General features: G+C 41.6%; 2 protein-coding genes across 3 annotated transcripts; one reads left to right on the top strand and one right to left on the bottom strand.

Annotated features, from left to right (window-relative positions):
• The first annotated feature begins 13329 nt into the window (after nt 1–13329).
• On the top strand, nt 13330–43275 carry gusb (glucuronidase, beta). Its single transcript, XM_041197162.1, has 12 exons — nt 13330–13539; nt 15377–15565; nt 19832–20013; nt 24578–24720; nt 25093–25286; nt 26419–26571; nt 27325–27503; nt 30688–30834; nt 30982–31066; nt 32235–32411; nt 33776–33911; nt 40796–43275. The coding sequence occupies exons 1-12, from the start codon at nt 13360–13362 to the stop codon at nt 40933–40935; spliced, it is 1905 nt and encodes a 634-aa protein (XP_041053096.1). The 5' UTR covers nt 13330–13359; the 3' UTR covers nt 40936–43275.
• vkorc1l1 (vitamin K epoxide reductase complex, subunit 1-like 1) lies at nt 39599–98852 on the bottom strand. 2 transcript variants are annotated; one of them, XM_041197164.1, is made up of 4 exons: nt 98618–98852; nt 57293–57402; nt 47570–47628; nt 39599–40055 (listed from the first exon to the last, which is right to left on the bottom strand). In XM_041197164.1, exons 1-4 carry the CDS (start codon nt 98806–98808, stop codon nt 40017–40019), a joined length of 399 nt encoding a protein of 132 aa, XP_041053098.1. In that variant the 5' UTR covers nt 98809–98852; the 3' UTR covers nt 39599–40016. The 2 variants fall into 2 exon arrangements, with proteins under 2 accessions (XP_041053098.1, XP_041053097.1); XM_041197163.1 differs by lacking the exon at nt 39599–40055 and having other exon boundaries at nt 43893–47628.
• Between the last annotated feature and the right edge of the window lie 45327 nt (nt 98853–144179).

Below are 144179 nucleotides of genomic sequence, written 5' to 3' on the forward strand. Positions count from 1 at the left end.
TGAGGGGAGGGAGAAGGTAAGAGGCACATGCTTGCACCATCCACAGCTTCTAAATCAGGAGGGATGAGGGGGAAGGAGGATGTAAGAAGAGGATTAGATACAAGCATACCATCACCTTCAACGTGTCCAACACTGTGCTGGACATTTTTCATTGATGGCCAGTCCAATAATGGCAACCACCATCTCCTCCATCAATGTACAGGCATGCAACCGTGTCTGATCCCCATTGGTTAGCTCTTGTTACATGCTATCATGTACTAACTTGTCCTACGTTAGAGTGAGAAGTGTGTCAGTAAGTGCAATGCAATTTGTTTGGGTGACGTGGCTTTCATGGTTGAATAGCTGACAATGTGTGCAAGCTATGAGATGTGGCTATGAGGCTCAAAGCAGTGCTGAATTCCAGAAGGTGAGATGAAGCAATGAGTGTGAGGTTTGAGTCATGGTTGATAGAGATTGTTGGTAGGCAAGTGATAGGCATGTGGTGCAAGGTAGTGCTGCAGTTGGTGAGATATGGCATTTGAAGATGAATTCACTGACCTTGACCATTCGTGTGAGGTCAATGAGCTTCTTGCAGCACTGCATCCAGGTCCTTGGGGCTTGACTGCTAGTAAAGGTCACCATGGCTATCTACTTCCAGCATCTTGGCAGAATTTGTCTGGAGGTCCGCCTGGCCTTCTGTGGAGAGAGGATCTCTTCCTCTCTACCTCCTTCACCTAGGCCTTCAGTGCAGAGTCGGACAACATTGACGTATGCTTTCTGCTATATTGTGCCATAATTCACTCTTCTTCCTGATTAGACTTTTTTTCACAAGCAGTTCCAGCACCTGTATGAGCCAGAATGCTTCTCTCTTTTCATTGGTGCTAGCCTCACACAGACTTGGGAGCCCTGCTGAGGCACGCAGCATATTTAGCATTGGCCACACATAGCTAACATGCAAAGTAGGAGGTGCATGAAGTTAGCCAGCTACTTGCATTGGAAGCAATAGGCGCAAGTTAATCACACATCAGGATCCTTGCACCCATTTTGACAGATATCAAGTTTTGCCCCCATCAACTCCAGGTGGAGTAGTTCATGGGCACCAATCAATCTACTACACTCTATGGATACTGAGAGTTAACAATTGATTTACCATGAAGGTCATCAGAGTCAAACCCAGTTCTGGCCTCACCCACCTCCCACACATATTTCCAACATCAGTCATTGTTGGGAGTGGCAGCTCTGGATGATTTTCCTATTCATATCCTATGCCAATTTTAGTACTGCATCATGGACTGAGATTTGCTAACTCAGTACAGTCAAGAATCAAAGTTTGAACCCTCAAGTTTGTGTATGTCTGAAGTAACCACATGATGCATTTACCAAATGAACCATTGGAGTGAGCTAAAGTAGAATTCTTTAACCACTGAATGTCAGGCACTGATTACTTCAAGTTCAATTCCAAACTGACTGTCATCAAACCAGGACAAAATGATGCATTAGGTTTTGCTAGAAGTGTGTCCTTTTGTTTATAGCTCTTCATACTTGGACACCGTTCTGAGACTTTTTCATTGTATTTCATCAGTCTTTTTTAAGCTTACAATGAATTTCAAAATGAATTTCACTTGAGATTACCTACATTATATTGTAAGGGTACTCCAAAAATATTGTCCCTCATATTGTGTTGTATTTTACCAGAAATGCAAGTTAACCTGAATGGCAGTAACATGTTTATAATCAAACTAAGCAACTGTATTTCCTTATCTTTTATATAAACACTACACACAGAAACCCTGTGAATATTTAACCAGGATGGTGCAATATTGTATTCATCATGTTGCTAACTGCAACATAACTGCACCATCAATCCAGAGAGAATAACACAGTTAAAGTGTTGTCGATCACAGTTGGAGCTACAAAAAACATTCCTTTTTTGTTTCCATAAATAATGAGATAAAAATCTAAAAACAGTAGTGAAAAGCTCTGCATAAGGCATAGTCTCTGTTGGAATGTTAGGTTTTGCCATTGTCCAGCATGGCTTCTTTGCAGTGGTGTTTTCAAAGTAAGCTAACCTGGAAGTTAAGTCTGTCCCAAAAACTATTCAATATGGCAATACTGCCCTTAAAGGTAGCAATGTTACGAGTTCTCTATATAAATACTGCTAGTAAGGATACTACCATTTTGTTCCATAAGTCCCCATCCGGTAACATGACACTGGTTCCACTTCTCAATATGAAATTTGCCTGGTTTTGGTAAACATGCCGCTCGGATGTAGTCCCCAAAACTGATTGCTTTGTCCACTTTAAGCACTGCCACATCATTTTGGATTTCATGGAATTTTTCATGCAATATTAAGGTATCAATTTTCCGAGAAATTGTCCATTTATCGGGTCTTGACAGGTCTCTCAGTCCTATCACAGCTCTCCACTGATTTTTATTGCTACAACACAAAAGATAACAGACAACATTAATGAAGAACCAAAATCATTTACACAACTGCGTGGGCTTCTATTTGACTATACACAGTGATAGTAAATCCTAAGGAACAATATCAGTGTCTGCAATTACCATCAGAGAAGCATTCATGATCAATGTTTTTGTTATAAAATCTACATAAAATTAGTCTTTCATGATTTGCATTAACTACTGCTGCAACTATCTGATATTTGATATTACTGCATCTAGTAGGAGGTGTAATCATTTGTGGTGGAAAGAACTAGGTAGAAAATAACAATGCAGTCAACGACATGATAGCCAACCAGCCCATTTTAGTGAAAAAGGACTCAGCTTGAAGCAGACTGTGCATTGGCAGAGTTTTCATTAGAAGTAATGGTTGCAACTTGGCCTACACCCACCCTTTGTGGTCTGGAAGAACATGACAGTTGGTACAAAAGAATAGTAAAACCTCTCAAGTACTAAGATGTACAAGATCCCAAAAATAATTCACCCAAATTGTTAGTAAATTGACAAGAAAATCACCCCAAAATTTCATGTTCAGTCACCCAAAGCCAAGGGCCAGATTTAGTGTTTGCAACCTTCCAGAATGATCCTGAAATCTCTAGGAATTAAAGACTAATCTCTAGAGCACTGCTGTGAACAACACAGGAGAAGACTCATCAGGGCAATAAAAATAGTGTTTTTTTCTTTCCTTTGAGTACTCATGTTTAGTGGTTATAAATATAGGACGCAGGACAAAAAGGCTGTTTGACTGCCCAGGAGGAAAAACAGTAAAAACTGGGAAATAAGAATACTGGTCCAAACTGGTCTTGTATACCTTAAAACGGAACACCAGTAAAAACTGGGAAATAAGAGTACTGGTCCAAACTGGTCTTGTATACCTTAAAACGGAACACCAGTAAAAACTGGGAAATAAGAGTACTGGTCCAAACTGGTCTTGTATACCTTAAAACGGAACACCAGTAAAAACTGGGAAATAAGAGTACTGGTCCAAACTGTTTTTTGCCTTCTGGGTGACAGTCAAGAATCACACCCATGGGTAATGATAAATCTCTTCACTTTCCATGAGAAGATGTTTCACCCTCAGGATGGATATGGCGGGTGATCAATGGCAGGGGGCATGGTGGTCGGAGACATCAGATCATGTGATGACATCTTTAAGGACATGCCCAACCAGGGTTGGCAACTCTAGCTAAAGGCTAATGAAAAAGTTGTAATATGAGTAGCTAAGTAATGCCTATTCATATAGTGACATATAGCTAATCTATGAAGAGAGCTATTAAACAGGAATCATATGTTTACAATATATAGCGACAAACAGGAAATAGTAAAGGCAACAACAGGAAGTGACCCTGTATTCCTAGGTATGACATTGTACTTTTATGATTTTCAGAATCAAAAGATTGGATGGATTAAGGCATATACCTAAAAAAATGTTTATGGCCAGATCTGGCAGGAATGTTTCAGGTTAGGAGTATAGAAGGTAAAGTTAAATCTTCAATATTTATTACTTTTAGGTGTAGTTTTATTTTTCCCTCAGTCATACATTGTGCAGCTTGTGGGTAAGATTTTTATTTTGGCTGATGTCGACTTTGATAATGGATGTCCAGGGTCTGTTTGGTGGGCTGAGGTGATGTGGTGGCGAGGGGTGTTGGGAATTTCAATGGTTGACCAACTAAGGGCAGCCCTGTGGAGCTGGACCATGAAGGAGAAGTAGTGGAGGAGGAAGGGCATATTGAATGCCACAGAGAGGTCAAGGTGACACGAAGTCACAAAGGATGCTACATGATCTCTTAGACTAGGGTGGCCTTGGTGTTATGAGCAGGACAGAAAATGAGCACAAGAGATTCAAAAAGGGAGTTGTGGAGAGATGTATGCTCAGCTGGTAAGTGACAATGTTACAATGATCTTGGACAGGAAAAACGGTGTTGATCTATCTTCGCTCCTGAAAGTCTGAAAGTTACAGACTTGAGTGAACAATCTTGTTTCTGTACCTTCCTCTCCAAAGAAAAATTCTGATAGTACTCCAGGATCATTCTGGAGGGTCAGGATAAACCACGAATCCTTTTCTCCACAATTACCAACCTCCTAAAACTGTTTACCCTCTGCCCCCGTTCCACCCTCATCTCTCACATCAAGTGCAGGAAACTCATGGGGAAGAATTTTTCCGTCGGCGAGCGGGGGCGTAAAATGACATGCGGTGATGTAAAGCGGGCTTCCCGACATCACCACATGTCATTTAGATTGTCAGTTCGGCGGGCACGCAGCTGGCTCAGCTGTGCACCCACTGAACTGTCAAAGGCCTATTAAGGCCATTAAGAAAGTAATTAAAGTAGTTAAGAATGCTGTCCATCCAACATTAAGGTTTGTGGGCAGGCAAAGAGCCCAGGTGGCCTTCGCATTTTTCATGAAACCTCTTACACGGCCAGGATGAGGTTTCATGAAGGGTTTACTAATTAAATAAAAAATTTTGAAAAAATTAATGGACGTGTTCCGGCTCATGTGACAGTTTCACATGAAGCAACATGTCCTTAATTTTTTTTTCACCTTTACTAAATTTTACAGAACTTAAATTAATCTCCCTGAGGCACCTCCATGCCTCAGGGAAATTTCTGCGCACTTTCACACCCATGCGAGTGCGAGTGCCCGAAAGAGTGTAGGCCCCAACTCAGGGAATCCCCACCCCGCCCACACAGGGAGCACTCGGGTGTGCATCACACTGGGCGGGCCTTAATTAGCCCACCCCCGTAAAATGGTGGCGCGCACCCGATTGGGGGTGCTGATCGGGTTTGCATTCGCTCCCACCCGCCCCCACACAACCCCCCCGATGCGGGGAAAATTCAGTTTCGGGTCAGCAAGCAGGGGCCGCTCTCCAACACATAAAATGACATGCGGTGACATCAGACGTGTGTCCCGACGTCACTGTGTGTCATTCTGATCCTGTTTGGTGGGCATGCACCGGAGTTGGCTGCACGCCCACTGAACTGTCAAAGGCCTATTAAGGCCATTTAAAAACTAATTAAAATAATTAATTGAGCTGCCTGTCCAACCTTAAGGTTGACAGGCAGGCAAAGAGCCCAGGCGGCCTTTGCATTTATCATGAAACCTCATCCATGGGCAGGATGAGGTTTCATGAAGGGTTTATAAATTAAATACATTTTTTTATTACGGTTCATTGGCATGTCCCAGCTCAGGTGACACTGTCACATGAGGGGACATGTCTGAATATTTTTTTCTCTATTAAAATTTTTAAAAATCAGACTAATCTCCTTGAGGCAGCTTTGTGCCTCAGGGAGGTTTTTGTGCTCATTTTTGCGCATGCATGAAAGAGCGTAGGCCCCGACTCTCCCTGCTCCCCACATCTGCACAGGGAGTGCTCAGCACTTCTGGGTGCATGTCATGCTGGTCGGGCCTTAATTGGCCGGCCTGTGCAAAATGGCTGCGCCTAGCCAATCACAGGCGGCCATCGGCTGTGCGCCCGCCCGCACCTGCTCCTACCCAATCCCGCCCAACCCCGCCCCCCCACCATGGGGAGAAAATTCTCCCCGTATACTTTCGCTCAGAAACCTATTGTGATATTGTGAATTGAACTGTATTCTCAATAATGTACTATAGTTTGTTACATGGTGTAATGGTAACTTTGAATCAAGAAGGAAGAAATAAACAAATTAAGGCTGCCCAAACATCTCCTACAGAATATTAAAGGAATAACCTTATCCGGGAAACATACTTGAATCCATTGTTAGAAGGAAAGCAGTGTGCTGCTGATATGAGCCACCATTGACTGATAACTGTTGCTCCACACACATGCATATGTTTGTTTGTCACTTGAAGGCTAACTTGCCAAGGCCATGCACCTTCTACTGCATTCCGACCTCCTACTATGCGGGATTGACTTGTCCTTACTGTCACAGCTCTTTTCCCACATTCTGAAAAGAGAGACGTTTACATTTACTAAGCTTATTATCTCATCCTTTTACTGGCAGATCTCATAAGATTCCTTCACAGAGGCACCTTTAGTCTGGAGCCATTGCATCTCCCAGTAGGTCAAACCGTTGGAGAAGATTTTCAGTGCTTGCTGGAGCCAATTACACACTGAAAGATCAGCACAAACTGTTTGCTATGTTAAGGTTTTGGCACTTTGGATTAGCTAAAAATCAGCTGTATAAATAAATCTGCTGCATATTTTTTTGTAAAACGTATTGAGCAGTTGGCAGGAGCAGTTACATTTCCTTTTTTAACTGCAGTCTGCCAACAGTGAGCTGGAAAACTAACAAAAGCTGATCCTAAAAAGTGTTAACTTAAAAGCAACTCTGGATTTCAGGCAACCACACATTGTTAGATTGAGAATGTCATTCAAGTGTCATAATTTAAGCCACAGGTATACCTCAAAGTCCACTACTTGTCCAGCAGAAGATTGTGGCAAAAACTCCAGGGATTTTATTATGTTTCTGAAGGAAAAGTTGGGGCTATTGTGAAGAAATATTGGTATCCTCCATCGCTAAGTCCACTTTTAACAGCTGTCATTGTGGGACTGAATTTCCCCCAACCAGCCACCCCAGTCGTTGAAATACTCTTTTTTTTTACCTCTATTCCAGGCATTCTGGCACTTTTCTCCCCATATTCCCCACATTGTGACTGGTACTCATACCCTTGCCATGGTTCTCAATTTATATCTCAGGCTGCTGCTGTGCAACAGGAGCCAACCCTGTTGCAGGCTGCAGGTAGAAATTCTAATCCCACAAAACTATGACAAGATCAGGAATTCCTGCCTCCCCTCCCCTTCCCAGCCTCACAGTATCAGTAGAAATTATTTCATAACCTCATATTATTTAAATTTGATGTTACTACAAGAAGTTTTAATCGTTGTTCATTATTATCCACAAATTATCCACTAGGTCAGTGAATATCAAATCCTAAATGCTAACTGTCCACATAAAAAACTGTTGATCGAAGAGTTAGATTCATCCATGACCATGTAATGTAGTGCTTATGGCACTGAATTACAATATTTCACACATTACAACAGTACCTACACTTCAAATGGACTTCACTGACTGTTAAGCACTTTGAGGCATCTAGTGGCCCGAAAAGGCACTATATAGATGCAAGTCTGTCTTTCTTTCATTATAGATTAGTAACACAGAGGCCATGAGTTCAAGCGATGAAACCGAATTCAATAAATCTGGCAATTTATGGGCTATCACCAAAAAAAAAATCATGAAACCTGCTGAATTGGCATTAAAACCCAACCAATTCAATAATGCCCTTTAGGGAAAGAAAGCTGCTACCTCTACTTAATCTGGCCCAATTGTAATTCCTGTTCACGTTACAGGAGTGAGTGGAGAAATATGCCTCCATAATGCTACTAAGATTGGACTCAGCAACAAAAGGTACATATCCACACAAACCCAAATTCTCAAGGAATGAGGGAAAAACTGCAATTCTTGCCACAATTTTGTAAACACTGTTGAGTTTACCTGTCAGTTAATGGGATATTGTCGCCATCATTAGGTGATGGAACAAGCTTTTCAGTTGTACAAACAGTTACTTACAACTAAGGGTGGGCAATAAATGCCCGCTTGCCAGCATCACCCACATCCTGGGAAGACCTTATTTTTAATTGTCACTTGTATCCAAAAATTAATGGTCTACACCATTTCAATCAAATCACGATAAAACCTTTCAAGTGGCTTAACCAGTGTTGAAGGAAAAGTTAATCAGGAAACATTGGAGCTAAAATGTTACCATTGTGTGTTTTTAGTGTGAAGTGCTGCTGCCAGGTGCCTTGGGCACAAGCCAATGTGGAAGTCAGCTGATCAGTGTTCCCTGCACACAGTGAAGAGATTTGTGCAGCATTCAGATGATCTTGCAGTAGCAGTGGCACTGTTTAAATCCCACAATCATGTTTATCACCAAAGGCTGACAAAACTATGACAAGATCAGGAATTCCTGCCTCCCCTCCCCTTCCCAGCCTCACAGTATCAGTAGAAATTATTTCATAACCTCATATTATTTAAATTTGATGTTACTACAAGAAGTTTTAATCGTTGTTCATTATTGTCCACAAATTATCCACTAGGTCAGTGGATATCAAATCCTAAATGCTAACTGTCCACATAAAACACTGTTGATCGATGAGCTAGATTCATCCATGACCATGTAATGTAGTGCTTATGGCACTGAATTACAATATTTCACCAAAGGTGAACATAATTCAAGAAATGCTGAAATGTCAACGCTTGAATGGATGAATGTTTTGGCAGTTATCATCTGTCAGCATATCATTTACAGTTGATGGTGTCAATCAATTCAAGAGGGGACTGGATTGCTGTTTGACTGAGAAAGTGACCGAAAGATGTGGGAGATAGAGGAGCTTATGGTAGTTTTTTAAATTGAGTATTTAGTTGGTTGGATAGCAATGGACTCTTCCAGTTCCATACACTCCTATTTTCTACTGCAAACTTGTATTGAATCTCCTTGTGTATTTCAGATTAATCAATTATTGTTGATCCTTTCTTGTTTAAAGAAAGTTACTGCAGATATGCCAACTTGCTGTAATTAATATGCAGACTTCAAATTTTTTTGTGAAACCAAATTTCCCATGCAGCTCACAAAATTCTGACTATTAAATTAATGGTGGAAGAGCAATGGCAGAAATCAAGACTTGGGCACAAATATACTTTTCCCTTACCAAATACAAATAGGTTTGCCTAATTTCCAAGAGTTCGATACAACAGGGTGCAGTTTAGTCCTTTTGGTGAATAAACACAATGTTGGCAATTTCTGCGCAGATGATACTACTTCATAAGAGAAGAAGCAGTTGAAACAATTGACCCAGAGTAGCATTGTACACTGAAATGCTCCAATATACTGACAATTCGGCCAGCAGTGTTTTGGGAAACTAATAATCTTGTAGAGATTACATCATAACCTTAACTCTTCAATGTGGGCCATTTACGCATCGACATTTAAGTGAGTCCTGACAGTTACTTCCGGCACAGAACTGCTGCGGCAGTGAGTTATAGGATGATGTAAAATTAAAACCCTTGTCTGTAGCAGGGAGAATCCTCAATGCTATCCTACACCCTTAAGGTTCGGGTGCTGAACTCCTTCATTAGGTAGTTGTCTAACGACTAAAAGGGCACATTTTCCTTTGTCGCGCACATTCCAGGGTGTTGTCATTTCTGCTAATTATGCAGCAGAGCCAGAATTCTACCTTCTTCATACCCTTTTTTATGTCAGCAGACCTAATAGATTGTATTGACATTTGTGATCCTGGGAGAGACATGGCAGTAATCATTATTTGTAAAATGTTACTTCATATATGCCCTTTAATCGTAAAGACTGTGTTTGACGGTTTACATGACTAAATTTCGAACCTGGCCTTAATATAAATTGACTATATATTATTGTGCAGAAACCTCAACAATTACTAATTTTGCGGGGGTTTTTTAAAGGCAATTTTAGTTTTTATGGAAACGAGACATATCAAAGGCAGCAAACTTACCTATTTGTGTTTGTCCAGTTGCTAAAATAATGCAACCCGATAAAATGACAGCACATAACAAGAAACCACTGCTGAAAGCTGGACGGAAATCCGTGCTCATTATCCAGATTTGTTTGACTGTAGTCACTTCAGCAAAACTACAGCGAACGTCACTCAGCCACTTTGTGACGAAAAATATCACGATGTTCACTTCATAATGTCTTTCCTCTGAAATCAGGCGGACAATGAATGAATGGGTGCTTAAATGAAGCTAATATATAGCCGCTAGACATAATCCAGAACTGTACAATTCCACAGGACATCACTTAACTTTTGCTAGAGGTTCTATCAGGAGTACACCCCCGCTGTTATATAAATGGTTATTTTATAACCAGGTTTCCAAGCCGAGGGTCTTTAACCCTCTACTATTCGGTCATCAAATTTCTGCTTCTCTGTCATGAATTTTTTTTATTAATCTACAAGCTGGCTATTTCCATTGTTTCTGCCAAAGTTTTCCCCAATGATGGCACCATTTTCCTTTCCAAAATTGTGATGGGTTCCTCAGGAATGTGTCAGTGTTTTCTCAGGTCGCACAGAGTGTGCCGGTATTTGAAAGAGGTTCCTCACCTATGTGATTTAATGAGTGTGTAAACGCTTTTTGGTAGTCATTCAATTTGCATTTAATACTTTCTTTCAAAAACCATAATGTGTGATCAATCCATTGAGAGGGAGGTGGCATGGTCGAAGGTGTGGGAACAATCTAGAGGATTTTTATGAAGCAGCAGGAAGAGCAATCAAACTCCCCTGATCCCAAAAGATCCTCCAGAAACCATTTCTTTTGGAGACACGCTTACGGGTAGCTGGTTTGCCCCCTTATCGCTGCAGGTCAGTAGGTGGAGCTAACGGGAATATCATTGGGATGTTATGATGGACATGCCACATTGAGCAGATAACATTCAAAGTAAACAGGGTTCTTGGATTTCACAGGAGGAATCTTCGGCGTTACAACAAAAAATATCAGAGTTATAACTTAGCAAACAATTGTTTGTCCAACACAAACACAAAAAATTGCTGGAAAAACTCAGTAGGTCTGACAGCATCTGCAGAGAGGAATACAGTTAATGTTCCGAGTCCGTATGACTCTTCATCAGACTGCATCCGCAGTATTTTGCTTTTATCTTAGTGTTTAATTGACTGCCACTTCTCCTCCAGGAATGCCTACTTGAAGAAGAATTGTTCGTCCACATTGCCAACGGTGATGTCTGGCTTTCAAGAAGGTGTCCATCATGGGCTAAAAGAAGAGAAGTGACAAATTCATCCATTCATGCTCCTAGAGTATGCCCTGTTTCAGACCTGGTCCTATCAGATTGGTATCATAAGGCAACTCAACACATCCTGGGAGGATGCTCAGCAGCAACCAGCTTCCTCTTTAGCCATCAGTCCTTCCCCTTCATGCCTATAGATAGTAGGTGACTGTGTGATTCATTTTCTAAATAAGTAAAACTCTTTTGAATGTGTGTCTGGACTAATACATGCTTCAAGTGCTGATGATGATGGATACACTGGAGACATTCACAAGCCAGGCCTGGATGAGTTCCTGACATCTGATCATATGTCACTCTGCAGTACTGATCCTAAAATTGCCATTGGCTATCATATTTGAGTCAGAAACCAGATTTATTGTGTTGGCATCAAAGACTAAGATCCATATTCCAACAACATTTATATGAATAGTGCCAGTTAAACCAGACATGACCAGCTGAAATGGTAGTTCTGGTAGTGGAAACTATTAAATGGAAATAATGGACCTTGATGATTTCCAGTGAAGGGGGCTGTGACTATTGCCTTTGTCAGCTTCTTCCATTGTGGGATTGACCTTGGGAAGAAAGGTTGTTGATACATTGTCTTGGAGACAAAAGGTCTTTGTAGTTTGTGCGGATGGCTACCTCATGTTTTGTCATTGATGGTGGACACCAGGTACTTGTTTCCGTCAATTCCCAATAGTCAACTCCATATTTTATAGAACACATCAATCTATTTTGCTGTAGTGATTCCCATTCCAAACTTTGATCACGATGTGACACTAGAGTATTTGCCATACGGACTCATGCAGAATAGTGCAGCACGTCTTTGGATCGCTTGAGTCTTATTTATATCTCTCGCCATGTAAGGATTCCACACACAACTTGCATACTCCAAGTTCTGTCGAAGGGTCATGAGGACTCGAAACGTCAACTCAGTGAAATGGTTTCAATCAGATGGCAGAAAGCAGGGTATCCTGTTTGACCAGGAGCTTAATCTTTTCTACAGTGGGGTGCCTAATAGATTTAATTCTTTCACCTTAAAAACAGCTTTTTAAAAAGCCATATGAATGCATGAAGGGATTTTATGTTAACATGGCCAACAATAAATCATATTTATATAACACCTTTAAGGTAATGAAACACTCCAAGGTGCACGCTAAAACAAAATTTGACATCAAACCACATAAGGTAATATTGGGGCAGTTTGGTCAATGGAGTGTCTTATAGGAGGAGAGGTGAAGGAGTATAGGGAGAGAATTCCAGAGCTTCGGTTCTTGGCAGCTGAACTTTAGACCACTAATGGTGGAGTGATTAACATCAGGGAACCTCATAACATCAGAAGTAGATTAATGCAGATATCTTGGAGGGATGAGGCCACAGAGGGATTTGATAACAGTGAAGATAATTTTAAATTCGGGGTGCGTGACTGGAGCCAATGCAAGCACAGGGGAGATGCGTGAATGGAATTTGTTGCGAGTTTAGACTGGGGCAGCAGAGTTTTGGATGACTTCAGTTGGCAGAGAATAGAATATGGGAGGCCGACCAGGGCTGTATTGAATAGACAAGCCTAAAGGTAACATGGGCATTGATGAGACTTTCAGCGGCAGATGAACCGAGGCAGGGACAAAGTCGGCAGTTTATGGAGGTGAGGAGAGGGCGTGGCGCGTTCAACCTGCAAATCACTGACAGCCCTGGATTCCCCAGTTTGACTGCGCATATGAGGACTCCAGAAGCGGCTGTCAGTTTCAGGGATGTACGCTGATAGTTTCGCTCTAATTACTACCGCAAAATCCGGGACAATGTCCCTCTCTCCTGAGCTGCTCGCTGCAATGCCCTGGAGATTAATTTTCAAATCCTGCAGGGTTGGTAACCCCTGGGTTACATTGACACATCAAAACTCTGCAACATGTTTGTTTTTTCCACCAACATTATGTGACCAGTTAACCTTTAGGCTGTGTGTCCAGACTGGAGGCATAAGGAGTATTGCTGGTAAATGGGGATTATTCCAACTATTGCTTGAGCTGGGAATCCCGCGCGGAAATTGACATAGAACGCTGCAAAACTTCAACTGATACTTTTGCTGATCACGTGACGCGGTTTGAGGAAGTCAGCTGACGGCCAGCAGTTTGCAGAATGGTGGCGGTCTGGCTGTTGGGGTTTTCGCTGCTTGTCTCCGCTTTCGCTCTAAGCCCCCGGGAAACCTCTTCCCGGGAGCTGAAAGAACTGAACGGATTATGGAGTTTCCGGGCAGATCAGTCCGCGAACAGGAACCAGGGATTCGAGGAGAGGTGGTACCGGCGACCCCTCAGGGAGGTAACGTCCCATTCATAAGATTAATGCATTGGTGTCTGCAGCAAAACCCGCTGAGAAGGGTAGTGCCCCATCACCCCCTACCCACTCCCCCTTGGATCTCTGGAGAAGAGTAATATCTTAGTCATCACATAAAAGGGCGCCGTTTCAGTTTGATCTTGGGTCAACCCCGAAGTGCTTTATAACCAATGATGTAATTTAGCAGTGCAGTTGCGGTTGTAATCTGGGAAACGTAGCAGTCAAATGGTACACAGCAAGATTTCGCATACAACAATGAAATAGGATGACTAGATAATCTGATTAATGATGTTGATTGAGGGATAAATATTGGCTAGGATGTTGGGGAGAATTCCCCATCTCTGCTTCCAAATAGTACATGGGATCTGCTGAGAGAGCAGATTGGGCCTTGGTTTAATGTCTCAACTGAAAGACTGCACCTTTGACAGTGCTGCACCTCCTCTGGAATGCCACCCTAGATTTTGTGCTCAAGTTTCTGGAATGGGCCGTGAACCTTCTGACTCAGGCAAGGACTGTGTTCACTGTTCAAATGGCTTCCAAGAGACACTGTCCAAGTAAGCTAAGACCCCAGTGGCCCTCAAGATGGCTAATGCCTCAGTAAGTTGACCACCCAGTAAGGCTTGACCGATGTTCCCAGCCACCCCTAAGAGTGGTAATTCATTTGCTTAAGAAAATAAGCTACTTGGAGGAATAAAATGAATGGCTTCCATGCACATTATTGCCCAGCCCCATATGTTTTTCCAAAATATACTTCATTCATAAAATTTGTAAAAGTACATTTCAGAATGCCTTGAATTGAATATTACAGAAACTGCAACAAAATTTAACTTTTCACTATACAGCACATTCCAGTTTGATACAATTGAAATACTCTTGATATTTACAATATACATTCCATGCCAAGCATATAGCTTGAGAGCAAAACATCTCAAATTGAATATTAAAGGGTGCAATAGAATTTAACTTTTCTCCATACAGCATGTTGCAATCTGAGAAGTCTCAATACAATTTCAGTACCCTTGACATTCACAATGTACATTCCATGTTAGGCATACAGTTTGACGGGTTCTACACAGTTTCCAGCCCCTCGCTGAGCTATGGCTGAAAGGCCTTAGTCAGTGGCACTTTCCCATTATGCCTCTCTGGCAGCTGCCTCAGGCTTTAGTGCATCCCTCAGCATGTAGTCCTGGATCTTGGAATGTACCACAGTCTGCAACACACTGTTGAGGACAACTCTTTGCACTGGAAGACCAGCAAGTTCCAGACAGACCAAAGAGCATCTCTCACCGCGTTGCTAGTCCTCCAGCCACAGCTGATGTTTATCTGTGTGCATCCCTGGGAACAGCCCGTAGAGCACAGAGTCCTGCGTCGCAGAGCTGCCCAGGATGAACCTCAACAAAAACCACTGCATCTCTCTACAGACCTTCTTTGCAAAGGCATATTCCAAGAGGTGGACAACAGTCCACAGCCACCTCAAGGACAATGTATGTATTCAGTCCTGATGCAAAACTTCACCTAGTGGGGACATTATCAGTATGAAACATACCAGCATCCCCCTCCTCTCTTTAAGATAACATGTACGTTATTAGATCAAAAAATACTGTCCCGCACCACATCTTGAATGGTATCCATTCAATATGTAATAGCAGTGTCATCAAGAACTGTGAGCCCCTGATTTTAACTCTGTGTAATGTTTTGAACATGTTAAAATTGGGCTTTGCATCTCATCAGAAGAACCTTTTGAATTTCACCAGATATTTGCATTTTAATTGTGTGTTTGCACTATACTGCATCACAAGGTATTCTCTTTGTCTCTTGTTAGACGGGGCCAGTGATTGATATGCCTGTTCCAGCAAGTTACAATGACATCACACAGGACCACAAGCTGAGAGATTTCATTGGCTGGGTATGGTATGAAAAGGAGGTTTGGATGCCAAGGCACTGGATTTCACCTGATGCTGGGATGAGAGTTATACTCCATGTTGGCAGTGCCAATTACTACTCTGTTGTTGTAAGTGTTTCAAATCATTTTACATTGCACTATGTTAACGTTTAGAGAAAAAGAAAATTTCACTAGCAGTTGTATTTTCTATTTGAGTATGTTGAATTCTTTGGAAGGAGCAGGTGAGAATTAGGGTTGTGATTAGATCAGCAAAGTGAGTGATGTGATAAAATAATAGGCCTTTCAGCTGATGATTTGCCAGTGAACTAATCATGTTTAGAAGTGTAACTGCAACTCATAAAATTGAAGTAACAAACAATATTTAGTCTCTGGGACAACTAGAAATAATTGATGTAAGATCTTGCTCAGGGATGGCCTGATTCTACCTTTTGTTTGATAAGTTTGCAGGCTAAGTTTCTGTTAAAAGGCTAATATTGCAACCTCTGATTCAATGACTTGGATTCGGGGAAACAATGCAAATTGACTATATGTGCAGATGATACCAGTGACTCCAGGAAAGGGTGGGGGTGTGATGGAGCTGGGAAGGGGAGGGATTGGGATGGGAATTTTGGTGGAGAGGGAGGGGTTTGGAGAGGTGCTGGTGAGCAGGAGAGTGTTGTGGAATTGAAGATGGTATATCAAAGATTACAGAATGAGCCAGACAAAATGTGTAGATGGACAGAGCAATGGCAAATAAATTTTACACCAATAAATGTACAGTCCATCACTTAGGAGGGAAAATAGGTGACCATGTACTCCACGAAGACTGTTGTTGAAATAATTAACAAAGTTTAAGTAAAGTTTTCTGAGTAGACTTGAGATTCAGGAAGATTACTCGATACAAAGCAGCAATCTACAAAGGTTGCACTATGTAGCCAAAGCATGATCTAAGCCACAGGAAGTCATGATCAAATTGCATATTCCTCTTGTCAGATCTTGCCTCATATACAGATACAGTTCTGGTAACCAAGAAACAAGATGTTTAAGTGATGCTAGCAATGCAGAGAGAAACTGTGAAGCTAATCCTTAGCATTGAAGGTTTGCATTATGAAGAAAACCTGGAGAAACTTGAGCTTTTCAGCTTGGAGAGAGCTATGAAATATGCAAAGGAGTGCAAAAGATACTTCTGCAATACTAATAAGTTAAACTCTGAGCATAGAATGGAGGCATGCAAATTCAAATAAGTCAAAATGTAGCATTTCCACATAGAGCAGTGAATGAGAAAACTGGAATAATCTTAAATAATTAAATGCTGCAGGGCTTTTTTTGGGTAGATGAGCTAAGATGAGCCAAATCAACTTCCTCATCTATAACTAGTTTCATAATTTGTCTCAAGAACACTGCTGATCATTAAGGAGAAGGCAAAAATAGGAAGTTTTGACAATCCATCTGGCCTTTTCTGACTGATATTACTGCAGCACCAGGAAAAGGATAAAGCATTACATGAGTAAATCGAGAGGGCAACACAATGAACAAATGTTTTGTAAAAAAATTTTTTTACATATTCCTCCTGCTACAGGAGGATCAATCATTACAATTGGATTGTATGTTAAAATGGTTTTGTCACATTACTAGATCTCCTGAGGATGAATGTTCTATTCATTTCCACCTGCCAGTTTTGTGCCCCTTTCTCTCATCGCTTCAGGTGTTAATATTTAATGTATTCCCTTTATGGGTACAGGACACTCCAGTATTTCACTCAAATGACCATTGTTCATATTGGTCTTGATATTGAGCCCAATCCTGGCCTCACCTAACATTCCATATGCAATGGAGCTGCATCTGGAGAGTGATCTATAATGGAAATGCTAGTTGACTTGATAAGGCCAATGGTAGTACTCGTATGGCTGAGCATAGTGAAGAAAAGCAGGTTTACTTTCCTGTTGTACATGGCTCAATTACTTATTAAACCCAGTGAACCACTGGCTAGGATGGGTAGTTAAGATTTTGTGCAGACATTTATTGTTTTAGTTACACTTAGAGGGCTTGTTTTGCAATTTTCTTGTGGATGTGGAGAAATTATGATAATTCCACTTACTGTAAAATTGTTCTGGTGGCTGACAAATCAGACATTGTGACAAATATATAATACCAAAAGCACAAATGAATTACCTAATAATTTGAGGGGGGAATTTAAGGAAATGCATATTCTAATTTTTTTTGGAACATTTTTGGGAATATAGTGGTATTCTGTAAAGAAAGCTGCATGTGTGTCCATGGGTAATTAAACTGGGAGAAGGTTCATAGAGGCAGCTTTGAGATGAAAGGTAAAGGTGCAAGATACAAGCATTGATAATGAGAGGTTCTGGTGAAGTGGATTTACAAGTAAGTAGGTTGGGTTTTAAAATTTGCATTAGATGATAGGTAAAGACTTGACTTTTTAGCTGCTAAATTTCAAAGAGAGTTTAAGGGATTTTTACAACTCAACAAAGGTTTCATAAGTAAACAAGGGAAGGTTATTACATTTTAGTGGACCATAAAGTGGAGGCAATAAGAAAACAGGGAAGATTTTTATATTTTGAAAAAGTTGAGTTCAAAGAGGCGCTTAGGAAAACGGAGTCTAAGATGAAAGGGAAAAAAGGACATTTAAGGAAAGTTTAGTTGAGTTGTGGTGGCTGTGTGAGGAAGATGTTCTGAGATCAACTCCATGCTGAGAAGAGTGGTGAATTTGAAGCAGCCATCCAGTTTCAAACCAGAAAAGCCTTTTTTGTCAAAAAGAAGTCTGTTTCTGAATCTCTTGGGTTTCCATAGAGGAGTGAAAGGGAGTGAGAAGTTGTGTGGTATACTTTACTAAAGCAGCAGCAGTTTTTGCCTTGGATAATATTACTGGATTTTTATGGCTAAAAATCTTTAAGGGAGCTGTTACCAAGTAGTTCACTTATGTGTTCTAACCATGTGGTTTTTTGGGGGGGCGGAGGGGGGAATGTTTTGTAAGACTGTTTTAACTGCGTAATTTTAATCCTGCGTGCTTAAGTTTTTTTTTTCTTTCTGTTTATAAATTTTTAAATTTTTTAATCCTAGAAGTGTTTTTGGGATTCTGTGCTTCTGGGATCAGTAGTTTTCTCCTTGTTTTCAAAATGCAGAAAAAAATGTTATGATCAGAAGACAAGTTTCCCTCTGGGATTTGGCTTGCTCAGCAAATAACATCGGCTGCAGTCATAACAATACTGTAGCTCGTTGTGTTTTAAACTGACATTTTTTTTGCAGTACTTTCGGAAACAATGTTAATTAAGACTTTGAACTTGCTTGCATTTCGCACAGTGAAATTCAGCAATAAGGACTACATTCGGAAACCTTTGTACCGAACTATTCTGTGAAGCACATTTTAATGCATCTGTCCACTCCTCTGGGCATGTTTTTTTTTAAACAAGAAAAGTTCACTTATGGAAGTCTCACTGGACAGATTTTCTTAACTGAGCAGAGTGAAGGGATTCATTATGGATAACATTTGTTTAAGTGAAAATTCTGATCAAGGAAGTAGTTTTACTGTATGTGGAATGGTGCAACTTCATATTGTTTTTGTCCGGCTTTGTGTAACATAAAAGTGTCTTTTTTTTCTCTTTGGTTGACATATTGTAGCAGTGCACAATTAGTGGCCGATGCTACTCTCATCTTGCCAACAGGAGCAAACACCCAAATTCCCTTTGGAACTTATTTGCCCACATCAGAATGTAAATGCTGATGTACACCAAACACGACTGCAGAACCACCAACATGATCATAGAGAGTGGACTGCTTCATTCTGACATAGACCCTCTTAGTTCAACTGCTCCTTTTCCTCTTCCAGTTTTAGATATAATATCAACAAGGGCATTCCAGCCCTTCCAGAGTGACAGGAGAAGGAGTCCCAAAAATTGAGAGAGCACTATTATTGACAGCACCATGGTTAAGTGTAGTGCAGGTCTCAATATGAAAATATTTAAAAAATCCAAAGAACATTATTATCAGACTCCAGAAATCACAAATATATCAGGTGACTTTGGGCCCTGCTGCATAACTGTACTTTTGGATGGGAGGCAGGGCTACGTAAACAAATTTCAGCTGATGTGTCTTAGATTTAGGGCAATGATTGAGGAATTTTGTGTGTATTAATGTTTTAGTGTAAAACTGCCACAGTGCCACTCTCACGCCATTATATGCTAAAAATTCCAGGAAGTACTGCGTCTTTTTCTTTGAGTAACAATATAAACTTAAATATCATTTATACAATCCTGTGCATATATTTGGATCACCTAACCAATATTTTGGGAGAAACACCAAAGTGCCAATAACTTTAGTATTTTTCGCTGAGGATTTACTGTCATAACTGATGTGAGTGTTTTGTCTTTTTTGTAGTGGGTAAATGGTGCTGAGGTTGCCTTTCACGAGGGTGGCCACCTTCCTTTTGAAGCGGACATCACTAAAGTTATTCAGAGCAGCTCCGCTCTTCAGTGCAGAATCACCATTGCAGTAAACAACACACTTACTCCATATACTTTACCTCCAGGAAGAATTCAATACATGACTGATACAAGAAGGTGAGATTGAATAAAATAGACTTTTTAAATTTGTTCTTGATGTGGGTGTCACTGGCAAGGCCAGCAATTATTGCCCTTGCACTTGAAATGGTGGCGACGAGCCAGCTTCTTGAACCACTGCAGTCCATTTGACTTTTCTGCAGTCATTTGATCCAATGGAGTGGCTTGTTTGGCCATTTCAGAGGGCAGTTAAGAGTCAACCACATTGTTGTGGGTTTGGAGTCATTTTTAGGTCGGATCAGGTAACAATGGCAGATTTCCTCCCTGAAGGGTATGAGTGAACCAGATGGGTTTCTACAACAATCTGTTGGTTTCAAGATCATCATGACTGATGACTAGATTTTTATTTCAGATTTATTAATTAATTGAGTTGAATTCCTGCAGCTGCCGTGGGATTTGAACTCATGGCTGCGGAACATTAGCCCAGGATTACTAGTTCAATAACATTAGCACTATGCTGCCATCCCCATAAATGTTGTAGTGAACAGTATATTGTTTTATCTGTTTTGTATTTGAAGTGTTTTGTCACTTTTTAACATGTTAGAATACAAATATACACACGTATCTGCTTCTGAACCCCTGCTTCCTGTGTAAAATCAGAAGGTTCCTTTGTTCTTTTTCTACAGCAAAGGGCAATACATCCGGGACATGGCACACCCTACTTGCAGGTTTTTTTTTATATAGCACTTCTTTTTAACTAAAATGTCCTTTTATAGAAAAGCATAAACAGTAAACACAAACATCACATCTCCTCCCCCTTTAGCCACTTGAAGTGTTTTGTCACTTTTTACCAATTTAGAATACAAGTATACACATATGTATCTGCTTCTGAACCCCCGCTTCCTGTGTAAATCCAGAAGGCTCCTTTATTCTTTTTCTACACCAGACAGCAATACATCTGGGACTTGAACACAAACATCACCGTGTTCCTGATACTAAAAACTGGATTTTTGTTTTGTTAGCAATATTGGGATTAATTTTCTTTTTAGTTTGCTAGTAAACTACATCTCAACATTTTTCAAGTTTATCTACTTAAGCTAAAAGGCTTTTGGAGATTATAAGACCTTATTTTTAGTAGGATACTGAGCTGCAACTGTACCTTTAACTCTTGAATTTTACTGAAATGCCTAATCACCAGAAATATTCTCAGTGCTGAAGCTGGGAGTGGAGGGAGTGGGGAAATTCAAGCATTCTTCAGAAGGTGCTGATTAATATTTGACATCGTTTCACACTGGGTGCAGGTCTTGGTAAGAGAATTTTTTTTTAAATCCAAAGGAAAGCACTATCAGCCTCCCAGAACTCTCAGTTGCGCTGGTTTATGAGGTGACTTCAGGCCATGCTGCAGCAACATTATTGATTGTAACGTACACCAGTGTAATACAATGGCCCAGTAGTAATCCTCCATGGCTGGGACAAGGCCATGTGTGTTGGCAGGCTGCCTGACTGTAGCAGAGGTGCCACTGCCAAGCCTGATTCTGTGTATGCCTGACGTTCACACACCAGTGCTTTGAGTGGGTACTAGGGCAAGACAAAATCAGGAGCTATGGCTATGTTTATCCCTTTGTTTCCAGCCTAGGAGCACAGTGGCCAATTACAATACCCCCTGCTATTGCATGACTGAGCTCAGCTAACTTAACACAAAGGTAGCTAACTTGGCACAAAGGTTCATTCAGGGTTGGTTGTAAATAGAGGCTATGTCTGAGATTTGAAACATACACGAGAGAATAAGTCAACTGTTGTCTGTGGCTGCCCCAGAAGGTTTTTGTTTCTTTGTAATCTTTGCAACAGGCACTTAGAACAAAATGGTTCTGATATAAAAGTATTAAATTAAAAAAAAAACAATGCAATCAGAAAAGCTAAAATAAACAAGTACCACATAATAGACTTGTTAGCAAAACTGAAGTCCATGGCACTCGAGGACCGATGACTGTATAGACACAAAATGTCTAAGGGACCACACAGCAGTGGGAAATCGTTATTTTTCGGATTGGAGCGAAGTGTAGAATAGTGTGCCCAGTCGTGTTTTAGGACCATCATTCATTTTGATATACTTCAGAGACCTTGACTTTGGTATAGAGCACATAAATTCAACATTTGCAGGTGACTCGTAACCTGGAAATTTACTAAATGGTGTGGAGGTGGTAACAGACATAAGGAGGACATAAACTGATGAAATGGGCAGGCTGATAGATGAAATTTAACACAGAAATGGTAGGAAGATTGAGGAGAGGCAATATGAACTAAATGGTACAATTTTAATGGGGTGTGTGTACACAAGTCTTTGAAAGTGGCCGGAAAAATTGAGTAAACTTCTGAAAGGGTTTCCAGGATTCATCACTTATAAATAGAGGCCTAGAGTGCAAAAATAAGGAAGTTATGCCAAATCTTTATAAAATACTGCTTAGGCCCTAACCTATCCAATTTTGGGCACCACACTTTAGGAACGATATCAAAGAGTAACGATGGGAGGCAGCCCTAAGGAATTCTATTCTTGTTCTCACCTGACATTTCAATGCATACACTTTCCAGCAGGGGTCAGTGTATTCTGATGAAGCAGGAACCCTGATGTTTTTTGGCAGCCCAATCCAGGATACTGAGACTAAAGATAGTGCCCTAAGTCATTTTAGTTGATTTGAGCCAACTAGAAAGATTCTAGGTCACAAAGCCAGCTTCCCTGATTAGACCTGGATCGCCTCGCCCTCTTAATCTTTTACCCCAGCTCTGCGAGTCTTCTCTTGCAGCTTCTGTGCCACTCTTGCCACCTCCCTCCTTTCCCTCAGCCCCCCAACACAATCCTAGCCAACCTCTCACATTCTACCCTCCATAAACTCGAGGTCATCTAAAACTCTGCTGCCCTTGTCCTAATTTGCAACGAGTCCTGTTCCCTCATCACCCCTGTGCTCACTGACCTGCATTGGCTTCCAGTTAAGCAATGTGTTGATTTTAAATTCTCATCCTTGTTTTCAAATCTCTTTATGGCCTTGCCCCTCCCTATCTCTAATGTCCTCCAGCCCTACAACTGTCTGAGATATCTGCACTCATTCAATTCTGGCCTCTTGAGGATCCCCCATTTTAAACCCTCCTCCATTAGCAGCCATGCCTTCAGCTGCCAGGACCCTAAGTGTGTGCCTTATCCTCTCAGATGCTTCTTAAAATCTACCCTTGACCAAGCCTTTGGCCATCTATCCTAATATCTCATTATGTGTCCTGGTGTCAAATTTTGATAACACTCCTGTGAAGTGTCTTGGGATGTTTTACTATGGCCAGAATTTTCATGTCAGTGTGCGGGGGGCGGGCCTCGCAAGTTGATGTGTAAAATGATGTGTAGTGACATCGGATGTGTGTCCCGACGTCACCGCGCGTCATTCAGAGCTGGTGGGCACGCACCCACGGAAATATCAAAGGCCTGCTAAGGCCATTAAAAAATCAATTAAAGTAATTATCAACACTGCCCATCCAACCTCAAGGTTGGCAGGCGGGCAAAGAGCCCAAGTGGCCTTCGTGTTTTTCAGGAAACCTCATCGATGGGTGGGATGAGGTTTCCTGAAGGTTTTATTAAATAAATAAATACTATTTTCACAATTCATAAACATGTCCCAGCTCATGAGACACAGTCACAAGGAGGCATGTCTAAATAATTTTATATTTCTTTATTTGAAACCTTCAATATGAACTTAATCTCCCTGAGGCAGCTCCGTGCATCAGGGAAATTTCTGTGCTCTTTTGTGCACAGGCCCTGACTCTACCTCCTCTCCCACCAGTACAGGTAGTGCTGAGCACTACCACTGTGCGTCACACTGGGTGGGCCTTAATTGGCCTGCCCACATAAAATGGCGGTACGCAGCCAATTGCGGGTAGTGATCGGTTCCGCGCCCGCCAATTCTTGACCAGCCCGCCCGACAGGCAGAAAATTCTGCCCTGTGTTATATAACTAGAAGTTGTCATTCTTCCCTGATATTTAGGGAAAGTCTGAAATTTTTAAAATTCTGTCACAGGATGTGACTGTCGTTGGTCAGCATTTATTGCCCATCTTTGATAGCCCTTGAGAAGGTGGTGGTGAGCCGCCACCTTGAGCTGCTGCAGTCCATGCGGTGTAGGAACACCCATGGTACTGTTAGGGTGGGAGTTCCAGGATTTTGATCCAGTGAAGGAACGGCGAAAAAGTTCCAAGTCAGGATGTTGTTTGAGTTTTCTGAGTTCATACACTCACTGGGCAAAAATACTTAGAATGTAAACATTTCAGAGAGATGGTAATCAAACAGTTGTATTGATTATTTTGGATTTAACTTGTTCCTTGTAATGAACTTATTTGAAAATGTTGCATTGAACAAAACATGACTTTATGTTGTGCAGTTTTTTCTTTAGAACGCAAGAAAGATTAGTGGAACTACAAAGCTAATTTACAGGGGATTTTTGAATTTAAACTGAAATATTACCAGTATTTTCCACAGTAATGTAAGACACCCTAGTTACTAGTGATGTTCTCATGTTTAGGAGGCATAGAGTCTGAAAACAATGTTAAGCATTTAGTATCCCTGTTAAACTCATTTTTGGAATTCTTCAGATATCCTCCGGGTTATTTTGTGCAGATTACACAATTTGATTTCTTCAACTATGCTGGGATCCATCGGCCAGTTCTACTATACACCACACCCAATGTCTACATAGATGACCTAACCATTGTAACAGACATTCAAGATGACACAGGTAAGTCATTCTAGCGGTGAATGATTTGACTTCACCCTATGAGAAAACCAGCACATGTAATCCGTACAACACAGTAGGTGCCAACATTAGCTTCAAATGCTTGATCACAGAAGACTGAAAGGATATTTCACGGCTTTCTATGCCAAAAACATTGTGCAGTACAATCTCATGGTATTCCTACCTGGATTCATTAATATTTTATATTATGGTATGCTTAGTCTGATGAAGAGTACCAGCTTTGGTAATGGGGTGTTGTAATGTGACATTTATTTGAAATTTAACCCACTTTTATTCTGCATAAAAGGAGGGGAACACAAACCAAATAGCTTTCAGACTTTCTAATCTCAGGTAACTGATTCTGCTTTTCTCTAGGGATTGTATATTATAAAATATCCATCAAGGGGAGTACACACTTTTCACTGTCGCTAAAGTTGTCTGATCAAAGGGGGCAGGTTGTTGCAACAATCGTAGATGGACCTCCAGTTGGACAGTTGAGATTACATAGACCGACTCTCTGGTGGCCGTACCTTATGCATGAGAATCCTGCATATCTTTACAGCCTTGAGGTAAGAATCCCAAAATTTTCCATAAGTTACCATGTTAATATAACAGACTAGATAGAGACTGAAAATAACAGAATAGATAGAGACTGAAAATAACAGAATCAACTGTGGCTCATTTGTTAGCACTCTTGCTTCTGAGTCAGAAGGTTGTGGCTTCGAGTCCAACTCCAGGACCTGAGCACAAAAATCAAGACTGACACTTCATTGCAGTGTTGAGGGAGTGCTGCAATGTTGGAGGTGCCATCTTGCAAATGAGACGCTAAACTGAGGCCCCATCTCCCTGCTTAGGTGGATGTAGAAGATCCCATGGCACTATTTCAAAGACGAGCAGGGGGGTTATTCCTGGTCTCCTGCCCAATGTTTATCCCTCAATCAGCATCACAAAAAAACAGATGATGGTTTCTTTATCGTACTGCTGTTTGTGGGAGTTTGCTGAGTGCAAATTGGCTACCCCACTTTCCACAACAGTGACTACACTTCACTGGCTGCAAGGTGCTTTAGGACGCTCCATGGTTATGTAAGGTGCTGTATAATGCAAGTCTTTGTTTTGTCAGACTAGTCCAATATAAGAATGTCAGGAATTGAAATAATCTTGAGGCCTTGTAACAGTGACATTTACTACAGTAATGTCTACAGTGGTAAAACAATTAGACATGCAATAACACCAGCTTCTCTGGGCCTGTAGTATTGTACAAATCTAAATAGATGTTGATGTATTTTCAAAATGTATATAACAGTTTATGACAAGATTATCATTCCTGCTGTGATTGTTATTGGAAAGCAATGCAAAGTTGATCCTTCCCTTTTGATGATAATGTATTGCAAAATAGACGTGGAACAGATTGCTGATCATTTATATGACTAATGAAGCTGTTAAACCTAATTTCTCACCAACATGTTGATGAATGTAAAAATTAATGGGCAAGGGTGTATTCTGTAAATGTCTTTTTCCTCACCTTTTTATATAGGAGCTCAGTTTTTACTGATGTAGGTCTAAAAAACTTATGTGAACCAATTCAAATTTAAAATAAAATAAATTTGAGTACTACACTCTCCTTGGAATATGTGGATTTGTATGAGAATCTCTCAATGCTATTGTTAGTATAATACATTTTCTAAAACCATTTATACCTAGGTTTACATGAAGAGCAAAAATGGTAGCTTTTGTTATGAAGATGTTTACACATTACCAGTAGGAATTCGCAAGGTGCAAGTTACCAAGACCCAATTCCTTATCAATGGAAAACCATTCTATTTCCATGGAGTAAATAAACATGAAGATTCAGATGTGAGTATATGTTTCTGTACTCAGCCTGTTTCCCTGTTTGCATCTGTTCGATCTTGAATATAACAGAATTTCTTGGGCCATTAAGTAGTATTAGTACTATTTTCAGTTTGTTTGTTCACCATTTTATTTCCATTTGAATAGGCTGACGATGTTGGCAGCAAACATTCAATCACAGTAATAAATTCGGAATATTAGAATTGTATCATAAATTTCATCCATTGAAGTGGGATAAAATTACTCCTACAAGTAACAGCAAGTTCATCACCAAAGGATGCTCAGAAATAATGCTCCACATGAGCCTAATACCATTTGGACTGAATAGCCTGATTCTGTTCTGTGCATTCTTTGTCACTGGAAGCGAGCACTGTTTACTGATAGCTAACTTCTCCCTCAGCAAACATTATACATGCTATCCGACTTCTACTTTCAGATCTGTTTCATGATCTCTGATTAAGTGACCATTTGCTTTCTTGGGCATTGTGGTCCCCTGAATTATCACTATAACCATTAGTTGCTAAAGATTATTTGTATGTCGAATATACAAATCCTAAAAAAAATGGAGAACTTGTCAGGCACAGAGAATAGTAGTATTGCCCATTTAAATGGAGAATTTTTTTCTGTTTCTGCAATTGTGGAAATCTGTCAAACCTTTTGGTTTAGCCTTGGGGTTGGAGGAGAGAGAAAAAAACATTGTTTTGCAAGTGTGCCTTTATATGAAATGTTCATTATTTCCCAACTTTCCCAACCCACCAGATGCGAGGGAAAGGCCTTGACTGGTCAGTGATTATCAAGGACTTCAACCTTCTTCGATGGCTGGGAGCAAATTCTTTTCGTACTAGCCATTATCCATATGCAGAAGAAGTTATGGATTTGTGTGACAAATATGGGATTGTGGTCATTGATGAGTGTCCAGGCGTGGGTATCAAAGATCCGTAAGAAATACTTTTTAAATTTCAAAAGTTTGGTACAATTTGCATGAAATTTGCTCACTGGTTCACTCAATTTTATGTCACGTGAAAAGGGATTTTTTTTTTACAATTGATGTGCATAATATGTTTCTGTATATTTTTTTGGATCTTATAACGTTCTTGCGTCACATTCTTTTTCCTTGTTGGTGAGCAGTTGTTATTTCTGTTAAACTTGGATGGAAAAGGGGCTGAGTTAAATATTTGATTATGGCCCTAAGTACATTCAAATTGGTAGAATCCTATTTGCTTAATTGAGTACAATGTTGGTTTATCCATACTGGTCATATGGTTAATGCCAATGTTCCCTCGAAGGGCAAAGATAGATTATTTTGTTTTTCCCACCAAGGAAATCACACCATTTATTTTCAAAGCCAAGCATGACTTCTTTTGAATTAAGTCTAAAATGTTATTTTTCAAGGTATTTTAGATTAATATTTGATATCGAGCAGCACTCCCAGTTTCCTCGCTCCCAAATTCCAACTCCACTGGGAAAACTTTGAGGGAATTCTGCCTAAGATATATGTTGCTAATTACAGAAAATATCGTTTATGTTGCCTGGTCTTGTACAATGCCAGGTCTAATTGCTGTTGAACACTGGGTGACATTAGACTGCAATGCCAAATTCTGGCTTTTTCTTTTATATGTGATAGACAAAGTTACTCAAAGGTTACAACAATTCAAATGGCTGTGTCATATGGCTGCCTTCATTATTTTCAAGCTCAACACAGAAATTTAAGTGTGACAGACAAGAACTGCATGTTAGATAATTAAATCCCCTGTGGGTCTGCTTGCAGTAAATCACAGGATGTGCTGTTTATAAGATCATGAACAGTATACCATTTGATATGTGTCCCCTGAACATAGGACTTATGAGCAGGAGTAGGCCATTCGGACTTTCAAGTGTGCTTTGCCATTCAATAAGATCATGGCTGATCTGGCTGTGGTCTCAACTCCACTTTCCAGTCTGCTCCCTATGACACTTGACTCCCTTGTCTATCAAAATTTGCCTAACTCTGCCTTGAATTAATTCAATAACCCTGCCTCCACTGCTCTCTGGGGAAGAGAATTCCACAGACTAACAACCCTCTTAGAGAAAAACATTCCCGTCATCTCAGTCTTAAAAGGGATACCTCTTATTCTTAAACTGTGTCCCCTAGTTCTAGTCTCCCCCACGAGTATAAGCATCCTCCTGCTATCTACCCTGTCAAGTCCCCTCAGGATCATATATGTTTCAATAAGGTCACCTCTCATTTTTCTAAACCCCAATGGGTATAGGCCCAACCTGTTCACCCTTTCTTCTTGGGAAAAACCTTTCACCCCAGGAATGAGTGGAGTGAACCTTCTCTGAGCTGTTTTAACACAGTTATATCCTTTTTCGAACAGGAGACCAAAATTGCACAATACTCCAGATGTGGCCTCATCAAGGCCCTGTACAACTGCTGTAAAATTCCCTATTTTTATATTCCATTCTCCTTGCAATAACCATTTATTTCTTTTATTATTTATTATATAAAAATATTTAATTTATTATTTAAAAATAAATCACCTTTTTATTATTTATTTATTTATTTTTAAAAAGGAATACTGCAAAATCTAATTGCTATTAAGTGAATCCTTCAGTCTGGAATTTCCTGTATAGAATTGGAAGTGTGGCAGAGTGGGGATTTCCTCACCCATGGTGTATATAGGAAGGTAGGAATTGCTAGCCAGCAAAAGTCATAGCTCCACCCAATTTTTTTTAAAAATTTGATTCGTGGGATGTGGGCATCGCAGGCTAGGCCAGCATTTATTTCCTATCCCTAATTGCCCTTGAGAAGGTGGTGTTGAGCTGCCTTGAACCGCTACAGTCCATGTGGTGTAGGTACACCCAGCGTGCTGTTAGGGAGGGAGTTCCAGGATCTTGACCTAGCGACAGTGAAGGAACGGTGATATATTTCCAAGTTAGGATGGTGAGTGACTTGGAAGGGAACCTCCATGTGTCTGCTGCCTTGTCCTTCTAGATGGTAGTGGTTGTGGCTTTGGAAGGTGCTGTCAAAGGAGTGTTGCTGAGTTCCTGTAATACATCTTGTAGATGGCATACACTGCTGCCACTATGCGTCAGTGGTGGAGGGAGTGAATGTCTATGGATGGGGTGCCAATCAAGTGGGCTGTTTGGTCCTGGATGGTGTCAAGCTCCTTGAGTGTTGTGGGAGCTGCACTCATCAAGGCGAGTGTTGGGTATTCCTTCACACTCCTGACTTGTAGAGGGGCTTTGGGGAGTCAGGAAATGAGTTACTCACTTCAGGATTCGTAGCCTTTGACTTCAGCTGGTAGCCACAGTACTTATATGGCTAGTCCAGTTCAATTTCTGGTCAATTGATGGTGTTGATAGTGTGGCATTCTGCAATGGTAATGCCGTTGAAAGTCAAGGGGTGATGGTTGGACTCTCTCTTGTTGGAGATGGTCATTGCCCGGCACTTGTGTGGCGCTAGTGTTACTTGCCACTTGTCAGCCCAAGCCTGGATATTGTCCAGGTCTTGTTGCATTTGGACATGGACTGCTTCAGTATCTGAGGAGTCATGAATGGTGTTGAACATTGTGCAAAGATCAGCGAACATCCCCACTCCTAACCTTATGATGGAAGGAAGGTCATTGATGAAGCAGCTGAAGATGGTTGGACCTAGGACACTACCCTGAGGAACTCCTGCAGTGATGTCCTGGAACTGAGATGGTTTGACCTCCAACAACCACAACCATCTTCCTTTGTGCTCGGTATGACTCCAGCGTCATTAATCCTAGCCCAGTTCTCAGAATCATTTAACATAGTTGGGCCTGTTGCTCATGTTCAGGACGGAATTTAAAAACCCATGCAGTAGGAGAGTTCCAATTATGTGCTATATCCTGAGCTTTCATAAAAGGTTAAAGATAAAAATGAACATGTTAATACTCGTCAGGGTCGCAGATTTACTTTCCACGCAAATGTGCACATAATCATTGATTTTATGTCTGACAATATCATGAATGCCCCTAGTAAATACATAATTCAACTTATTTAATCATTATTAATCATTGACCCAGATAACAACTGTTATAAAAAATATCCTTTTCCACAGGTTGCCAGTGCTATTCACTAACTTTAATGCTAACCTTTTACAATTCTTTTTTTAAGTCTGAGCTTTGGAAATAAGTCCCTCACTCATCATTTAACTGTAATGGAGGAGCTGGTGCACAGAGATAAAAACAGGCCATCAGTAGTGATGTGGTCTGTAGCAAATGAACCAGCATCTGGACTACCACAGGCAAATCACTACTTCAAGTAAGAACAGTGCATTATAAGGATTTAATGCTTTAAACTTCAAAATCATGAATATTTCAGGAGCATATTTTAAACTTTCTTATGGAATCTATTTATGATTGAAATATATAACGTGTTTTTTGTTTATATTTCCTTTTTTTAAAACAGGACTTTAATATCCTACACTAAAGCACTGGATCCAACCAGGCCAGTTACCTTTGTTACAGACACCGACTATGAAGATGACAAAGCCGTGAGTAACTAGCAAATGATTGTCAGCACTTAAAATGAAGTCTGATCAAATGCTGAACCTGTTTAACACACTTGTAACACATTAGATTTCTGAAAACCTGACGAACCAGAGAAAGATTGGTCTGTTTTATCCCATTATTAATACTTTGGGGAATTTTGCTTCAGGCCCTGCCAGGCTTTTACAATGTGCAGTGTACAGTGTTGAGCTGGAAGGAAAGGCAGCTTCACAATTCTGTGCAAATTGACTTAGGAAAGTTTAATGCTGACATGGATGTCCAAAAGGAAAAGGCTATTTTTTTTGCTGAGCACTGTTATATCTTTTGTTGAATACAAAAAAGTTACTAAATTTGCGGTGGCTAATTTGGAACGTAAATTTACTGCTCGTGGGATGGGTGTATTTTAGCCATGCTAAGAGAAGGTTCCTTTTGCAGGTCTGTCTGTGAAGCAACACTCCAATGAGAATATATAATGTACCCAATATGCCTTTTCTTTTCTCATTAACAAACATTGTGCATAATTTTAATGCCTACTAAAGCAATGAATCTAACGAGGCCTGTTACCTTAGTAAAAGAAAACACAACTACAAGGATAACAAAGTTGTGAGTAACTGTAAAAAAGTCACTACAGAAAGTGAAGTCTGCTCAGCAAATGATGAATAATTGTACTGTGGGGCTAATGTCAACTTGAGGGAGAAACTATTTTCTTTGCATTTTTTTTCCCCTCCAAATCTGATACAAATTCTGTCAATACTTCGCTGTGGCCTTGAGTTCTGTCAGCGATAAGTTTGTGGGGAAAATATTTATAATATGACAATACGATGATCTTCACCTTTTTTTTCCTTTTTAGGTGATTGCCAGCTGGATCAAAGCATAGGTGTCTGACACACTGAATGTTATCCATGTTTTAAACAGTGTAAAAATTTTACTCTCATGCTTTTTGCCTTTCTTAATTTACCTTGTTGCAGGTCACGCTGATTTAGTTATATCCTGGTTGTTGGTTATGTTATATCGGAATTTTGTTTCTTCTGAAAATCCCCAAGTGAAGTACTGAATGAAAATTTATTACTACGTTTTTGATTTTTGAAACATACAATAATTTGTCAGATTGCAAGTTGCCTATTGGAAAAACACCATTTCTGGAGAAGTGAAAATTTGGTTATGTTTTCACAGATGCCGTACACAGATGTTATTTGTGTGAACAGCTATTTTTCCTGGTACCATGATCCAGGCCAATTGGAGGTCATTCAATTACAACTTGCCAATCAGTTTGAGGGCTGGTACAACAAATACCAAAAACCAATTATTCAGAGTGAATATGGAGCAGATGCAGTTGCGGGACTGCACAATGTAAGTACAGGAAGCATCAACAATTGCATGGCTGTACATAACCCAGTACTAGTTTAACTAGTTGCACAAAAAGAAGTTAGAAATGAAAGGCTAAGGATTTTCTGTAATGGTTGTGCATCTTGGTGGTTTTTATTAGTGGTAGCATTTATGGTTCTATGCAAACGGTTGGAGTTACTTTGTCCATTTCATACAGAAGGGGTCACAATGGGCTTCATAGGTGTATTTATAACCTGACAATAATGCATAGTAAGACAAAGATGTTTAGCATGACCAAAAGCTTGGTTTAAGAGGTGGGTTTTATGGAAGTCCTTAAAGGTGGAGAGGCAAATGGTTTTTTTTGGGTGGGGGAGTGGGGTTATGGTGGAAATTCCAGAGCATGGCTCCTGGACAACTAATGGCCAAATCTCCATTGATGAGGCAGGAAGAAGGCAGAGCTCGGGAGGGGCAGGCTATGAAGGGAATTAATCACCAGGATGAAAAGTTTAACTTTGAAATATTGAGGGACTGGGAGCCAATGCAGGTCAGCAAAGATAGGGATGAGACGAGTGGGAAGGGATAAAGGCAGTGGAGTTTTAAGGTGTTAAGTGCTCGCTCATAACAAAATTAAGTAGCTGAAGTGGGAAGAAGGGAATGGTGGTATACATCTAGTTGTTTGCATTGGCTGTTAAGTCAGTAGACTAAATTATATGAGTATCACCTGTTGTTTTATGCACTTAACAGTAAAAGCTTGTTGTAAATTGTATGCTGAATAGATTACAAACTGTGCATAGATATTCATAAATATTTTACACAATTTGCCCAAAACACAATTTCAGGATGTTTCAAATAACTTTACTAGTAAATCAGGACCTATTGTTCTCACCCGGAAAGCTAGTTAGTAAGGGATGATACTGGAGCTAATCTTTACTTAGTCTCTTACATTTATTTACCTCCTAACTCAACTACCCCACAGTATATCTGCTCACGTTAACGCCCCCAACCTGCATATAATTAAACACCATTAATATACAATTAACATCTATAATTCAATCCCAGTTTTGTAGGAACATCCCCATTAAAACAGTGCAGCGACTACAATGGTTGTAGAAGTGCTAAGGAATGTCAACATGGGGTGGGGTAAGACTATCTGAGTAGAGAGAAAGGGAAAAATAAATGGGCAACTTGGGAGCTCATTTTTTAAACAGACAAGATGGGTGAAGCTGTGAAAAAGCGATATCACCTGCTCTGGAGACACAGCTGAAATGACTCGAAAAAGTTTAAGTTTGACAAGCAGGTGTAATAGAAATAACTTTCAAAGTGCATGTTGTACATAAGATTTAATGTTGATGTGTTCTTTAGATGATTATGTACAATTGTGTTTTTAGGATCCCCCAGTAATGTTTACAGAAGAGTATCAGCAGGCTGTAATGCAGGATTATTTTATGATATTTGATGAAAAAAGAAAACACTACTTGATTGGAGAACTAATCTGGAATTTTGCAGACTTCATGACTGCTCAAAGTAAGTAACATATTTAAAATAAAAACAAAAAATACTGGAAATATGCAGGTCAGGCAACAACTATGGAGGGAGAAAGAGTTAAAGTTTCAGGTTGATGCTGCCTGACCTGCTGAGTATTTCCATCATTTGTAAGATTTTGCTTTTGTATAAGTAATGTATCATAATTTTCTGTTGTTTTGACTGATCACACAAACTTTGCAATATTCATATGTGATGGATGCTTGACTTGTTTGCATTTCTCTCAGGCTAAACACTTAAGATAGCACCTCCATATTTAACTGAGGTGTAACCTCAGAATTGTTCAATGGGAGTTCTCTTGTAGTTTTATTAAAGTAGTGTAGGTGACAGGGAGGGAGTGGTAGAATCTGGACCTACAGGATGGCTTCAAGGAATTGTCTGATTTTACGACTGTTGCATTTGTTTCTGGTTACACGTGCATACTTCATACACGTTATGCTGGAGAGGCTAAGCCAGGGTAATGGCTTGTGTGATAATGTCAGACTTATTTCGATGAATTGGGTTTGTGAAGCATTGGGAGAAAACACCAAAAGTAGGAATGTTCATGGAGCTTGGCCTGTTTGCCTCAGACTACATTTGGGGGAAGGTTGTCGGCATTTATGTTAAAGTTTTATCCCCCCACCCCACTCTCTGAATTTCATTATTTGCATAGTCTAACCTTTATTTCTTTGGATGGAGAATTGACGTGGAATTTTACTTTGCTACACAACACTTGGCAAAGTTTTATTTTGGTATAAAGAAAAGAGTTGGGGAAATATAATTGGAAAGAAATTTGGCAATAAAAATAAGCCACTGGGAAGGAGAATAGACTTAAACGCTTAATGAATAAAAAGGAAAAGAATACTGACTGACATACCTGTCTCAAGGTAGACCAATCCAATGTACAAGGCAACAAGAAATGTTGTGTAAACTTGTCATTAAGCTGTGTGCATGAAGTCACCGTGCTCCACAGCACTGACAACCTTAGTCTGTAACAAGAATTTACTAGCTTCATGTGAAATACTTAATTGAGTTTGGTACTCTAGAGACTTGAATATATTGCATTGTTTAATGATAACATAGATTCTTTATTAATTACCTGCATCAGCTAATCGTGTTTATTTAAAACCGCTGGCATATGTTTTCACTTGAACAAATTTTTCCAAATACTAAGTTACAAATTAGTTGCTGGTAACATTTATAGGCGTAAAGGGGTGTGAAGTACAAATCTGGGCTGTTCCAAATGATGCAGTATTGATTTTCCTATAGCTTTTCATGCAAGGAATAAAGCATAGTTCTACTTTTGCAGACATCTTGCAATCTTGCTTTTCCTTGTTAGTGCATGTCTATTCACATGTGAACAGGGGTTGGAGCTGTGATACCTTCTGTAGTCAAACAGCACATAATAATCAGCATGTAGACTCCACATCACAAACACAGAAGGGTTACAGCGCAGAAGGAGGCCTATCGTGTCTGCACCTGCTCTCCAAATGAACAATTCACTTGATGCCATTCTCCCAACTTCTCCCCATAAACCTGCACATTCTTCCTTTTTTAAATTTCCTTTTGAATGCTTCAATTGAATCTGCCTCCACCAGACTCTCAGGCAGTACATTCCAGACCATAACCACTCGCTGTGTGAAAACATTTTTCATGTTGCTTTTGCCTCTTTTACAAATTACTTTAAATCTGTCTTCAAAATTGAAGTTCCTCATCCCTGGAACTAATTTTGTGAATTTTTTCTGCACACTTTCCAATGCCTTCACATCCTTCTGAAAGTGGAGTGCTCAGAACTGGGTGCAATACTCCAATTGAGGCTGAATTAGTGTCCTATACAATACAACCACCTTGCTGTTGTACTCTGTGCCCCTATTACTAAACCCCTAGGTTACTGTTTGCTTTATTATCTGTGCTCTCAATGACTGGTGCACATTTACGTCCAGGTCCTCCTCCAATTCAGGTTCATGTGACTGGCGGAAGAGAGGGCTCAGGCTGCTGGGGTGACCAGAATCTGGGATTTTCTGGATGGCAGGGGGGCAAGCCTGATATCACCAATAGAACTGATACGTTGGTAGATGTTCAGCTCACAACCAACCATCCAGAGCTCTAAAACCGTGGTGCTTGGCCACAACTTCACCCATGGTGTCAAGGCACCTCACGCACGCGGTGGACTCCCATCAGAATTGGCCCCCGTCCGGAGAGAATTTCACAATGACCCAGCCTTCAAACGTCCCTTGGGAACTTCAGCCCCACAATCGGAACTGTCTCGTGGAAACTCCCTCTGTGCCTTTCCATTCTGCATAGAGGGGTTTCCTGTATGGCTTGCTGCTGCACACCCTCCACTTCCTCGGCCTAGTCAACTGTCCAGACACACCGTGGCATTTGGTCCTGCCGCCCGGAGGTGGCGGGGGTCCCTATCGAGAGGCTCTCTACATGGAAGTCCTCCCCTTACCATCTAGGATTTGATGTGAAGGTGTTGCATGCGGACGTCCCATGCAGTAAAAGGTTAAGATGGTCCAAGGCCGCCTGTGTTTTTGCGGCCTTGAGGAGACAGTGTTCCACACTTATATGGACTGTCTGAGGATGCATCCTCTTTTTGATTGTTTGATGATGCTCCTCAACTTTTGGTTGCACTTCAGCCCCACAATCCTGATCTTTGTTCACCTGGTGCGGACGGGGGCGTGGGCAGGGCAGAGGACTTCCTTGTGGATCTGCTCCTGGACTTAGCCAAGGTGACCATTAATAGATCCAGACAGCAGATGATTGAAGAGGTTGTTGGACTTGACAGTCTGCCGCTTTTCCATGGTTACGTCCATGCCTGAGTATCCCTGGGGAGGGACCACACGGCATCCGTCATTCTGCTTGAGGCCTTCTGCGGCCAGTGGGTGCATCATCAGCTCTGGGAACATTAATTTGATTAACTTTCCTTTAAAGTTTTGTCTTTTTGTTACAGATGGCAGGAGAGCTGTGGCTGCTGGGGTAACCAGAATATGATTACTGGATGGTGGAGGAGCTGGCTGGATGTCGCCAATGGAACTTATATGTCAGTAGATGTCCAGCTTGCAGCCAAAACCATCCAGGGCTCTCAAACCATGGTGCTCGGCCCTGGCTGCATGCATGGTGTCAAGGCACCTCAAGCGTGCGGGGGACTCCTGTCTGAACTGACCCCCATTCAGATGGAATTTCACATTGGCCCCGGGTCCCGAAACCTCCCTCAGGAAATTTCAGCCCCACAATTTGAGCCGTCTCACAGAAATCCACTTGGTGCCATTCCATTCTGCATGGAGGGGTTTCCTGTATGGGCTGCTGCACACCCTCCAATTCCACACCCTCATCAACCATCCGGACATGCAATGGCATTCCGTCCTGCCAGCCGGAGCTGGTGGGGGCCCCCGGTGGGAGGCATTCTATATGGGAGTCCTCCCTTTTTCCATTGGGGATTTGGCATGGAGTGTTGCACCCAGCAGTTCCGTGCAATGTAAGGTTAAGATGGTTCATGAGCTCCCAGGCCACCTGTATTTTCCGTGGCCTTTTGGAGTCCTTTTTCCACATTGTACGTAGGTTGTCAGAGTTGAAACCCCTTTTTGATTATTTAGGGGTTGCTGCTTGACTTTTGGCAGCATGTCAGCCCCACACTCCTGATCGTTGGCCACCCAGTGCAGAGGAGGGAGGGCAGATTATAAGACCCCCATATTAGCCTACGCCTTGCCTGGCAAAGGTGGGGACATAAACAGATCCAGGCAGTGGGTGGTTGAGGGAATCGTTCACCCCGACTATCTGCCCCCTCATCCATGATGATGTTTGCGTCCAGGTGTCCTTGGATAGGGAGCACGCGGTGTCAGCTGGTGTGCTTGAGGCCTTCCACAACCACTAGGTGCTGCAGGGACTGGAGTGCGTCATCAGCTCCAAAAATATTATTTTAGTATAACTTTGCTAAGTTTCCGCTGAAGTTTTTGCTTTTAGTTGGTGTCCCTTTAAGGGGCTGTCAATTTGTTTATTTGTTTTATTGGTTAAAAGAATAAACACCTGCTCATTTCCCACTTTAAAGTTGTGCATTTTAGTTTAAATGTCAGTCCAAGCTCTTCATACCAAAATGAATCACTTCACATTCCTCCAGATTGAACTTCACCTGCCACTTGTCTTCCTATTCCACCAATTTATCTATGTCCTTTTGAAATTCTACACTATCCTCCCACGTTTTGTATCACCCATAATCTTTGAAATAGTGTCCTGTACACCAGGGTCTAGGAAATTAATATGTATCTGGAAAAGCAAGGATTCCAACACTGATCCACTACAAACCATCCTCGACTGTGCCCAAAATACCTCTTCTTTGAAGGTAGCCCATTGTTCAGCTATCATTTTGCATGCCAATGGTTGGCTCCAATTTACTCAGCCCAGATCCATTAATCAAGCCCCAGCACCATTTGCCACATTAGGTTAGGGAAGAAATTATCTGTAGATTAAGCACTTAGCATTAATGGAAAACAGAGTTATGTAAATTGTGCACCAGTAGAGTTCTGGCTTACTATGTCATTTGCATTTGGAATATACCGTTTGGGTTTTTCCCCAACAATTCCAACTAGCATTCCCAATAAAAAAGCAGTTTCCATTAACTGAACCATGCATTCTGGAGCCCAAGTCAGGTAGTGAGCTGCAGGATTAGTCTGATGACCACTGTGGCATGTGTAAATAGGGCAAGCAACAATGTGTCTCCTCATCTAGATGGAAGAATCCTCAGGCATGCAGAGTTTAAATCAGGAAGTATAGGTTGGAAAGTTTAATTCAACGTAAGGTCATGTACAGAAAGTAAAATGAGAGGGAAAGAAAGATGGGATAAAGAGATGAGAAAGAAAAAGTAATAACATTTACTTTTAAAAATCCAACAGTAATTAAACCCTGAAGGAATGAGACTCCACACCTAGTAATTTTTTAGTGTGAGTGGTTCCTTGGGAGTAATTAAGATCTCGTGAGACTAAAAATGGATTTACACTTCATTGGACAAGTTCCAACCTTTTCTGGTATGTTTAGTGGAAGGTGATATCAAAGGAGCCTTGACGAGTTGCTGCAGTTCATCTTGTAGATGGTACATACTACTGCCAGTGGTAGAGGGAATGAATGTTAAGTGGTGGATGGGGCACCAATCAGGAGGGCTGCTTTGGCTTTCGTGTCTGGTTGGAGCTGCACTCGGCCAGGCAAGTGGAGAGTATTCCATCACAGGTTGTGCATTAAACAAAATTGGCCAATGTGAGTTTGGGCTACTAATACTACATTAAATTGTCAGAGGCTGCCAGTGTGGGAAATAGAAAAATATCACTGGTGCAGTAGTTAGGAGTTGAAGCATATTGAGGCATAATGGAACAGTCCACCCAACATCTTTTTAAAGAATACCCAACTTGAGAAGTGCTAGATGTTGACACTGGGTACCTGAATTGGAATGTTACAGACAGAAGAGAGACAGGCAAATGGTATTTATTTCCTCTCACCAATTGACTGTAAGCAAAAGGTGTTTTGAATTATTTCTAAAGTACGCAGTGGCATATTTTCTCAAACCCACTGCTTGCATGATCCAACTTAATAACCCACAGCAAACCCGCGTTATGATTAACTCAGTTTATTTCGCATTCAAAATCCAGGGGAGGAGCGTTAGCAACTTCCCACTCCTCCATGACACACACAGCAAAGGTGGGGTGGGGGGGGTGGGGGGAGAATAGAAAAAGGAGTTTTACAACAATGGATAGTAACAGTACAAGACCTACAAAGGTTATTAGTTCGTGAGATTGAGTGGCCAAAGTTAGAGTCCAATTTCATGTAGGAATTAAAGTTCAGTTGGCTGAGACTGGGAGTTGTAGGATTCACTTTACAGTGAGTGCTGATACCACAAAATTAAGTAGGTACACAGATTGGGTTGGTTCTGCAGGTGAAGGTAGGAAATCTTCCAGCAGAGGCAGGCTTGAGAAGCAGGCGGTTGTTCTGCCTGGAGGGCTGCTACTTGGTGGTTCATCAGTTGGATGTTAAACAGTGGACTCGCTTGTTAAAACTGTCCAAAAAGGCCAGAGGCTTGGGTGATGTGACATGTTGCATTAATGGTTAATTGTAGCTTAACAATCAGTTTCTGTGCTTCTGGTCAGAATTCCATTGTTCCTCCTTAGCAGAGAGAGACAAAGTGGTTATTAGCATTTCACCCAGTGTAATGTGTTTCAATCTCTCTCTTTTGTGATCTGCATTTTCTCTGTTTTCGTTGATTACAAGGGGTCTGTACAATGAGGTGTGAGATTCCACAGGCTGAGTGAAGAATTATTTTGTTCTTGTAACTCCTGGTCATAGTTCCCAGAACAAAGGGCCAACCCTGTGGTTTGTAGCAGCCATCTGTTTTGGTTCAGCAGAAAATCAATTTTTTTTAAAAAAAAGCAATAAATGAAGAGTGTTGGATTTCTTTTCATGTCGTAGGAATCCAACAACTATCATCTAGGTTGATGCTGAAGAATAGAAAAGCACAAAAAAAAACTTCCATTTTATTTTTATTGAATGTAGATAAGAAAATGGAATAAGAAAGTGACTAAGGAAGAAGGGTTTTTTAATTCTACTCTTCCCTACTCCCTTAATAAATTCCTCTGCTATAAAGCCATCCACGATGCCATCTATCCATGAAACGGCTTGAGACAAGCTTATACCATACACATGTCTTCAAGAGCTTGTCAAGTCCACTTGTAACTAGTTCAAACGCAATTGATCTTCTGTAAAGTTAAATATTTCACATGGTTTATTTTAAATATACAAGCTAGTGTTGGAATGAAAGCAGTACTAGGTGATGCAAGCACAATTATTTTCTTTGGAAGGTTATATTTAATGTACTGTCTTAAATCAAGGCCTTCATTTGTTTGCAGGCACTACACGGGTAGATGGGAACAAAAAGGGGATCTTCACTCGTCAGAGACAACCTAAATCTTCTGCTTTCACTCTTCGGAATCGCTACTGGAAACTGGCAAATGAGACCAAATACATTCCTTTGAGGTATCACTGGTAGCTGCTGAGAATACAGAAGAAACTGCATTGATTGGTACTACTGTATCATGGGGAAATTGAATATTTTGTCAGAACATTTCCTAAGTGATAGTAAATTTATTTCCTCAACTTGCTTTGAAGATGAGTACTTTCATCCTAGAATTCTATCAAAGTTGCTCTCTAGTCAGGAGAGGTGGCATAGTGGTATTGTCACTGGACTGGTAATCTAGAGACCCAGGGTTAACAGCTCTGGGGACCTAGGTTCAAATACCACTGTACATGGTGGAACTTGAATTCAATAAAGTCTGATGATGAAACCATTGTTGATTGTCATAAAAACCCATTTGGTTCACTAATGTCCTTTACCTGGTCTGGCCTGGAGACTCATTTGGAATGTGGTTGACTCTCAATTAGGGATGGGCAATAAATGCTGACCTAGCCAGGCCAGTGACACCCACATCCCATGAACAAATAAAAAAAACATCTGGAATAGGTCTAGTGTTCATTTGTCTATTCAAGTTTAAGTATGAAATGCTCATTCCCAATTACACTAATTCTATTATGTCACAACTCTAAAAAAATTGTATTAAATTATCAACAGAATATGAAGTGTGGTAATATTAAAATGAAATCCCAATCCTATATATGTATCCGGTATGTCAGATGCTTCAATGAATACTTCATTCTTTATGTAACTTCTTCAACTCAATTATACTGCTAAATAGTCTCTTCTTACAATGGCTATACAAGCCGCTGCCTATAATTTCTCACCAATCAGCACTCAAATTCAAGCTGAAAGATTCATGTTGGTGACAGCAGGGGCATCTGATCTTTGCTAATCAATCCAGGCACATTAAATCCTTAGCAGTTAAGTGCAAAGATGTACAAAAGTCATTCCCTGATAAGAATCTAACCGAATGTTGTCTGAACCACCTAGTTTGAGGTGACTTTGAAAGGTAACCATTGCATTACCAATCTCAAAAGGAGAACATGACAACTCTGAAGTGTGATATTAATATCCTTGTAGAGCCCAACCATGTCAGCATGTAAAAAAAAAATTCCATGGCACTATTTTTGAAGAGGGGTTGGCGAGTTTTTCCTGATGCCCTGGCCAATATAATTATCACATTTCTGTTTATTGGAGCATGCTGTGTGTAGATTGGCTGCCACATTTTCTACATTACCACAGTGATTACATCTCAAAAATATTTATTGGCTGTAAAAATCGCTTTGAGACATCCAGGTGATCATGAAAAACACTATAAATGCAATTTTTTTTTCTTTAACCTGGCTGAACAGCAAAAATCGAAATTGCAGACAGACCTTTCCAGCTTTGTCATTTAATCCTAAAAATGCATAAAGTCAATGCTTCTGGTGAGTTGGGGGATATTGTTCACATTTACAAGTATTTGTTTATTAAAGTGGTTTTTTTTATAATTGGTGCTTTGGGGATTGAATCCTGCAACTGTCCCATTATATAGTGAAAAATATAAATGAGTCTTACTTTATAAATAACATTTTATCTTATGTTTTGAAACCAAGAATCCACAGCAAGATATACCAGTGAAGTTTTTTTTAAAAAGAACTCAAATGACAGGCCACCCTCCCCCCTCTCTCACTGGTGTCAGTAATTAGAATGTTTACATTTTTGTCAACAAACAGGTGAATAATGAGACTGTTTACTTCAAAATTCAATTTTCAAAATTGAATTCAAATTAGGAAATGGAAAGATACTCTTAATACTTAGTGGTTTATAGTTTTTTAAATGTTTAAACCATTTCCCTATAGCTTTACTTCAACCAGGTTTGAAAAACTTAAGTCAGAGCTACAGAATGTGCATATACTAAAAATGCCTGGTCCAGGTTTTTGAATGTGAGATTATATCAATATGAAAATTTTTTTAATGTTTAAAACCATTTTTGGACATTAGAAATTTCAGTTACAGAGAATGCTTTTCCAGAAAAAGCAAAAATCCAAATAGTATATGAAACCATGTTTTGAAAATGTTTGTAAGGTTTCTTACAAAAATGTTAACATATCTCAGAATCACAGAATTGTTACGGTGTAGAAGGGGTCATTCAGCCCATCGTGTCCTGCACCGGCGACATGATTTAGACAAATGTCTCCATTATAAATGTTCAAGATTTCATTGTAATGTGGATAGGAAGTGCATGAAATATGTAAAACTTTTAATATACTGCCAGAATTGGTGCAATTTATCCATAGTTCCTAATTTTTCTAGAATGAGTTAAGTTTTATTTAGCTGACCAGACAATGAAATTTTTTAAGATGAATTACTTAGAAAAATTCTACTTTTAAGTATAGGCCTAATATTGAAATTAATAAAGTTCATTTTTATATACATCTGGAAGGAGTTTTGCATCACAATCAACAATGGACTAAATCAATTGTAAAGAACAATCATCCAAGGTTTTTGGTTTGTAGGCATCAATGTAATGACCTTGTATAGTATTTTTTTTTGTATTCCATTCACATCTTAGCACAAGTAGAACAGATTTATAGTTGGTTATTATACAGGTAGAGTACCTCAAATTCAGCTGAAAACCAGATAATTTTATAATATTCCCCGCACCAAAAAAAAAACTACTTGGACAATTTGGCTAAGTGCTGCATTGGTGCGATGTGGCTCCAGCCTGGTTACCAGCTTTGCATACCAAACTATCCCATGCACCATGCAACCCTTGACCCCACCTGACTCAGCATGGCCCGAACTGCAGCACAGTCTCAGTCGCAAGGATGCCAGATTTGAGGTACTGCATCTGTATTTATTAATCCACATTTCAACATATTGCCATTTTCTGTAAACAAGCATTAGGACAAGAACATCAAGTACTGATGCCTGTAGTAGGCTTCCTCAGTTCATGGATCCTATTTGAGCTTCACTTGCAGGAAATTATAATGGATTGCTCCTTCCTGCCATTCATTAACAAAATCAGCACTCACAAATCGCAGAAGACCTCATGTAGATTCTACATTTATTTCATACCAAAAATTCTGTGCAATGAATACACATTCATACATATTTACAATTTTTTGCTATTTAGCAAAATCATAGTCCTGAACCTATATATAAAACCGTTCTCATCTGTGGCTGTGAAGGGGATTCAGTGCCCAGAGTCCACCTTAAGTTTTTTTTTTAAACACATGTGCTCATGAGCTTGAAGCAGCATTAATAAATAACTCTGATGGAACATATTATACAGATCAAGAACATAGTACTTCTGCCATGCTAAATACAGTTTACAAAAATAAAGAGCATTTGTCACCCTGTCACTTTCATAGTGAATAGACAATGACTTACTGTAACAAAAACCATTTTAGTTTGCTGCTTCTAAATTAGGGATCTGCTCGTGCCTGTATTGATTGCTAATAAGTAGTGATAGGTCAGTACCAATAGGGATGAATCTAGTTATATTCAGTTACAGTACATCATGAGCAGTAAACATGGGCTTCATGCTAGACAGTGCAATATAAACTAATTATGGTTTGGGGACGGGGGGGGGGTGGTGGAGAAGAGAAGGATAAATATAACTGGACTTCTGACATAAATTTGTCCACCTCTCTGTTGTTAGTAAAGGCCTAACACCAGGAGATGCACAAACTAAAATATTTGAACCAAGCCCAAAGCATTGGCTAAAAACCAATATCAAACTTATTTTGCACCAAACATATGTAGAATTGCAGTTACCTAGTATAGTTTTACTTCAAAAAAAATAGGATCAAGGATGAGCATAAGTGTCGTCCACAGCCAAGATATAAAGTTTCAGTACTACAGTATCAGTAAACTCCTTTGGAATTTTTTTTTTTTTTTTTTTACAGCTTATTGGGTCACAGGAATGTCACAATAATAGTACAATAGCATTCAGTGGTCTTCTGGAGTTCAGAAAGAGATAGACTTCAGGTAACTTACTGTACCAGCAGCTTCAATGAGCACAGATACGATAAAGGCAATTCCTCCATGTCCAGGATTCAATCCTTTTAGACAAGCTTTAACTGTACCCAACATCCTCTGAATTATTTGTATTCTATGAAGAATGTAGTAATGACTTTAACATTTGCCAACTAAATATTTACAGTGCAACAGCTAATAAAAAAGCAATCCAATTTAGTAAGGGCACAAAAAACAGCCAGTTTAGTGTTGAGAAAATACTGATTGCATAAATTACTAAGTTTACATCCTACACATTAAGTTTTAAGTTAAAATCATTCTGCATTAGATATACATAACAAATGCTCATTTGCAAATATAAAGTTGTCTGACAGAACAGGATTTTTCTACCAGTAGATGCCTGATCCACTGATCAAAAGCACTGCCCCATCCATTAAATACAACTTTACATGGACAAGTAGGCACAGTATAGTCTTAAAGAAAATTGATATAACCTATTGGGTGACTATAAATTTCAGTCATGTCAGATGGATCCTGTGCATATGAACACAGTCTGAGGTATACTAACACTGATGCATTTTATTGTAGGTTGGTTCATAGGCATTAGGTTTTTAAAAGTATCAAGAGAAAATGTTATTTAAAATACTGCTATGAACCAATAGTTACCAATTCTAAGTTGGCATTATACTTTCAATTAATTCTTTTTGCAATCCAATTCAAAAGGTGGTTCCACAAAATTAAAATAACCTCCTGCTAGTGAAGTCATAAGCTATTTGGGAAATTCAAAAGGCTGTTAGGATATCAGCTAGCACAATGGCCCAGAATGCTTCTTGATATAAATAATTATATCAGGTTAGAAAAAGCTATTAAATTTGCTACCAAACTATTCAACATGAGTAGCTTTGGGGACACAACCTTTAGCTGAGAACTCTGGTATCCATTGCTGTAAGGATACAAAAGCTCTCATTAAAAGCACAAATGGTGGTCAGTACACCATCACACACTGAATACACATAACTATAACTTCTTCCAGTAATACTCAAGGAGGCATTGAACCACATTAGCGAGCATATTTCAAAGCCAGGCAAAAACATATTCTGACCAATTGTCTATCTGAATAAAATGAGGTATTGGGATTAAACAAGCCCTCCACAAAATAGCTCTAAAACCAATGTTGAGTGAAATCACATTTTTCAATTTATAAACAGCAGGCATTTATATAGAATGAAAGATAGGATTTTTTGTTCAAGCAGTGGTCAAATATATCTAAGTATAGTTTAGGTAGGTCAGATTGAACTTAAATACCTTTAATGCCTGTTATCAACATTTATTTTTATTATATAAAAAAACCTCCACCCAGCCAACACAACTAATTAATAAGCTATAATTTAATTAGAAATGCTTTTGAAAATATCAACCATTCCTTATTAATTAACATGGCACAATGGTGATACATTAGAGAAAAAAAAAGGGCTTCAGCCTATTGAAAATCTCAATATAAACAAAATACTATTTAATAAAAATAAAGTGGTATGCAGCACAATCAGATTGAATAGGGGTCCCTTAAACAAGGTCCATTTTTCAAACATTATGGGCCTGGTTTACCACATATTTATATTGTCTTGGTCAGGATGCTGCTCTATTAGTAGCAGCAGTGTTAAAATACTGAAATAAATAGTAAACTAGCAGTCAAAATCAAAATTTCTTGAAGTGCAACACAAGTAGTTTTAAACTTCTGTTAAAAGGTATTAAATTTTAAAGAGACATGCTTTTTACATGAAATCTTGGCCCAATTATTAGTCAAACCTGTAAAGATTAAAACTTTTGGTAATGAACCACTAGATTCTCTGAAGCATCTTTTTTAAAATCCTAGCAAGGTGTGACGAGAGCTTTCCCGCACTGCAAATTGTGCTAGTTTAAGTACCTTTGTGGTGTGCTGCGACTGCATAGTTGTTGGCCTTTTAAAATCGTCCATGCACTCAGAAAAAGTTTAGGCCGAGAGGACCTGAGCATTTTTATGTGTAAGGATACCATCCAACATGTGACAAATTCCTACTATACTGGAAGAAATTGGACTTGCAACATTCACATCAGGTCATTCAACCAAGATGGACAATTTCCAGACCCATTAATTAGAGCACCAAGACCCAGGACACCTATTAGCCACTTCCTGTGCAATATAAAACACCTGTATATGATTAAAAAAAAAATCCTCTAACAGAAGGCACTTTCATTCACAATTTAACACGCAGTTTACTTTATCAGATGGGGGCGGAGGGAATGCTTAAACAAATGCCACTTAGTGTATGCAAGTTTCTCAGAATTCAGATCTTCTAAGGAATGTGTAATACAGTTAAAGCTTGCTTTTAGTTGGCTTGTCTGTTAATCTTCATGTGAGGGAAGATAAACCAAAGTAAGTCCAGGGTCCCACACAACAAGTATTCAATTAAAAAAAATTGGTTCTCAATGATTTTGATTTCCTTTATATCATATACATCTCTCTCAAAAAAAAAATTACTGCCAAATAGACATAAATGGAAGCAGGCTCTCCAGGTGTTAGGTTTGCAAATCATTTAGATTATTCCTGTTTGGATTGGAGTTGCTGTTTCCAGGCCTCATTCAAGTAAACCAGTCGTTTATAGTTGATGATAAAGAGAATGACGTTCAGGACATATGTGGTGATGCAGATTATGCAAAAGTCCTTCAGTACAAAGTACAGGATATAACTTAGATACAGTGCACCCACCACAGACACTATGGATGTCGTCATTAGTATTAAAGCAGCCATTGCACTCACTGTCATACCTGCAAGAAAGAGAGGAATGTTATTTCATAAACAGAAGTATTTCCTCTCTATACAAGGCTTCAATATTTACTTACATTTGCATAAATAAATGTCACCGTATTTGAAAAGCTAACTTGCAGTAATAAATTATGAATTGATAATGACCACAATCCACAAGTAGATTCTCCTGAATAAACCCATGGTACCAATGTTCAAGAAGCTGAATAAATGTCACAGATTATAACGTTTAACAAGAAATTAATAGTAAAAATGGCTAAGATTACTTTATTTCCATAGAAGTGTGATGTTTATACCAAGGAAACTGATTAGTGCTTTGGAATATCACCCAAGAATGATTTAGGCATTCAGGAATGTTCTTGCTGATATCATCATATTACCCCAACCCAAAATCAGATTTTCCTGCCAGTGTGATGTACATACAATCATGCATACAAAGTATACTAGAATGAAAGCTAATGAAACTGATCTAGGTGGCCAAAGACAAAGTTTGATGAACAACCAGAGCACTGAACAAGTGTTCCAATAACGTATACTCCAGCAACCAAAGGTTAGCTACACTTAAGTTTCTGCACATGAAGTGTTCATAGGCTGTGAAGTGATATACAAAGTTTCCTGAAAACTTGTGCCAAACAATGGCATAAGTACACGATAATGGATTTTCAATGCAATGAAGGAAATTTGGGTATAAATAGTGCATATATTTTACACTGCGCACAAAATTCTTCTATCTTTTACACCAATTTCACAAAAGCTCCGCCAAAACATTCCGTTGCCCCCCAAAGCAAAAATGCAGTACACGTGAATTTCCACCAATTCTGAACAGACTATAAATTTACATCAGAAATTTTCAGTCCAAAATTACACTTCTGGTGTTTTATGGCAATTATTTCCTCACTTGGAGATGTAAATTGTGGTTTCTGTGTCTTAGAAAGCACCTTTACTGAATTAAATTAATATCTATTGAGCCATCCAAAACTACTGCATCTATCCTAACATGGTAAGTCCCATTCAGCCCTCACCCTGTGCTTGTTGAACTACATTGGTTCGATTTTAAAACTCTCATCCGTGTTAAAATACCTCAATGGCCTTGCTGTTCCCATCTCTAACCTCCTTCAGCCTAAAAACCCATTAAGAACGCTCTGTTCCTTGAATTATGGTTTCTAATGCATCCCCCACTACTAGCAGCTGTGCCCAAGCTCTGGATTTCCTCCCGAAACTTCTCTGTATCACCACCTCTCTCTATTAAGATGCTACTTAAAACTTAACCCATTTCACCAAGCTTTTTGTCACATGTTCCAACGACTCCTCCTTTGGCTTGCTGTCAATTCTTGTCTGACTGCACCCCTGTGAAATGCCCGATGGAGTTAATGTTTCTATATAACTAAGTTGTTGACCTGTGATAACTCATTAACGGGAAGACAAGTATAAATTTTGGCAAAACTTGCCAGTTGCACCATTTTAGAAAATTCAGGACCAAGTAAATGTTTTGAACTGGGGCTAGAAATGCACCAACTCGCCAATTCCTGACAATCTGGCATAAATGCCAGCAACCTGTAGCACTCCGAATCTTGTGGAAGCAATAGAAGAGGGACAACAGCTCAGCTGCAGCCAAGTCGTTTTGGGTGGCTTTGGACCATATGGAAACCAAGAACTGCTGAATGATTTTCTCTAACTTTTGCTGCAGTTTACCTACTACCCTTAGATGGATAACTTATGTTGAACGCCAGTAAAGGCAACAGTTCCATCATGCTAATTTAGAACGCAGGATGCTACAATTGGTTGCAGTAACCCCAGGCTAAAACAAAGGGAAGAAAAACAAAATAAAAATCAAACTTTATAGTACTGAGCAATGGACAACCAGGAAGGTCTCAGGTTTGAATCATCTTGTGAATTTTTCATAGGTAAATACGTTAAAATTTTAAGAGACACAGGGGCTAGTCAATCCTTAATGTTGTGGGATAGTGATATTTGTTGTCCAAAGGGAGTATTGCAGGAGCAGGTACTAATAAGTGGGGTTCATTGAGATACTAAATCTATTCCACTGTGGAAGATAAATTTAAAGAACAAATGGAGGACAGGTGAAGTTATAGTTAGAGTGGTGGAAAAATTACCTATTGCAGGGGTTCAATTTATTCTGGGTAATGAAATAGCTGGATCGCAAATGTGGGTGATGCCTATGGTAGTTAAGCAGCTTGCAGAAGTATTTTCAGCAGAGGTATTACAGAAGGAACATCCTGGATAATTTCCTGATTGTGTTGTAATGAGATCAAAGGCTCATATGGAAGAACAGGATAAACAAGGCAGGCAGGCATTTCAAAAGGCAAGATGAAGTTACGAAATCCAATTAGCTGGCACTGTGCTTGATAGCATTGTTCAGGCAGAAGGAATGCAGGACAATTCAGCTGAAGTGTTTAACTCAAGGAGGTTAGTGGAGTTACAGAAAAATGATTTGCAATTAAAACGGTTATATCAGAAAGCTTATTCAGAAGCAGAAGCAAAATGTATTCCAGTATGTTATTACCTTCAGGGAAACATTTTAATGAGAAAATGGAGGTCAGATCATGTTTCAGCAAATGAAAGCTGGAGGGAGGTGCATCAGATTGTTATCCCATTAGGGTACAGAAATGAGATTCTGAGGATTACTCATGAAATTCTAATGGGGGGACATTTAGGAATTGGGAAAACACAGGAAAAGAGAGGGGGTTTTTTGGCGAGGATTGCGTAGGGAAATAGTCAAATTCTGTAGAACCTGTCATACATGTCAAGTGACAGGAAAATCACAAGCAGTGATTAAGTTGGTGCCCTTAATCCCAATGCCAGTGTTTGAAGAACCTTATGCCAGGGTCATGATTGATTGTGTAGGACGCCTCCCTAAGACTAAAAGCAGATATCAGTATTTACTGACAATAATGGATGTGTCTACCAGGTTTCCTGAAGCAGTACCTTTAAGAAATATTACAACTAAGAGGATTGTGGAGGAATTAATTAAATCTTTTACAAGATATGGTTTACCTAAGGAAATACAATCAGACCAGGGGTCAAATTTCATGTCACAACTGTTTAGGGAAGTAATGAACAGTTTGGGGATAAAACAGTTTAAGTCAACAGCTTATCATCCAGAGTCACAAGGAGCTTTGGAAAGATGGCATCAAATTTTAAAAACTATGATGAGAGCATACTGCCAGGATTATCCAAAGGATTGGGATACAGGAATTCCATTTTTGTTATTTGCTTTTAGAGACACACCTAATGCATCGACTGGTTTTAGCCCATTTGAACTAGTTTATGGTCATGAGGTATGGGCACCACTGAAATTGGTGGGTCAAAATTCAGAAACTATTCTACTGGATTATGTGCCAAATTTCAGGGAAAGATTGAACAGAGCATGAGAGTTATAGACATCACAGCAAATGATAAAATTAAGGGCAGGTAAGAAAGCTAAAACTCACAGCTTTGTTTCTGGAGAGAAAGTATTAATTTTGTTATCAGTACAAGGTGATTCATTAAATGCAAGATTTGGTGGCCCTTACAGAATTGAAAAGAAATTCAATTATGTAAATTAATAAATAAATACTCCAGATAGAAGCAGAGGCTGTCTCATGTAAATATGCTTAAAATGTACGTTGACAGGGAAGAGGAACAAAAAGAGGCATTAGCGATGGTAGATGATGAGAAAGAGGTAGAAGTGCAGGACTCTGAAATTGGTTTTCCTCTAATCAAATTGAATAATGAGGGGGTGCTTGAAAATTTAAATGAAATATTAAGTTACCTTCCAAGCAAGTGTCAAAGTGATTTGGAAAAGCTATTATAGTCACACAAATCTATTTTTGGAAATAAGCTGGGAAGGACAAATTTAGCTATAAATGGTGTATGTATAAAAGTTTCATCTTCAATAAGGCAATATCCTTATAGATTAAATCCGGCAAAATTATCACAAGGGAGGAGCATTTATAGTATCTGGAAGAATTGATTACTCAACTACCAAGAAGCTAATTTGGTGATGAACTTGGCTAAAAGTGAATTTCTAAAAGTGCAAGTTACATATCTAGGCCATACCATTGGACATAGTGAAGTGGCTCCAAGAGATACAAAAGTCAAGGCTATCGTGGATTTCCCAGTGCCTACAACAAAATGAGAAGTTTTGAAATTTCTGGGTATGAGTGGGTTTTACCAGAAATTTGTACCAAATTTTAGCTGCGTGCTTGCTCCACTGACTGAACTTTTAAAAAAGAACAAGAAGTTTTAATGGACACTGGAGTGTCAGAAATCATTTGATAGTTTTAAAACTAGTTAAAATCAGTTTTGGCAATACCCAATTATGCCAAGCAATTCAAGTTGGCCATTGATGCAAGCGAAATAGACATTGGGGCTGTACTGTTACAAGATGATGATACTGGAATTGAAAAACCGACTGGGTATTTTTCACGGAAGCTGAATGTACAACAGAGAAGATATTCAACGATCGAAAAAGAGACTTTGGGTTTGGTGTTAGCATTGCAGCATTTTGAAATTGATGTTGCAAACTATTCATCAGAAACAATTGTTTATACAGACCGTAATCCTTTGGACAAATTTCGAGGCAAAAGTGCAAGGCTTTTCAGGTAGAGTCTCTTATAACAACCATTTAATCTACGGATTATACATTTTGCTGGAAGGCAGAATCTGTTCACAGATGTGTTTCTATCTATGAAGAGTTTCAAGCTTAAAGGAAAATTGGACATTTAAAAAAAACCTGGATACTGAACTGGAGTGATTTCTGTTGCTACCAAGGACTTGTGTATATATAATGTTAATGCATGCATCTGATAATGTAATAAGTATAGGAGATAGTGTGAGATGGGTTAGTAAAAAATGAAACCACTTTAAGAATTAGGACAGTTCATTTTTCGACAGGGGATGTCAAGAAGAGATATTAATGTATATAATGTTATTGGAAATTATATTTTTTTAAAGAGAGGTTTAGTCTGTGTGTTAATCGGATTAAAGACAGCTAGTCTGGATGCTTTGATGCATAGAAAGAAGTAGGTTTGAAATGGTAATTAGATAAACATGGAGGCAATATGCATTTTTAAATAGAGCATTTAAAGCAATGTTTATATTACTAATAAAATTGGTACTATGAAAGGGGTTCAAAAGGCCTGGTGATACAATGAGAATTTGCATTCAAAAAAGAGATGGCTAGGTATAACCTGAAAGGAGTTTGTATGTGCAGGTAAGAGGCCTGTAAGCCTACAATTGTCTGCAAAGGAACAAATTGAAAGGAATCTCATTTTGAATACGTAAAGTGAAAATGCTTTACCTGGTATCTGGTTAAGTCTATTGCTACTGTTGCCTTATTGGAGAATAATTTGGCAATTAGTTAAAAAGTTATGTTAGTAGTAATTTGTAGCCATGAATGTGTGTTTAATTTGTTGTAAAATAATAAATGTCTCATTTAGTTTAATATAAAAATCTCTCACAAACTGGGGGTCTTATTCCTGAAATTATAGCTGCAACTCAAAACATACCAATTGAAAATATAGGATATGACAGTTGTTTAAAGTTTCCCTCTGAGCTTTTGAATACCTCAGCCTTTACAGACTGCTGTGTCATAACAAGGAACTACTGGTACAAATCACCAAATCTAGCTTGACCATACTTTACTGTACCTCACTGCTCTCTGCCTAAACCTTGCCAATTCCATTATCGTGAAGGCCCAAGATAATCCTAGGTCACTCCTTTTCAAGACTAATCACCTTCTCCAACCCTCCTCCTCCTGTTTCCTTGAAAGCCTCTGTTCTCTCAATCACCAAAAACACTAATTTCTATCTCCTAAACGGGCTATTAGCCTACAATTAGCCACTCCATTGTCAAAACACTTAGCTATCCTTATATCACCTCAAGATATAATTATTACAATGCCGCCCTTCCTTCATCCACCTTCACTCTGACCAACAATTAGTCATAAAGCTTTAAGCCACCCTTATCCTACTTTCTGGGACTCCTTGCTGACACTTCTGCCTTGCTAGCTTGAACATAAAACCTTGTATGTTGTTCTATAAAAATACTTGGCTCTCTAATGCTCACTTTTGGAAATCTTCTGAAAATTCATCTTTTACACCAAAGCCTTCAAATTATCTCCTGAATCCAGGTTTGATTCCTTTTTCTATGACCCTGAAGTGGCTTAGGGTATTTTGAATGTTAAAAGGCGCTAGGCAAATGTGAGCTGTTGATCTTCCACTTCTAAGTCCACATTGGTTCCACATTTATTGTGTGTTATCTAATTCCGAACATTAATAGTTCCTTAGTTTTTTAAAAAATAATTCACTGTCAGAGGTTCCAGTCCCAAAAACACCAGCCTATCTAATGGCTTATCTTCTGTCCCCTTCCCCCCATCCTACATATCCACCTCACAAGTGCCCCAAGAATTTATTTCTGATTTTTTACTTTATCTACATACCATATTACAATTGCATCACCCATAGGTGTAGTCAGCTTCCAGATGTATGCTGACACCACTCAACTCTACCTCTCTATGCCAACGCTTTCAGGCTGTTTATTCCTGACAACAATGTGAACGATTAAAAACCTTCTTCAGTTCAACATCTGAAAGGCTGAAACTATCCTATTCAGCTCCTGCCAAAAATTCTGCACTGGCCCTCAAATTTCATTCTCCTGCCTGGTGGCTTTTTCAAACTCAACTTGACAAGTATGAAACCTCGGTGCCCTTTATGACCCTGGATCGAGGTGTCAGCATACATCTGGAAGTTGACTACACCTATGGGTGATGCAACTGCAATACGGTATGTAGATAAAATAAAGAATCAGAAATAAAATCTTGGGGCACTTGAGAGGTGGATATGTGGGATGGGGCAGAGGGTACAGAAGATAAGTATTGTGGAGATGTATATAGTTATGGGTTAACAATAAATAGTTTATGTTCAATCATACAAGCCTTCAGATCTCTTCGTAAGACACTAAATGAATCTTTACAACAAAAACCAGAAGGAACATAAAGATTTTTTATTTTTGTACAGCTAGTTGTTATGAAATGGAATGCACTGCCTCAAGGAATGGTGGAAACATTAAAGGGAAAAATTGCAAGGGCAAAAAACTACTGTAATTGGATAGCTCTTTCAAGAAGAAGCACGCTGTGCAGAAGGAGGCTATGATTTTCCTTCCACTGCTGGGTGCTTGATTTTACTGTGAACTGCCTCGGCATAACTTGCTATTGCTTAATATAAAAGTAATTGCTTTGTTTGCCTTTTTTAAACACTTCTTTTGTCAATGCCAAGTCACTGTCAACAAAGTCAGGTTTTTTCGGTATTTTACAAAACACATTTTCCTAAAGACTAGTCATTAATATTTGACTACATGCACCACATTAATATTAAGCCAAGAAAGAGTGGGGCAACCATCCTACACTCTTATAGGTGTTGCTATACCATTCAGACAGAAATCTGAAGTTGTATTTAATGGCAGATATGAAAAAGCTACCACACAATACTCAAGACCCCATAACACTGAGACCTACTCTCATGTTGAAGAGATTCATTCCATTCTTGGAAATAGGAATGGAGTGCACTATAAATCAACTGATTTGTTCTGGAACAAAGCAAGTGGTGATTGAGGTATTATAACAAATGTTTATTCACTATGCTCGCAAACTAACACGGAATGGCGCAACAGAATATCGAACTTTAGCACAATGCTGCTTTCCACTTAGAAGAGGCAACACTCATACAAGGATTCATGAATAATTACAGAAACTAGTTACCTGGATACAGTTGAGAGAACCAGTATTATCAAAGGCCGCTAAGTTCGGTGGCATCATGTTTAGAAGGAGATAGTTAAACTTTGTTCTTCCAACTTAACTCAAGTTTTTGATCCAGGATTTTGGATTTTTTTCAGCAAATATTATAACAAGTCCATCATCAATGTGTGGCACATAACTACATCCTTTGTAAGTGAAGAGTTAGTGGGACTGATACAGATGGTGAAAACAGATTTAACTATTTCCCACAGTCATTGAAGATCAGAGCCTGGAGCAGGCCTTAGACTTACAGCACTGCTGAGCTTACAATGGGACATTTCCATGTTGCTGCATGAATTTAGTATGTAGGTCTATTTCCTTGATTTTATCCACTTAGGTATTTGTACGTCCTGGCTACAGCTTTATTAAACACCAGTTCAAATGGATGCCAATGTTTAATTTGAATTGCACACAGTATTTGTTATCATTAAATAGGGTTTACTTGATCGAAGGATAAATGGCATCCAGATCACCTGACTCTAAAAGGGAATGCCACTCTGAGGAAACAATTCCCTGTTTGAGACCATTCCAGTTGGCAGTAATACAATCAAACATTAAATTTAGCATTATTTAAGATACTAACAAAATAAACTTGAATGTAGACCAAGCACTGGTCAGACATGCAGCATGAGCTTTGAATGTTTTCACAGGATCTGGAGAGTCAGCTTTCAGATAGGCTGAACTGGCAGATAAGGAGTGCAGTACTGCTACAGTGGTCTTCCTACCCAATCTTCATGGTGGAAAACGTAGTCACTGTTCAGGAGAATGGTGCATCTAGAAGGCAGATTAAGTTTTATTGATGGTATTTGACAGGTGAAAATAGAGACACTCACATTGCAAGAACTGGAATCAGTAAATGCTGTCATTCATATATCGGACAGCCAAATCGCTAATTTGGTTTAATTATTTGGTGGAATAAAATAGTTTTTCACAGTTCCAATAATGCAGATAAACATTAATTTGTATAAAGCAATTAGTATTTGGAGTGATCGGAATCTGAAGGATTACCAAGAGGGGACTATTAATTCCAAAAATAAATTTAGCAACAGGAAAGACTGTAGCCATTAAAACTGGGATGGATTAAGACTCATTCGCTATAGTAACATTCCCAGGGAAATCAAGTATTGAAAAAGATCAGTTCTATACAGATTTACCATTCAGCAAGCTTTCATTGAACGTCTATGTATAGTTTAAAAAATACATTAGTATAACATAAAATAGTTTAAAAAGTAAGGATCTGGTAATGGGGTGGGATTTTGTGGCCTCGCCTGCCACCAGAATCGTTTAGTGCCTCTGAAAGTCAATGGGCTTTTGGTTGGGTTGCAGAATCTCCTGTGGCAGGTCTCACCATTACAGGACCGGAAAATCCCAGCCATTGTTTTTTGGCTATTTAAAATCTAAAAAATGTTCTTGACCCAGGGCAAAACACTTAGTTATTCCTGTAGGAGGTTAAAATTAAAAAAAATGAATGGGCACTCAAACACAATTTATCAAATCCCTCCTCCTCAGAATTAAAATTCAGCTGTAAGATTTTTGACCATTTTTGCTCCAAATGGGATTGCATGATAAGACATCATTCTCTGTCAATTTGCGCAGTTCCAATCAAAATATCAACTGACAACTTCCTGTATTCATAAGCATCCAATAGAAATTCTGCACATAGAATGTCTTGTTTGAATGTCTTTTGTATGAATGAGCTATGGAACTTTAAAGTGGTGCAGCGGTCAATCTATTGTAAAATGAAAATTGCTACTGTTTCAAGTACAGTATGATTCTGAATAAACACTGGTCTAATTGTGAATGATAGAAGCTCAGATGCCCTAACAAATCCTGGTGTGAATCAAATTAACCCAGATGTACACAGTACTCACCCAATAACATTTGTAGTACATAGAAAATAAGTCCATATATACTGTTTGGCTGATTCAAAGCACTATCCTTTCCAAAAATGATCCCAACAAGGCCAAATCCTCTTCCCCATCTGCAATAAATGATAATTATAATTAAGTGACAAGATAGCATGAAACTTGTAACTGAAGACAGAAAACACCATCTGTTTGTACATGTAGCAACATGGAAAAAATCACACCTACCATTTTTTCCAAGTACACCAGATCAGGCTTATTAGGCTTATAATCATACTACATTAGATCAAGATAGAACAAAAACACTTTGGCAGTTATGAAATTTCAGCTGTTTCTCAGACAGGTAGAACTGGTAAAAGTGCTTATTGTGTAGTCTCTATCCCAGGGACAGCTGTTTGTTTCCATCTCTAGAAACATTAGTTCATTTAACATCTGTTCCTAATGGTGCAGGATATAATTTATGCATGTCACAATTACTGTCCACAGAATGACGTGTTCTTGCCTGAAAAAACAATAGACTCCATTCACTGGTTCAAGTTTTAAAAGGTAAAAACAAAATCAGTATCTCAAAATTAGCAGAGGAACGATTGAAATGGGAAGCAGAAGGGAAAAAAAACAGATTGGTGCAAGCATATGGTGAGGCACACTGGGTTACAGCAAAGTTGCTAGTAGGCCCAACGTGACAGAGCTTAAATACTGATGCAGGGTGACTAAACTGGGGAAAATGTGTTCCCATCCAAGAGAGACAAAGTGATAAATTTCTGTAGTGGGTCATCCACTTGGCATTGTAACTATGTCAGAATTAAGGCAGAGATTCTGGAAAAAAGCAGCTCAATTGGCTTAAGAGAGAAAGAAAGGTCATACAGAAGGTTTTGAACTTCAAACGATACAGCACAGGAGGCCGCCATTTGGGTAATCATGGCTGTACCAGCTCTTTGACAGAGCTATCCAATTAATTCCATTCCTGTGCTCTTTCCCCATAACTCTGCAAACGTTTCCTTTTCAAGTAGATATGTAATTCCCCTTTGCAAGTTACTATTGAACCAGCTTCCATCACCCATTCAGACAGTGCATTACAGATCATGATAAATTGCTGTGTTAAAAAACTCATCTCTCCTCTGATTCTTTTGCCAATTACTTTTAATTCTGCTTGCTGTTTTAACTTAAACATAAACCAGTTGTTACCGACTTCATTTCTGCCTTAGCAGCCTGAGTGTCTTACAAACAGAAGTATAAATGCATTGTACTTATCTAATCAGATGACAGCATAATCGAGGTATGCAACAATAGGAGCTCCAAGAGTATTCTCGAGACACCTCAAGCTGGACTCATGAAAAGAAACATCCCTGCATCATAAGGTGTAAACGTCTCTGGATTCTTAAACTGACTTTCATTCTTATTCCTTGGTACAGACTCATCTTCATGTTAAATTACATTTCCCAACTCTGCTATTTTTGGGAAGTTACCCCATTCACATTACAGTTAACAAATGGAACCTAGAGCCATCTTAAATGACAGTCAGAAATCCCAAAACATGAACACCAGGTTAATTTCATAGGGATAAGCAAAGAATTGGCTGGAATAGAGTGCCAGATATTAGTGAACAAATCCACAACTGGAGTGGACTCCATTCAAGAAGGTACCTGACAAGCAAGTCAAAAGGGTTACTTCTGGCAAAGTGGAATAAGAGAGATTAGGACAAGCACAACAAAAATTAATTGCAAGGATAAGAGCTGGGAGGGTTATAGAAAGCAACAAAACGAGACCAAGAATATACCATTGCAAGACAAGTGGGAAAAATGCAAATAGTATCAATGCTTTAAGTATATCAGGTGTGAGACTTGTAAAAGGAGGATGTAAGCCTATTTAAAAAACATATGTAGCATAAGGACATGGGGGAAGAATTAAATTAACATTTTATAGCTGTACAAGAGGGAAATGAAAAAGTAGAGATTAATGAAGTGAAGAAAACACATGACTAAAAAGGAAAGTTGAAACAAATAAAACAGAGATAGAAGTCAGAAGTCATACATAATAGTGGTCAGAACTTGTGTTCAGTTTTGGGTGCCTCACCTTAGGAAGGATATAAAAGCCATGGCGAAAACCCCATCTAGAAACCAAAAATCGAAAGCATGGATGTCAAAAAGACAGTAAAGCTTGATCGACCTTATTCAATTCTTTGAAGTATTAACAGGAAGAGTAGACAGGGTAATTCAGTAGATATAATAGATTTGGGTTTTCAATACTGTATATTGGGCTCATGACTAAGGTCAGAGCATGTGGGGTCAGGGGACAAGTTACAGGATAGATAAGAGAGCTGGCTACAGAACAGAATACAGAGAAGGGGTTAAGGTTAGCTACTCAGACTAACAAAAGACAGGAAGTAGTGTTTCCACAAGGATCAGTGCTGGGACCATTGTTGTTCACAATATACATAAATGATTTGGATACAATTTGAAGGGGGCAGGTACAGTTTATACTGAAGACTGTGACAAAAGACAATTACATCAATAAAATTGCAGAATAGATGCATAATTGGCAAAGTAATTTCAATATAGCCAAGTTTGAATTATTATACATTGGTAAGAAGAATAAGGAGGTCACATATTGCTTGAATACTAAGAGAGCAAATTGTTCTATTCCAGAAAGATAGTTGGTGAAGGATGATACTGGAGCCTATCTTTACTCAGGCCTGCAGTTATTTACAAAATGAAACATTACAAGCCCAACTCTAACTCAATGACACCACAGTTTCACTGTGTCTCTTTATACGTGCTCAAGTAAAACCGCAATTAATGCTGTCTAACTGCATATAAACAAACACAATTAATATACAATTAACATAAATGGGGTAGAGAGTGAAGGAGTACAGATACACAAATCACTGAAGGTAATGGTGATGGTTAATAAGCCCTTAAAAAATACAGAACACTGGGGATCATTTCTAGAAGGATAGAATTGAAAAGAAAAAAGTTATGTTAAACTTGTATCCAACTTTAGTTAGACCACAATTGGGGTATTGTGCACAATGCTGGTCTCTTTCTTACAATATACGAAGGACATGGAGGCACTGGAGATGATTGAAACAAGATTTACAATGATGATGCCACACTTGAGAAAACATAAATTGGCCCTGGAAGGCCTGTAGTGCAGATTCATCAGAATGTTACCAGGGTTCCGAGGGTTAAATCATGACAAGGGATTTCATAAACTCAGCTTGCTTTCTCTGGATTATAGAAGGGGGTGATTTGATTAAGGTTTAAGGATTTTGAAAGGAATTGATGAGGGAGAGTGAGCGAGAAAGAGAAATATTTTCTGCTGGTGGGGCAGGCTGGGACAAGGGAATTAATCTCAATATTAACCTTAAGTAGCCATTCAGAATCATAATTAGGGAATACTTCCTCACTCAAAGGGGTGGTGTAAGTGTGACACACTCTCCCAAACCGCAGATGCTAGCTCAATAATAATTTTAAATCTGAGATTGAGACACATGTCGCCAAAGACATTAAGGCGTATGGAGCCAAGACAGGTAAATGGAATTAAGATACAGATCAGTTATGATTACACTGAATGGTGAAACTGGCTCAAGTAGGCAGAATAGCCTACTGCTGTTCCTATGATCCTGAGAGTTGCACTTATCAGGAAAGGCTAATCAAGCTGGGGCCATTTTCTGTAGAAAAGAAGCTGAGGGTAACCTTTACAGATGCTTTTAAAATTATAACCGGTTCTGACAGTATGGACATAGAGTTAATATTTTGTGGGGGAGACCAAAGCTAGGAGCCATAAATAAAAAGATAATCACCAATAAATGCATTCAGGAATTCAAAAAAAAATTGGTTTACCCAAGGAGTGACAAGAATGTGGAACTCATTACCAATGTTTCCTCAAATGTTACTCCACAGCACAGAGTCCTGCTGAGATTGGCTACATCAGCACAAAGAGCAAGAGTCAAACCTGTGCAGTCCCTTCCTAAATATACCTCTGCTTATGTGGGCCTGTTTGTACCATGCAGTACATTCTCAATTGCTGCACGTTTGTGCAGCTTACAGGGAACATTGCCATAAAGAGTAGCTGAGGTGAATGGCATACAGTAGATGGATCAAAAGGGAAACCAGATAAACACATGAAAGGAACAGAATGAATGCTGATTGGGTTACAGGAAGAGGGGTGGAAGGAGACTCATATTGAACCATAAACATCTGTTGCACTGAATGACCTTTTCTCTGCTGTAGATTTGGTGTAAAAATCCAGCAATACCGCGCCAGGTCAACAGGACCGAGTTGTGTTTAGAGTCCGGGAAAACTTGGGATACATTCCCAATTGTGCAGTGGATCAGAAGTTACATGTTTGATTCTTGCTCTCTGTTTGTGCTGAAGTAGCCAATCTCAGCCATGCAGAGTAAGTTACCAGAACTCTACACCCGTGGTTCTACACTCAGATCACGATGGCAATAGCTCCCAATGTCCGAGCTTATTCAGTGAGTAGCTGAATACACAGATCAGGAGAGTTGGAAAATTCACATTCCCTGGTCCAAACTTGAGTTTTCCAATTTGAATTAGAATGTAAAATCAGCTAGGATTTCCACTGCTAATTATGGACCAATGGTATATGTATATAGATCAATGAGAATCAGTTGGGTTTGAGTGTGATGGCCCCTTTCAAGTGACCTGCTGCAATGCACTGCCAAAGTGCTCAAATCATTGGCCACCTGGGTGTAGGACCAGAGAGCAAATATAAGGCTGTACCTCAGTAGAACGTAAATATCCTCAGAAGGGCATGGATTATTGTTGAATAAAAGTTAATTTCTTACTATTTATTAGAATACAGATAGAGTACCATAAAAAAGACAAATAATTATCAATCCTTTCCATTAGTTGGGTCTGTGTGAAGTATGGGGGTGTACAAAATCTACCTACTTGAATTTACATTTGGTAGGAGTTGGTTAGCTCCCCTTCTTTAAAAAGTGCTCCCTTTAGATAGTCTACAAATGAACTACACTAAGTAATCTTCTCATACTTGCAAAGCAGAGTGTTTTTAAACTTTGCTCCAAATGCTGGCCTATACTGCAGCACAAACTTCTCAAAATGATATCCCATTCTTCTAGTATTCCAAACTCCTCAGTGACACTTTTCAGATAAGATTTTCAGAAAAATTTAGGGAAACAAATGATATGGCAGACTTTCTCAGTGACTGTCTCCATCTCCGACTTACCCCACATGGATTTCAACTGAAATTCCACCCCTCATGTTTCGAACCCACCCAGGATTACAGGTATCTCCGGAACATAAAACGTTTCTCGGATTGCTGTTCCCGTCACATTCTGAAATCCACACTCAGTGCCATGCGCCGCCATATGAACACACTCGACCTCTCCCTCCAGCAGCACCGCCGTACCCTTTTTCAAAGCTGCGCGTGCCCCCAGTTTCATTTTATCCTTCGGCTCATCCAACGCCTCAACAAGAAACTTTTTCTCTTTCTCTCAAGTGCTAAGGAACGCAAGCTCCAACAACTCATCGACACCAACACCCATCTAGGACCCACCATCCCTGCCTGTCCCTCCGTCCCCACCCCATCTTCCAATCCCAGCCCCAGCCGTGTATTCACTATAACCCCTGACCTTCCCCTCTCCGATGCTGAACGTTCAGTGCTCAGCAAAGGACTTAGTTTCATACCCTTACGCCCTCACCTCAATGAATTTCGGGCTCGGCATGATGCTGAACTCTTCTTCCGTCTTCGTCTCCGGGCTCACTTCTTTGGGCAGGAGTCCTCTCCCAGTTCAACGGATCCTTTTACCCATCTCCAATATTATCCCTCCACCTGGACCCCTCCCTCTGGATTCTTACCTTCTCTTGATCTTTTCATTGAGAACTGTCGGCGTGACATTAGTCGTCTCAATTTCTCTGCTCCTCTCACCCATTCTAACCTGTCTCTCTCTGAACTTACTGCACTCCATTCTCTCAGGTCCAATCCTGACATTGTCATCAAACCCGCTGACAAGGGTGGTGCTGTTGTTGTCTGGCGCACTGACCTCTACCTCGCGGAGGCTGAGCGTCAACTCGCAGACACTTCCTCCTACCTCTCCCTGGACCATGACCACACCACTGAACATCAAGCCATTATTTCCAGGACTGTCACTGACCTCATCTCCTCTGGGGATCTTCCTCCCACAGCTTCCAACCTGATGGTCGCCCAACCTCGGACGGCCCGCTTCTATCTCCTACCCAAAATCCACAAACAGAACTGCCCCGGTAGACCGATCGTCTCAGCTTGCTCCTGCCCCACAGAACTCATTTCTCGTTATCTTGACTCCCTTCTCTCTCCCCTTGTCCAGTCCCTTCCCACCTACATCCATGATTCCTCTGACACCTTACGTCACATCAACAATTTCCAGTTCCCTGGCCCCAACCGCTTCCTCTTCACCATGGACGTCCAATCCCTCTACACCTCCATCCCCCACCAGGATGGTCTGAGGGCCCTTAGCTTCTTCCTCGAACAGAGGCCCAAACAATCCCCATCCACCACTACTCTCCTCCGTCTGGCTGAACTTGTTCTCACGCTGAACAATTTCTCCTTCAACTCCTCTCACTTCCTCCAAATAAAAGGTGTGGCTATGGGTACCCGCATGGGTCCCAGCTATGCCTGTCTCTTTATGGGGTATGTGGAACATTCCTTGTTCCAGTCCTACTCCGGCCCCCTTCCACAACTCTTTCTCCGGTACATCGAAGATTACTTCGGTGCCGCTTCATGCTCTCGTCGGGACTTGGAAAAATTTATTAATTTTGCTTCCAATCTCCACCCCTCCATCATTTTCACGTGGTCCATCTCTGACACTTCCCTTCCCTTCCTTGACCTCTCTGTCTCAATCTCTGGTGATAGACTGTCCACCAATATCCATTACAAACCCACCAACTCCCACAGCTACCTCGACTACAGCTCCTCACACCCTGCTTCCTGTAAGGACTCCATCCCATTCTCCCAGTTCCTTTGCCTCCGTTGCATCTGTTCCGATGATGCTACATTCAAAAACAGTTCCTCTGACATGTCCTCCTTCTTCCTTAACCGAGGTTTTCCACCCACGGTCGTTGACAGGGCCCTCAACCGTGTCCGGCCCATCTCCCGCGCCTCCGCCCTCCCAGAAACATGATAGGGTCCCCCTTGTCCTCACTTATCACCCCACCAGCCTCCGCATTCAAAAGATCATCCTCCGCCATTTCCGCCAACTCCAGCATGATGCCACCACCAAACACATCTTCCCTTCACCCACCTTATCGGCATTCCGTAGGGATCGCTCCCTCCGGGACACCCTGGTCCACTCCTCCATCACCTCCTACTCCTCAACCCCCTCCTGTGGCACCACCCCATGCCCACGCAAAAGATGCAACACCTGCCCCTTCACTTCCTCTCTCCTCACCATCCAAGGGCCCAAACACTCCTTTCAAGTGAAGCAGCATTTCACTTGCATTTCCCCCAACTTAGTCTACTGCATTCGTTGCTCCCAATGTGGTCTCCTCTACATTGGAGAGACCAAACGTAAACTGGGCGACCGCTTTGCAGAACACCTGCGGTCTGTCCGCAAGAATGACCCAAACCTCCCTGTCGCTTGCCATTTTAACACTCCACCCTGCTCTCTTGCCCAAATGTCTGTCCTTGGCTTGCTGCATTGTTCCAGTGAAGCCCAATGCAAACTGGAGGAACAACACCTCATCTTCCGACTAGGCACTTTACAACCTTCCGGACTGAATATTGAATTCAACAACTTTAGGTCTTGAGCTCCCTCCTCCATCCCCACCCCCTTTCTGTTTCCCCCTTCCTTTTTTTTCCAATAAATTATATAGATTTTTCTTTTCCCACCTATTTCCATTATTTTTAAATATTTTAAAATCTTTTATGCTCCCTCCACCCCCACTAGAGCTATACCTTGAGTGCCCTACCATCCATTCTTAATTAGCACATTCGTTTAGATAATATCACCAACTTTAACACCTATGTGTTCTTTTGTTCTATTGTTGTTGACATCTTTTGATGATCTGCTTCTATCACTGCTTGTTTGTCCCTACAACCACAACAACCCCCTCCACTTCTCTCCCTCTCTCTCTCCGGCCCCCCCACACACCTTAAACCAGCTTATATTTCAACTCTTTCTTGGACTCGAACTCAAGTTCTGTCGAAGGGTCATGTGGACTCGAAACGTCGACTCTTTTCTTCTCCGCCAATGCTGCCGGACCTGCTGAGTTTTTCCAGGTAATTCTGTTTTTGTTTTGGGTTTCCAGCATCCGCAGTTTCTTTGTTTTTATTTTTGTTTTTATGGCAGATTACCTGTCCTGGACCCCTGTCTTCCTCAAATAATTTTCTTTCACAAACCAAGGATCCAATTAACTAAGCCCAATGCACCCCAGGAATCGTGTGTTGTTGATTCTGTTCGGAGTTCAAAGAGAGCATACTTTCCCTTTGTAGGTTTGCACGTGACCCACAAAATCTAACAGCCTGACTACAATTTGCGGTCCCTGCTCATCTATCTTGATCTCTCTGCTGCCTTTGACACCTTTGATCATTCTGCTCTGTAGACCACCTTTGTGACTGTTCTCTCCCAACTCCATGCACAACAATGTCTCCTATTCCCACCACTGCGCAGTCACTGTTGCTGTACTCCTGCACTCAATCCTTGGTTCTCTCCCTCATCCGAACGCTTATCCTTGTGAACATCACCCCAAAGCATGAGATCAGCTTCCACACTTGCACCAAAGACAAACTAAATTTCATGGTAGCTGCTCAACTCATCAACAGCATTAAGTCTTGGAGGAAAAAACATTTTCTCTACCTTAAGCAAAATTAAAGGCATCCTTTTTGCTCTCATCAACTAATGCATGTCTCTCTTCAATTCCATTAACCTGCCCAACTACCACCTAAGGCCAAGTCTGATGATGCAGAATTTGGGCAGCTGCTTGATCTCAAGTGGAATTTCCTTCCCCACATCCAGTTACCGAGACAACTCAACTTCCACATTCAGGATACAGCTCCCATCTGCCCTACTACCACCAAGACTATTCGTAACCTGTTATTTCACGACTCGACTGCTTTCATGGTCTCCCAGTTGACATCAACATCAATCATTCTAAAACCAACTCAAAAGTCCTTTGAGCTCTGAAGAAGGGTCATACAGACTTGAAACGTCAACTGTTTCTCTCTCCACAGATGCTGTCAGACCTGCTGAGTTTTTCCAGCATTTTCTGTTTTCGTTTCAGATTTCCAGCATCCGCAGTATTTTGCTTTTATCAAAGTCCTTACTGCTGAAAAGTTCCATTATCTGTGCCCACAAACCAATTTCAAGATCTTAATCTGAATATTCCTCCACTGCCTAGCCACACCCACAGTGCAGTGGACTTTGGATGCAGACAGCATTAAACACAACGGTTATGTAACTTCCCCTCCTCTGAACAGCAGAATAGACCAATAACATTCCCTGTCTTGGCTCACAGATGTGACGATTTACATGTGACTCCAGGCACATAGTAATGTGGTTGACTCTTAAATGCCCTCTGAAATGGTCTAGCAAGCCACTCAGTTGTTTCAAACCCCTAGAAAGTCAATAAAAAAGGAATGAAACTGGACAGACTATCCAGCATTGACCGAGGCATCGAAACGACAACGGCAAGCTCAGCCCCGTCAACCTGCACAAAACCTCAGGGGGCTAGTGCTAAAATTGGGAGAGCTGTCTCACAGGCTAGTCAAGCAACAGCCTGACAATCATACTCATGGAATCATACCTTACAGATAATGTCCCAGACACCATCACCATCCCAGGATGTGTCCTGTCCCACCAGCAGAACAGACCCAGCAGAGGTGGTGGCACAGTGGTATACATTGGGGAGGGAGTTGCCCTGGGAGTCCTCAACATCAACTCCAGACTCCATGAAGCCTCATGGCATCATGTCAAACATGGGCAAGGAAACCTCTTGCTGATTACCACGTACCACTCCCCCCACCCTCAGCTGATGAATCAGTATTCCTCTATGTTGAACACCACTTGGAGGAAGCACTGAAGCTGGCAAGGGCTCAGAATGTACGCTGGGTGGGAGATTTCAGTGTCCTTCGCAAAGGCTGGCTTAGTTGCCACCACAGACCAAGCTGGCCAAGTCCGAAAGAACACAGCTGCTAGACTGGGTCTGCGGCAGACGATGAGGAAACCAGCAAGAGGGAAAAACATACTTGACCTCATCCTCACCAACCTGCCTGCCACAGATGCATCTGTCCATGACAGTATTGGTAGGAGTGACCAGCGCACAGTCCTTGTGGAGACGAAGTCCCATCTTCACATTAAGGATACCCTCCATCGTGTTGTGCGGCACTACCACTGTGCTAAGTGGAATAGATTTCAAACAGATCTAGCAACTCAAGACTGGGCAACCATGAGGTGCTGTGGGACATCAGCAGCAGCAGAATTGTATTCAACCACAATCTGTGACCTCATGGCCCAGCATATCCCCCACTCTACCATTACCAGCAAGCCAGGGGATCAATCCTGATTCTATGAAGAGTGCAGGAAGGGCATGCCAAGAGCAGCACCAGGCATATCTGAAAATGAGGCATTAACCTGGTGAAGCTACAACACAGGACTACTTGCATGCCAAACAACATAAGCAGCAAGCAATAGACAGAGCTAAGTAATTCCACAACCAACGGATGAGATCAAAGCTCTGCAGTCCTGCCACATCCAGTCATGAATGGTGGTGGACAACTAAACAACTCACTGGAGGAGGCGGCTCCACAAATATCCCCATCCTCAATGATGGGGGAGCCCAGCACATCAGTACAAAAGAAAAGGATGAAGCATTTGCAACAATCTGCAGCCAGAAGTGCCAAGTGCATGATCCATCTTGGCCTCCTCCAGAGGTCCCCAGCACCACAGTTGCCAGTACGATTCAATCCATTTATATCAAGCAACAGCTGAAAGCACTGGATACTGCAAAGGCTACGGGCCCTGACAACAGTCTGGCAATAGTACTGAAGACTTATGCTCCAGAATTTTCTGCGCACCTAGCCAAACTGTTCCAGTACAGCTATAAACATTCATCTACTCAGCAATGTGGAAAATTGCCCAGTTATGTCCTGTACACAAAAAGCAGGACAAATCCAACTCAGTCCCATCAGTTTACTCTCAATCATCAGTAAAGTGGTGGAAGGGGTCATCAACAGTGCTATGAAGTGGCACTTACTTAGCAATAACCTGCTCACTGATGCTCAGTTTGAGTTCCGCCAGGGTCACTCAGCTCCTGGCCTCATTACAGCCTTGGTTCAAATATGGATACGAGAGCTGAACTCCAGAGGTGAGGCGAGAGTGACTGCCCTTAACCTCAAGGCCACATTTGACTGAGTGTGGCATCAAGGAGTCCTAGCAAAACTGGAGTCAACAGGAATTAAGGGGAAAACTCGCCACTAGTTGGAGTCATATCTAGCACAAAGGAAAATGGTTGTGGTTGTTGGAGGTCAATCATCTCAGCTCTAGGACATGACTGCAGGAGTTCCTCAGGATAGTGTCCTAGACCCAACCATCTTCAGCTGCTTCATCAATGACCTTCTTTTCATCATATGGTCAGAAGTGAGGATGTTCGCTGATGATTTTGCACAATTCACAGTGCCTCAGATACTGAAGCAGTCCATGTCCAAATGCAGAAAGACCTGGACAATACTCAGGCTTGGGCTGACAAGTGGAAAACAACATTTATGCCACACAAGTGCCAGGCAATGACCATGCCCAACAAGAGAATATCTAACCATCACCCCTTGACATTACCATTGCTGACTGCCCCACTACCAACACCCTTGGGGTTACACCATTGACCAGAAACTGAACTGGACTTGCCATATACATACAGTGGCTACAAGAGCAGGTCAGAGCCTAGGAAGAATCCTGTGGCAAGTAACTCACCTCCTGACTCCCCAAAGCCTGTCCACCATCTACAAGGCACAAGTCATGAGTGTGATAGAATACTCTCCATTTGCCTGGATGAGTGCAGCTCTAACAATACTCAAGAAACTTGACACCATCCAGGACAAAGCAGCTCCCTTGATTGGCACCCCATCCACAAACATTCACTCAGGCGTGTACCATCTACAAGGTGCAATGCAAGAACTCACCAAGACTCCTTAGACAGCACCTTCCAAAACCATGACCACTGCCATCTAGAAGGACAAGGGCAGCCAGGCACACAGGAACACCACTACCTGGAAGTTCCCTTCCAAGCCACTCAACATCCTAACTTGGAAATATATCACCGTTCCTTCACTGTCGCTGGGTCAAAAGCCTGGAACTCTCTCCCTAACAGCACTGTGGGTGTACCTACAGCACATGGACTGCAGCGATTCAAGAAGGCAGCTCATCACCTCCTTCTCAAGGGTAATTAGGGATGGCAATAAATGCTGGCTTAGCCTGCAAAGTCCACATCCCATGAATGAATTTTTTAAAATTGGCCAAAAGACTAGTGGGTTTCTTACACTATGTGAAGCTGAAAGAGAGATTATACATTTAATGTGCAAACACGAAGAGGGGCAGCATCAATTTTCTGATTCTGAAAACTCCTGCATCTTTTGGCCTTTTCAACTGAACATGAAGTTAGACTTTAAGGCAGAAAGTAGGCAGAAAAGCAAGCTGACCAGTGTGTTCATTGAGAAAAATACAGGATGCAATATAATTCCACACAATTTTGTGTTAGCTTCTGAGTTTGAAGCTGGATTAGTTATTAAAAGCAGTAACAGGCTAGGCAACTACCAGCATTATATAATCATGGGCATTTCTATTAACTCTACTACTACCAATATTTGTTCAACCAACATTATAAATCATATCCTGCTTTTACAGGAAGAATTGTGTTCATTAGCTTGTTCTATATCTGGCTGCTGAATATAATTGTTGGCACTTTATAATGGTCTAGTGAAAGCCAAATCTCTGACAAATACACCTTTTCATTCCTGAGTAGATAACAGCTAAGTTTTTAGTTAAGTTACTTCAAGTAAAAATCCTTGCACACAAGACTTCAGAGCATTGCACATTTTGACTTTTCCAAAGTTAGACTTTCACTTAGATTCTAAATATATCATCCTACTGCAATACTTAGTATTGTACTTTGACTGAGATTTAGATTTAAACGACAATACTACAGACAAACTTATGAATGTGACTTTGTTTCATCTGGCTCTTGCCCTCTTTTTTAGTTTTTGTACAGATACTAATAGAAAAACAATAATAAAAGTGCAAGTTAATTGTTTCTTTTTAGTGCAAATCCAGTTTCTGGAGAGATTGGAATATGCTGAAACAATCCCACAGTAAAAGTGATTTTTTGGTCTAGAATGACCTTACAACAGCAATAACATTAGTCATTGCCTCTAGTGAAGGGAAACCCTAATGATAGATAGACAACCACAAAATTATCAACCCATTTTTTTCATGGAAAATAAAATACATGGTTCTTCAAACAGTCAGAAGAAAGCCAATCAGATCAGGATTATATTCCTCACTAAACTGCAAAACTGAACTCTAGATACATACTATTTAAATTCTAGCTGTCTCCCATCAAATATGAGATTGAAATGGTAGTATTGGTATCAGGACAGTATCTAAAATTTGGACAACATAAATGTTTATATGTTCCCTCTCCTGAAGACATTAACAACCCATTGGGCCATTGACACAAGCCATCCTTTAGTACCGGCCACTCTGTGTTAACCAAGCCAAATAATGTTAGTAAGTTATTTTCCACAGCCAAATCGGATCAAATATTTTCAAACGTCCAGTAGAGATCAGTAGATTGCAGTTAGGAGAAAGAGAAGCCAATTCTAGAACTCCTAGTACAAATATGGCTGAAACAGCTAATGTTAGCATGCAAAACCACACATACAACCCTTACCTTACAAATCTTCCAATCCCTGGTATAAACATTATATTCATATAGACCATAACACCAGCAAACAGTGATAAGGTTAGAAAAACTATATGGTTAGTTAACTTTGAAACTACTGTACAATTAATTCACTGCAAAGTACAAAAAATAGTTGGAAAATAGTTACAGCCCTGGAAGTTCAGCAAAGACGATGCAACTGAACCAACACAAGAATAGCCTGTACAAGTGGTTCTGTAGCTATTATTTTTTGATGTTTTGGCTTCATTTAGGCCTAATTATGCTTTACCCCAGTCAGAGGGCACAGCAATCTTCAAGATAAAAAGCAAAAAAAAATTAAAAATCACTAGACAAACCTGCATGCTGCGCGCGTTAAAATTTGATTTGGATAAGTCATTTTGCCACAGCTAATTGTAGTTAAAATCTACCCATCAATAATCTGCCAAATAAACACTAAATTTAAAAAGACCATAACTGCTTATGACTACCAGTCTGCCATTTTGCCTGTTCTCATTTATCTATCCCAGGTTCTAGCTAGTGCATCATGATGTGACAGAATCGCTCCATATGATCTGTGGCCATGGAACTAACTGGATAAATATGAACCATCTTCTTGAGTTACGAATATAACTTTTTTGAAATCTGTTATGTTAACAAAAAGGAAGTGTTTGTTTAAAGCCCAAATATTTATGCAGTTCTATCTCCATATTTTTGCTTAATAGTTTAAAGAAAATCTAATCCCTTCTTCCCTATCTTGTAGTACAGTAGGGCTGTTAACCTGCTGTCAGGTTTCTCCAATGCTGTTCTACAATTGACTGGCCACAGGTTTAAATGAGGAAAGCCACTTGGTTCACCTAAGTTCATTCATCTGGAAATAACTCAGTTTCCCCGTTGCAGTAGCCAATTATTTCTTAAATGATATTCACCTCTACCAGTTGATCCAGAAGTCCAAACCAAGTGTTGCTCACCCTCTGTGACGAAGTACCTCCTGATATCAGTCTCAAAATGATATTTTAGTTTGATCCCACATCCAACTCTTGTAATTTAATATTCCCTTTTAACCTTTCCATCCTTTATCTTTTAAATAAGGTCAGCTCTCAGATGCCTTCATTGCAGGTTGAGCTACAATATGACTCATTCTTTGCTTTTAATCTCCCCCATTAAAAGCATCTTGTCTCCATTCAGGCCCTGCAAGCATGGCTGTTTATTGCAGTTGGTTTCTGTGCACATCTTCCTATGGTGCACCATGTCTCATGATTTTTTCTGAAGAAAGAAGATTCTATTCTGGAAATTGCACATCTTTGCATCCACCTTTTAGTCAATGTGTGTCACTCTTGTTTTATCTTAAACTGGCTTTCTTATCCATCCACGTTGGCACAAGTACATTCCAACAAGGGTTACTGGGGGTTGATTTTCCTAACAGCCAAATCTATTTTTAATAAATAAACCAACCTACAATGTTGTAAGAACACAGATCAATACCCTGACATAACCATTCATAATGGACATCAGATGAATCCTTAACTCTACGCCTTAAAATTGTCTGGGGACCACCTGGCTTTAGAAGCCAGATTATGCCCAGGAGGTCATGGTGCATAAATCTGATTCAAATTGTCTGGATTCTATTAGCATTTGCACCACCAACAAGCTCCTAATTGACAGGAAGGCATTAACTCATTTATCAAAGAAGAAATCAGAAAGTCATGAACAAACAATTGTTTATTAATCACAGTTAGCAGTGCCTAAATATTGACAAGAAAAACAATCAATATACAGGTTAACTGACAAAATAAGTAACAGTTGCTGCAAAGGCTATGTCACAATAATTCAGCAGTAATTGTTTTCGGATTATAAATTTACCAGTGAGATCATGTCTGCGACTGGTACAAATTGGTATGTTTAATTCAGGATTAAACCCCTTAGATAGCCAAGAAGTTAATATCATTAGATAGCTAGTCTATTGAATAGATTAAGTCTATAAGCTTGTAGTTAGCCATATTTCTAGAACTATGCAGCCTGATGAGCAGACATGGATAAACTTGTTGCCTCATCTCTAGAAAGATGGTGTCTGCCTTCCAGACAGGGTTAACACTTCAGTCTGTATAGCTGTACATAGCCCCTGGATCCCCTATACCCGGTAAATTCACTTTCCACATTGGTAGCTGTTATTTAGATTATCTGGCTTAAATCTCATCTCCCTTGACCTCAGGAAAACATGTACATTTGTGCAGTACACATGTTTGCCTGTATCTGGCTGGTATTGTCATACAACCTTTGATGAAGATTTACTTTGACTTTAAAAGAAGCAGCGTTGCATATATGACAAAACAAAGACTCCTACACCATTCAGTACAAAGATTGCTAAAAGAATTACAACTAGACTAAGAGCCAAGGATTGAAGACTTCAGTGTCAAAAACACTGCATATCCTTAATTTCCAGGGACTTCCTCATTTCAATTGAGGAATATGTATTAGAACAGTTCAGATCATTTGGTGTCAATCATGTGACACAGCTGTGTTGGTACTCCAATGACCCCCAAATCAAAGAAGCACCAGCACCTAGATGTGCCAGGTCACTTGTTCTGTCCCTGGTTTCTCAGTTCTTTACTAAGGGATCAGATGCAAATCCAGATAAGGCAGGACATCTCTATGTCCATTGTAATGAACACTCTGTGGGCCTGTAATCTAGGACCCTCAACTTGCATACATGACAAGGAATGTTCTATTTGTACAAGCCATGATGATTTAATTAGTATTAGCCCTTTCTGAGCATTAAATATGATGTTGATCATTTTGAGGACATAATTTAAGGAAATTCTCAGAGCATTTTTCCTATAATGGACCCATTTGCATTTTTTTTCCAACTGAAATATTCCATCAGCAAGTGTAGCATATTTGCATCCAAATCAAGATATTCTGAAGGCCATAAACTAGCTAGTCAAGTCTGCTTGACTAGGGAGAAACTTTTCCAAACTTAGGTTAGTGTCAGCAGGGTACCTAATTACAGAAATACCACAGCCAAGCCCAATGTCTTTTACGCCCATGTTACGATCTGCATAGAGATCAATAACTTTTTAAAATTGAATTTCCCAGTGACCAACAGAAAGAATAGGATGTTAAGATTTCAGGTTTTAAGACTTTTATTGTAACAAACTAAATTCAACATAACGCAGCAAACCACAGAAAAGGTGCCTCCCCATTAACTAACACCTGAAATACATTACACGTTTTAACTTTACACCACACTCTCAGCAGATATGTAGCCTTGAAGATTCAGTTTCAAGCTGCTCCCAGCTTTTCAGCAAACTCCCTTTTCCCTGCCACACCAGGGCAAGTTTTCCAGTCTCCTTTGAAGACTAAGTGGAATAACATTCAGAGTATCCCCAAACCGACTTCCAGCAGCAAGGACCACTCCAGCTAGCCCTTGTTCCTTGAGTCTCCAAGGCCCAATTCTGCGATCAGAGATCCAGCTCTCATCAGCATCTTGCTTGGTGGCCAACACAAAAAATAAATCTTTGCCTCTGCTTTTCATAGCAGCAGCTGTTTCCGTCGCCTTCTCCATGTTTCTGCGTCCAGAAAACCAGTTGGCCAAGTTCTCTGTTAAGGTGTGAAACCTGTCTAGTTTCTATAGGTTTCAGTTACAGATCACATGGGCCCATCTCAGGGCACAGCTTAGTATGATCACCAGCCTGCATTCTAGGGCATCCTTTTTTATTTAAAGCCTTATATTAAAGGAAACAATTTAAAACACAGCCATCTAATAAAGCTCAAAGTTAGTAGCAACCCACCTCCCCCCAAACTCAGCAAAATCTTTTATCTGTTGAAAAGATCGGAAAGCAAGGTTTATATTACTTAAGGTAAGAAACTGGTTTTTCATAACAGTCAAGGTACTGTAAAAGAACAAGAAGGCTGTTAAGGTACAAATAGTCTGCAGCTTGTAGATATTTAGGCTGCTGTAGAAACACTTCTCCATATTCTTCATTATCTCACAACCAAATAAGCTCATTTTTTAAGATTTCAGAAAAAAACAACCATGGAGTATTCAGAACAAAAACTGCAACAGAGACACCAATTAATCTTCACAGCATTTGTATGTCAATCCATCAACATCCATTTTTCTTCCCTATTCTCATGAAAAGGGCTGGTTCTGATCCTCATCTGCTTTCCTGATCAGTCTGCTTAGATGGTGTATTGTGCCTTCTAGTGATTGACTGATCCGTGGGGATTATATGACCATAACTTTAATATTTCTAGCAATATGATTAATTGATGGAAACCATGATATTATTATTGGTCAACCTCATTACTACAAATCAATCCCATTTAGCCAGCATCTCAGTTCAAACAGGCATCAGTGTTTCTCTCTGTCCCAGATCTGCCTTTTGCCCAGATTCCTTCACCATCCCTCTCCATTGTTTCAAGAACAACCCCATAACATTATGGTCCCATTTCGGGTGCTTTATATAATAGAGTTCCTTTTTGCGTTTTCTCCTTCAGACTCCTGCCTTCAATAATCTCAACAATATTTAATCCTTCCACCGTCAGCTTTCCTGCTGCTCCCAGGGTGCTATTCTCTTTACTCCAATTATCTCCGTTAACAGCTCTCCCCTTGCATTACCTTCAAGGTTCTCACACCTTTTCTTCACTTATCACTGTTAGATTCCAAGGACCAGCTTTCCTCATGGTCTAATGGGTAAAAAAGTGAAACCCAGTATAGAGCTAGATCATGCAGATCAATAAGGTCCTAAAAAGCTTCTGATGTAACATACGTGCAAGGAAGGATAGCCGGGATCAGCCGTTTACACACTACCCAGTTAAACCTTCTGGATCCAATTGGGTGAAGTACCAGAGAACTTCAAGATCCGTGAACAATGGCCTGGATTTTGCAGTCGGCAGTGAAGGAATGATCTTGCTGTTCACTGTGCTTAATACAGTTACCCACAGACTTTTTGCAGGCGTTTGGGCAACAACTTATGGCTTCTGGAGATCAATGAGCACTACAGGGAATCTGTAGCACAAGAGAACAGGGCAAGCAACTGCATATCTCTTCAACCAGATTAAAGAATCCCCACTGAGATATGCAGAATTTAAACCAGGGAGTAGGTTATGTTAGTTAATTCATCATAAAATCTTGTACGGAAAGGGAATGAAAGGGATTGAGAGAAGGAGGTAAAAGAGATCTAAACCTCCTGACAATAATTTAATTCTGGAGGGATGAAATTCCACTCTACAAAAAATAAAATTTCAGTACCAGAGAAGTTATTTGGCAATAATTAAGACTTGCCACACTGCTAAAAAATAATTTATGCCTGAATGCACCAGCCCCCACTTTTCTGACATGTTTAGTGGATACCTAGTGGGTAAGTACAGCAATTGCATGCCTTACATAGATTTCAATGCAGATTCTATAGGCAAGGTGGAGCGCAGTTTGTGGAAGAGAGTGTGGCAGATCAGACAGCAACTTCTGGATTTCTGCATTTAACTGTACAGGTGCAGGCTCCATAAGTTGCTGCTTGATGTACTCCATAATAGGAATGTGCACTGATGGCCTCGCTGTTATTAATACAAATTGTGGGCCATTACTCCAAAAATATAGTCAATGCAGAGGCAGAAGAGGAAGGGAAGTTCACTGATAGCGTAATGTACCCTATAATGTACAAAAGGCATATTTAACTTAATATGAAATAGAACAACAGCTGCAATAACCAGGCAGTACTGTAATAATCTGCTGGCAAGACCTATATCCATTTTTTTAGACCAACGGGATGGGGGATAAAATTGTAAACTAATGTACTTTAAGGATTTTGTTTTAAAAATTAAATAGGAAAACAATTACTTTCAGCTTTCAGCATTACTCACAAATCATAACACAACTGTACTAAATCAATTAGTTTTTTTTAGTCCTCTGAACATCAGCTTTCAAGAATCTGAAAACAATTTGCACAAATTTATTTCTACAAGTTACATGACCAGCCTACAAAATCCTCTGGGTGAAATTCTTAATGGAACAGCATAAAATTGTACATAATAGATTTCTTGCATGATAAACATTCAATCAGGTTCACATTAGGAACTGTCTAGAGATGAGACAGCTAATGGTTTCAAGAAAGCAGTAGAGAAGGGACCATTGCTTAGATTTAACCCGGCCAAAAAGAGAGGGATATTTACTAAATAAACTTTAACAGATAAAACCGTGGTGAAGCTAGTAACCCATCTGTGTATCAGCTTGCTTCAGTTGGTAGTGCTTATTTCTGGGTCAGGATATTGTAGGCTCATGCTCCACGCCAGGAATTAGAGCTCATACCCTCCAGTGAAAAAACACTACGTTGTTTTAGGTGCTGTTCTTCCAATAGATTGTAAAATCAAGGTCTTGTTTGTTCAGGTTAATATTAAACAGCACTGTTCAAAAAGCAGGAAGATTGCCCAATATCTTGGCCAAAATTCCTGCCACAAATCTATAATCCCAGCAAAAATCATGTGATTATTCATCATATTGGGTATTCTGCAGCATTGATGGTATTACTGAGTTTTCCCAAGAAACAGTGTGCAAGAAGTAATTTGGGAGAAGCATAGAGGTTTCAATGTAGTCACTATCTAATTGAGGGCATTATCTGGAAGATAAAGTCCCACAGGGCAATACTAGACATAACTCCAAAAGAAAACATCAGGGCATGATGTACTCTCTAATGCAGTTTGTTCAATCCCCCCTGCAGCAATCAAATCACAGTATCTCACGAGTTTTCAACTTCTCTCTGATAAATGGTAAAATGTATTCCTTATTTCCAGTTTTTTTTTGCATAAGTACAATTGCATACATAAAAATAGTCGGCCTACCGAGCATGCTCCGTTATTCAGTAAGATCATGGCTGATCTAATTGTGGCCTTAACCCCACTTTTCTGCCTGGCCCCCATAACCCTCGAATCCCTTGTCAATCAAAAATCTGTCTAACTCAGCCACAAGTATATTCAATGACCCAGCCTCCACTGCTCACTGGGGAAGAGAATTACAGACACCAATGACCCTCTGAGAAGATATGCATCACCTCTGTCTTAAATGGGAGAGAGAGAAGAGGAGGAATCTCTTCTCTCAGAGGGTTATTCATATTTGGTATTCTCTGGGTTCACTAACAGAAACAAAAGATCCCACTAGGGTGTCAAGACATGACGAAAATCACAAATTTGTACCATTATTCCAATAATATCCTGATTATAGCCAACTCAAAAAAACAATGTCTCATTTCCTTTTGGGGTGAAGGCCCAAACTTTGCAGGAGCAGCAAATTGGCTACTCCTTCCCCCAGCCACAAGTCTGCCAGGAGTAGGGGCTGAACTAACAGAATCTTACATTATGGTGATATAGCAGGAAATTGGAGTTAAGGTAGAAGATTAGCCATGATCGTGCTGAATGGCAGAACAGGCTCCTGTTTTGTATGTTCGCTTACAGCGATACCCTCATCTATTTTCAACAGCTGCTCTCTGCATGGAATGCAAGCACAGAAAACCTGCTCAAAAGCACAATTGACTGGGTGTGGGGGGTTTGGGGAGGGGTGGGGGAGATAAAAAGGGATAGAAAGAGATTTAGTGAGCTAGCAGCTCTTAAAGGGAATGGAGTCTCCCAGGTCAGTGTCATTTGAAAAATTATCCACGTGATTAATGAGGAATTTAGTAATTGTTGCTTTGATTAGAAAAGAAAAGAAAATAAAGGGACACTATTGATGTCTGTTGGTAAGATGGCAAGGTGAAAGGCTCTGAGGGTTTTTGATCATTGTGAGCACTTGATATTTAGTCACTGAATGATGGCAGATGTTCAAACAAACTCAAAAGATAAGTACATTTAATTTTACAGTGCATGTGGGTCCAGACCTTACCCAATCTGGCCTACATGTGACTCCAGACCTGCAGTAATGTGGCTGACTCTTAACTACCCTATGAAACGGCCTAGTCAGCCACTCAGTTCAAGGACAATTAGGGATGGGCAGCAAATTCTGGCCTCGCCAGCGACACCCACATCCCATTAAAATAATTTTAAGAAGATATTTAATAACATTAGTGCATATGGCTAGTCAGCAATTTCTGTTGCCAAGTGTCCCAGTCAATAGAACGTACTGCAATAGGATCAAGGTTACTGGTATGAGGAATCCAAGGCAAGTGTACTCACCTCTGATAGACTATTATTGTGACAAAGCACACCTGGCACAAACCATAAACCTGCAATGCCTTCAGAAAATTGCTAATAAAGCACTTTTCCACATACTATTACTCCAGAAAAAATTATGTAGGTCAAACAGTGAGCTTACACTGTGACATGAACATTGATAGGTATATTCTGAAACTTTGACATCAGAAACTACATGCATGATGCATTTCACCTCCAGAAGGAGGGAACTCTCAAAGTAGGGATGTGGAGTGTACAAAGCAGGTGGGTTCCTAAACATTCCAATTTTTACTCTCTGCATGTCTTGCGTTTCTTCCAGAAGACTGTGCAGAAACACCAATAACGCAAATGTGCCAATTTGAAGATGTGGTTTGAGAGTGGGGCCCTGAGAATTTTTTGCTCAAAATCTGTGGGTGAAGCAGAGGAGGGAAAAGCTGGGGTGTATGCCCATTACTCCACAAATATCTTATTTCATTAGTTACACTGTTACCTTTATTTAATTAGCAACTGAGTACCACTCCAAAGAGTTGTACAAACTGTTATCTGAAAAGATTACACATATCATAAGAGCTGATACACTGCATAGGTGACCAGTTGCAATCTGATAAGCAGGGTTCAGAGCATTGCTATGCATCTGCATTATTACAGATTTGGATACAGGCATTAATGGAACCATTTCCAAGTTCACAGACGACAAAAATGTAGCCAAGAGTTGGGAATGTAGACCAAATCAATAAGTCGCAGTCAGATGTAGATAAATTGCAGGACAGAGCCTGTGTGGTAAATGTTCCTCAATGTGGTTAAATGCATTTATACATTTAGATTTGAAAACCGTAGGCAGGTGTATACCATATAGGTCTACCAGCTAAAGGGTCTAGACGGGACATGGGAATGCAAATTATTCTTAACAAAATAAAGTCCAATAAACAGAAGTCAAATCCACTGAATGGGTAGATAGCGTTTTATGCTGTATTGCTAAAACACAATGAAAAACCAAGAATACTACACAAGCCAAATGAATGATAGGACTAGTAAATGCGAGAAGAAAATCCTTAGACAAGAGAAATGAAGCATGCCTTCTCAGAGTCATATTGAGAGTGAGAATGGTAGTCGTCATGGCAACCATTATCGATGCATTTAAGGGAAGCTAGATAAGCAAAGAAGGAAGAAGGGGATAGGGGGTTATGCTCATAGAGTTGAATGAGGAAGCGTGAATGGAGTATAAACACCAGCATGGACTGGTTGGCTGAATGGCCTGTTTCTGTGCTGCATATTTTATGCAACTCTATGTAAAGAGTCACTGCACTCAAACATTACCAAAGCATGCCGTCAGTACGGATTTGTTCAAGTTATGCAAAAGGAAGCTGCACAAATTTCTGAGAGAGGAGGGCATTGCTGGGGTTAGCTGTCATTTATAAGTTACTGCAGACTCCTGGAACTTAGTGCAACTACCTTATGAAATCGGAGAGGAAATTCCCAGAGCTCTTTCTATATTGGCCACAGGGCTTCTTTTCTGCGTCCCTCAGGAGATTACATGACCGGTGAGGGAGGTGAAAGAAAAATAAGTGATCAATGCAGTCAATGGCCACACCACGTTCAGGATGGGGCAAATTTGATGGCCTTGATGATCTTTCCCATCTTCTTTATAATAATGTATGTACATGACACAAATATATTTGCACCTTACCTCTCTTAGAAGGCACTCCATCCTGAAACTTTTGCTTTCAGACTGTTGCTCATCCTGCAGGGGTGGTCAGGACCTGAGGTTTGGAAGGAGATGGGTTCAGACGAAGTGATATTCTCTCAGTGAGCACACACCTGTCCAACCCAGTCAGCGCCAGTTAACAGTCAGGTGCCTTCTCAGACAAGGCTGTGTATCTTCCATCTTCTAAATGTGAGCTCATGTGCCCTAGGTCTAGAATGTAGCCATTTCAAATATCAAAGTTCCAAGTTATCTAATCGCTGAAGTGCCTTAAATCTACAGAATTGCCATCGCCCTCAAACAAGTTCAATAAGTGTTGTGCAACACCTTTATCTCATAAATGCATGCTGATTTCATTTTACTAAATTTACCCATCTCATTAAGGATGCTTTCTGACACTTTTTCTACAACAAATACCAGGGTCACTGGATCATCTCAATGTCCTTTTTAGATTGGTGCTAACCACTTTCCAGTCCGTCAATATTGGTTCCATTTTTATTGATTCCTTAAGGTAGTGACAATTATGACAGATTCTGCAAGCCACTATTTGATGTACTCTCATTTGTAATCCATTGAGGATCTGTTGCCCAGTCTTCCTTTAATTTCCTCAACCAATCTGCTATCAATACTGAAAGGAAAAGGTGACAAACTTAAAGATGTGGTACAACGCTTTCCCCAAGCATTCCATTTTCCAAATCCCTCAGAACTGCGCAAAGCATTGGTGAAGCCAGGAGCAGAAGAATTCAGAGGAGACCATTAGCCTAAGAAATTTTAAAAGTAAATTTACATTAACTTCTGTAAAACTTTTTAAACCTGTACCATTCATCTTGTTCTCAACCACAATGGTTTTGCATCCTCTTCTCTTTAGTAAAAATCAATGCAAATCACTTATCACCACTTTTTAATCATCTACAAATTGACAATCCTCTCCTCTCAGGAGTCCCACTTTGCATTTGACATTTTTTTTAACCAACATATCTATCAAATACTTTACTGTTCTTTGGTTTTTTGAATTATGATACTTTATGCTTCCACTTAACTTGCCTGACCCCAATCTTAGATCTTATTTTCTCATTCTCCTTTAGTTTCTCATTGAACTGAATTTTGATACGGTGGGGCATCGAAGAGTGCCTGCCTTTAAACTTGCAAGAAGCATAAAAAAATTATAAAATATAAATGTTACATTTTTAAAATCTCCAACAATTAAAACCTAAGAGAATGAGTCTTTACACTTGTAACAGTTAATTTTCATCGCAAGAAAGGTTGACATTTATCACATCATTTAAGAATACTTATAATCGACTAGACAAGACACAGGATTCTGTTCAAATCTAATGGGCAAATACAGCAACTTCACGCCATTCAATGGGTTCCAATGGGGAGCCAGATAGCAAGATGCTTTTTTTCCACACAGCTAAGAAGGGGGGCATTGTTACACGACTAGTTAGTCATGTAATCTCATCATGATCAGCATTTCTTCCAACAGCAAGCAGCCTTAGCATAGTGAAATGTCCCAAGACGCTTCACAAGAGTTGGAAAATAAAATTGGACATAAGGAAACATTAGGACAGGTGCCCAAAAACTTGGCCAAAGTGGTAGGCGTTAAGGAGTGCCTTAAGCAGGAAAGAAAGAAATAGAAAGGCAGGGGGATTTTACCAAGGGAAGCCCAAAGCTTAGGCAGCTGAATGCACGGCTTCCAATGATGAAGCAACTAAAATTTGTGTTTTGCAAGAGGTCAGAATTGGAGGGGCACAGAGAAGAAGAGTTGTAGGACTGGCGGAAGTGAAAGATAAGGAGGGATAAGGCCATACAGGGATTTGAAAACAAGGATGAAAATTTTAATATCAAGGTGATGCTCCACCAACACAATGCAGGTCAGCAAGAACAGTGTTACAGGTGAACAGGATCTGGTGTGAGTGATGGCTAACTCACAGTTAGCTCATCCATTGGGTCTACTTAATTGTTGATAATCAAATTGAGCAACACCTCCACCCTTGTAGTGCAGGTAACCAAATTCTGTTTTTCCATTCATCCCTCTGATTATAAAATACTTGCTCTATTTCCTTTCTACAATGTGGAAGTCAGTGATACACCTCTACTAATGTAACAAACCCCTTTTTAGCTTTGAGCTCCAACTATATTGACTGATTGTAATCCTTTCTTGGCAACCTTTTTCATACCAGGTACTTACTACTTTGCCAATAATGCCACTCCGTCTCTTACTTTCTATTCCAATACATTTATTTTCCATTCTTGATCTCATTTGCAGTCAGGTTTCTAATGCAACTTAAGTTCAGGTATTCCTGTAAAATATTTGCTTCCTGCTCCCCAAGTTTATTAACCACGCTCCTTCATTGCAATACATGCATCTTAACCAATTGTCCCAGCTCCACCCTGCTAGCTTAAACGACTCATTGCTTCACTCTCTAATTGCTTTGCCAGTACATTAGCACTATCTGGAAAAACTCAGCAGGTCTGGCAGCATCGGCGGAGAAGAAAAGAGTCGATGTTTCGAGTCCTCATGACCTTTCGACAGAACTTGCGTTCGAGTCGAAGGGTCATGAGGACTCGAAACGTCGACTCTTTTCTTCTCCGCCGATGCTGCCAGACCTGCTGAGTTTTTCCAGGTAATTGTTTTTGTTTTGGATTTCCAGCATCCGCAGTTTTTTTGTTTTTATCATTAGCACTATCTCTGTTCAGATAGAGCTCTTGCCATATGGAATAGCTCCCATTGTCCCAGAATTAGTAGAAATGTCTAAAGTGGGATTAATGGTTTAGACTCCTGGATTGCTTGACTATTAATGTAATGACTACACTGCCACATTCATTCCTATGCAAGTACTGTTTTTGGTAAAAACAAGAACTGTTTCCCAAACAAAACACCCATCTTTGACAAGAGATGAAAAACAAGATAAAATTAAGGGAAAGAACATACAAAAGTGCACAGAATATTAGATCTAGGGGACTGGAAGAGATTAAAAATAGCACAGCAAAAACAACAAAAATATTTAAGAGCTGCAAAAAGAAATATGAAAAGAAACTTGCTGGATATGAACATTAACATAAGTTTTGACAATTATAAAAGAAAAAGGGTAGTCAAGGGTAACACGGGCCCTTTAAAAACAAAATTGCAGGTAATATTGCAAACTAAAATAAAGGTTGCATCAGTCTTTGACGCAGAAAAAAGGATAATACACCTGACATTCCAGGGAAACTAGTAATGAAAGATTAGAAGCCGCTAAAGTTAGCAACAAAACAGTGTATGACAAATCCTAAATTCTGAAGGTTTCGACCCCAGGATACTAAAAGGAAATAGGTAATGAAACTGCTTTAGTCATAATCTTTCAAATCTCACGCAATTCATAAATTGTCCCTATAGGTTGGTAAATTGCAAATATAACTTGTATTTAAGAAAGGGAGAGAGAAAGAAAAAAAATCAGGAAATCTGTCTGTTTAAAATCTGGGGTCAGGATGTTATTGGAATCTACACAAGGACAGAGAAGAACATAAGAAATAGCAGGACTAGGCCATTTGGCCCTCGGCCTACTCCACCTTTCAAAAAGATCACAGCTGATCTAATTGTGGCCTTAACTCCACTTTCCAGCCTGTCCCCCACTATAATCCTCGGCTCCTTTGCCATTCAAAATATATCAAGAAACAATAATTATGGGCAGTATGATTCAGCATTTAAGAGAAATCCGAGCTGATTAAAGGGAGCCTATGGATTTACAAAGGGTAGGTCATGTCTAAAGTCCTTAACAACTTTTTGAGGAAGTACCTAAAATAGTCGCATAATGGGGAATGTCAATGGGAGTTGCTTATATGAGCTTCCTGAAAACATTTGATAAAGTTCCACATAAGAAACTGTTAACTAAAATTAAACTCCGAATTGAAGGCAAATGATTGACTTGGTTAGGAGATCGATTAGGTGGTAAAAGGCAGAGTAGGGATAATGGGTACGTACTTGAATTGAACAGAAGTGACTAGTAATGTCACAATACTAAACAAAGGACAAAAGAGCTGAACTCCTGAGGTGAGGTGAGAGTGATTGCCCTTGACGTGAAAGCTGCATTTGACCAAGTATGGCATTAAGGAGCCCGAGCAAAACTGGAATTAATGGAAATTGGGGGAAAATGCTTCGTTTGGAGTCATATCTAGCACAAAGGAAGATCGTTGTGACATTGGAACATCACTGCAGGAGTTCCTCAGGGTAGTGGCCTAGGCCCAATCATCTTCAGATGCTTCGTCAATGACCTTCCTTCTATCATAAGGTCAGAAGTGGGGATGTTTGCTGATGATTGCACAATGTTCAGCACCATTTGCGACTCCTCAGAAACTGAAGCAGTGCATGACAGCAAGATCTGGACAATATCCAGGCTTAGGCTGGCAAATAGCATTTGCACCACGCAAGTGCCAGGCAATTACCATCTCCGAGAGAGAATCTAACCAATTGCCCCTTGACATCCAATGGCATTACCATTGTTGAATTCCCCACTATCAACATCCTGGGGATTACCATTGGCCAGAAACTGAATTGGACTAGCCATATAAATACTGTGGCTACAAGAGCAGGACAGAGGCTAGGAAATCTGCAGCAAGTAACTCATCTCCTGACTCCGCAAAGCCTGTCCACCGTCTACAAGGCACAAGTCAGGAGTGTGATGGAATACTCCCCACTTGCCTGGATGAGTGCAGCTCCAACACTCAAGAAGCCTAACACCATCCAAGACAAAGCAACCTGCTTGATTGGCACTCCATCCACAAACATTCCCTCCACCACTGACGCACAGTAGCAGTAGTGTGTGCCATCTACAAGATGCACTGCAGGAACTCACCAAGACTCCCTCGACAGCATCTTCCAAACCCTCAACCACTACCATCTAGAAGGACAAGGGCAGCAGATGCATGGGAACACCACTACCTGGAAGTTCCCCTCCAAGCCACTCACCATCCTGACATGGGAATGTTTCACTACTCCTTCACTGTCACTGGATCAAAATCATGGAACTCCCTCCCTAACAGCACTGTGGATGTACCTACACATGGACTGCAGGGGTTCAAGAAGGCAGCTCCTCGCCACCACCTTCTCAAGGGCAATTAGGATTGGGCAATAAATGCTGGCCTAGCCAACAATGCCCACTGCAGGTTGCGGAGTCAAGAACAAGAGGACATAATCCTAAAGTCAGAGCCAAGCCATTCACAAGAGAAGTTAAGAAACACTTAAAACAAAGCGAAAAGCAGATGCTAGCTCAATCAATAATTTTAAATCCAAGATCGATAGAAATTTGCTAGCCAAAGATATTAAGGGATATGGGGAAAAGGTGGATAAATGGAGGTAGGATACAGATCAACCACGATCTTACTGAATGATGGAACAGCTAAAAGGGGCTGAATGATCACTTCCTGTTTCTGTTTTGCTAGTGGAGTGCTTGTTTAACACAAAGGAAGCAATCTGCTTAAAATAATTGCTAGATTCTATACTGTAACTGAACAGATATTTAATTCTACAGCTTGTCAAATTAAACAAGCTTTGTTGATCAAAGTTCATTCACATTAGCATATTTGAACAAGGATAATCAGTACAAAGCTAAATTTACCAAAGTCTGAAATTAGTGTATAAAACTCCAAGGAAATTTGCTAAATGGCCATTACATTTTTAATGAGCGTGGAGGCTAGGCTTTTCCCCACAGGGAGAGGTGCTGCCAGACTGTTGTCACACACAATACTGAAACAGACCAAAGGGCAGGTTACCTTTCCAACCTTTCAATTAGTGACTACGTTTAGAGAACCAAGACACAGGAAGGGAGAAAGCATTTTCAACAAACAAAGACAAGCCACTGATGGCAGTTGGTCTTCCATCTTTTAAGTTACACAAAAAAACAAGAAAAAGTTGTTTAGCATAAGCTGAAGACTGGTCCTCCATAAAATATCAGTTACAAGATGTCAAATAACCACATAGCCTTATTCGGAACAACATGCATGCATTTAAAGCAGTTAAGATCCTTCAGGAGAACAGTACTCATCTTTTACCAAGCTATAACCTCTGTAATTAGAATTGAACCACTAATTTCCATGCTGTTATATTAAGCACTAATTATTTGAATGGTATCAAACTGCTTTGATATCTATATTTACAGCTAGCTATGTTTGCCTCAGGCCAATGCAGAGACCATCTTTCCACATTTACAAGAATGCTGGTAGTCTTCATTCCTGGTGGGTTGCAAGAAAAGAAACAGCCAAAAGCCTTCAATTCTTGGGGACGGGCAAACAGGATTTTTAAAAAAGCATCTCTCTCATGTAATATAATATTGACCGGGCAATGTTTGAAATGAATCCAAACTGCAGATAGTATTATCTTAAACTAATCTAATCAGTGTAACTATGATACTGATTACAACTGGAAGAAACAATTGTATGATTTTAATCTGTCCATAAATTGTCATATTATTTGTCTAATATCCAGTCCAACATCAGCAGAAATTTTCTCCAACAAAGCCATTGTCCTCGATCCCCACCACAAACTCCATTCTCTAGCCACGTTCTCCAACCCTCCCCCTGGCAACTGCATAAACCTTGTTGTAAATGTTTGCAACCTTGCCCCAATACTTGGCCCCAAGATAAGTTTTCAACCATATATCTGCACCATCGCTAAGAACGCCTATTTCCACTTCCGTAACATTGCTCAATTCTGTCCTGCCTCAGCTCACCCAAGGTTGAAACCCTAATCCATGCCTGTTACCTCTTAACTTGATTATTCCAAAACACGTCTGGACAGCTTCCCACATTCAACCCTCTGTAAACTTAGTTATCCAAAGCTCTGCTGTCAGTGTCCTAACACCCTTTTGCTTGCTCATGTACATTGGCTTCCATTAAGCAACGCCTCAATTTTAAAATTCTCATCCTTATTTTCAAATCACTTTACTGCCTCACACCTCTCCATCTTCAAACCCTTCCAACCCTGGCACCTTGAACACCCTGATTTTAATCGCTCCACCACTGGCAATAGTACCTTCGGCCACCAAGACCCTGAGCTCTGCAATTCCCTCCTTAAGTCTCTGACTCTCTACATCTCTTGCTTCCTTAAATACACTCCTTAAAAGCCAACTTTTTGACCAAGTTTTCAGTCATCTGTTTGAATATTTTATTTGGAATGAGTAACAATGCTCCTGTGAAGTGCCTTGGGACATTTTACTATGTTAAAGATGCTATAAAAGTTGTGTTATTGTACAAAATAAGTAAAATGCTTCAAATAATGAGACAATTACCCTGGTAATTTGATGAGGGTAATGCAGTGGATGTTGTCTACAAGGCACTTAACAAGGTCCCACATGGCAGACTGGTCAGAAAAGTAAAAGCCCTTGGGATACAGGGGAATGTGGCAAGTTGGATTCAAAATTGGCTCAACGACAGGAAATGAAAGGATTGACGGATGTTTTTGTAAATGGAAAACGGTTTCCAGTGGCGTTCCAATGCTGAGTGTTGGGTCCCTTGCTGTTTGTTGTATATATTGATAATTTGGACTTTAAATGTGGGTGGCATAATTGGGAAGTTTGCAGATGACACAAAAATTGGTTGTGTAACTGATAGTGAAAAGGATAGTTGTTTTCTTCAGAATTATATCAATGGTTTGGTTGAATGGGCGGAAAAGTGGCAGATGGAATTCAATCCAGAGAAGTGTGAGGTAATGCATTTGGGGAGGGCAAACAAAGCAGGGGAATACACAATAAATGTGAGGATGATGGGAGGGGTAGAAGAAGTGAGAGACCTTGGTGTGCATGTCCACAGGTCCCTGAAAGTGGCAGGACAGGTGGTAAAGAAAACATATGGAATGCTTTCCTTTATTGGGCGAGGTATAGAATACAAAAGCAGGAATGTAATGAAGGAACTGTATAAAATGCTGGTTAGGCCACAGCTGGGGTTGTGTACAGTTCTGGTCGCCACATTACAGGAAGGAGATTATTGCTCTGGAGAGTGTGCAGAGGAGATTTACAAGGATGTTGGTAGGGCTTTAAAATTGCAGCCAAGAGGAAGGATTGGATAGGCTGGGGTTGTTTTCCTTGGAACTGAGGACGCTAAGGGGTGACTTGACTGAGGTGTATGAGATTATGATGGGCCTAGAAAGAGTAGACAGGGATGCCCTGTTTCCCCTAGAAGAGAGGTTAATTACCAGGGGGCACAGACTTAAGGTGATTGGTAGAAGGATTAGAGGTGACATGAAAAACTTCTTCACCCAGACGGTGGTGGGTGTTTGGAATTCGCTGCCTGGTTTGGTGGTGGAGGTAAAGACTCTCAACTCATTTCAAAGGAACCTAGATCTGCATCTAAAGTGCTGTAACCTGCAAGGCTACTGGCCCGATGCTGGAAGGTGGGATTGAAATGATCAGCTAGCTTTTTTTTATTTTTTGTTTGGCCAGCGCATTCATGATGGGCTGAATGACCTCCTTCTGTGCTGTAACTTTTCTATGGTTCTAAAAGCAAAATGCCATTATTTTAATACATTGATAACTCATATCCAAGAGATGATCATAGTTGGGCATCTGAGACCTGTCGTTTGCAATTCCTGCATCGCATGCGAACTTCAGGACACTTCATATGTCTTGGGGGACCACATGTGTAGGAAATGCCTCTAGCTGCATGGGCTCAAGCTCAGGATTTCCAAGTTTGAGGGGAAGCTAGAGTCACTGTGGAGCATCAGGGAGGATGTTTTTCATGGATAATATGTCCCAAGAGGTGTCCACTCTAGAGGCAGTAAGAGTTCAGTTTAGTAGATGGGTGGCCATCAGGAAGACTAGAAAGAGGCAGGAAGCGCCAGAGTCTTTGGGGTGTGCGCCAATTTCAAACAGGTACTCGGCATTGGAGGCTGCTGAGAATGACGACACCTTGAAGGAGCACAGTCAGATCATGGCACCAATGGGCAAGAGACTACACAAGAGGAAGGAGCAAATAGTAGAAATACAGTGGTTATAGGCGATTCCATAGTCATGGAGACGCACAAGCATTTCTGTAATCCTCACAGAGTCCGGCATAGTGTGTTGCCTCCCTGATACCACAGTAAAGAACATCATGGAGAGAATATTCTGAAAAGGAAAGGGAGTGAGCCTGAAATTTTGGGACAAATCTGAATCAACGACATAGAGAGAGCAGATATTGAGGTCCTATAGTCAAACTTTCAAACGGGATGAGTCACACCTGCAGGACTGGGACCCACATTCTCACTGGAAGGTTCACTTATGCAGTTTTGAAGGGTTTAAACTAAATTGGCAGAGAGATGGGCACCAGCATAGAGGCAGAAAAGAGGAATATGATGCATAAAGTGAGAGTGTTGTACAGTACTAAAAAAGGAAGTAATTCCACATTAGTTAGCAGTAGACTAAGAAGAACCACAAGGAATACAAAAACAGGTTTACAGTGCACATCAGGAGAATTCTTCAAGCAAGAACCAGGTCAAAAAAATTAGGTAGAGGGGAGAAGCAAAGGGGAAAATAAGACTGGTGAAGAAAGAATATGAGAATAGAATGACAGTCAACATAAAACGAAAGCCAAAAATCTTCTAATGGCATGTAAATAGTAAACAGGTGGAGTGGGCCCTTTTAGGGACAAAGAGAGTGATACAAACTTAGAGACACAGGGCAAGACTAGAATACTCAATTAACGTTTTCTATTGGTGCTTACCAAGGAAGGTGAATCTGACAAAATGTCAGTTGAAGCAGAGATAGTAGAGGTAATGGATTGGCTGAAAATTGAGAGGCAGGAGGTTCTGGAAAAGCTGGCCATGCTTTGAGTGGAGTTAGTTGCCTGGTCTGATCGCTTGCAGCCCAGGTTACTAATGAAAGTTGGGGGTGGGGTGGTGGAGGAGATGGTGGAACAAAGGGTTTGCCTTAATCTTCCAACATTCCCTCGATGCACAGGGAGTTGCCAGGGGATTGGAAAGCGGTGATGTGACACCTTTTATCAAGAAAGGGTGTTTAGGACAGTCAGTTTAACATCAGAATTACCTGGACAAACTCAGCAGGTCTGGCAGCATCGGCGGAGAAGAAAAGAGTTGACGTTTCGAGTCCTCATGACCCTTCATGAGGACTCGAAACGTCAACTCTTTTCTTCTCCGCCGATGCTGCCAGACCTGCTGAGTTTGTCCAGGTAATTCTGTTTTTGTTTTGGATTGCCAACATCCGCAGTTTTTTGTTTTTATCTCTGAGTTTATCAGTGGTGGATTTGGAAGAGGCAGATAATGCTTGACTAATCTAATTGAAAATGCTAGTGAAGTAACAGAGAAGGTTAATGAAGGGAATGCAATAAATGTTGTTTATATGGATTTTAAGAAAGCGTTTAACAAAGTGCCACATAAAAGAAATAAAAACATAAAATGCTACAAAAACTCTTAGCAGGTCTGACAGCATCTATGATGAGAGAAACAGAGCTAACGTTTCGAGTCCATATGACTCTTCTTCAGAGCTGGTTAACAAAATTAGGGTGGGGGAAAATCAGTGTCAAATTGCAGTAAAAATTTGGCTTAAGGACAGAAAACAGCAAGTTGTGTTATGGTTATTTTTCAGACTAGAGGGTGCTAGACAGCAATATTCCCCAAGGGTCAGTGCTAGGACAACTGCTTTTTTGATATTTACAAGTTACTTGAATATTGGGATAAAGAGTAAAATTTCAAAATTTGCCTATGATACCAAACTTGAAGGTGTATCAGACAATGAGAATGATACTAATTGACTGCAACAGGATATAGATAAATGAGCAGAATGGGCAGAGAAGTGGCAGAATGAATTTAACACAGACAACTGTGAGGTGATATATTTTGGCACAAGGCATAGGGAAAGAAAATATAGACTAAATGGCACAGTTCTAAAGAAGGTGCAGGGATAGAGGGACCTGGGGGTACATGTGCATAGATCTTTGAAGGTGGCAGGATATAGTGAGAGTGTGCTCCTGGGCTTCAAAATAGGGGAATTGAGTACAAAAGCAGGGAAGTCATGCTGAACCTTTGTAAAGCTCTGCTTAGACAGCAAATGGAATAACGTGTCTAGCTCTGGTCACACTTTAGGAAGGATGTGAGGTTCCTTGAAAGGGTGCAGAGGAGATTTACCAGAATGGTTCCAGGGATAGGGGATTTTAGTTACAAGGCTAGGTTTGAGCAGCTAGGGCTGCTCTTGAAGCAAAGGAGATTGAGGGGAAATTTGATAGGTTTGCATAAGGGAGACAAAGGAAAACTGATCCTATTAGCTGATGGTGCAAGGACCAGGGACCACAGATTTAAGGTTTTAGGCAAAAGATGCAGGGGAAATGTGAGGAAAAACCTTTTTAATACAGCAAGTGGTAAAGACTTAGAACTTGCTGTCCATAAGGGTTGGAGAAGTGGAGATGATCAATGATTTCAAAAGGTAACTGATGGGCACTGGAAGGAAATAAACTAGCATGGCTGTGGGTATGAAATGGGTGAACAGGACTGACTGGGTTGCTCCATGGGCAGCCAGCACAGACTTGGTGGGTTGAATGGTCTCCTTCTGTTTTGTAAATGACTATGAAATAGTGGCAACTCTAACTTTAAAGATTATAAAGCAAACAGGAACAGCAGCATACCCTCGGTCTATGTCGTAGCACAAAATTACTCAACAGTAGAATAAATGCTCAGATGCATCACAGTGAATACAACTCAACTGAAAGAAAGGTTTAACAGCAATTTATTTAGTAGAGGGTGACAGTCAGAAAATAGCCTAAAGTCTTCACTTCTTGGGGAACGGGAAAAAGCAGGATAAGAAAAAGCATCTCTCTCAAGTGGTATAAATTTGACTGGACAATGCAACCAAACTGCAAATAGCTGCAGGGTCAGATGTTTTTGGATTTGGAAGCAACTGAAATTTAAAACATTAATAACCTAACCTCATTGACTTATTCATTTCCATTACCTCAGTATCCTACTTCCACCAATTGTTTGCGTCAATAGGCCTTTAGAATCAAATGTAATTTCACCGTATGCTATTATCCAAAAGTCTCATCTTGAATACAGTGCAGAAGTCCTCTGATGCCATGGCCTTGACAATGTGCACCAGAATAGTTGGCCATGGGAGGCCCAAACCAGACTGTGTTCTTGCCTGATATGCACATTTCCAGTCAGTGATCAGTTCAATGCCATAAGGGGAGGCAGTGGCATAATGGTATTATTATGGACTAGTATTCCAAAGGACCCAGGGTAATTCTCTAGGTAATTCAATAAAAAATCTAGAATTAAAAGTCTGATGATGACCACAAAACCATTGCCAATTGTCATTAAAACCCATCTGGTTCACAAATGTCCTGTAGGGAAGGAGATCTGTTACCCTTACCTGGTCTGGCCTACATGTGACTCCAGGCCCACAGCAATCTGGTTATCTCTTAAATGCCCTCTGAACAGGGCAATTAGGGATGGGCAATAAATGCTGACATAGCCAGCAACACCCACTTCCCATGAACAAATAAAAAAACCTCAGAGACACTAATGGAACACAAGGCTGATTTTCACTTCAAACAGATTGCTGAGGCCAATTGTAGCAATCAGAATTCACCCTGAGCTGAGACAAGCTCTCACAGTAAAGACCACAGATATCCCTGAGCTGTGGGCCAAATTCACTGTCAGATCATAGCAACCTCTGTTGCGAGAGAAAGAGTTAACAGCCCAGGTTGACAAGTATCAACTTGGGGTGTTGATTGTTTTTCTCCATGGATACTGTTAGGATTTCTGAGCTTTTAAAGCATTGTCTGTTTTTATCACCTCCTTAATATTGTTTCTTTGTATACTGTGCCTTCTATATGCTTTCAGTAATGGAATGTTGAGGAAAAACGTAGCATTTCCAAAGTTTAGAAGAAAGATTTTAACCATTTCAGATTCTATATATTTGTTTTTATTGAGATTTAGAACAGTCATGGTTCTTTTCAGTGTTTTCACCCCTTCTTTATCCCAATCTAGAGAAAATAAAATTATTTCTACTTGCTAGTCTTCCATAAAGGTAACGAAATGTAAATAAAATTGTTAATCATATTGTCAGCCACTTCTCTCCAGTGAAGTTATAGAGCATGCATGTGCTCCAGGCCAGCTTTACTGGTTTTAATGGGTGTATCTAGCCAATTATTGAATCCTCAGGATGATGTCAGGCTAATTACACAGGATTTACACCATTCAATCCAACTGGTTTGTACAGGCGTTTATGCGCTACACTAGCCCCCCTCCCACCCTACTTTATCTAAACCTATCTGCACATCCTTCTACTCCTTTCTCCCTCATGTACTTATCCAGCTTCCCTTAAAAGCATCAATGCCCGTTCACGTCAGCCACTTCACCAGGTAGCAATTTCCACATTCTAACCATTCCCTGGGTAAAGGAGTTTCTCCTGAATTCTTCATTGGGTTAATTGTTAGCTTCAACTGTAACCAGTAAAGCAATCCCACAGCACATACAATGAGAAACTCAAGACACAAGCTACGATTTGAAATTGCAGATCATGAAGCCAAAAATACAAAATTACAATCGAATCTCCAACAAAGGTAACTCCTTTTTTGCTCCCCTAAAGCTGTAAAAACACACAGTGAAGGGTCAAGGCCACAGCATGGGGACTCCAAGAATTGGTTAAAAGGCAAAGTAGTAGTTAAGTGTTGCCAAATTTGAATTTTAAAGCCCAAAGATTTTTGGAATTTGTGGAAAATTATCAGTTGGAGCCAGAGGCAGTGCAATGATTTTCTATTTCAATAGGTGAATGACAAAGTGTGGGGCAGATAATTATTTTTTTTAAATATTGAGGGGGCATGAGCTGCATACAGAAGTAACCTCTCCCGTCTAGGACATTTTCATTCAACATAATTATTTATGGCGCCAGTTTGAGATAATGGCCCTTCATCCCCGCCACCCCCCTCTCCAACCATATCCCATGCCCACGACTGCCAACCCCTTATATTCAGGAGACTGGATGCAACTAAAATTCTACTCAAAAATAAGTGAAAGAATGCTTCAACAGTATTTAACACAGTTTTCGGCTATTCACTGCCAACCCCCATAATGTGTGTGCTGTTACGTTGGAGGTTAAATAAACCAAGTATATTTTTCTGTTCACTGTAAGGGGAAATAATTCTGACATAATTAGAGCAATCTGTAAAACATCACTCCATCATTCATGAACTTGAATGGCTGTAAACTACGCAAAGCAAGATACCATCCATATCAGTCAATATGGATTAGAGGTTTTGAGATATCTTCTGCTACAGTATCACCATCTTGACTCTTTCACCAACTTTACCCAACCTCTACTATGTAAAAGGAAGAAATTAAAAATGCAACATTAATTACTGTGCTGCTTGCATTTATATGCAGTCTAATTACATTGAAAAAGCTCAGCGAATTACTTTTGTAAGTGCAGTGAGTGCTTTAGGAAGTAAATGTTTTGGTTTTGATGTTCATTGTTTGCTTCAGATTTTCCCTCAGGGGTCATGACGTCATCATCTGATTAAAATCACTCAATAACTCCCTTCGAGGGAAAAAGGCAGTGACTCTATTGAGTGAAAATATCAAAGCACATGTGGACTCCTCAAATTAAGATAGCATCACCACTCACACCAACTACAAATAATTATACAAAATGGCAGGAGACTCGATAGCAATGGTAAAACCTATTAATACTACATATCAAAGTAACATTCCCAGTACACTATTAACACAGGATTGAGCGATGCTATTAATGGCCAGATCTTTAATAAGTTGGCTGCAACTAATTTTGCATTTTATAACAGGGTTCATCCTAGTAACACGCAAAAAGCTAAACTGAAGATCATGTGACCACAGTCTACTGACTGGAGGAGTGAGGTTTTGTGACATATTCCAACATGACAGTTATGGACAAGATGGCAAAGTCATGAGAATTTGTGTAATTCTAGCAATGAAGAAGTAAGAAATGAACTTGAGAGTTTAATTCAAGAGTAATAGAATTAATATCTTGAATGCTCAATTTTTGTAAATATTCTTCATTAAAAATCAAACTCTAATTGTTGGGGGAACCAAATGGAGTTAATATTTTGACTGAGAGTCACTCAACATTTACCCCAGGGCTGATTAAATTTCCATTTATTTTAACTCCTCCATCCAGTCTCATCATATTTGCTGACATCTGAGCTCATGGTTTCAAATAGTTTAAAAGCTGAAATCCAAAAAACAGACCTCTTTGTAACTATTGTCCTAAGAGGTGCCCTCATAGAGGGAAGCAATAGTGATGTCGAGAGATGGGATATAGATTTGAAATCCCATACACCAGCATATTTTTCAAAATAGGGTTCTTTATCATTGCATTCTCCCCTAACAAGAATCAGTTTGGACAAATTACACTAAGATTAAGGGCGAAGATTGAGGGTCTGTTTCTATTCCCTATCCCCAACAAGCAGCCTACTTTACTATATGGGATCATTACTCATTATAGTTCCTTTCTTCATCATTGCTGTAATTGTAACAATTTTTTTTTTTTAATTCCACGACTTCATGCCATCTTACCCATGTCACATTGGTGTGTAGAGTGTGCGCCAAATGATCCAGTCAAGTAAACCTTTGTAATGCCAATGTCTGAACCAGGCTTCATTTCTTGCTTCCTCTTAGCTGCAAATTATAAGAATAGATGTTTTTAAATAAACCCCATAACTCCATGCATTCTTACCCACCTGAATTTATCAAATTGGACTCAACAATCAATCCTTGAATTGCATCAAAAAAATTCCAGTTTAGCAAATTATGGTTGTCCTGAATTTCATCTGTGGCTCCCAGCTAAAGCCTAGTAAGCCAGAGTTCAGCTTGTTTGAAAAATGCCCCATTCAAGGTCCATGTTCATTGCAAGGCCAATTTTTCCTGTAGTTCTTCAACAACGTTCAGTGCAATTGCGTACATAAGAAATAGGAGCAGTAGGCCATTCAGCCCATCGAGCATGTTCTGCCATTAAATAAGATCATTATTGATCTGATTGTGGCCTTAGCTCCACTTTTCTGCCTGCACCACCCACCCCTCCAATAACCCTTGACTCCCTTGTCATTCAAAAAATCTAATTAAACCATGAACATATTAAATGCCCCAGCCTCCACTGATCTCTGAAGAGAATTTCAAATACTAACAATTCTCAGAGAAGTGATTCCTCCTCATCTCTGTCTTAAGTGGGAGGCCCCTTATTTAGAAACGGTGTCCCCTAGTTCTAGATTACACCACAAGGGAAAAACATCTCAGCATCTAGCCTGCCAAACATCCTCCAAATTTTATATGTTTCTATAAGATCAACTGTCATTCTTCTAAACTGTTTTAAAATTAGGAGACACCCTTTAAAGCAGAGATGAGGAGAATTGTTTTCTCTCAGAGGGTTGTGCGACTTTGGAATTCTCTGCCTCAGAAGGTGGTGGAAGCGAGGTCATTGAATATTTTTAAGGCAAGGGAATCAAAGGTTATCAGAGTTAGATGGGAAAGTGGAAGTCGAAACACAAGATGATCAGCCATGATCTTATTGAATGGCAGAGCAGGCTTGAGGGAGCCGAATGGTTTACTCCTGTTCCTATTTCTTATGTTCTAACTCTGAACATATCTGCAGGTTTACTCAGTGACTTCAGCTACTTACAATTATGCATTCTTCTCAGCAAAATGTTGCACATAGGAAATTTGAAAGAATATTGAAAGTACATGCAGTTGGATCTGCCAACTTACATTGTACATTATGCACATACAATTCCACATAAAGCTAGAAGAAATCATATAGAACAATTTTTGGACTTATCAATATAGTGCTTGCGAAAACAGACTCTGTCAATACCCATGAAATTCTCAACATAACCAATTAGGAATGTGTTGCAAATAAAGGAAGACTACAGAGAGCAACACCTGGAATTATATTTCAATGACTGGTGTGCTTCAGCAGTTACATCCAGTGTTATCATTGGGCCTATACAGGATACTGATACCAATACAATACAAAAAAGCCAACGTTTAATGCTGGGCAAAAAATAGAACATGACAGACTCAATTCATTCAACATCTCAAATTGCATGCACCACTTGTAACAGATCACTAGCCACCCTAGTATTTCACTTGGTGTAATAAAGCTGTGCAATGTTCTCTCCAGACATAACCCATGTTTGGAAAGATTAAGTTTGCCCAACAGCCTATATTTCGTTATTCAAACAGGTGCAGCGCAAATATTTCACATACCTACCATACTTTACTGAAACCTCAGTGACAACTGTACATTCCCAAATCTCCTCTAGCAAAAAGCACTCTTGGGGCAGTGACAAAGTCGCCGTTGCCCAATTCCATTTCCCGACCTGTCAAAGCCCTTGGTTTAGGATTGGCAACAATCCCTCCCTGCAGCTGTGCAGCAACTATTCCAATTCAATGTGGATGAATGGAGAGGAGGCTGGGGCAATGAGCTGAGTCTGAGACACAGACACACTCCAGCAGTAGGTGCAAGCCCCGGTTGTCAGGGTCCAGAAAGCCGGGCGTCTCTACTGGATGGGTCGGAGGAAAGAGAGGGAGGCCTGTGCCGGGCAGCGCCCACTGTCCCTTCCCTCCTCTCCCCAAAGTCAGTGCCAACTCACCTCGAGCCGAACACCTTGGTGCAGCTCATCCGCTCGCTCAGGTCGCACATGGCCACATAGCCGGGCTGACTGGCCCGGGCGCTTTCCACATGATACGCATACACGGACAGCAGCACCCCGAGCAGACAAACGCTCCCCCTCGCCACTTTCTCCCATTTCGGGGTCGCCACTTTCAGGATGGGCGCCGACATCTTCCCCTCTGCCTGCCGCTGAGGCCGAGACGTAGCGCGCTCTGATTGGCCAGGAGGGGGCATTGTGACGTCGAACACGTCATCCCCGCCCTTTCCCGATGACGTCATCAAAGACGCGCCAGCGTTGGGAGGGACAATAGGAGGCGTGCTTTAGAAAGGGCTGTCAACCCACTGGTCCCAACCCTCCATTCTTCAATGGTCACTCAATCCTGCACAACAAACCACAGAGAGAAAGGAGTGCTAACTCTACATCTGATAGTGTTATTTTTGCAACAGAACAGCTTTTCACCCAGTTTTTCTTCTTTTGTATTTCATTTCTCAAGTTGCATGGTCACAATAGTTCACAGGTCTGTGAAATCATCAGCTGCTTACCAAATCCCAGAGTAGAAATATTTCTGCACATGTACATATACAACTGTTTTTTTTAAAAGAGCATATCATGAAATTTTGAGCCACAATTTCTTAATTGAACATTTGTAAATATTTGCAGATGGCAGTCAGGATTTTATATTGGGCTGCTCATATCATTCCTGAGTTTAGCAGGAATTAAAGTTGCATCTCCTGACTCCTGCCTTGCCGTAAAATGTATGTAACAAAGATCTATTGTCTAATATCTCTAAACTCAAAAATCTCAAACTGATATTTTAAAATTTAACAAAATATGGTGTAAATATGAACATGTATCTCTGATCCTTCATTACCCACTATGGTCATTTATCCTCTGACTTTCATGCCTTGGACCTCCTAAGCTTCAAACTTGTCAACCTGAACTCTTCGAGGCTGTTATTTCTCCTTCCCAGAGCCTACCTTTCCTGTGGCAATTCCAGGAAATTATGGTCACAGCTGCATAAGGAAGGGAAATTCACTACAGAGCCAGAGAAACACTGGCCTGTGGGAGTCCCAGTAGAATCATGAAGGAGAATCCAGAGCCAGGTGTCCTGCTTTAAATGATTTTGAAGAGTTGGATAAATTTAACAGTTGTAGGACAGTGGGTGAAGTTTGCTAGCTTATTCCTTTGTTCTGATCTTCTTGGGCAATGATCTGGGAGAGTGAAAAAGTGCCTCGGTTGTGTGATATTTGAGAATTGGCCCCAGAAATAGAAAAATTAGCCTAGTACCTCCATTTCCAGGTGGTATCTGTGCATTGGCTAATGGTCACCCAATGCCCCAATTCCCAGCCTTATGTTCAAATTCTTTCATTGTGTCACCACCTATCTTTAACCTTTTCTAGCCACACACCCTAACAAGAACTCTGTGTTCCTCTGACTCCGGCCCCTTGTGCATATTCAAAAACCTTTGTCCCAACATTTGGGGTAGCTATTCTTCAGCGATCTAGGTCCTAAGGTCTGGAATTCCCTCCTTAAAACTCCCCACCTTTCTTACATTTTTTGAAATCATCCTTAAAACACAACTTTTCAACCCAGTTTTTGAACCCCCACCCACAATCCCACAATATCTCATTCTTTGGCTTGGTCTCACTTTTTTATTCGATTATGCTTCTATGAAGCACCACTATGTTAAGAAGTGCTATATAAATACAAGTTATTGACATATGTTTTCTGTGAGGACAATTGTACTTCATGACGGCAGAGATATATCTTCTAGCTTGTAATGACAGTTGTGCTTGCCTGGATGTTGTTTGGGAGGGTGCTTCACCTCTTGGTGACTAGGCCTAGAAGGCACAGTTCCACATATAAACCCTATTATATTCTCTGTGGCTTTCTGAATTGCTACCTAGAACAGTGGAATACTGGAGATTGATTAGAACATGTGGCAGTGCAATGACCGGAACATGTAGTTGTATACAAAGCTTCTCCAATTGTCATGTTTTACTGAGGGAATAGGTGGAGGCAATCCATAAAAATTACCAAGCTGCACAAATGCACAATCATGTCAATGATCCCAATATGCTACTGAATTCTCCTGTTCACCTGTCTTCTATTGAAACACATGTATTTTTTCCCTCGGTTTTATAAAATGAAAAATTCCCTTTTACATTTGAAAACAATTGAACAATCTTTCCAAAGAAGTAACCTCACAATACAATCAGTCTTTGTGCAAGAAGCATCAATATTTTTTGATTCAGAGCATTTACATCTTCTCTCACCCTGCCCTTTGATTCACTGAATTAATAAAACAACTTTCCAACAATACAGTGCACAGTTCTGATTTCCATATTATCGTAAAGGATATAGAGGCATTGGCAAAGATACAAAAGAAGATTTACAAGGATAATACCTGAACGGGGCAGTTATAACTATCAGGAAAGATTTAACAGACAAAAATTGTTGAACTCAATGTTGCATCCAGAAGGCTTTAGAGTGCCGCATCAAAAGATGAGGTGCTGTTCCTCAAACTTGCATTGGGCTTCATTGGAACATTGTAGCAGGCCAAGGACAGAAAGGTCGGAGTGGAATCAAGGTGGAGAATTTGTTACGACAAAGTCCAGAGGGGTGGATAAATTCTTCTTTACCACTCCTGAGGTTGAATTTTTTAAAATGTTGTGACTTTTTTTCAATTCAGTATGTACTTGACTGTATATAAAGCTATATGAAGAAATATGCCCCAGACAGATCTCTTGAGTTAACAAGTAAGGAGTTAGTTTTATTGTTAAAAACTCACTCAGGTAAAAGTATAAGACTTACTAAAAAAAAATGTCACGAATCCCTCGGCATACACGCACACACACTAGCATGCAAAACAGAGCAAGTTACAGGGTGAAGGAGGTGGAATTGATAAGAGGTAAAGTCTATAAGAAAAAAAAGAAATATATGTTCCAACATTCCTCAGGTGGTCGTAAAATTCCAGTGGGGTTGCAGCCAATGCAGGCTGGTTATTTTTAAATTTGTCTTTTTCCAAAGTGGATGTTATGTCACATGAAGTTCCCTCTAATTGAAATTCTCTATTTCTGTGATGTAGACCAAAATTAACAGAGATACGGTCCTGAACTGAGAGTAGCAGGAAGAGAAGATGATGCTACATTCAGCAAGTAGGGGAGACTATGGTGTAGTGGTATTGTCGCTGGATTAATAATCCAGAGACCTAGGGTAATGCTCTGGGGACCAGTGTTTGAATCCTGCCATGGCAGATGGTGAAATTTGAATTCAATAAAAATCTGGAATTAAAAGTCTAATGATGACCATGAAACCATTGTCAATTGTTGTAAAAACCCACTGGTTCACTAAGGAAATCTGCTGTCCTTACCTGGTCTGGCCTACATGTGACCCCAGACCCACAGCAATGTGGTTGGCTCTTAAATGCCCTCTGCACAAGGGCAATTAGGGATGGGCAATCAATGCTGGCCTAGCCAGTGACACCCACATCCCACAAATGAATAAAAAAAATTCTGCAGAGTCCCTTTTTGCTGTAACAAACAGGCAAGCTTTTAATCGTAGCTTTACACATATGGGGTTTTGGCCATGTGACAGCTGACAATCAGCACACAATGGAGGGCAATCCATTTTAACAAAGGAGCTTTGATCTTCCATTGTCAAAGCTATCAAGATGTCATTGAAACAGGAAGGGGGCTTAGCGCCCTCTTTGCATAATTAGTTTAATTAGTCTTCTTTGTTTCTGGCAATTTCTAGAGTCAGGAAGTCTGGTGACCTATTGTCCTTATGTTTTGCAGAGAGTTCAGACAATGGCAGGTGTGAAGCCCATCAGGGAGCTGCCTAGACATGGCCCCCAGTAATCTACGTTCAAAGGCTTTTAGAAACTTGGCCCATCTGTAGGTCAAGTGACTTCTGCAACCATTTTAAAGCACAGTGTCTTTGCAGTTCTAGCTACCTCTTTCCTTTTTAAAAATAATCCAAGGCATTCCGCCTACAATAAAACTAAGGATTAATATTGCACATTGCACACAACACATCGTCATGACAGATTGAAATGATAAGAGACAGGAGGTTCATGTTTATGCTTGAAGATTGAACAGAGGTATTCCGCAAAGTGGTCACTCAATCTGCGTTTGGTCTCCCCTACATCACCGTGAGTAGTGAATACCAAATTGAAAGACGTACCAATTAATCACCCTTTCACTTGCAAAAAGAATCAGTCACCTGCTCATCAATGTTACAAGGCAGTAAGACCTGAATGTGAATTGCATTATGTAGTGACATTAAAGCTTGTTAGTGAAAAATTGCAAAACCAAGGCTCAGAAACAGCTGAAGCTCATAAAAGTCTCTAAGTTATTCTCAATTGAAAGTTCATAAAAAATGGTCTCACCTGACTTCTGAAATCGGTCCAACCCAGAAACTCCATCCATTTTTCTAATTCAATTTTGCTTCCTGCATAAATCCTCTAAATTGTCAAAAAAATTATGTTGTTTCACATCGACAAGAGGTCATCAAAGACAATGGGCATGTAACATTGGTTAACTTTCATTTTAACTAACATCATGACAAAAACTTGGAAAATCTGACAACTGAGAGCCAAACTCAAAATAATGTCATCATTGAGTCGGGTATATTTACCTTTGGCTCACTTCCAAATTGGACATAGGTCTGGGCAATGGGTGGGATCATAGCTTGATTCAGATATCTGCTTTGCAGATGATGAGAATTCATTGAACCCCTTAATAAGCCTAATAACTAGTATCTCCATCATTGCACACAAAATATAATTACACACTAAGCACAACTTTTATTTTAAAAACCATACTTTTTCTTAATCTGATTCACATTTCAGACTGTGACTCAAAACCCATTTTCCAAACAAAAGCAGACCGCTGTATTCCACTTGAACTTCCTATCCTGATGGTAGAAATGGAGGGGATTTGAACATTAGAGTTAATTCTCAACGTTGCTCTTTCTGAAAATACAAAGATTCTGTACACTGTGTATATAATAATCTATCAAAAGATACCTGTTTAATCTTTTAATTCACAGCACTACTTCCAATTACAATAATAAGTGCAATAAAGCACATGAAACTAATTAGTAATTAGCTAGTGGATTGACATATCTCCACACAACCTTGCCATTGTATCCAGTATAATTTAACATATAGCAATTAATATTAACCTATGATTCAACCATTGACAGGAATGAAAAAGGCAAATGAAGTTTTACAGTAACAGTATCCAGACTTATAAATCCATGGATACTGCAGCCCAGAAATAGCGCTTGTGATTGTGTACTATGTTTTCATTTTCTTTGCTAATTTTTTGAAGTTTTTGCATTTTCACTCAAAGATGAAATTGTGTTCTATGCTGGTAAGATAAAGAGCATCTTATCATCACAAGACATATCATGATCATGTGCCTCAACTAACCTCTGGATATCTTTGGATTGAAAATATTAAGGAATATAAATTTATTTAAAGGTAAAAGACAAAGATCACAGGTAAAAAGTTTCAATTTTAATGCCCCCTACCCCACCCCTGCCCAGTGAAAGTGCTGAGCCCAGACCCATAAAAGCCCAGAGCACTAAGTGGTTATAAAAAGTTGTTCTTTCTGTGATCTTTTTTGTCAGTGTCTCAAAGTTTATCTGGACATGATTAAAAGGAGTGAAATGATTGAAGCCTCTACTATTGATACTTTAATGGTCTATCTGATAGGATTTTAGGAACAGCAGATGTTTTTGTCAAATGGAGATTATTGAATGGGTGTTTTTTCTTTCTCTCACTTGCTATATACATAATGCATACTGTGTGATTTGGCATGAAAGAACCATGAGTTTGCATTGAACTGGCATGGAAAGTATAAGGGGCCAAGGGTGAATTGGTGGAGGAGGGGGTGCGGTGACTTGGCATGAGGGTTGAGGGCGAGAGGGCCTTACTGCTTTTATTATATCTGGGACAAAGCACCAGAGAGACAAGGCAAGCCTTTTAACCAGTCCAGCTCAGTGCCTGCCTGCCCCAGCGGCCACTGACATTCTGCTTCTGGGGTCAGCAGGCCCAACCCCATCCTACAACCTTCCGCCTCCCAGAACAAAAAATTACCTGTATCGAGGCACTTTTTATGAGGCGGTCTGGCAGGTCCAGAAATTTCCCAACTAAAGCTACCATTTCAGCAGCCAAAGTTCAGCCCAAGATTGAGTTACTGAACAAGAGAAACAAAACACCTCTTTAAAATTCATTCTCTCTCTCTTCTCACAGTTCTTTCTCTGCAATGCAAAATCTGTAGCCAAAAATGCCAAGCAGAGATTCTGCTCTTATTGTCTGACCAGCCTCCTCCATGTAGCATATGACAGTAACCCAAGATGAGCCAACTACTGATTTGCTTTTCTTCTTTCTCTATGGAAAAGCACCTCAACTTGATGTTTCCTCCTGGAAAAAAAACATAAGGAAGTATGAAACGGTAGGAGAAGGTCCAGTTTAATTATTAGTCTAAACCGAGTTAGATTAGCGCAGACCAAAGATCAGATGGGGCACAATAACTGCCTCGATCCTTCAAAGCCAAATTCCCACACAGCAAATCAATGCCAAATCAGGCAGAGAAATGGAAACAAAACAATAGAACAAAACAATTACAATCTGAAGGAATGAGACACCACACTTTTAAAAGTTAATTTTCAGTCTCAGGGTTTCATTGGTGGTAATTAACACTGAGCACATTTGGTAGTATAGAACTTGAGTATCGCTGAAAAAAAAGACATGCTGTTGAAGCTTTTCTTCTGTGCTGTAACTTCCTATGGTTCCATGATTCTATGATACTTGCACTTACCAGGACAGTTTGCAAGAATAGTACAGAAAACAACAATTTATACTGCATGAAAAGAGAGTGCTGGTTGGTTGGCAAGTGGACTCTGATTTGTAGAGGTGTTGCCATGGAGAATGCACCAGGGAACAGTTAACTGCCAAGGTTTTGTTCAGGCAGGTCAACTCTGATTGGTCAAGGCATTGCCATGGGGAATAAACCAGGAAATTTCTGTCCCCCAAGCTTTTGTTTAGTTGAAAAAGGCTCAATGCATTGACATGCTCCTTCTGTCTGCAAAGGACAGGGCCCTGTGGGTGAATATGAGTAGCTTCTAGCATGCATAATGAGCCACACTGCTAGCCCAATTGATAATCTTAAACTGGTTGTCAGTGTAATTCTTAGCACAATCGGGATTGTTTAGCAAGTGTTGTTCAATTGCAGAATCACATCTAATGTTGGACACTACATTTTGAGTTTTGCAAGCACAGGCTGATTGGGTACATTCCTCAAAATGTTGGTTGAGAAATCTGCCAATGGGTTCTCTACTACCATCTACCACAATCTTACCTGCACTGGTCAACATATGCATTGGGTTTCCTATAATTCCAGTGTTATAAGATTGTCCTTATTGGCAACCTCTTAAATAGATCCCGAGCCATTTGCTCACCGTGCAAGCTTGATGCTGAAATAGGGCACATCAAAACCATCCTGTGGGATAATGGCTACCCTGACCAGATCATTGCTCACTATATATTGGCCAAACTAATGAATGGCTTAAGGCCGCCACTTTTGGCCCTGTAAAGTGCCCAGTCTACCTCAGATTACCCTGGAATGATAACGTGGCTCAAAAATTTGAGCAACAGGCGAAGCTAGCTGTTTCATGCTGCTACTATGTAGTAGCAACACGAGTGATATTCTCCACTTAAGGATGCTGCTGTCAAGTCAAAAATATACAACTGTTTTTTTTATATACAACTCTTACACTTTATAGGGACAATTTTAACCCGTCTCCCTGCCTGGCAGCGGCAGGTTACAATGGGTGCGAAGTGGGGTGTGTGGGGGACAGTTTTCACTGTTTCTTTTGCCTTTCTGCCTCCACTCTCAACCTCCCCCACCACATTTATTTACTGAATTCAGGCAGTAGAGGGCCTCCAGCCCTAGAGGACCAGAATTTAATTTGAATGGCAGTCACTTCAACCACAGGCATGACTATGGGGCCAGACAGTTTTGGACCTGTCAGAGAAAGCGAGCACTTTGCCTCAGGGAGATCTGTGGGCTCTTCCATGCTCAGGCACAAAAGAGCACACAGGCCTGCTCAGGGAACCCCCACCCCACCCCCTGAATGCACAAGGAGCGCACAGCGCTTCAGAGCAGATGTCACGCTGAGCAAGTCTTAATTGGCCCACCCACCCTAAAAGGGCGGCGAGCCCCCAAGTAGGGGAGCCAGTCAGAAACCCACTCCCTCGCGCCTGCTCCCGCACAACCACCCCCCCCACCCCCAAATGGGGGAGGAAATGCTGCCCATGAGGGGACATGTTTCATTGAAATTTATTGATTTTATTTATCATTTTCAAAAGCGCTTCAATCTCCGAGGAAGCTCCATTGCTCAGGGAGATTGAAGCGTTCTTTGTGCACATGCGCGAAAGGACACTGGCCCTGACTCTCCCTCCTCCTCACACCCGCACAGATAGCACTGAGCGTTACCGCTCGCATATCACACTGGGCGGGCCTTAATTGGCCCGCCCGCATAAAATGTCACTGCGGAGCCGATTGCAGACAGCGGTCGGCTCCACAACCACCCCTGCCAGTTCCTGCCAAGCTTGCCCGACGCAGGAAAAATTCAGGCCCTAATTCACTTCAATATGCTTCATTTTAGTTAAGTCACACTATGCAGCGATAGAACTTCTTCCACTAGTGGCACCAGAATAGTGGCACAGATTCAAGATTAAGACATTCTGTGATCCATATGTTCTGTTTAGCTGCAAACTAGGCTGCCTGCATGCTTTAAACTAGTCTAAGAAACATGATGCTTGATGAGGATGTTTTGTGCGTAGTTTGTAAAGTTCACAAAGGCCAAACAGTGAAGGATTTACCACTGGCTGAGCTGGGAAAAGAAGCACCCATTACATTTTTGACATCTGAGTATCATCATTATTATACTTCTAAAGAAATACACCACAGCTCACGTTTTATAGAAGAAAAGGTCTTCAAACCACACAAGAACAATACTTAAAGGACCAAAAACAACTGGAAAAATAATCCAAATCAGTGAAAATGTTTAATTTATAATGAAAAGAGACAAAGGGAAAAGGAGCAGTAACATCCAACAAAACAACTGAAGGTCAGAGGAAAATTGACACTTGTTTTCTAACTCTGGATAAATCCATGCAGTTGCTGGTATTTTGTAAGACAATTGAAACAATGAAAGTAGCAGTTGAACTATCTGTTTTGTGAATTATATCAGTTTTTATGCAGTTCTTATGTTATAAATCATGCTTTCTTTAGCTTCATAGAGACACTGACTCAGCAAATAGCAATTTGATCAGATTGCTCAGTTTTCTGCGGGTTCAAACTTAACAAATAAGGTCCCTTTAACAAGCAATTTAACAGGCAAGTGACTATTTAAGCCAATCATGACTTTTGGGTCGGTTACTTTTTAAACTTTGGGAGGGGGAGTTTTAACCCCTCATAGCAGGTAAGAGAGAGTCAGTGGGGATGGTTAAATTGTTAAAAAAGGTGAAACGTAATCCTATCCCATGCCCACTCTGCTTTTACCATTTAGGGGACGGCTGAGTAACCTGTTTAGGAGGGGTGGATTTTTGGGAACCATTAAAACATACTTGCAGCAGGCCGGGTTTCCCAGGTTCGGGAAATATGCCAGCTAAAGGGAGGCTGGAACTGGCAGACCCAGCAGGTGTTTTTCCAGCCCTGTTTGTGGGTTCGGAGAAGCCGCAGTGCTTGCTTTTGACACCCTCAAGCTGCCACTATCTCTCCCATCCTACCACTGTTCAGCCTCCCCACAATTGGCTAACACCTCCTGCAATTCCTTTCTCTCCCCCACTGTGATCTCCACCCCCCCTCCCTCCACACTGGCACAGTCCAAGCTCCACCTCCCCCTGCCACCAATTCCGGAGCTTCTTGATTATGTGGGACCACTCCCAGCAGGCCCCAGCTGCGACAGGAGGCTTTCTTTTCCAACAGCTGGCTAGCAAACCGCACCCTTGCCACTCCCAGCCCCACCAAAACACACCCTTGTATGGAAAATTCGAATGAGGTCCTGCCGCTAAATTCACAGAAAGTCTGCTTTTTTCAGTATTGCTGGGTTTTTTCTAGCTGCAGACAGTTTCCCCTGCTCTACCCCCTGCCTCCCTGTAAATATTGGGACTTTTGAAGATGTGATACTTGCAGGTGTGATGCCTTTAAAAGTCTTGGCACATGCTAGGTGCAGGACTTTTAATGGTTTAAGTAAATAAATAAAAATGACTAAAGGCAAATATTTTGCCTCTCTGTACCTGAACATTGTGTCGGACCCTGATTCTCAAATTTTAGCAGTCTGTTTTGGGGAAGATAGGCTGTTCACCTCTTCATTGTCCCACCTAAATATTGTATCAGATGGTCCTTGGGCACTAGTTGTCCCGCTGCCCCCAATTTTCCATTGCTGAATGATCACTTAAGGGGAAAGAAACAGACATGATCATTGAAAATTACCTCCATAGGCATATCTGACATTGACAGTTGCTAAAGTTTTTAAGTTAACGCATAATCTGTTCTAAAACAATTTGGAATGTACCAGGAACTTGCCTCCTCAATGAAAACAGCAACACTCAGTGTTCATGTTATTGATCAATTCCTTTTTGATCCCAGCAGTTGCCATTTTAAGCATTGGCCAGACAGCACCGTCAAATTTACATTATTCAGGAGAATTGACTGATTTATTTATCGCTCTTTGACTGTAAAAGCAACTGAAAATAATTCATTTGCTATTGTCGGATTTTTGGTTATCCCGCCATACCCTTCTAAGTAGCTTAATTCTGGCCATTTCTAGAATTGAAAAAATGGCTTCATTCACTGAAAATTGAGATCATATGCTATGCCTATATATACCAACATGTTTGTCATTTATCCAGGTTTTTATTATGACTTGTTCAATCCTTTATACTCTCCTTAGACAGAATGCCAATAGAGCTTTTCCTGGTGTCTGACTGCTGGTTAATGTTACATGCAGTCATACAAATAGAAAAGACCTCATGCAACTTAAGGCATTTATACCCAATTCATGGAAATTCAGAGGCAGATACAAATGATTGCCCCTACATCAAGGGGGAGATTGGCTCTTCTCACATGTGTCTGTGAATTACGATAGTTGAGAAGAAAAGAGAGATTGTTTTTTGATTCCTTAGGTTGTAAGGTCTGACTATGTAACATATGGGTGCTGATGGAATGGGTCATCATGGGCAGAATTTTGCCCTTGATGAGGGTGACCAGGAAGCCGACCACTCCCTGCGATTCACACCGCACTACGATTTTACACAAACAGGCCAATTAAGGCCCACCCAACGTGCAATGCGAGCGGCAGTGCTCAGTGCTGCCTGTGCGGGTGGGGGGAGGAGGGTAAGCAGGCCTAGCACAAACATCACCCATATACACAAAAGAGCGCGTCAATTTCTCTGAGGCACAGAGCTGCCTCAGGGAGATGAAGCACTGTTTAAAAAAACTAATGAACAAACTAAAAATGTCATAAAACATGCCCCCTCATTTGACTCTGTCACATGAGCAGGGGCGTGTTTTTAATTCAAGTGTAAAATTTTTATTTTTATTTGCTTTGGGAAATCTGATCCTGCTAATGGATGAGGTTTCCTAACAAATGCAAAGGCCGCTTGGCCTTTTCACCTGCCCACGTACCATTAGGCTGAATGGGCAGTGAAAAATTCAGTGCAATTGTTAGCTTAATGGCCTTAATAGGTCTTCTAATTGTTGGCTCCAGCACGCGCCCGCTGACCGAACTATCGTGAGGGTGCGCAGGGACGTCAGCACGCTTGGCCGACATCAACACAGTTTATTTCACGCTTGGGCATGTCGGGCGTGTCAGGCACACACCTGCATGCCAAGCGAAAAATCCTGCCCCATATGTGCAGCTCTGGCACATTCTGAACAAAGGACCACAATATAGCATGAGTTAGAAACAAAGCCAAGACTCTGGGTCCTCTCTTTCCACCCTGCCCCCGACACCCCTTCCCATGCCATTAACCACACTTCTGCTCTCACTCCTTCCCCTTTCTCCCAAAACCACAACAGGGATCCGCTTGTCAATACCTTCCACCCCACTAGCATCCACATTCAATGGATCATCCTCCGCCATTTCCTCCAACTCCGGCATGATGCCACCACCAAACACACCTTCCCCTCCCCTTCCTTTACAGCATTCCATGACAGCCTGATTCTATTCCTCAGTCACCCCCAATACCTTGTCCCCATCCCATCCCTTCCCGTACAAACACAAGGGGTGCAAAACCTGCCCTTTTACCTCCCCCCTTTCCACCATGCAGGGCCCCAAACACTCAGATGAAACAGTGATTTACTTGTATTTCTTTCAATTTAATATACTGTATTCAATGCTCACAATGTGGTCTCCTCAACAATGGGGAGACCAAATGCAGTTTAGGTTTCTTTGCAGAATACGTCTGTTCAGTCTACAAGACTGGCCTTGAGCTTCCAGTTATCTGTTATTTTGATTCTGTGCCCCATTCCCACTCTGGCCTCTTTGTCCTTGGCCTCCAACAATGTTTTACTTACATTCAAGGAACAGCACCTAATCTTTCAGTTGGGCCCTTTACAGTTTCCTGAACTCAACACTGAATCCAAAAATTTCAGATCAATAATCATTGCTCCTTTTTTTTTTTAGTCGACAGCTGCTGGTAATGTTGGCAAAGAAATGTGGAGCAAACTCACCACGGGAGAGGGCATAAAATTCTGCCCATGGTGTTTTGGCAGGAACTGAAGAGGATGGCTTCTGCCTGTCAAAGTTAAGCTCTTGATGTTGGCTAACAAAACAACAGCTGTAGAATTGTTGGCGGTGATGTGAAAATATAGCTGGATATCATTAGGATAGATGGGAAAGTCAGTCCCCACGTTTGCAGTTAATGTGACCAAGAAGCAATACAAAAAGATGGCAAATAGAAAGGGGCAAAGTTAGAACTTTATGGTACACCATGCAGGCAGGGAGAGGGGGAGTCTTTGCTCGAGGTGAACTGGTGGGAATGTTGAACCAGTGGAGCTGGGCTACAGATGAGGAACAGTAGAGGCTGATCATGTCAAAACGCATGAGAAATGATAACATGTCATAGTCAACAACACTTAGAATGATGATGACCCCAATCAAGTTCATCTCATCAGTGTGGGTGAAACAGAAATCAGAGTGTAGGAATTCGAACAAGGAACTGTGTAAGAAATGGGCATGGAATTGTGTAACAATGACATTGTGAAATCTTAGACCGGGAAAAGTTGTTGAAGAAAGTACAGGAACTCCGCCTAATGTTTGTCTCCATGGCAATGACACCAATTTTAGTGCTGATGAATGCCTTGACTGAAACCAGGTATGATATCATTAAACTAATAGTATTATATTGATTCTGTTGTGCTGTCTATTTGCTTAAATTTCAGACAAATTGGAAAAGCTGCCCTTTTCACTGGTTTGACAGAGTCAGATTCCTGCCTTGTATTAAACCATAACACCTTTCAAATTTTATAGACTCTAATATATTGTGAGTTTAAACTAAAACTCTGTTAGCTGTTTTAAGGAGAGGACCTGGATGGGCCAAATAGCTAATCTCTGACCTTTATGATTAACATTCCCATTTAAGGGCAACTCAGGGTGTGATTTGCCTTGGTAATATTTTAATCTGCATTTTTAAGGTGCATGGTGGGTGTCACATCATTCTAAATAGTGGTTCATAAATACCCTTCAAGGAACCTGCCACCTCAAACCAGTCTTCAAATTTTTCATTCTCAGGATGTGGTGCATCGCTGGCAAAGTTGACATTTATTAGCCAACAATAGTTGCCAATGAGAAGCTGCTGGTGGACCTACTCCTTAAACTGCTGCCCATGTGATGAGTGATTTGAGTGGCTCACTGGAGTCAAATGTAAGGCAGATCATGCAAGGAGGGCAAGTTTCCTTCCTTAAAGTTGGTTGACAAAAAACTCAATTTAATGCCAGCTTTAACTCTTATAATTAAGCCCTAACCTCAAAAATTGTTAAGGTTGCACTTCTTCTTTAAACTATGATGGTAATTCAGACACAATCTTGAGTTCCCCTTAAATGACCACCGTCTGGTGTGGGCGGAGCTCACTCCGTTCTGCACTCGGACGGGGTCTGCATACTGGTACTTTAACAACCTGCTGCTGGAGGACGAGCGGTTCCTGGACTCATTCCGTTGTTCCTGGGCCGGCTGGAGAAGGAAGCGGGAGGCTTCCCCTCGTTGAGGCTATGGTGGGGAGATGCCCCTTTCGTGGTGCAGGGCCGTGAATGCCCTGCTGCCTAAGAAAGGGGATCTCTGCCTTCTTAAAAACTGGCGCCCGCTCTCCCTCCTCAGTACGGATTATTAAATTTTTGCCAGGGCCATGGCTTCTCAGCTTTGGCACCGTGCTGGACCACATGATCCACCCTGACCTGTCCTATACCATCCCGGACTGCACAATTTTCGATAACACCCATCTGGTCTGGGACACCATCCATTATTCCCAGAGGACTGGTCTTTTGAGCGCCTTCCTGTCTCTTGACTAGGAGAAGGTGTTCGACAGGCTGGATCACGAATATTTATTCAGGACTCTGCGAGCATTCGGGTTCGGCATGCATTTCGTCACCCGGATCCAACTTCTGTACACCGCTGCGGAGTGTCTAGTGAAGGTTAACGGGTCCCTGACAGCGCCCCTTCGCTTTGGGAGAGGGGTACGTCAGTGCTGCCCCCTGTCTGGCCAGTTGTATTCTATTTGTGTGGAGCCTTTCCTGCGCCTCTTGCGGAGGAAGTTGTCGGGATTGGTTCTGCGTGGGCTGGGCATCGGGGTTGTCCTCTCGGCCTACGCCAATGACGTGCTCCTCATGTGTAGTGACCTGGCTGACCCCTGCGGAGGATGCACGAGTGCCAGGAGGTCGACTCTGCCGCGTCCTCTGCCAGGATCAACTGGGGTAAATGTTCTGGACTCCTGGTCGGCCTGTGGCAGATGGATCCCCTACCCGAGGAGCTCAGGCCTTTCACCTGGAGCAGGACCAGCCTCCTCCACCTGGGGGTCCACCTCTGCCCCGCTGAGGAATCCTGGATGGTGAACTGGCAGGAACTGGAGACCAAAGTCACCGCTCGCCTGTGGCGCAGGACAAACCTGCTCCGAGTGCTGTCTTACCGGGGTCGAGTTCCAGTCATAAACCAGCTGATCACCGCCATGCTGTGGTACCGGCTGGTCACTTTGACCCCTTCCCCGGACTTTGACACAAAAGTTCAGAGAATGCTCATCGACCTCTTCTGGAGGTAAAAGGCTGCACTGAGTCACTGCTGAGGATCTGAGTCTCCCATTTAGGGAGGGCGGTCTGGCACTGGTGCGCCTATGCACCCAGGTGGCGACTTTCCATCTTCAGGCCTTGCAGCGATACCTTTACGTCGAGCCCCTCCGAGATGGTGTGTCCTGACGATGTATTTCTTCTGTCAGGTGCTCAGCCTGAATTATGACGTGCAGCTCCTGTTTATAGAACAGCTGGGCCTCGGTGGCTCCTTACAGGCGTCACCCGTCTTTGACCAGGACCTGATCAAAGTCAGAAAAATGGTCGCCTCACGACGCAGCCCTCCCCCGTCAGGAGTAGCGGCTATCGTCAGAGAGCTGCTGCTGAGGAATCCGCCCCCTCTGTCCTTTTCAGTGGCTGGCGAAGAGGCTGCCGGGGTGACCAGTATCGGGGACATGCTGGGTGGCGGAGGAGTGGGCTGGATGCTTCCACAGGAGTTGGTGTGTCGCGCGTCTGTGGACGTCCAGCTCACGGCCAATGCCATTCAAGACCTCAGGATGGTCGTGCTCGGGCCTGAAGTCATACTGGGCCTCGAGGTGGCGCAGGTGCGCGGTGGTCTTCTGTCTGAGTGCGCCCCTGTTTGGATGGAATTCCACATTGGCCACAAGCCCCAAATCCTCCCTCGGGAGCCGGTGCCCTGCAACCTGAGCCGCCTCACGGAAATGCCCTCTGTGTCATTTAGCATGGCCGTTGGGGGGCCCCCATGGAGGTGTCCTCCCTCTTTCCATCAGGGACCTGGGGTGGAGGGTGTTACACGCAGCAATCCCGTACAGCTGCAGGATGTATTGGTTCACGGACTCTCAAGCTACCTGCCCTTTTCGTGGCCTTGTGGAGTCTGTGGACCATGTTTACATAGGGTGTTGTAGGCTGCACTCCCTTTTCAGTTATTTAAAGCACCTTTTACTAATGTTTTGTTTGCATTTCAGTCCCACCTACCTGATCTATGGGCACCCGCTGAAGAGGGGGGCCGGGAGGGAGGAGGACCTCCTTGTGAATCAACTCCTGGGCCTGGCCAAGTCAGCCATTAACAAGTCCAGGCAGAGGGCGATCGAGGGGGTCGTCCGAACTGACTGTCTGCCCCTCTTCTGCGGCTATGTTCGTGGCTGGGCGTCCCCGGAAAGGGAGCACGCGGTGTCTGCTGGCACCATCGAGGCTTCCGTGCCCGGTGGGCACCGCGGGGGTTGGGGGGTCTTATCAACCCCCTTAATCACATTCTGATTTAATGTTTGTAGGTTTCCTTTAAAATTTGTCTTTGGTTTTGCAGTTCCCTAATTTAACTCTTTTAGAGTCAACCAAAAAAAATAAATTAACAAAATGAGGGATAAAGTAAACACAGCCCCTAAATTAGGATTGCTGTAAAACCAAAGACAAAGTTTAAAGAAAACTTACAAACATCAAACCTAAATGTGATTAAGAGGGTGCATAAAGCACCCCAGTTCCTGTGGTGTCCACCAAGCACGGAAGCCTTGACGGTGCCGGTAGACATCGCGTGTTCCCTCTCCAGGGACACCCGGCCGCGAACGTAGACACGGAAGAGGGGCAGACAGTCAGGTCAGACTCCCCCCTCGATTGCCCGCTGCCTGGACCTGTTAATGGCTAACTTGGCCAGGCCCAGGAGCAGGTTCACGAGGAGGTCCTCCTACCCCCAGGCTCCCCTCCTCACCGGGTGCCCATAGGTCAGGAGCGTGGGGCTGAAGTGCAAACAAAACAGTAATAAAAGGTTTTTTAAATAACTGAAAAGGGGGTGCAGTCTACAACACCCTATGTAAACATGGTCCTCGGACTCCACAAGCCCGCAAAAGGTGCAGGTATCTTGAGAGTCCGTGATCCCACACATCCTGCAGTTGTATGGGACTGCTGCATGCAACACCCTCCACCCCAGATCGCCGATGGAAAGAGGGAGGACACGTCTGTAGAGGGACCCCCAACGGGGACCGCCGGACAGCAACAAGGCACGCCAGGGTGTGTCTGGGTGGCGGGCGAGGGTAAGGAGGTGAAGTGTGTGCAGCAGCAGCCTGTACAGGAAACCCCTCCATGCCGTGCTAAAGGACACGGAGGGCATTTCCGCGAGGCAGCTCGAGTGCGGGGCACCAGCTCCTAAGGGAGGGTTTGGGGCTTGGAGCCAATGTGGAAATCCATCCAAACAGGGGTGAGCTCAAACAGAAGACCACCGCGCACCTGCACCACCTCGAGGCCTAGAATGATGTTGGGTCCGAGCACGACCGTCCTGAGGTCTTGAATGGCATTGGCCGCGAGCCGGACGTCCACGGACAAGTGATGCACCAACTCCTGTGGAAGCATCCAGCCCACTCCTCCGCCACCCAGCACCTCCCTGATCCTGGTCACCCCGGCAGCCACAGCCCTCCTCTCCACCAGCCACTGAAACAGACGGAGGGGTGGATTCCTGAGCAGTGGCTCTCTGACGATAGCCGCTACTCCTGACGGGGGAGAGATGTGTTGTGAGGCGACCATGTTCTAGACTTTGATCAGGTCCTGGTAAAAGATGGGTAACGCCTGTAAGGAGCCACGAAGGCCCCTCAGGCCAAAGACAGGAGCTGCAGGTCATAATTCAGGCCGTGCACTTGGCGGAAGAAATACATCGCCAGGGCACGCCATCTTGGAGGGGGCTCGACGTTAAGGTATCGCTGGAAGGCCTGAAGGCGGAAGGTTGCCACCTGGGTGCGTTGGCACACCAGCGCCTGACCGCCCTCCCTGAGCAGGAGACTCAGAACCTCAGTGGAGACCCAGTGCAGCCTTTTGTCCCAGAGGAAGTCGATGGGCATTCTCTGGATTTTCATGACAAAGTCTGGGGGAGGGGTCAAAGTGACCAGCCGGTACCGCAGCATGACGGCAATCAGCTGGTTTATGACCAGAACTTGACCCCGGCCTAATTTAGGGGCTGTGTTTATTTTGTCCCTGATTTTGTTAATTTATTTTATTTGGTTGACTCCAAAAGCGTTAAATGGCAATGTTAATCATAAAGGTCAGAGATTAGCGCTGATAAGAGAGGCTTTCCATAAAACATCTGACAGAATTTTAGTTTAAACTCACAATATATTAGATTCTATAAAATTTGAAAGGTGTTATGGTTTAATACAAGGCAGGAATCTGCCTCTGTCAAACCTGTGAAAAGGGCAGCTTTCCCAACTTGTCTGAAATTTATGCAGATAGTCAGCACAACAGAATCGATATAATACTATTAGTTTAATGATGTCATACCTGGTTTCAGTCAAAGCATTCATCAGCACTAAAATTGGTGTCATTGCCATGGAGACAAACATTAGGCAGAGTTCCTGCACTTTCTTCAATAACTTATCCCGGTCTAAGATTTTGCAGTGTCATTGCTTGTACAGCAGCTCCCTCTAGAGGCTAGGAACTGACAGATATGAAATTATTTTTAACACAACCAGAGCAGTTGTCAATTTGATTCCCATTAGTTTAGTGATGGTAATGAGATACTTGGGTGCAGAAAATTGGGAGGATTTGTGTAATGCTAGATTCCACCCCCCCCCCCACCCCTCGCCAGCTATATTTTGAGCTATGAAATGATTTTTCATCTCACATCCGTGAAGCTCTGGAAGCACTCACCCAACAATAAGCAGGCCTGTTCAAATGACATAAAATGCCACACTTTCAACCATTACTACCTGTCCAATGCTGAGCATTGCATTACACCTGTACACAACAGGCGTCCAGCATTGCTAGGTGGTGTAGCATGTGATACCAATGCAGGATGATCAATTAGGGCTTCCACAATTTTCACCCAACATATATTTCACTCTCGTCTCCTTAAACTGCAGCCATTTCTCCCCCTCTCAGGAATCTGCAGAAAAAAATATAATGGTTCTGGGACCTGGGAATGTTTTCCAGGGTTGCCAATTGGCTTATGTGGGTTGAAAACCCACTCAGCCACATTCCCTTTCCAATGACATTCGAGCCAACCAGTAATATTACAGCTTTGTTAACATGTCTTCTTGGTGGAGGTTGCTTCAGTGATTCTCCAGCAGCAAGTTTAGATTATTTGACCCTAAGCACACTGAGGAACATGATCCAAATATTGCTCAGTACTTACCTTCAAGCAAGTTTCTAGGCATAAGAACATAAGAACTAGGAGCAGGAATAGGCACTTCAGCCCCTTGAGCTTGCCCCGCCATTCATTACGATCATGGCTGATCTCATTTCGGCCTCAACTCCAATTTCCCGCCCTCTCCCCATAACCTTTCAATCCATTACTAATTAAAAATCTATCTCCTCCTTAAATTTATTCAGCGTCCCAGCATCCCCCACACTCTGAGGTAGTGAATTCCACGAATTCTCACCCTTTGAGAAAAGTAATTCCTCCTCATCTCTAATTTAAATCTACCACCCCTTAGCCTAAAATATGGCCTCTCATTCTAGAATGCCCCAGAAGGGGAAACATCCTCTCCAACTCTACTTTGTCTATCTCCTTTAGCATCTTATATACCTCAATTAGATCTTATCTCATCCTTCTAAACTCTAGCGAGTATAGGCCTAAACTGCTCAATCTCTCCTCATAAGACAAGCCCCGCATCTCTGGAATCAATCTAGTGAACTTCCAGTGCAACTACATCATTCCTCAAGTAAGATGACCAAGACTGTGCACAGTATTCCAGGTGCGGTCTCACCAATGCCTTGTACAGTTGCAACAATTCTTCCATATTTTTATACTCTATTCCTTTAGCAATAAATGCCAAAATTCCATTTGCCTTCCTTATTACCTGCTGTACCTGCATAATAGCTTTCAGTGATTCCTGCACGAGGACACCCAGATCCCTCTGCACTGAAGCATTCTGAAGTTTCTGTTCATTTAAATAATAACTCACCTTGTTATTCTTCTGAGAAAAATGGATAACCTCACACTAACCCACGTTAAACTCCTCCTGCCAAATTTTGGCCCATTCACCTAACTTGTCCATATTCATTTGTAAATTTCTTATTTCTTCATTGCAATTTACTTTCCCACCTATTTTGGTGTCATCTGCAACTTTAACTATAGTACCTTCTATCCCTGAATCCAAGTCATTAATATAGATTGTAAATAGTTGGGGCCCAAGGACCGAACCCTGTGGCACCCCACTAGTTACAGCTTGCCATCCAGAAAAAGGCCCATTTATCCCGGCTCTCTGCTTTCTGTTGGTTAGCCAATCCTCTGTCCAAGCTAATATATTACCCCTAATTCTGTGTGATCTTATCTTGTGTATTAATCTTTTGTGCGGTACCTTATCAAAGGCCTTCTGGAAGTCCAGATATACTACATCAACAGGATCCCCATTATCCACTTTTCTTGTTACATCTTCAAAGAACTCTAGCAAATTAGTCAAACATGATTTACTCTTCTTTAAACCATGCTGACTCTGATGGATTGCATTTTGACTTTCCAAATGCCCCATTACTACTTCCTTAATACTGGGTTCCAACAATTTTCCAATGACACACGTTAAATTAACTGGTCAATAGTTTCCTACTTTCTGCATCACTCCCCCCTCCGCCCTCTTTTTGAATAAGGGCGTTATATTAACATTTTTCCAATCCACTGGAACCTTTCCAGAATCCAGGGAATTTTGGAATATTATAGCCAAAGCATCCACTACCTGCACTGCCACTTCCTTTCAGACCTGTGATGCAGGCCATCAGGTCCTGGGGATTTGTCACCCTTTAATCCCAATAGTTTGCTCAGTACTTTTTCTCTAGTGATGGTGATTGTTCTAAGTTCCTCCTTCTCTATATCCTCTGCACCACCTGTGACTATTGGGGTGGTACTAGTGTCCTCCACTGTGAAAACTGAGGCAAACTATTGATTTAGTGTCTCTGCCATTTCTGCGTTTCCCACTATTAACTCCCCAATCTCGTCCTCCAAGGAATCAACATTCATTTAGCTACTCTCTTTCCTTTTATATACTTGTAGAAGCTTTTGCTATCAGTTTTTACATTTTGCGCTAGTTTTCTTTCATAATTTACCTTTGCCCTTTTTAATTTTTTTTAGTAACCCTTTGTTGATCTTTGTTTCCCAATCTTCCAGCCTGCCACTGACCTTTGCAATTTGGTATGCCTTAGTTTTTGCCTTTATGTTATCTTTAACTTCCTTGCTTAGCCATGGATGCTTTCCCCCCTCTTACCATCTTTCTTCCTCATTGGGATATATTTTACTTGGGAGGAATTGAATATCTTCTTAAATATCTGCCACTGTTCATCAACTGTCCTACTTTATAGTCTTCCTGCCCAGTCCACTAGGGCCAAATCTGCCCTCATGCCGATGTAGTTACCTTTGTTTAACTCCAGAACACTAGTGTGGGACAGAAATTTCTCGCTCTCAAACTGAACTTGAAATTCTAGTATGCTATGATCACTCTTCCCTAGAGGATCCTTTACTATGAGATCATTAATTAATCCCATCTTATTACACAAAACCAAATCCAGAATAACCTGCTCCCTGGTTGGTTCTACAACATATTGCTCCAAGAAACAATCTCTAATACACTCAATGAACTCTCCCTCGAGGCTACCCTTGCCAATCTGATTAGTCCAGTCTATATGCATATTAAAATCACCCATGATTATTGCCGTGCCTTTCTTACATACTCCCAGTATTTCTTGGTTTATACTGTGCCCTACTGCTGAACTACTGTTTGGGGACCCATAGATTACTCCCACCAGGGACTTCTTTCTCTTGATATTTCTTATTTCTACCCAGACTGACTCTACGTCTTGCTCTCTATGCCTATATCATTCCCCACTACAGCACTGATCTCTTCCTTTACTAACAAAGCCACACCACCTTCTTTTCTTTCCTGCCTATCCTTCTGAAATACTGAGTACCCTTGGATATTCAACTCCCAAACCTGTTCTCCCTGTAACCACGTCTCAGTAATCGCCACCAGATCATAGCTATTTATCTCTAATTGCGCTGTTAACTCATTAGTTTTATTCCGAATGCTACGTGCATTCAGATACAAAGCCTTTAAGTTTGCCCTATTGTTAAATTTCCCTGCTCTTATATGATTCTTTGGTGCAATATGGCGTTCACACACTCTGTCCCTTCCTTTCACTTTTTGATAGCAATCAGCCTCGTTACTAACCTGCACTTTTACCCTCTCCTTTGATTTTTTATGTTTCCATGCAACTGAACCATCACCTCCCCACCCCACTATTTAGTTTAAATCCCTATCTGCAACGCTAGATATGCGATTCGCCAGGACACTGGTCCCAGCATGATTCAAGTGGAGCCCGTCCGAACGGAGTAGCTCCCTCTTTCCCCAGGACTGGTGCCAATGTCCCATGAATTCGAACCCACTTCTTCCAAACCAACCTTTGAGCCACGCATTTACCTCTTTAATCTTATTGACCCTGAGCCAATTAGCTCGTGGCTCAGGTAGTAATCCGGAGATTATTACCTTATTGGTTCTGCTTTTTAATTTAGCCCCTAGCTGCTCGTACTCCCGCAGCAGAACCTCTTCCCTCATTCTGCCTATATCGTTGGTACCTACGTGGACCACGACAACCGGATCTTTCCCCTCCAACTCCAAGTTCTTCTGAAGCCCAGATGAGATATCTTTAACCCTGGCACCAGGTAGGCAACACAGCCTTCGGGACTCTCGATTCTGGCTACAGAGAACAGTATCTATTCCCCTAACTATACTATCCCCAATTACAACTACATTTCTCTTTTCTCCTCACACTTGAATGGCTCCCTGTACCATTGCTCATCCTCTCTACAGTCCCTGCTCTCGTCCATGCAAGGAGCAAGAATCTTGAACCTGTTGGATAAGGCCAAGGGCTGAGGCTCCTGCAGTGCTACTTCCTGGATCCCTCTACCTGCTTCACTCACAGTCACACCCTCCTGTCCCTGACCACTGACCGAATTTAAGGTAGTTAACCTAAGGGGTGTGACTGTCTCCTGAAACACAGCGTCCAGGTAACTCTCCCCCTCCCTGATGTGTCACAGTGTCTAAAGCTCAGACTCCAGCTCATCAACTCTGAGCCAGAGTTCCTTGAGCAGACAACATTTGCTACAGATGTGGTCACTCGGAACCACAATGGAGTCCACCAGCTCCCACATCATGCAGCTACAACACATCGCCTGGCCCTGCATCTCTATTTTCTCTAGACATACCTCAACACACCAAAGTAATTTTTCTATGCAATTTATAAGAAACAAAGGAAGTTCTAAAGTATAATTTGTTTCATTCTCTGTTTATCAGAACTTAAAAATGATAATCAAAATACTAGGCCAATTCGCTTGCTACGTAATCTCCAGCATTCAGGTCTGGAATGGACTATTTTGTTGTGAACACACCGGCCTCCAGGTGTTCTCCTTTCAGGCTGTAGGGACAGCTTCTCACAACCTCTTTTGTGTTTCCTGAGTTGGTGGCCTTTCCTATTTAGGTTGTCCTGCTTATCTTTCCAATGATCATGGCGACGGCTTGGAAAGGATCTGCCTGATTTTCCAGGCCTATGGGTGAGGTCATAGCTGTCTGCTATGACTGCTGCACCCCTGACTGTGAGGATTCTCTGTTCTTCTAGGTGTATTCACAGCTTGGAGGTTAGGCAATTTTTGAATTCCTCCAAAAGTACTAGTTCACGCAACCCCTCATAGGTGCAGGGGATTCTTAGGGATCTTATCCATCCGTCAAACTCAATTTGATGCAGCCATTCAAACTCAGTGGAAGTTGTGTGGGCCTCTTACATGCATTCCAGAATTGCTGGCGATATGCCTCCAGGACTAACTTGTAGGCACTTAGGATGGCAACTTTGGTCTGCTCATAATTCAGTGACACCTCAGAAGGCAGCATGGAGTACAATTCTTGGGCTCTCCCTAACAGCTGCTCTTGAATTAAAAATGTCCAGATCTCTCTAAGGGTCATTTTAGCTGTCCTGCTATTTTCTCAAAAGTGGCAAAAAATGACTCCACATCACTCTCTTCAAATTTAGGAATGAACCTCTCATACTTGAGGGCCTCAGAGAGTGGTTCCGGGTCAGAGGGAAAAGGGGTGCTAAAAACAAAAAAACTGCGGATGCTGGAAATCCAAAACAAAAACAGAATTACCTGGAAAAACTCAGCAGGTCTGGCAGCATCGGCGGAGAAGAAAAGATTTGACATTTCGAGTCCTCATGACCCTTCGACAGAATTTGAGTTCGAGTCCAAGATAGAGTTGAAATATAAGCTGGTTTAATGTGTGTGGGGGGTGGGGGGGGGTTTGTGGGGGGGGGGGGGCGGGCGGAGAGAGAGAGAAAGAGAGAGAGAAGTGGGGGGGGTTATGGTTGTAGGGACAAACAAGCAGTGATAGAAGCAGATCATCAAAAGATGTCAACAACAATTATCTGGACTCTCTCTCCCTTTGAGCTGCTAGCTCCATTTCGGATTTTCGGAGCTGGAATTCTCTTCTCTTTTCTGTTCCCTTGCTCTCTTCTCTCCTTTTCTCTCACTCTCCTTCCTGAGCTTCAGTTTCTCTTTCTTTTTCCCTCTCCTGAGTTTCCCTCTCTCTCCCTCTTTCCCGCTCCTGAAATTCTACTTGTAATCAAAAATTTTCCAGCATGAAAATGGCTAGGGGAGGGGATTCGGAGTCACAATTGAGCTCTACTTCTAACTGCTCTGCTGGTAACGTGAGAGCTGAATGTTCGACCAATGACTGGATTAGTTCATTTCTTTTGATGTCGCTGGGTATTTTTAACTGTACCTCCTGAGCTACAGCTTTCAATTGTTCTGTGCTAATGCCACCAAAGTTTCACCACTTAAATTCCCTTGCTGTACAAACATCTGGGCACCAAACTTTGCCATTTACTTAGGGCAGAATACTCCGTGCCCGCTGGTGTCGGTGTGCTTGGTGGCACGAGCGGACAATATGGCGAGAAGGCCACAACGTCTTGAAACCAGTTTGCGATCATCTGTTCAGCCTGTTGATGGCGAGCCACATTCCCCTCCGCTGGATGTCGGGAACCTCATTGTAATACATCTGCATTTCATTATAAGGCCAGCCTGCCGTTATCATCCCCCCAACTCGGCCGGATCATCCGCCCCAACTCGCCAACATGTTTCACAACAGCATATATAAGGCGTGCACTTGGCGGGCTGCACTTTGAGGGGAACTCGGAGTTGAGTGCACAGTAACGTTGCGCAGCGCTCACCCAAGTCGCCTGTTGGACTTCAAGGTTGAGGCGCATTGGGTGGGGGGAAAGGGCTACTCTGCAGTTGGGCAACTTGGGGTGGGGGCAGTGGCTGCCCTGCAGTTGAGGTGTGTTGGGGGGGTGGGAGTAAGGGTTCCTCATTGGTTCAAGGTTGTGCACAAGCACATGTGGTGTGGGGAGGAGGGAAGTGGACATGCATTAGGGAAACCTTGTATAAAGTGACCATTCCTCTGCAGCTGAGACAGTTCAGACACAGCCACGCTGGTATGTGGAGTCGGGCCTCTAGCTAATCTGCCCAATCAAACAATGCAGAAGCATGAAAGTGCCATCAAGTGCTCCAGAGCTTTTCACCCCTTGGGCACAGACTGCGAACAAATGAGCATTTTAGTGGACTTCATGATAGTTGGACAACTGAAATAAAAACAGAAAATGCTGGAAAAATTCAGCAGGTCTAACAGCATCTGTGGAGAGAGAAACAGACTTAACGCTTTGAGTCTGTATGATCCTTCTTCAGAGCTAAAGAGTAGAAATGTGATGAAATTTATACTGTTTAAGGGGATGGAGCAAGTGAAGTTGGTTAGAAGGCCAACGATCGGCAGAGAGGGGCAGCTGAGGAGAGATTGACAATGATGTCATGGGCAAAAAGATAAAGGGAGTGTTAATGGCAGTGGTAAGGGTTAAAGAACGTGCTGATAGTGGCATAAAGGTAAGAAAGCAGAATGTGTTAATAGCAGAATAAGGGTAAGCACCCTGAAAGAACATCATGGAACAAGTGACAGATGGCCCTTTTGGGGGTGGGGTGGGGGGAGGGGGTGGTGGTTCGGGAAAAAGGAAAGAAAAAGGGATAAAAAAGGGGATAATCAATGAATAAATGAATAAAAATAAAAATAAATGGATAAAAAGTAAAACTACATTTTAAAAAGGGGGATTAAAAAAGGGATGAAGATAGAGGAGAGAGTTCACGGTCTGAAGTTGTTGGACTGGGCAAGTTGTACAATCTCCTTGCTAAAGTTGGCCATGGAGCAGTCATTGGTGGCGTTGCACACAGCCCCTTGCAATGTCATCATCCTGGTTTGGACCAGTCTCCCCTATGGTTCAAACTAACAGTGCAGCCTTGTTAAGAGAATGCCTGTGCCTGAGCTGAGAGCACAACATGCAGTCCAGTGGGCAAAGCTGCTGCTAATCGGTCAGGTGTGGTGGGGCAGAGGGGGTTAGAGTTTCGGACAGCCATGCATCAACCATAAACTCTAGCCATCCAAGTCGTGGCCATCACTCTCCAGGATGTGTTAAGGGACCTTCAGACTTAACCAAGGGATACTCTTAGTATACATAAGCTAACCCACGCATCTCTCTCTTTCATCCTGCAGGAGGAGTACATCAGGACTGTTGAGCCTCATGAACTAGCTGTATGCCTCGTGGCTTACATAGAACGGAGACAACAGAGAAGAGAGCGATGGAGGCACCAGGCTGCGCAGAGGGAGAAGCAGCACCCTCAGGATGAAGGGGAGGCTGGGGCTCCCACACACACTGCTGAAGAGTCACAGCGAGCATTCGTTGGTCGGCACCTAACTAGAACCAGGGTCTATAGACGCCATCTTTCATTCCTGCAGATTACCAACGACCAGTGTCGCTGAAGAATCTGCATGTCTAGGGAACTGGTCGGTCACATCTGCCAGCTGCTGCAGCATTTGGCGCCACGGGGACATGGAGGGCATCTACTGCGTGACAGCGGTGCTCAATTTTTACACCAGGAGCTCCTTTCAGAGCTCCACAGGTGACCTCTGTGGGATCTCACAAGCCTCCACCCACAAATGCTTCCATGAGGTCATGGGTGCTATCTTTGCGAGGGCACACAACTTTGTGCATTTCGTCCAGGACCAGGAGAGCCAGAATGCAAGAGCGAATGGATTTGCCCAGATCTTGGGTTTACAGGTGCAGGGTGCAATCGACAGCACTCACCTGACGTTCAGATCTCCATCTCAATACGCAGTCAACTATATCAACTACAAGGGCTTCCATTCGGTGAATGCTCAGCTGGTGTGCGACCACCACAAATGCTTCCTGCAGGTCTGCCCATGGTTTCCAGGGAGTGTTCACAATTCCTACATTCTCAGTCAGTTACAGATCCCTGACGTCTTCCAGGGTCCACAGAGGCTGCAGTGATGGCTCCTCAGGGACAAGGGACGCGGCTGAAGACACCCACGCAGCAGCCTTGGACTGCAGCAGAGTGAAGGTATAATGAGGCTCATGCTGCAACTTGCAACTTAGTGGAGCAAACCATTGGGATGCTAAAAATGAGGTTCCGGTGCCTGGACGGGTCTGGTGGAGCCCTGCAATATAGTCCACAGAGGGTGTCACGCATTGTCATCATCTACTGCACCCTTTACAACCTGGCACTGCAACGGGGAGAAGAGCTGGCTGAGGAGGAGCTGGACGTCTCCCCCAATGATGAGGACGTTGACGGTGATGAGGGTGAGGAGGTCCTCGAAGGCAACAATAACGACCATGAGGCTCTCACACTGGCCAGATGAGGCAGCTGTGCTCTGACAGCTGCTAGATTGTGGAGGATGATGACGACATGCAGTGAGGAGTCACCGTAAGATCCTCACATTGCATCTGTGAACGCTTGACTCCAGTCTGACTTATTGCAACGCACATAACCTCTGTAATAAGGCTCCTGTCATTGAGACGCAGTGGAGGCCCTAATAGTTGTTCGATTCTAGGAGGATGATGATGACATGCAGTGAGGATGCTCCATAGATCTTCACATAGCCTCTGAGAATGTATGACTCCTGTCTGTCTGAGGACAGCTCGCTTGTGCTCTGTGATCAGGGTCATATCATAGAGACGCAGCCATGAAACTTTAAGTGCACCTGATCCTTTGTCCACCTTTAGCACCTGACCCCTTCAGGAGTACAGCATCTATGGTCACAGATGCTGAAAAGATGGGGGCTAGCCCCACCTTAAAGGTGCTGAGAGCACACAGAGAGAACGATAGAACTCTGTGATGCCTGCCCATTACATTCTGGCAGCAATGACAAGCACCATCGAAGTGCAGACATCAGTAATTTGTCCAGGGAGTGTGAGGCTTTGGTCCGAAGGCTGCACAGAGCACAGGGAAGAGGCCCTGGACTGAGACACCTGCCTTTATCTTGTGCAGAAATGTTTCACATCTGAGTGACAAAAACACTGCTCATCAGAACAAGAAACCATAGGCAGAGAGACATTCTTGGGAGTTTATTGACGACAGTGAACATTATGTACAAGTGATTAACACCCATGCCCAGGCTGTGCAATTACATCTTCTCAACATTCCTAACTCTGCCGCTATGCCTTGGTGCTCCCCCGAAATCCAAAGTGGAGGTGGAGGCAGCCTGCTGACTGCTACAATCTTTCTCTTATGACCTTGGCGAGCATCCTCTGGATGGCCAAGGCCAGGAAGGCCCTGGCCTGCTTTTGGGTTAATGCTGTGGCAGTGGCACCCTCTTTGGCCTGTGGAGCTGGAGCTACTGAGGTCACAGGAAGAGGGGATTCAGATGGGCCGGACACTCCTGGAGTCACCTGGATGGATGGCCCCAAGGGGCCCTGCTGATCTTCCTCCCTATGAGCAGCTGGAGTGAGATCGAGCTGCCCCACACCCCTCTCGCGTACACACTGTTGGAGGCCAACTATGGCATCGGTGATGGAGTTCAGCCTATGCAGCACTGCAGGAGCAAAATCCTGGACCAAGGTCTCGATGGCAGCCACCATCCTACCAGTGTTGACCTTGGTATGTTAACATGCCGGCATTATCACCTCAGCCTGAAGGAGGACAATGTCCTCCATCTTGCCTTGAAATCTGAGGAGTACAGTGGACATCCCTTCCTGTTGTCCCCTAGCTTGCCTTTCAGCTCCAGCAACTGTGCCATGACCGAGTCCAGAGGCTCGTCATCTGACTTGGACTCAGCAACGTTCTCCAGCAGTCCTCCGCCTGCTGTGGATCAGACAATGCGATGTGCTCACCAGATTGTGATCCTGGGGCTACTCTAAAGCTAGGTCCCACCAAGTTGTCTCTGAGCTGGTGGAGGGTGTGTGTGAGCACTGTGACAGGTCTTCAGGGAGGGTTTCTGTAGATTCCTCTTCGGAGCTTCCCCCGGGGCTTGATTGGAGGCCTCGGGTCATGGATTTTCTTGGCTGTTTCCCAGATGTGCCTGTGAAAACAAAGAGAGATAAATAATGCATGGCAGTGGCCTGTGAAACAGGACAAATCATTCGCAGCATGATTGTCTGATGGATGTTGCACCACCGACCTCATCGTTGGCACACGAATGGTCCAGATTGTCGCCGGCCAGCTGGATGGCTCTGTGTTCAAAGTCCTTGCAGACCTTGATTTCAGGCATTCCTTCACCGGTCTGCGACCTCTCCCTCTTGTTGCATGCCAGCTTGTCCTGCATGAATAGAGATGGAGAGAGTGTAAGCAGGACGCCTGCCAGACCAGATAATAAGTATGCCTGGCAAGTGTGGGTGGTAAATGGTCCCATGGAAGTGATGAGAACAATGATGGTGAGTGTGGGAGACTGAATGGTGATATCCCTTGAACCGGCAGTGAGTGAGGGCCCTGTGGGTGTGTGATGGGTTTGTGAGTGTTTGAGGTGAGAATGATGAGAAGAGTGACTTACCCTGGCAGAACAGAAGAGATCCTTCATCCTCTTGCGGCACTGGGTGGCTGTCTTCTTTTGCAGGGCATTGGGGCTGACCACCACTGCCACTGCCTCCCAAGCCATATTTATAATGTTTCTGCGGCCAGAACTGGGGTAGAGGGCATCACAGCGGGCATCATATTCGAGGGATGCGTCATTGAACCTGGGGGCTGCAGGATCCTTGCCTTTCGAGGCCACGTTGTCCATGCAGCACTCTTGGGCTGGAAGCACAGAGGCGTGTGCATGACTGCATTTTAAATATGGTGCCTGGCATGATGAAATGGTGAGATACTGGTGTGGTGGGCAAATGACAGTCTGTCCACCATGGAAACGGCCTGTTTTCTGGGAATGTGTAATTAATGCAGCGGATTTGAGATGATTCGGGTGTGAGAAGCCGCCATTGTGGCCATTGGGTAAAACATAATTTTACCCACTTGCTACTGCACTTAGTGCAAATCTGGGATGATTGTGTTCTTAGTGTCAGGGAAGAGGAATTTGCTGTGGTAAGTTACTTGTGTTTTAAAATTAGTTCCAGCCACCAGGTTTTCCTCCTTGCTTCCAAATATCTCTTTTATCTCAGATTTGGCTCATCTCTTAACTTGGACTCTGGTCCAATTTAAATTGGGTTTTCCTGGACTTAAGCTCCCAATTTCTGTTGTGGACAGGAGGGAGAGGAGGGGGTTTAATTTAAGCAGCTGGATTTCTTCTCTCATCACCCATTCGTAAACAGAAATATGTTTTTGATTTTTGATTTCCCCCTTTTTTAAGTGGTGGCATATTTTTCTCAACCTCTTCAGTTTTGGAATGATCTAATCCTCTGTTAATAACCCTACAGCAACCGAGATAGAGTAAAATCAGAGGGTTAGTTTATTTTACACATATTTAAAATGCGGGGAGGGGTGCGGCTATGGCATCCCCAATACATTCATGTAATGAAGGAGGGTTAAGGGAAAGAAAGAGGGACAGGGAAAAGACGACAGACAAAATAAGAATTATTGTTTCACATGAGTTCATGCTCCAGAATCTGAGTCCAATGGCGTATTCTTTCAGAGTCAGCAGGTTGAAGGCTGATGCTGGATAATTCACTTTCACAGTAGAAATGACTTCCACAATGTGATGGGCCCATAGGGATGATTTAGTCTTGTAGGCGCTGGTACAGAAGTTCAGATATTCCAGTAGAAACAGTGTAGATGAGGGCCGAGCAATTTAAACCTGGATAGAGCTGTGGTTCTGCTGCTCTTTGGTTGATGGAAGATGGCTGACTGCCTCATTCAGCTCCACAAGATTCTAAGTGCTTGGAGTTGGTGGAGGGGGGTGCATGGCAGGTGGGAGGGCATTGAGTTGGGGGGCCATGTGACATAAATTCCACTTCTTCCCCTTGGTTTGGGCAAAGCTGTATATTCTTGATCTGGATTCTTCAAATGGTTAATGTTTCATCCATTAATAAATTCAACAGAGGTTTCTTGGTCCTTTTTCCTCTCAGACAGATTGTCTCAGTTGGCCAGAGCCTGGCCTTAGAAATGTAAATGGTTTTTGCACAACTGCTTGTGACTTGATCTCTGCAGCCACAGGGGGTATTAGTGCCTCTTTCGACATAGCGAGATTGCTGCTGTTTCTGAAGGCCTGAAATTCCTTTTGTGTGAGCCATAGCTGGTCCTGGCTTCAGTCATTTTAAAACCTTTGTCCAATTTTTTTCTTTTTTAAAAAAGTAATTTTATAGATTAGCCAGAATGATATATATATATTTTTATCAAAATATAGAATGATGTCTTAGCCCCCTGGGCAAGGAAAATTCCTGATGATTACCAGCTACTGCCATTTTTCAGCTGATGAATCAGTGCTCCCCACATCTAACACCATTTGGAAAATTCACTGAGGATAACAAGGACACAGAATGCACTCAGGGTGGGAAACTTTAATGTCCATCACCAAGAAAAGTTTGGTAGCAGATCTACTGACTGAGCTGACTGAGTCCTGAAGGGCATTGCTGCTAAATGGATCTGTGAGAAGGAAAAATCTCTGGACTTCGCCCTCACCAATTAGGTTCAGCCAGCTCACCAGTTCAGTCAATAGTCATGCTACTGAGTCACTCCTGGTGATGGACAATGAAGTCCCCATCCAGAGTACGTTCTGCACTCTTGCCACCTTCAGTGCTCTTGCCAATCTACCTGTTGCAGATACCTCTAACCATGGCAGTATTGGTAGGAGTGACCACCACAGCCCTTGTGAAAACCAATTCCCATGTTCACGTTGAGGACACCTTGCATTGTGTGGCACTTCCGTGTGCTAAATGGGATAGATTCAGATGAGATCTAGTGCTCAAAACTGGGCTTCTGTGAGACCATAAGCAGCAGCAGAATTGTATTCCACCACATTCTGTAACATCATGGCCTGACATATCCCTCATTCTAACATTATCAAGCCAGGGGACCAAATCTGTTTCACTCAGGAGTGAAGGAGAGCATACCAGAAACAGCACTTAAAAGTGAAGCGCCAAACTTCTGAAGCTACAAGACAGGGCTATAAACATACTTAATAGTGGAAGCGGCATTCTATAGACAGAGCTAAGCGATCCCAAGTCCATTGGATAAGATCAAAGCTCTGCAGTCCTGTCACATCCAGTCATGAATGGTGGTGGACAATAAAACAACTAACAGGAGGAGGAGTTTCCATGATCACCCCTGTCCTCAGTGATGGGGGAGCCCAGCACATCAGTGCAAAAGACAAGGCTGAAGTATTTGCTGCAAGTGCTGAGTGGATGATTCATCTCAATCTCCTCCTGAGGTCCCCAATGTCTCAGATGTCAGCCTTGAACCAAATTTGATTCACTCTACGTGATATCAAACAATAGCTGAGCACACTGGAAACAGCTGAGATATTAGGACCTGAAAACATCCCAGCACCACAGCTTTTTCAGTATAGTTACAACTAAGTGGAAATTGCCCAGCTATGTCCTGTCCACAAAAAGAAGCACAAATGCAACCTGTCCAATTGCCAACCCAACTGAGTACTCTCAATCATCGGCAAAGTAATGAAAGGTGTCATTGACAGTGCAATCAAGCAGGATTTAGCAATAACCTGCTCTCTGATGCCCAGATTGGGTTCTGCCAGGACCACTCAGCTCCAGATCTCATTGGTCCAAACATGGACAAAAGAGCTGAACTCAAGAAGTGAGGTGAGAGTGACTTTGACATCAAGATAGCATTTGACCGAGTGTGGTATAAATGAACCCTAATAAAATTGAAGGCAATAGGAATCAGCTGACAAACTCTCCACTGGCTAGAGTCATACCAACCACAAAGGAAGATAGTTGTAGTTGTTGGAGATGTTTCCTAGGGCATTTCTTAGGCCAAACCATCTTCAGCTGCTTCATCAATGACCTTCCTTCCAAATTAAGGTCAAAACTGGGGATGTTGGCTGATGATTGCACAACGTTCAAGACCATTCACAACTCCTCAGAAACCAAAGACGTTTATGCCCACATATGGCAAGACCTGGACAACATTCCGGCTGTGGCTAACAAGTGGCAAATAACATCTGTGCCTCACAAGTGCCAGACAATAATCATCTCCAACTGGAGAGAGTCTAGCCACCTCCGCTTGACATTCTATGACACTACCTTCACTGAGTCCCTGGCCAGTCAACATCCTGGGGGTTACCATTGATCAGAAACTGAACTGGACCAGCCACATAAACACTGTGGCTACAAGAGCTGGGAATTCTGCAGACAGTAGCTCAACTTATGATTGCCAAAAATCTTCCATTATTTAGAATGCACAGGTCAGAATTGTATTGGATTACTCTTCACTTGGAAAAGTGCAGCTCCAACAACCTTCAAGAAGCTCGACACAATCCAGGTCAAAGCAGCCCAATTTATTGTCACCCCCTCAACCGCCTTAAAGAGTCATTCCCTTCATCATCAGAACACGATGGTTGCAGTGTGTACCATCTATAAGATGCACTGCAGCAATCATCAAGGTTGTTTGACAGCACCTTCCAAACCTGCAATGTCTACCATCTAGAACAAGGGCAGCAGGTGCATGAGAATGCCACCACGTGCAAGATCCCCTCCAAGTCACATAATAGCTGACTTGAAAATATATCACCATTCCTTCATTGCCTCTGGGTCAAAATCCTGAAACTCACTCCTTAACAGCACTGTGAATGTACCTATACCTCACAAATTATCGTGGTTCAAGGCAGCTCACCACTGTCTTCTCGAGAGAAATCAGGGTGGGCAATAAATGCTGGCCTTGTCAATGATGTCTATGTTCCTTGAATTTATAAAAAAAAGTTGATTCATATATATCAGACTCAGAACAGAATGAAACTAAAACATTTTTCCTCAAAACCTTCCATGTTTTGGGAACCTGTGCTGAAAATATAGTCCAATGACTAAGGACACTAAAAGTGAGATTTAATAGAAAGACTTTTACCTACATAAAATCTTTCACAACCTCAGGACATCCTAAAGCAGTTTCCAACCTGGCAAGAAACTATCATATTTTTCCTAATATTATTTTAAAGCAAACAAACATGGTTCTGTATGTAGGGCTAATTTAATTAAACTAAAGATGAGTAGACTGCAAGGTTTAAATTATCAAAGAAGCGAGGTGCAAAACAGGTATTTGAAATGAAGATAAATAAGGCAAGGTTAATATGTTAATTTTTCCCATAAGTGCTGGTCATAATGAGAACATGAAAGATTTTTATATTCTGGGAAAGGTAACTTCTAAAGTCAAGTGGAAACAATGGGATTTACAGATCAAAAAGAGAGAAATATATTTAAAGAAAGATGGAACGCTTGGTGAGATCTTGAAAGGTGACTGTGTGAAACAGACTGGTTGGGGGAAAGCCTCTAGCCATCCTGAAGAAGCTTGTTGTTCCTGTAACTAAAGTTTTGTTAAAAGTCTTTGGAGGTCCATTGTCCAGTTGGTGCTTGTGGTAAAATTGCTGGATGACTTTATAAATATATAATCTATATGGACTGTTGCCTTAAAGGGGGTGTATAGTTAGAAGTCTGGTTAAGTAGAAAGTTTGGGAACTATTATAACTACGTAAATGTAATCATATGTATTTTCTAAGTTTATTTTTCTTCTTTTGTCAATAAATGCTTTAATTTAATCTTTAAAATCTCTAAGGGTGGTAAAGGACTCATTACTTCAGTGCACAAGCCTTCTCGTAATAAATACAAATTGTAAAATTGTTGTGATAGTGTGGCCAAGTTTCCCTTGTGGATTTGGTCAGCCTGGCAAATACCACCTGTCATTTCATAACAAACCAATTAAGTACTTCAGAAATGTAGTTACTGTTGTAATGTTGGAATTGATTGATGACTTTGCTCAGTCAACGCACAACAGTTTTAGGGTATGCCCTGCATGTGGAGAAACAAGTGTCCATGGATTCTGTCGAAGAAGCATCCTATGAGCTCCAGAGGAACTATGTTGGCTCCATTATCATGAATTTGTCCATGATAGAGTTTGAAATCTAATCCTGTCTTCAGCTACGGTGTTTTAAATCATTGCAGCTACTTCTTCACCAGTCTTATTAGTCCAAAATAACTAGAAAGCTATGAAAACAGAAAGAGTTGAAACTAATAAGCTATATTAATAATAAACTTTATTTAGGTTATAAACTTTCAGAATATTATCTAGAAAAGCAATTTTACTCTTTTTTTACATTTCAATGTTTTTGTAGTCAATGTCAATGATTTCCTTTCAGATCAGAAAACTGCAATTAAAAAAAACACACAAAAACTTTGTAATTTTCTCACAAAATAACATTTGTCTTTAGTTTCAGAAGTTCCAAAGATTATATGAAACAAATATGAAAACTGTAATGTGAGGGACTAAGATTTCACCCTGTATTTTTTATATTATATTTCAAACTGGAGACAAAGACCTAAAATGGCTGAATCTATGTCTGTCTGTGACCCCGAACAAAAGAAGCTACCCAGCAGGATCAGAGAAACTCACACCTTGTTTTCCATGAACAGCCACTAATGATCCCCTGTGGACTGTACAGACTAAATTTAAAGACAGCTATACAAAGCCACTCTGCATTTCATAACCCAGACTGGCCAACTGGAGTCTGTTTGTCTGCTAAGACATAGGACCCCACCACCTTCCTTTCAATTTTTAATGGTTAAGACATTTAATAATTTGTGGGACCCAGACGAGGGATACAGTGTGGAGAGTGGGAGTCATGTGACATGGGCCTCTGACTTGTGGAACTAGTAGTATTGCCTTGTTAAACTGCAACATCTCAGCTGCCTTTTTATCATCTGACTAGCAGCCTCACAGACAAGGAGCTCTGGCTCACGTTGGACACCTGGCCCCATCTACACTGTTTCTGCTGAAAATTCTGTATTATCACCTACAAGTCTGATTTATTTCTGTGTACCAATCTCATTGCATGAAGTCAACACCACCAGAAAAGAAAATGATATAGCATTGGTTTTCAAGCCACCAATCTCCATGAAGGAATAACTCATTGGACTTTCATTCTGGACTGCAGAATCCACATGAAACAATATTTCTTTTCTCAGTGTTGTCTGCACTGTAAAACCTTCTTTCCTCTACCACTCTTTTACTGTATGAATGCAAAGGAGGCAACGTTGCGACCCTCCTCCTGTTTTTGAGTGTGTGCAAATAAACTAACCCTTTGAGTTAATCCTTTCTCAAGTTTGCTGTGGGGTTATTATTAGAAAATTAGATCACGCCAAAACTGAGGGGCTGGGAAATATGCCACCACTTATAAAAAGGGAAGCTAATCAAAACATGTTTCTGTTTATGGACAGGTGGTGAGAGGAGACATTAGTGCTGTTTAAAATAGCCCCCCTCAATAAAATGTTTTAAAATATTTCTATTCATAGCATAGTACTCACCTTTCACTAAAGAAGTTCAAGAAAATTCATGGCCATGGTGTCACAAAAGTATAATAATTCTCACAATAGTGAGAATTGTGATTTATTGTGAAAGTAGGTTAATAGTGGAGTTTGGATAGTTTCTGTATGTGTGTATGTGGGATTTAATTGAATTGGAGACAGCTGGTCTGGAGGCTTTGACTCTTCAAAAGAATTTAGGTTTGAAATGCTAAATATGTAAACATGGCTGAAGTTTTAGAATGTAAGGTGTGAGGAGAATTTGCATTTTTAGATAAATCAGGGCAGTTTGAATTTCAAAGAGATGGTAGGATGTTTACACCTAACCAGAGAAGCTAGGCCAAGCAGTGTGTTTATTTTTCCCAAAGGTTACTGACAATATTAGTACCATGAAAAGTTTTATATTATGGGAAAATACATTTTCAAAGCTATATGGGATAATGGAATCTACAGATTAAAAAGAGAGAAAACATATATAAGGGGAAATGAAAGGCTATGTTGAGAGGGGCCCTGTGGCATCTAGCAGAAGCTTGCAAAACTGCCTCAGAAATGCCTCCAGCATGTCTGCATGAGTTTGCTGTGTCCAGCCCTTAAAGGTGATAATTGTGCTTGCCTTTTTTAACTTTAAAATCTACTTTTTGACTGTTGCCTTACAAGGAAGTATTTGGGAGTCAGTTAGGTAGAAATTTTACTATGTACTATAGTATTAAGTAATTGGAATTGGATGTATGTTTGCCATCTTTTCTTTTGTTAATAGATATTTTAATTTAGTCTTTAAAAAATCTCTGAAGGCTTTGGTGGATTTATTACTTCTGAATTCAATGCTCACATATTGAAATAAATACAAATTGCAAAACTGTTGTGATAGTGGGATCAAGTTTCCCTCGTGGATTTGATCCACCTGGCATGCATCATCTGTCATGTCATAGCAACAGTTTTAGTAAAAATATGCTTAAAATTTCTTTTACATTATTTTTATATGCACAAGCTTTTATTTCTTTGGTAACAGTATTTTCTTTTTTATTTATTTGTTCATGGGATGTGGGTGTTGTTGGCTAGGCCAGCATTTATTAGCCATCCCTAATTGTCTTTGAGATTGTGCTGGTGAGCCACCTTCTCAAATTGCTGCAGTCCCCTTGGTGTAGGTATATCCATAGTGCTGTTAGGGAGGGAGTTCCAGGATTTTGACCCAGCGACCTAGTATGCTAAATTCTGTGAACATACACATAGTATCCTGAGACCTGTAGTTTCTAATTACTTATAAGTCATATCTCAGTAGAATATATCCAGCTCATTAATTAAGCTACCCTGTGCTCCCTCAGTACTGCATTGAAAAGTCACCCTAGATTACATCCCCAGGCCGCTGGACTGAAACCAAAATCCACAGCCTTCTGATTCAGATGCTGAGAGTGTTATACACTGAGCTAAGGGCTGACACAACTAGCTTTGGTGTTACATTATAACCACATGCTATAAAATGCCATCCTCACTAAATTCAATGCTTTACATGTGATCCAGAAGTGGCAACATGTATGGATTTTCTTCCCCCAGCATTTAAGGTTCATTCAGTAAAGCTCCTCTCTGACCACACGGGGGAACCTGTACTCTGTGTACCTATGTCAATGTGACTTCACTGTTGTGGAAGGAACATTGGGCTGAATTTTAATCTGCAGGAGCGCTTGGGTTCGAGCGCAGGTGAGGGTATTAAGTGAAGGGAAATAGACAGCACGTTAGAAATCTGGCTCCAACCCGATGACTTCCCCACATTTAATTGCAGTGCATTAGACTGCGGGAGAGGTGGGTTGTCAATTTCATTATGTTAATTGCTCAATTATGGTGATATTGACATGGCTTTTGCAATGTAACTGTCAGTACACTGGTTTCCTGGACTTCCTGGAACTTGTCAGCAAAAGCAAAGCAGGAACGCAGCAGCTATTGAGGGGGCTGAGGACATGGCAGAGAAACGCACCAATAATTACTGACATCTTACAGCTTCCTTCTTGCCTGCTTGTCTGACAGGCTTTGTTCACAGTACTTATGCTGATAGGTTACTTTAATAGTCTTGGGGACTTGCATGTCTGATACCCACCTTGGAACTGTAATCAGATCTGTATGGGTGTTGCTTCTGCCGTATTACTTTGGACGTCGGATAGGGACCAAGATAACTAAAAACAACACTAACACTACCAGGAGCACCAGCAACAGGAACAGGGAGAGGGCATTCAGCTCCAGGTCTTATCACAGCCTTGGTCCAAACATGGACAAAAGAGCTGAACTCAAGAGGTGACGTAAGAGTGAGTGCCCTTGACATCAAGGCAACATTTGACTGAGTCTGACATCAAGGAGCCCTAGCAAAATTGAGGTCAATTGGAATTGGTTGGGGGTTGGGGGGGCGGTGGGGTGGGGGGGGGGGGGGGGGGGGTGGTGGGGGGAGGGGTGGGGGTGGGGGGGGGCGGTGAGGGGGGGGGGGGCGGAACTCTCTATTGGTTTGGGTCATACCTAGTACAAATGAAAATGGTTGCAGATGCTGGAGGCCAATCATCTCATCCCAGTACATTGCTGCAGGTGTTCCTCAGGGTAGTGTTCGAGGCCCAACCATCTTTAGCAATGATCTTCCTTCCAACTTAAGCTCAGAGGTGGGGATGTTTGCTGCTGACTGCACAGTGCTCAGTACCTGTTGCAACTGGGTCCTTTTCCATATGCAGCAAAACCTGGACAACACTCAGGCTTGGGTTGATAAGTGGCAAGTAAAGTTCACACCACACAAGTACCAGGTAATAACCATCTCCAACAAGAGAGAATCTATCCATCTTCCCCGGACATACAATGCCATCACTGAATCCCCCACTATCAACATCCTGGGGGGTTACCATTGACTAGGATCTGAACTGGATCAGCCCATAATTACTGTGGCAACGACAGCAGTTCAGAGGCTGGGAATCTTGCAGTCAGTAACTCACCTCCTGACCCCCCAAAGCCTGTCCACCATCTACAAGGCACAAGTCAGGATTGTGATGGGATACCTCACTCTTGCCTGGATGCAGAACAAATACTCCAACAATATTTAAGAAGTCCCACAGAGCAGCCCGGTCTGTGCATAGTGGCGGCATCTATAACATGCACTACAGTTACTCACCAAGGCTGCTTCAACAGCACCTTCCAAACCTGTGACATCTACTACCTAGGAGTATAAGGGTAGCAGTCACATGGGAATACCATCACCAGCATGTTCCCCTCCAAGTCACACATGATTCTGAATTTGAACTATATCATTGTTCCTTCATTGTCACTGGGTAAAACCCCTGGGGCACCCTCCCTAACAGCACTGTGGGTGCACCTACACCACATGGACCGCAGCGGTTCAAGGAGGTGGCTCCAAACACCTTCTCAAGGGCAATTCCAGATGGATAATAAATGCTGGCCTCTTCAGAAATACCCACATCCCATGAAAAGTATTTAAAAAAGCAACAGCCTGCTTCTTACAGACCTGCAGCTCTACAGGAGTGAGGGGGTCAACAGAGAAGTACAGCTTGTAGGAGGCCATATTCACAATACAGATTGTACAGAGAGAGAATAATTTTCCATGAAATGTCGGAACACCAGTGTCTCAGGAGACTTAGCCTCTTGTGTAAGATGATGACAGATACTTGCTGCCTGCTGGATCAAGACCTACCGCGAGTGGGCCTGCTGGCCACGCTTTACCAATGGCTGCCAAAGATCCCACCACCTTCTGTTGCAGGGTATTAGTTACATTTCGGTAGATCTGAAGAAATCTCCGTAATCATATGCAGGTTAACTGTAAGTCTTTATTGACTATTACAATTATTTACAAATATACAATAAAGGGTACAAACTAGGAGCTGTCTTCTTGCTTGCTGGTACACGCGGCTCTGTCCAACACAAGACTGACCTCTAGCTGCAGGTCATGTGCTCTCTTACATCACCGGGTGCGTGGTACAATACTCAGCCCCACATTAACACTATATGTGCCATGCCCTTATACTACGCCTCCCCACAAGTTTTTATCCAATGTATTTTGAGTTATACCAGTTTACTTCACGTTTTATATTGTTATTACTATCATTTATTTACATTATTATTACTACATAAACCACCCCATGTTCCCCTTCAAGTCCTTAACTTGAAATGTTCAGGCAGTCTGGAGGCCTTATAACATTTGCATATCTCATTCACAGTACTGTTGGTAGGCCCTTATTCTGCTGGTTCTCTCAGTTGGTTTGGAGGTTGTCCTGGCATCTGGATATCTTTTCATCTTTTTCTTCTCCTCTTGGTTGATCCGGCTGCCAAACTGGTTGCCTCTTGAACTCTTTTCTTGTGGGTTGAGTGGACATTATGCACGTTTCACAAGGTCAGGAGTGTGATGGAATAATCCCCACTTGCTTGGATGAGTACAGCTCCCACAACAGTGAAGAAGCTTGACACCATTCAGGACAAAGCAGCCCGCTTGATTGGCACCACATCCACAAACTTTCGCTCCTCCCACCATCGAAGCACAGTAGCAGCAGTGTGTACATCTACAAGATGCTCTGCAGGAATTCACCAAGGCTCCTTAGATGGCATCTTCCAAACCCATGACCACTACCATCTAGAAGGGCAAGGGCAGAAGATAGATGAGAACATCACCAGCTGGAATTTCCCCTCTAAGCCACTCACCATCGCAACTTGGAAATATATTACAGTTTCTTCACTGTCGCTGGGTCAAAATCCTGGAGCTCCCTCCCTAACAGCACTGTGGGTGTACCTACACCACATGGACTGCAGCAGTTCAAGAAGGCAGCTCAACCCCACCTTCTAAAGGGCAACCAGTGCTGGGCAATAAATGCTGGCCCAGCCAGTGAAGCCCATGTCCCGTGATTGAATAAAAAGAAAGTCTCCTTATCAGATTTTTTGCTTCTTCCATCGTCATCTGGGTCATGGCGATGTCCTCGGTGGCAGAGGGTGAACATTCCTGTGACTAGATGAGGTTTAGTGGTACACTCACCTCTGCATTTTGCTATCAGCAATGGATGGCTGCTACCTGGTCCCAGCATCTTTTGTGGATTTGGCATGCTGGCTGGGAGTTGCAGCATTTGCTCAGTGGTTGACCCACTTTATCGGAGGTTGGGGCTCATTGTATTGGTGGTCACTCTCTTTTACATCCTCCACTGGAGCTGTCGTGGCTACCTCCTGGGTGGGTTGGCTGGCCTGACCATTGAAGGTTTTCCGGGACTCGTAACAAGAATGGACAAACCTGCACTGCAAAGAGAAAAGACATTCCAGGGCTGAAGTCCCAACTCTTTGTTGTTTGAATACTCGGGAATTTGCAATTCTGTATTCTTAATGATATTAGTTGTCTTGACATCTTCTGCTGCTTTGGGGAAGTTAGGGCTATACAGGCATCTCTGCTGAAGAGAGAGAAAGACTGGTTACGGATGGCGCATATCAGCTCGAAGATTTGACATACCTTAGTGGTTCTGGAATCATGTCTATGACTGGAAGTCAGATTCCCCTCCAGCCCATAGAGTGTTGTGTCTGTTGTTTAAAGCCAGGGGGGTTTTAACCATGGTTCTTTGAATAACAGGTCTGTTAGCTGGCTCCTGTGTCTAATTTAACATTTGTTAAATAGCCGTTGACTGAAATGTCTTCATTCCAAAATAAGATACCAAGATCTTTGACCTCACCCAAGAAGTATGGCTGTGTGTCCTTCGGGCTTGTAGTCTCGACCTCATGGATAATATTTGGGCCTTCTGTGTGTTTCAAAGATTTTGCCCTGCGCAGTTTGCCATAGTGTCCAATCCTGTTGCATTGAAAGCATTGGGCTGAAATTGCAGGACATTATCCTGCTTGTGGGGGTGCATTGCTCCACAGTGGTGATATGATCACTCTGCTGGACAGTTTGGGTATTGCTCTCTCTGACCTGGAGTCTCACTCTGTCTGTACTATGCAATTAATTGGACTGTAGGTTGCCTCTGCACCACGGTTTATTTTCTCCCTTAAAATGGTCCTGTACTGCTCACATAGTTCTGGCTACCTAACTATCTGGATTGCCTTTTCCAGGGTTAGATCTTCCTTTGCTCGCATTAAGTGGGAAAGTGTGTCGTCTGCTACTCCCACTGCTATTCCCTCCCTGAAGAGGGAAGATTTTAGGTCTCCATATTTGCAACCTTCTGCCATCTTGTACAGATTATTGATGAATGAATTGACACATTCTCCTGGCTGCTGGACACACTTGTTAAATTTAGCCCTTTAGAATATTTTATTGCTTCTTAGATTATAAAAAATGTCGAATAATTTTAGTACTTCTTCAAATTTAGACAGAGATTTATTGATTCCCTGTCTTACAATAACGTCATCCACAAATGGGCCTACCGAGTAAAGCAGTGTGTTAACCTGCTCTGTTTCTAAATTTTTGCCTAAACCTGAAGCAATGCTGTATCTTAGGAATCTTTTCCTCCAAAGTCCCCAGTAGTCTGGGCCTTGGACAAGTCCGGATTGATTTAGAGGTGTGGAATTCTGATCCATGGTTAAAAACTTAAAAGTGTAGGTTCAGCTTTAAGAAGTTGCAGACATTCAAGATGGTGCACTGTTCATTTAAAGACAAAGGGATTTCCTGCGCTTGTCGGTTTTGGCAGCTTCTAGTACAATGGCAATCATGCTCAGCTTGAAAAAAATTTTTGAACAATGGCTGCCCGAATTGATTGCCTGCAGACTTCTCCTGTTCAGCACTTTACTGTTTGAGCCACAAAATCATCGAATCCTGGCCTTCGCTTGCCTTTAGCTGAGTTTCTAAGTTGCAATTGTCCAGAATAATTTAATTTTTTTTCCATTTTAGAGCAAGCTCGGATGCCATATGCTCAGGTGCCCACTTGGGCATCGGGTTTTATTGAAGGAGTTTTATCGAACTACACTTCTGATGACTGAATTAATTACAAGTTTCTCAGCACTTGCTGTAGCCTGGAATTTTAAAAGACTAAGCTCACCCCTGGTAGGTCTGCTGGGTCTGCACTCTGGAATTTGAAACTGGACTTCCAAGAAAGATTCTACAGAGTCTTCTGATGCAGTTATGCAACCTTCCTCTTCCAAACCTTTCTTTGGAGCTTTATCCTGGCAATTTTTCTTTGACGTCTCTGCTTCTGGAGCCCCTTTTAAGGTCAGAATGCTTTGTTGAATTTTTCTCAGTCTCCCAGCATTTTAGTTTTTCTCTGCATTTTCTACAAGGTCTAGGGTTTTTCTACAAGCCGCCATCATGTTGTAGGATGTTGGTCACAGTTCTGAGGGAGTCTTCACCGTCAGATGTAAGTTAACTGTAAGTCTTTATTGACTATTAGAACTAATTACAAATATACAGTAAAAGGTACAAACTAGGAGCTGTCGCCATGTTTGCTGGTACACACAGCTCTGTCCAACACTAGACTGATCCTTAGGTGTGGGTCATGTGCTATCTGACATCACTGTGTGGGCACTACTGTTCTCAGTTCCACATTAACCCTATATGTGTCAGACCATTGTACACGCCTTCATTTTCTTTGCCAGAGCATCTTCCAAGGCTCTGGGGGGATCAATTACATTATCTTACATATGTACAAATGAGCATACAAATTAGGAGCAGGAGTAGGCCATTCGGCCCCTTGAGCCTACTCCACCATTCAATAAGGTCATGGTTGATCTGATTGTGGCCTCAACTCCACATTCTGCCTACCACTGATTTCCTTTGCCCTTATCCTTATTCATCAAGAATCTACCTACCTCTGCCTTAAAAATATTCATTGACCCTGCCTCCACCACTCGATGGGGAAGAGAGTTTTAAAGATTCACAATCCTCTGAGAGAAAAAAATTCTTCTCATCTGCATCTTAAATGGGAGACTCCTTATTTTTAAACTCTGTCCTCTAGTTCGAATCTCTCTCACAAGGGGAAACATTCTTTTAGCATCCACCCTGTCACGTCCTTTCAGGATGTTATATGTTTCATTAAGGTCACATCTTGACCTTCTAAACTCCAATGGGTACAGGCCCAGCCGGTCCAACTTTTCCTCATAAGATAGCATGCCCCATTCGAAGTTGAGTAAACTTTCTCTGAACTGTTTCTAACACATTTATATCCTTTCTTAAGTAACGAGACCAAAATTGTATGCAGTACTCTGGATGTGGTCTCACCAATGCCCTGTACAACTTTTATCTTTATATTCCATTCCTTTTACAATAAACGACAACATTCCATTTGCCTTCCTAATGACTTGCTGTACCTAAATACTAACTTTTCCTGATTCATGTACCAGGACACTCAGATCCCTCTGCCCATCAGAGTTCTGCAATCTCTCTCCATTTAAATAATATTGTGCTTTTCTATCCTTCCTGCCAAAGTGGACAAGTTCACATTTTCCCATGTTGTTTCTTCATCTGCCAAATTTTTGCTCACTCAGTCTTGGTCCCTTTGTAGCCTCCTAATGTCCTCTTCACAACTCACTTTCCTACCAATCTTTGT

Source organism: Carcharodon carcharias, chromosome 10, assembly GCF_017639515.1.
Source record: "Carcharodon carcharias isolate sCarCar2 chromosome 10, sCarCar2.pri, whole genome shotgun sequence".
NCBI classification, from domain to species: domain Eukaryota; kingdom Metazoa; phylum Chordata; class Chondrichthyes; order Lamniformes; family Lamnidae; genus Carcharodon; species Carcharodon carcharias.

Bases quoted from the DNA above. Each gene is read 5' to 3' on its own strand.
- gusb (XM_041197162.1), top strand. From the start codon at position 13,360: ATGGTGGCGGTCTGGCTGTTGGGGTTTTCGCTGCTTGTCTCCGCTTTC. The intron at 25,287-26,418 runs GTAAGAATCCCA...ATTTATACCTAG, and splicing joins CATATCTTTACAGCCTTGAG to GTTTACATGAAGAGCAAAAA. The intron at 26,572-27,324 runs GTGAGTATATGT...CCAACCCACCAG, and splicing joins ATAAACATGAAGATTCAGAT to ATGCGAGGGAAAGGCCTTGA.
- vkorc1l1 (XM_041197163.1), bottom strand. From the start codon at position 98,808: ATGTCGGCGCCCATCCTGAAAGTGGCGACCCCGAAATGGGAGAAAGTG. The intron at 57,403-98,617 runs GTGAGTTGGCAC...CATTTATTGCAG, and splicing joins ACCAAGGTGTTCGGCTCGAG to ATGGGGAAGAGGATTTGGCC. The intron at 47,629-57,292 runs GTGAGTACTGTG...TCTTTCTTGCAG, and splicing joins TGTACTACAAATGTTATTGG to GTATGACAGTGAGTGCAATG.